This window comes from Olea europaea, chromosome 15 (assembly GCF_002742605.1).
Source record: "Olea europaea var. sylvestris chromosome 15, O_europaea_v1, whole genome shotgun sequence".
Taxonomy (NCBI): Eukaryota; Viridiplantae; Streptophyta; class Magnoliopsida; order Lamiales; family Oleaceae; genus Olea; species Olea europaea.
The window spans coordinates 402,170-525,856 of record NC_036251.1 but is presented as its reverse complement, the minus strand read 5'-3'; the positions used below and the strand labels follow the sequence as shown (position 1 = coordinate 525,856).

At 33.8% G+C, this 123,687-nt stretch overlaps 3 protein-coding genes and 2 pseudogenes across 3 annotated transcripts; all 5 read left to right on the top strand.

The window, feature by feature from the left end:
* Window positions 1–8,188: 8,188 nt before the first annotated feature.
* On the top strand, window positions 8,189–11,676 carry LOC111409749 (dicarboxylate transporter 2.1, chloroplastic-like). The gene is made up of 4 exons (XM_023039758.1): window positions 8,189–9,077; window positions 9,650–9,963; window positions 10,378–10,826; window positions 11,397–11,676. The coding sequence occupies exons 1-4, from the start codon at window positions 8,274–8,276 to the stop codon at window positions 11,510–11,512; spliced, it is 1,683 nt and encodes a 560-aa protein (XP_022895526.1). The 5' UTR covers window positions 8,189–8,273; the 3' UTR covers window positions 11,513–11,676.
* An 18,373-nt stretch (window positions 11,677–30,049) lies between these two features.
* LOC111410910 lies at window positions 30,050–33,696 on the top strand (annotated as a pseudogene).
* A 19,904-nt stretch (window positions 33,697–53,600) lies between these two features.
* LOC111409748 (probable glutathione S-transferase) lies at window positions 53,601–54,693 on the top strand. The gene is made up of 2 exons (XM_023039757.1): window positions 53,601–53,939; window positions 54,044–54,693. The coding sequence occupies exons 1-2, from the start codon at window positions 53,616–53,618 to the stop codon at window positions 54,431–54,433; spliced, it is 714 nt and encodes a 237-aa protein (XP_022895525.1). The 5' UTR covers window positions 53,601–53,615; the 3' UTR covers window positions 54,434–54,693.
* A 15,144-nt stretch (window positions 54,694–69,837) lies between these two features.
* LOC111410909 (vegetative cell wall protein gp1-like) lies at window positions 69,838–79,985 on the top strand. Its single transcript, XM_023041505.1, has 3 exons — window positions 69,838–70,300; window positions 79,413–79,547; window positions 79,690–79,985. Exons 1-3 carry the CDS (start codon window positions 69,838–69,840, stop codon window positions 79,983–79,985), a joined length of 894 nt encoding a protein of 297 aa, XP_022897273.1.
* Window positions 79,986–92,538: 12,553 nt separating this feature from the next.
* On the top strand, window positions 92,539–121,162 carry LOC111410908 (annotated as a pseudogene).
* The last annotated feature ends 2,525 nt before the right edge of the window (window positions 121,163–123,687 follow it).

The following is a 123,687-nucleotide window of genomic DNA, read 5'->3' as shown; positions in this document are numbered from 1 at the left end:
AAGAAGGGGGGGGGGGGGGGGGGGGGGGGGTGAAATTGCACGAAAAAATGACAAAAAACACCTTGGAAGAAATTCAGAGACCAACTTGCAATTAGTCTTTTAATTGTTTCTACCATGATAGGACTACCTTGTGCACGCAAGGTCCTTTACTGCAAAACCCGAAGCCAAACTTCATCTACCATGCGCACGCATTGACGGCTACCATGTGCACGCATGGTAGGATTTTCGGCCAGATAATTTCCTTTTTCAACTGAAATTTTATATTAATGGAACTTTGGACTGTTTCTTGACCTAATTTCGACGACCATAAGTACTGAACATGGGAAAGGCTTGAAGAACACATCTCATACCATAGAATACATTAAATTTTACAAGAAAAGAGGGGCAATCCATCATTTTTTTGGACAAATTAAGAGGCAAAATACAAGATTTTAATCAATTGACTATTCTGTTAAGGGATATAATTTCACATCGAATAAAAAGTGAAAACATAAACAAAATTATAAGGTATTGGACTGCTCCTCTTAACAAGGTTGACATTTTAAGATGAAATCACAAGTCTTAATATGATATCAAAATCCATTAAATTTTAACGAGTAATTTGATTTAATTACGACTCCCAAATGAGGACATGATCTTCAAGATTAATCTGCTCAAACGAGTTACATCTGCGGGGGTATGTTAAGGGATATAATCCCACATCGAATAAATATGAAATCATAGACCAACTTATTAGGTATTGGACTACTCCTCTTAATAAAGTTGACCTTTTAAGATGGAGTCCCAAGTTCTAATAGACTCAACTTTGATTTTTAGGCAAAGAGGAGAAAGATGCAACTGCAAACAATCAAGAAACCATAGAAGAGAATAAAAACTTCAAGATTTCTCATCTTTTTCTTCATTAACAAAAATTTGGATAATGTCCTATAAATCAATCATGTTTCTTGTGATTTCATAATGCTAGGTTAAGCTTTCATTTACAATAATATGATTTCAATATTTTGACGCCTAACACGTTTTATTTCTTGGATGATTGTTATTGTGCTTAATATTTTTAAATTGCTTGATCATTAATTGGATTGATTTGTGAGTTTTATTGTCATTGAGAGATACAATATGATAGATCGCACTTATAACAATTGTTGTCAGGTCCGATAGAGAATATAAATATACTCTTATGTCTTGTATGATTTCATTTTTCCAATAGATGTTATAGTGTTTTAATTTATGCCTTCATATTCGCATTTTCATGGAGATATAAGAAGGCCACTTGAGAGAATAGATTTAATTCTAATGAAGAGAGATTATTAAATAACTTAGGAACATTGATCAACAAGAATGCATGCATATTATCAAGATATTGAATTATATTAATTTGGATTAATAAGGGAGATTCAAAGTCTTAGCAGTCATTCAATGTAATCTTACAAAAACTTTCATAATTTGCTCATTAGAATAATTAATATAATTAAATAAAATAGTATAGAATTTATAATCAAAATTAGATAAATGAATTGATTCTAGATTAAATAAATAATCTCTGTGGGATGATACTTTATTACTTATCCATGATACCGTGATCTGGGAGATTTCATACGATCACTATTTTAGACGAATCGAAAATTACGTTGCTCTTGATAAGTTGGTTTATCAGACTTCCAATCTCTGGCAGTTCCGTTATATTGCATTTTCTCTTATTGGCTTAATTTGTAACTCTTTTGACTAAATTCTAATTTGTTCCGATCAAAATAAAAATATTGTGGAAATTAATATGAATGATAGGGTGTGAAATTGTACCTAAATTAGTATAAATATGAGAAGGTGACCAATTCAACAGATTCATGAATTATTATTACCGGCTGAAAGTTTATTTATCAATTTTGTATATTATACCATATAGTGATAGGGACGTCGACTGTGATAGGGTTTGAAATTATTACTGTTTAACGTTGATATCAAATAGGCTGCTTCGCAGCATCTTCCTGTTATTCACTTCATATATACAACACCACCAGTCCATCCCCTCTATATTTATCTCACAAGATGGCTTCACCACCACCGCCGCCGCCGCCACCAGGCATGGGACCCTATGCCTATGCGCAACCACCACCAGGTCCAGGCTACTGGAATGGATCTCCATATCCACCACCACCACCAGCAGGTCCAGGCTACTGGAATGGATCTCCATATCCACCACCACCAGCAGCAGGTCCAGGCTACTGGAGTGGATCTCCATATCCACCACCACCACCAGCAGGTCCAGGTTATCCATGCTACTATCCTATCCCGGCACCAAAAAAGGTTAGTTCGTCGTCTTTCATAAAAGGAGTGGTTCTTGGGAAGCTTATCTCTGGATCTGATGCGGCTGACGCGGTTGAAGATCTGATTGGAGACCTCCCCTTTCTCTCCTGATTACGTATTACTTCTTGGTAGCAATATGTCGTTTGTTTTGCTGAATGAATCCTGTGTGTGTGACATTAGTCACAAGATCTGTCTGCTTCAGAAACTATTTTATATATTGAGATGATTATGAACCTGTGTATTCCTTCTATGAGGGTTTATTTACGTTCCTTTCATGGTTAATAAAGAAGTTTGGTGCTTTGGTATTATATAAATAACAAAATGTCTTTGTTGTGCAACGTCGTCTTTTAAGTAGTAGCTTAAAATTCATAATTATCACGAACACGAACATCTCCAAAAGACTACCTATAGTTTCTTGTCATGGAAAATATTGTTGGATCTACCCAATTGGTTTTGATAAACTTTCTTTCCGTTGTTTTAAATATGATCATTTGGAGTATGTTGCCATATATTCATATAATAATCAAAATTTTCATGATCTAGCCGGAGTTTTTTTTTTTGGGAATTTCTTTTTACCAAGAGGTCTTCAATCCAAGACTCGGGCTCATTGCAAGAGGGTCAAAAAATATAGGAAAACCCTTGTGGTACATAAGGGTTGTGGACACCATTGTGTACCAACCCTTATGTACCCATAGACCAACCCAAAAATATATGGAGTGTTAGCTAAATTGGATAACACTATTAAAAAAAATTAAAATATTATGGATCACGCTGCAAGTTAGATAATTTCATCATTCAGCACCAATAGAACTTGTGTTGCATAAATTTTGCAATATAATAAAGGGAATCTTTCGTATATTAGCAGACTTGATCCAAACATTTTATTTGTACCATCGAATATACTAAACCTTTAAAAAAATCTCACTTGAAATCCAAATGGATGAATCCTTAGACCGTTAGTTGAGCAAAATAATTAATTTTGACTACATTAAAAAAAGTAGAAAGGTAACTTTAGATTTTTATAATAAAGAATTAAAATAACTAAATTAAAAAAACCAAAAATAAAAAGAAAAGAATTTGAAAAACTTTTCTTCTTCTTCCCTATCGGCCTACCCTGACACACCATACCTCATAGAAGCAAACAAACGCCCACCCACGCAACCGCATCGACCACCGCCATCCACCACTCTCAAATCAGTCGATGATAGTCATCAACCATTCCCATACTACTGCATTGCAATCAACACCAAAGTCACTGCAAACAATTCATTTCTTTGCCCACTCGCCCAAAATAAAACCCATAACCACAGCCACCACACAACTCCAACAATTTCAAAAATTTGAGTTAATTACAAAGGAATCAATGGAGAAATTATTAGGTAATCAATTTGAAGAGTTGAAATAGGGATAGAGATAAACAAGAAGTTTATAAATCAGCCACTGCAATTAAAATAAAACCAGCCCAAGTATTGCAAAATCTTAGAATTGGCATCCAAATAGAGGCAAATAATGCTGAAGTGTAGGACAAGTAGCGGTGGGCGTGGGAGGTGGCGACTACACGCGGTGGGGTGAGTGGCAACGGTGGTTTTAGTTCCCGTTTTTTCTTTCTTTTTTTTTTTTTTGGTGGGGAGGCGTAGGTATGTGGAGAAGATGAAGTCTATTTGTGTTTTAGGTTTTTATTTTAATTATTTATTTATAGAAAACATAATTTTACCATTATCACCTTTTAAAATTAATCAAAATTTGGTCGAAATGTTGATTCTAAGTCAACTAACGAATGAACTAACGGTTTTCATCCATTTGAACTCCGGGTGAGATTTTTTTAAAGATTTGGCACCTCTGATTGTACAAATAAAATGTTTGGATCAAATCTGCTAATAAATGAAATGTTTGCTATCGTGGCTGCAACTTTCCTTATAATAAATAATTCAATAGGGAATTGGAGAAATATTCAAAAATAAATATATCTTTATTTGCCTAATCAAGAATCTAAAATTAAATCTCTCTCTCTCCGCCTTTGACTTATTGTGCATTAAAATTTCCAATAATGCTATAGAGACGGGCTAAAAAACAGGATAAACACGTGTCGATGTATAATTGGACACTTTGAAAAATTAAATAAAAAAAAAACAGCTAACTAATTTTTGTCAAATCAATCCATCCTCTGATTTCTTGTTTTTTAGCCTGTCTGGCTTTATTGTCAAATTTCTTGTCAAGCAGTTTCTCTCTTCATTCTTTCTTTAGTACCTCACTTCATCAGGTATCAAATTCCATCTTTAAATTTTTCGTTCATCCCTAAGTTTTCCATTCTTTAATATAATCTTATTAATCATATCTTGAGTTTGGAAGATCATACATAATTAAAATTTCCATCCTTTCTTAAATCTAATCCTATTAACTTTATTCTGATTCTTAAAGACTATACATCCTACATTCTCCGTTCTTTCTTCGACCCTAATAGCATTAACTCTATTCTACAATATTTACAAATTAGATTTAAAAAAAAAAAAAACCAATAACAATCTTCACAATATATATCGATACATAAAAAATAATTAATTGAAAAAGTAAAATGGGAAATGAAATCAGCATATTAACTCTGAGTTGAGTTTAGATGGCTTCAAAGAACATAAGGGCCAACTTAGAGGCATCATATTAGACTGACCAACTCGAATCTGCTACGCTAGATTAAGAAGTCACTTGATACTTAAACAGATTTTAATAAAAGTTGATTAAATGAGTGGTTGAAAATTTACAAGGAAGGATGATCTGAATAATCATACGAAACTTCTGAAATCCGAAATGTGGAATCACACGAGCCGAGAGAATTAGCAAGAAGCATGCAGCCGCAATCAAACAGACAAGAAATGAAAATGAATACAAAAGAGAGGATTGAGGAATATGCCCTCAAAATCATAGCCTCCACTAGGTTCAAGATGAAAAACAATCGTGCATTTCCACTTCTGAATCCCTTGATGATATATTCTAGAGAATAAAACGGCCTACTCCCAACCATAGGATATATGACAATGCTGACGGTCTTGATGTCTATGCACTGGGCAAGAAGAGGCCAGAGTGAAACAAATGATATATGCACTGGATTTGGTTGCAAATTTTGTTCAAATTTGCCTTGAAAATAGACGTTCCTTTGAGTCATGGATCGTACTTTTTGCCAACTCTTTGCGACATCAGAGGCTCGTAGTGATAGAGATATACATAGAAGCACACATACACCACAAATATGTAGTACAAGGAAGAATGTAACTGACAAATGTCTAAGAATATGAAGACTTGGAAAATATTGAATTTTGCTTCAATTTTAGCCCCTGTTTGGTCCCATTTTTGAACCCATTTGTAGAAGAATTTCGATTGTTGGTGACTATTTTATACCAATGGCATCTGACAAAGACAGTACAAGTTATGTATAATTTCCGAATTTTTGTACACAATATTTCCATTTTTGCCCCGTTAGTCCATCGGTTGCGTACATAGCAGTTGTGAGGCTTTACAATTGAAACATCATGTATCACAAACAACAAAAAAGGGTAAAAAAGAAAAAACAAAAAATTATTCTACACATTCCGATCAACCCGGTTAACTAGGTGAGTACATTGGAGCCAGTATACGTGACAGAAAAATGAATTACTTTGGCCAATAATGGGCTCAAATAAGTGCTTATACAATTGAAGCTACAACTGTGCTGGTACTCGTTATAATTGATTGTACTGGAGGACTAAATCTATCATTTTGGTTTGTAAATTCCCAAGTTTGTATATGTTTATGTTTGTTTTATGTTGAGGATAGAGTGGTAAAAGGGGTCGTGCCGTACAATTTTGGAATAGCATCCCAAAAATTAGTTAAGGGATCCACAACTTTTCTTGAGACTCGCAACATTAATTATATATTTCATGTAATCCATAACTTTTATCAACTTTTAAGTTTTACCAAATTTTTAATTTATTTTATTTTATTTTTTTAATGAAAAACTTTATCAATCAACTCCCAATTCTTTGACAATGCTTTCGTTTGGTCCTTTTCGTTTTCTATTTTTAGAAATTAATCATTAACATAATATGTGTCATACTAACTTTTGTTTTGCAAGTTTCTATGCACTTAGTTGCATCATAAATAGTTTGAATAATTTAGAAAGTAAAAAAGCACTTTCAAATAAATTATTTACCCTCTATGCCATCTCATATCAAAATGGATAAATTGCACATGTTATTCCTAACCATTTTTATTGGGAAAATTACCTTTCATTTGTATTATTAGAGATACCGAACCTTTAAAAAAATTTCACCCGGAGTCCAAATAGATGGAATTTAACTATTAGTTAACCAGAATAATTAATTTTGATTACATTTTAAAGGGTAGAAGGTAACTTTAGATTTTTATATTAAAGAATTTTTAAATAATTAAATTAAAAAACAAAAAATAAAAAGAAAAGAATTTGAAAAACTTATCTTCTTCTTCCCTACCTACGTACCCTGACCCCACCCACGTCATAGAAGCCACACCAACGTCCACCTACCCAATGGCGTTGACCATCGCTGTCCATCACTCCTAAATCAGTCGATGACCATCATCAACCATTCCCAACACAACCACATCGTAATTGCCACCAAAGTCACTGCAAAAAATTCATATCATTGCCCACCTGCCCATATTGAAACCCACAACCACAATCTTTGCACAACTCCACCAATTTCAAGAATTTGAGTAATAAATCAACAAATCACAACTGCCTACTATAGCCTCAAATGTCATGTATAAGTCGTGGCGGTTTCAGTCAAATTTGAGTATGGATTCCATAGCTCTACCCTTATTGAATAGTTGGACTAATATGACAAAATTTTTCTTTCAACACAAAATTGATTGAATAACAATTGAATTAATGGAGAAATTATTAGGCAATTAATTTGAATTGTTGGAATATAGAGATAAACGAGAGGTTTATAAATCGACCACTACAGTTGAAATAAAATCAATCCAACTAGTGCAAAATCTTGGAATTGGCATCCAAAGAGAGGCAAATAAAGCTGAAGTGTAGGTCGGGTAGTGATGGGCGTGGGCGGTGGGGTGAGTGGCAGTGGTAGTTTTGATTCCTGGTTTTGGTTTTTGGGGATGGGTGTTTGTAGGGTATGTGGAGAAAATGAAGTGTATTTGTGTTTTAGGTTTTTATTTTAATTGTTTTTTATAAAAATTATAATTTTACCATTTTAACATTTTAAAAATTAATTAAAATTTGATCAAAATGTTGACTCTATGTCAACTAACGGATGAACTAATGATTTTCATTCATTTTCACTCCAGGTGAGATTTTTTTTTTAAATGTTTGATACTTCTGGTGGTATAAATAAAAGATTTGGGTCAAGTCTACTAATAAACGAAATGTTTGGCATTGTGATTGCATTTTTACCTTTTTTATTTGACATTATTCAGTGCAAATTGGTGTTTCCGTCAATAAAAATGGCACATGTTAAAATAAGAAAGAGGTATTCTCTAATTTTTTTCGACTCTTTTACATTTCTCAAGAAAAAATACTCCCAAGACATTTGACTTTCAGGCGTTCACTTGCATTCGCTTTACAAACACTGTAGAAATAAAAGATCTTTAAAGTAAATGGGACTGTATTAGGAACTTCTAAAATGTCGTCTCTCAAAATATATAGATTTTTGTTAGCAACATGTACACCTCTAACGAGTTTTTAACGATTCTGCAGGAATGAACTTCACTGAAAAGTGAAAGTCTGAGGAAGTTAACAAGTAGAAAAAGAGTTAGGGATGCTTTTGCTATCAATTCCAAAGGTTGGTGACAACGCGTGCAATTTACGTCTTAACAGAACAAACAGAAAACGTTCACGTTCCTATCTGTGGTCTTCGTAGTTTCCGCCTCTCCAAACTCCAAAAAGCCCATCTTTCTCACACTTATACAGATGCAAACTTGATCTGAATTCCATCTTGATTTCAATTATGGAGAGTATGGCACTGTATTCTCCATCCACCACGGCTGCCTTCTGCCGTCGCTCCTTCCCCCACCTCCGCCACCGTCCTTCAGCCACCAATCTCCGCCCCATCTCCTCCCTCAGTAACCATGCTACTACACTCTCCACTATCCACAAATTCAAACTCTTTAATCCCATAAAATTCTCGAATCAAAATATCATTCCCCGCAGCTCCTCATCTGCCGAAAATACGCCGATAGCCATTGATTCAAAATCCCAAAATGCCCCACCACAAGGCGCAAAAACCATTCCTTTACTCCTCTCCCTTTCCATAGGTCTTATAGTTCGATTCGCCGTCCCTAAACCCCCTGAAGTCTCCACACAGGCCTGGCAATTACTCTCCATTTTCCTCTCCACCATCGCCGGCCTTGTTCTTAGCCCACTCCCTGTTGGCGCCTGGGCTTTTCTGGGCCTTACCACTTCAATTATAACCAAAACCCTCACCTTTTCTACTGCCTTCAGCGCCTTCACCAATGAGGTCATCTGGCTTATTGTAATCTCATTCTTCTTCGCTCGTGGGTTCGTGAAAACCGGTCTTGGTGATCGGATAGCAACGTATTTTGTGAAATGGTTGGGAAGGAGTACGCTGGGATTGTCATACGGGTTGACTTTGAGCGAGGCGTTGATTGCACCGGCAATGCCAAGCACTACTGCCAGGGCTGGAGGGGTTTTCTTACCAATTATTAAGTCATTGTCGCTCTCTGCCGGGAGTAATCCCGGGGAACCATCAAAGAAGAAGCTTGGGTCTTATTTAGTACAATCTCAATTTCAGGTTGGTTCTTAAATTTTTTAGGTTATTTTATTTTATTTGTATGTTATCCTTTTGACTTCAGTTCTTGAATATAGTAAATTATAAATTATATGCACCAGTATAATTGGCAGAATTAAATGTACAATTTTGAAGTCGATTATAGTACATTACATATTGATATTGATATTGGATTGTACGAGTAGTTGTAAATTGCTGTGTGCTATGAGAAGGGTTTTTAGATAGAAGGCTGCTACCACGTAGGCTATGTTCAAACAGGGGGCCGATGTGGCGCCTCCCTCTGCCCTGTTCAAACAGCTTAACTCTTTTAGATAGATCATGTCCATCAATGTTTATGCCTTGTTGAAGGCTCTGTGATTATAGTTTATTTAGAGATATTTTGATAAGTTCTATTGTATTCTCAGTCGAGATGCAGTAAAAAATTGTATTAGCTTGCATTCTGATTCTATTGAAAGTAATTAGTCGTTCCCAAAATTGAATTCTTTCTATTCTTGGGCAGATACATAATTTGATATTACTTTCCGACAAATCTTGTGCTTCTTTCACTCATGTGTTGTCTTTTGACGTCTTGACAGTCTGCTGGCAACTCTAGTGCTCTTTTCCTAACTGCAGCAGCTCAAAACCTGCTGTGCCTGAAGCTTGCAGAGGAACTTGGGGTAGTAATTACGAGCCCATGGGTTTCTTGGTTCAAGGCTGCTAGTTTGCCTGCTTTTGCTTGTCTTATAGCTACTCCATACATCTTGTACAAACTTTATGCCCCTGAAACGAAAGATACACCAGAGGCCCCTGCTATGGCTTCAAAGAAACTAGACCTTATGGGCCCTGTCACAAGAAATGAATGGGTGATGGTCGGTACAATGCTTCTTGCAGTTTCTTTGTGGGTTTTTGGGTAGGTACCCTTTCCTACTTTGGTTCTTGCTAAAATCCATTTAAAACGAATTGCTGGTGGTTTATTATTTCATTCTTCTACAATAAGCATTGATAAACATTTGTTTACTTGATAAAGTAGGTGAATGGATGCCTTAGTAAAATAAGAATAAAGCTATATAAATATCATATCTGCATTTGGAGTTTGTAATATTAATGATCTTGTTCAGTTCTTGCAATACGGACAGCACTACATAATTATGTACAGATGTTTCTATTCATATATTTTAGTTTCTTACCACTGTAAAATGATTAACATTATGTTAGAAGCATTCATAATTCTTAGCCACTTCTCACTGGTATTACAAAACATTGTAAATTGAGTTTTTGGTTCCCTGTAACTTTCAAATTTGATATGCTGATAATGTGTAAACAGAGATGCCATTGGTATTGCAAGTGTTGTTGCTGCGATGCTTGGCTTGTCAATACTCTTATTGTTGGGAGTGCTTGATTGGGACGACTGTTTAAGCGAAAAATCAGCATGGGATACTTTGGCTTGGTTTGCAGTTCTAGTGGGAATGGCAGGCCAGTTGACGAATCTTGGCATCGTAAGGTGGATGTCTGGTTGTGTAGCCAAATCCCTTCAGTCGTTATCATTGAGCTGGCCGGCTGCATTTGTTGTTCTTCAGGCCGCTTACTTCTTAATCCACTACTTATTTGCAAGTCAAACAGGCCACGTGGGAGCATTGTACTCTGCCTTTCTTGCAATGAACTTGGCATCTGGAGTTCCCGGAGTATTGGCAGCGTTGGCTCTTGCTTATAATACCAATTTATTTGGTGCATTGACGCATTACAGCAGTGGTCAAGCTGCCGTGTACTTTGGAGGTACAACAAATTCTTATTCCCACATTTCTTCTGCTCCTGTTACATTCTTTATCGCCTGTCCCTTTATATTTTATTCTCGTACCAAAGTCTTTGTTTCTCTATTGAGTAAGAAACACCGTTGGTCACTCAACTTTCAGCGGTTTTTTACTTTGTCACCCTACGTTTTTGTTTTCCAAATTTGGTTATTCAATTTCCTTTCTGTTTCAGTTACATCATTATGTGACTTTGTAAGTAAAGTGTACCACATAGGACAATCCATTAGTTTTACTATCGGAAGCCAATTTGGTGATGTAATTGAAACAGAAGGGAAAGTTAAGTGACCAATTTAAAAAATATTCCATGACAAATGAACTCTGTTGAAACTTGAGTGACCAACAAGGTTTTACACTTTTCTCTACTGATATTTTGTGCTCATGAAGGAGGATGAAACATTTCTAGTTTTTAGATATTTTTTGCTAAAATTATGAAGAAAACAAAAATGGGTGCTCAATTAATTTATCCTGAAAAGTAAATTATTATTTTTCTATTGAAAAATTTGACTGACTGGCGCCATTGCTTTTTTCGAAGCAGCTGGTTATGTAGATCTCCCGGATATCTTCAAGTTTGGATTCATAATGGCGGTGATTAATGCAGTAATCTGGGGAGTTGTTGGGACATTTTGGTGGAAGTTCTTGGGCCTCTATTGATTTCTAATTTCTTGTAAGTAGAAATTTTGGTTCTTTCGTCTATGGTGCTCTTAATTTTGGGCCACCAAAACATTTGACACAAACATAAATTGCAGTTGGTCAGTAATTAGGCTGACATTTTAGTTGGAGATATCTGCCAACATTTTTTTTTTTTTTATGAAATATATTAAATTGTTCGTTCCTCTACTCTATAAGTCCGTTTGGTATGATTTTTGAGAAGTTAAAAGAATTTTTGAGATTTAAAAGTCGCTTTTGAACTTGTTTGATTAATTTTATAAATGTTCTTCTAATTACTTCCTCTAAAAGTTGTTTCGAAAGTTAATTAATTTTTAAAAAACTAATTAATGTGACTTTTTGGAAAGTTCTTTTGCAATGAGTAAAAGTAAAAAACAAAAATAAAAGCCCTATAATACACGTATTATCTTTTGCTGTTAATAGTAATTTATTTTAAAAGAGAAATGCTACACAAACAGAGTGAATGACAGAGATTTTGACACATATGCACTTGATAGTTAGACAAAATTAAACAAAAACTATCAATCAAAAATTGTCAAATCAGTATTTGAAAATTGAGTCTGTCATTGAGCCTGTCCGTCCATCTTTCTCCTTATTTACTTTTGCTATGCATGCTTAGATGTGCCTAAAGAATAATGTTTAGTAATAGATTTGGAAAACCAAAATTAATTGCAGTATACTAGAACAAGATTAAAAACAAAGATCGATTTTCATTATTATCCAAGTAAAACTTAAATATGAATGTGTTATGATGCTTAAGCTTTACCTGGACGAAGGCAGCAATCTTGACCACGAGACCACGGCTATCGTGCCATATATAATATACATTTGGTATACTTATATTAGATTTTTTATTTCAATGTTCTAAAAGATATAAAGCCTAATTAGGTAGCAATAATACATTTTAAACTTTTATGAGTCGAAGTGAATTTAGATGTAAAAAACATAAAAAGTGATTGTATCGAGCCTTTTAGAACAATGTTTCATTCTCTCATTTTCCTTGATGAATCGAACAAAGTGTTTAAATTGATAGTAGTGAAATCCAGCGGTTGAATGGATTGCCTATTGTGGATGGAGAGGCAACCATAGCCATTCATTCTCTGTTGTCCGTTTGGGCCTGGGCCATTGCTATACACATTTTTCTTCTTCTTCTTCCTCCATTTATTTTTTTTTAATTTTTTTTTTTAATATGTCGGATTTTTTACGAAGGTAAATTCCTGTTGGTATGTGCCCTCTCACTTTTCAAAATTATGAGCCTGGTCATCACCTAAATAATATTATAAGTTCAATCCTTAAAAAGTCAATTTTTTTTGTTTTTCAAATGATCATTATACTCTTATTTTGAATTAAAATTAAAAGAAAAAAAAAGAAAAGTATAAAAAAATAAATAAAATAAAATTCTACCACTACCACCCCCAAGCAAGAACCATGTCCAAAATCTAAACGTCTCTAATTGTCAGAAACATAAATGTCAAGTAAGTTTTTTATAGTAGTAAGAAAAAAGATTAAATTAATTAAATGACTTTGTTACATTTACATCAAGGTCGACATAAAAATTTTCATAATGTCGCATGACATCCTATCGTCTGCCAGTTTGAAATATAGTAAGCTTTTTCATCAAATTATTTCCTTTCAAATCATCTTCTGGCACTGTTTTTGGATGCTACCTTCTGTACAATCAGCATTATTCCTAATTAAATATCTTTGGAGTTAAAAATTAACATAAAAAGTTGCCAAGCATCCACTAAAAAAGGTGAAATATGTTTAGGTTATAAGGTTGCTTAAAAACTTCAAAGCTGTTATTACAAACATGCACTTCGTTACACTAACAGTAACAGAAACTTGTCAATGATCGAAAAAAAGGTTGCAATAAATTCTTTTAATTGGTTGGTGACAAAGGTATTTATTACAATCACACGCTCTTTTTCGCCTGATCGTTTCTTCATCTTCCCAATAAATTCTCTCCGAGTAGAATCCCAAACCCAAATCTTTTGAACATGAACTTTTTAGGGAAGACCACATAATCACTACACTATAAAAACACATTTCATAATTGACAAACTACCTAAAATCTTTCATAAATCAGAGGGTAAATAAAAAATAAAAAATATATTATGTTATAATATAATATACACTATTTTTGGAGAAAAAAAATACCAATCTACCCCCAAATAAGTAAATATACCATATTTAAATGTATTTCTCACCTTCCTCACAAAACGAAACCTGATTTTCTCTCTCTAAACAACGAGCTTCCTTAAAAGCTCTACAAAATCACAAAATTTTCATCGCCGTTCCTCGATTTCTAGTTAAAATCAATCAATAAAGTCACAATCTTGTTGAAATACTTCTGATTTTCATTGTTATGGAGAAGTTGAAGCTCGGATATAGAGGAATTGAATTTTCTCTGAACAAAAAATGAAAATTCATGATTGTCAAAACTCTCCAAAATCATGAAAAATATATTGTTAATCGTTGATTTCAAGCTACAATCATTCAACGAAGTCACAATTTTGTCGATATAGTTCTGACTTTCATTTTGGAGAAGTTGAAGCTCGGCAAATGGGTATTGACTTGAATTTTAAGGTTTTTCTTAAATTTCAAGTTATCGTTCAATTTACTCTTTCTTATACATGTTGAAGCTCGGCAAAAAATACGTGTATAACTGTTTATACAGTTATAAACATGATGATCTGTGACTATTTGTAACCGTTTATGTAATTCATTCATATTGATAGATGTTTCTATTGACTGTGACTAGTTGTGACTACAAAATTGAATAGATTGTGACCTATATTTTAAATGTCTTGACAGTCCAAATGTGGAAATAGTTTGATCTATGATCAATGTCATCGCATTAAAAGTTGACTCTATGTGCCTTATATTTGTTCATTGTATGTGAATATATTAACATTAAATATGGACTTTTATGACCTGTATTGATGTATATTTACTTCTTGATATGTGACCTATATTAATCAATGTCATTGCATCCAAATGTTTCTTGATTTTAATGAATAAAGTGTGACATGCTTTTATTTGTTTGTGATCAGGGATGACAATTATTCATGTATGCCTATTATATGGAAGTTACACATCACTTATAATAGTGAATGATACATGCAAGTATGATGAATTGGTTGAGCTTGTTGTTTCATAGTTGGGGGCTTATTCACGTAGAAGTAGCTATGAGATTGACATATTTTTTGGATTCTACTTTACCTCCAGTTCGAATTCTAAGCAACAACAATGTCTTAACATATTTGAGGCTAAAATCTTTGGATGAAACTGTATCAAACTATCCTATTATGGTTGATGTTATCGCTACAGATTATATCAGTCAACATGTGCATTGCAATGCCCTGACTCATCAACTACTTCCATTGAGTCATCAGCTAATGTATTTTGTTTACAACAAATAGCTCAGGATATTTGTGACTCGGTTATGACCGTTGAGAAAGGAAATATTGAAGAAGATGTAACATTAGTATCTCAAGCAGATGCTAGAGAAGTAGTTGAGGAAAAAGTTTTCCGCAACAAGGAAATACCAAAAATGAGCTTGGCCATCTATGCCATACAAAACAAGTTCGAATATAAGGTGTTGAGATTAGACAAGAAGGCGTAAGTAATAAAGTGTTCTCATAATGATTGCAAGTGGATATTTAGATCGTCACGCTTGGGAGAAACGAAAATGTTAAAAAATCAGGGAAATATGTAGTGGTCACACATGCTCCATGAACATTGTCTTAGGATCTCATCGACAATCATCTAGTTCAATTTTGTCCAACTGCATCAGGTACAAATACACTTCTTCACGTACAATCTACACCCCTAATGACATCCCAAATGACATATTAAATAAATATGGAGTATCGATGAACTACTTGAAGGCATGGAGGTCATGTGAAAAGACATTAAAATTGATTAGAGGTGATCCGACGACCTCATTTCAATTGCTGCCTTCTTATTTCTTTACGCTAGAATAGATGAATATAGGGACAGTCACAAGAATATAAATAGATTATTTTAATAGATTTAAATATTGTTTTATGACTTTAGGTGCATCAATCGCCGATTGGAAATATTGTAGGCAAGTCATTGTAGTTGATGCCACATATTTAAATAGTCACTATGGGGGTACACTCTTCACAGCTTTTACACAAGATGCAAACAACAACATCTTCATACTAGCTTTTGGAATTGGAGACAACGAAAATGATAATTCATGGAGATGATTTTTTGAGATGTTGAAGATGGCATATGGATCCAGAGACGAGTTATGTATAGTATTGGACAGACACAATAGCATAAGAAATACCATTGAAGTTGTATATCCAAAGGCAATGCATGAGATTATATGGTATGTGACTGTTTGTGACTTGTTCTGTAATATTATTTAGTGTCTGTGACCATCCGTGACCATATGTGACCATGTATGCTTAATGTATGAACTATATTTCATTTATCATTACAGTATTTTATTATAATATGGATGAAACTAAATTTATTTTGCAGTTGGAAGCAGGATATGAAAGATGGTCCAGATTACACATGCCAACAAATCGATACTCTACTATGACATCGAATATTGTTGAATTTGTAAATGCAGTCACAAAGGCAGCAAAAAATTACCCTATTGAATCACTTCTTGAGTCATTACGACAAACGGTCCAATCCTGGTTTTGCAAGAATAGGGACAATGCACATTATACTTTCACACAGCTTGCAACCAAGTACGAAAAGATGCTAAGAGAAATAAGCCATGATGAGCAAAATCTAAAGGTAAAGATGGTGTTCAATATATATATTATGATAGTCACATTTATAAGTGTATCTCATTTAAATTCACAATTATTACTGATTTATTTAATTTTAGGTTTTCCCTACAAGTCACACTTTGTTTGAAGTGCGAGATGATTCTTCATCGTATATGATTGATATAACTGAACGCACATGTAGTTGTAGAACGTTTCGAATGGATCAACTACCACGTCCACATACACTAGCAGTGTTTGCAACATTGAAGTTTGATGTGTATGATTTCTACTCATATTATTACACGACTATTGCATATGTGAATATAGGTAATAGAGTAAAGTGGAGTTTGTCGATTGATGTGAAGAGTATAATTGTATTTGCCCCAAATCAGAAAAGAAGTTTTGGCCGACCTACTGAGACGAGGAAAAAATCAGCCCATGAGAGATCACAAGTTGTGAAATGTAGAAGATGCAGAGAATCTGGTCACAATCGTAGAACATGCAAGGACCCGTTGCCACGTAACCATAAATCACAAAAACTAAAGACAAAGAAGCAACCAAACCATTTCAAATAGCATATCACAGTTCGTTGAACATGAAAATATTTTTTGTAGTTTGAAATTCTTTCATTGTTGATTCATTACCTGTGTATTTTTGGATTACAGTTTTTGAATATTTATTACAACAATTTACACTAATGTTATAAAAATAGTGAATTCTTTCATACACTTTATCATATATGAACATATTTAGTTTAGCATTTCAGGTTTTTTACACGTTTTGTTAGGCTATGAATTTAGTTATATACTAATACATTGTTTATGATGTCTATGACCTTCTGTGACTTTTTTGTATATTAAATGTGACCACACCTACTGGTTTGTTATGTTATGTTTAACACTTACTGTTAAATATTTTATTGTTGAACAAATTATCCTCATAATGTCTCACCATTTTAATTGGATAACAAACTTAAAAAACTTAAATTACGAGAATTATAGTTTTTGAACATTTATACATAACCTATATTTTGCTGTTAACTGTGGTTTAGATATTAAAACCTTCAAGGTAATTTATAGGTTCGTATAGTTTGTGACTAATTATCATCAATTGTGACCTGTGTATTTTGATATGAATAACATCTATTCAAATGTTACCTTTTGTGACCTAATTTTAATTGTCATAGCATGTTCACAAACATAAAATACATATTTTGTCTACAAGCAAACATGATGTACTATGATGAATGTATTTTGCTGTTAACGATGGCTCATGTAAAATATTAAAACCTTTAAGGTAATTTATAAGTTAGTATAGTTTGTGACTAATTATCATCGTTTGCGACCTGTGTATTTTAACTTGAATAACATTTGCCTGGATGTGACCAGTTGTGACCTGCCTATTAACAAACATAAAATAAATATTTTGTCTACCAACAAACATAAAGTACTATGATGAATATAAAATCTAAATACAAGTATTCAACCACTATAAAATTTAGTTGAAAAACATCTAGTTAATACCAAAAAAATTCACAAGGAAATCCATCATCAACAAAGTGTATTTTTCAATATACATCTACCACAAAATCATTTCAGTCAACATTTCTATCATTCATCAGACATTGTTTTGTCTCTTCCACCATTCCTTAATTGTCTATTCTTGATGAGTAAGGCTGCAAGTTCCATCCTGGCTTTCCCAGCATCAAATGACATAGGCATCTTAGCAATATCATTGTGTAACAAAAACTGTGCATACTTGATCACAAAGAAGGTACAATCATGCCTACAATATTTACTTAAAATAGCTATAAGTAACTACGAAAGAATGTTGAAATTGCTGTTGTTTGTAAACCATGTTATCCCTATATGTTTTGTCACTGGAATTGAAAATGTATATGACACGTTTATTAATATCCAATTGTCCTAGCATCCAGTGAGCCCGATTTGTAGGCATGATCGGCAGAAGTACATACTCAACCTCTCTCCAAGGTGTATTAAATGTTAGTCTTTCACCATTAATGATTTTGAGAAGATCCCGCTTCTCATTGACAATACTTGGGTCTCTCACAAAACTGGGGTATGCACTCGGGACTGACATGTCGAAAATGCAGTCCGCGGTTGTTGCCTTCATCTTTACATCACCCCAACTTTGCAAGTTCTCGAATGTAATGGAAGCATGCATCCAATTGCCGTCATGAATAAAAAAGATGCATAATGTGACATATTTCCATAAGTGAAAAATGTTTGCACTATCATATCGTGCTATTCAGTGAAGAATCAGAATCTATCAACGCATGCCACGAAGTCTTTTGATGGATAGGGACTGTACCACATATAAAAGTTGGACTTATCACGTTGTCTATGTCATTGAATTTAGCCTATGTACACAGTTAATTTGTGATTAAAGTTCAAAACTATTAATTTGTGAACAAAACCGTTAATCTGTGTCCAGAATAATATTATTTTGTGACCAGAACTGTTAATCTGTGACTAGCACTGTCATAGTCACAAAATTTAATAATAGATCACAGTAACAATCTTAAGTCATATTAACAAATATAATATACATTGAATGTACCTGTTTCGGGGCTTGTATCCCCTATTAAACCAATTTCGAAAAGAAATTATGCTAGCACTATCTACTTCGTTTAAATAATTTTTGCGAACAACGTTCCCAAAATCAGATTTTGTTCCAGTCACAGTATGACGTGCATAAATATTAACAAACGGAGACTGCAGGGTTTTGGATGGCTTGTGTGCCCTCTTGACAGGTAGCCCAAAAGAAATCAGAACAGGTATAACGTCCTGAGCCTAAAATAAAAAATACCATAAATTAGTATAAATTATTAATTTAACTGTAACAATTTAATTATAATTTGACAATGTTTATGTACGTCTCACCTCTTCCTTACCAACTTTAGTCGAATGTAACACGCATGCAATGATTTCATCCACTTGGTCTTGCATTTCTTTCGTTGCAAAAAATGAGTCATCAACATGTGTCTGACTTTGACTCTGTGTGCCACCAATGCTAAGATCAAAGGAAGGACCTGCAAAATCATATTCAGTGGAGGATGTTGTGACCATGATCAGGTTCCATTTGACCTTTAGCTTTCATATTAGCCATGTCATCAACCTTTTGTTCCTATCTCGAGAATACAAAATTGATTTGGTATAAATGGTATGATAGTTACTTGAATGATAAATATTCATTGGTATTTGTTTGCTTATCCCAGAAGGTCCTTTTCGGTTAATTTTGTATGAACATTATCCATAAATGAAGATAAGATATCAGACACTGAACCAACAAAGGTTTCTAGAGTCGATCTAATGTTGGTCATCCCATCTTTCAGTACCTTTTGATTACGAATAACCTCACTCAACTTTGAAGAGGTGTTTGAATTACATGCAGTGTCATCAATTTCAGCGAGATGTAATTTCATGGACTGAATCTCATCTCTCAATCCTTTATTTTCAACACGAAGCCTATTTATTCCACATCTACTTTCTTGTTCAATCGGTCGCAAACCTGATGGATTTCATAGTTAGATGGCTTGTATCACTATGCTTATTCAATTTATTAATAAAGAAATAACTTATGTGAACACATGAATAGTCAGAATGATGCATAGGTCGAGTCTAACCTCCAAACCTCGAGCTGGCAGCTTCCTTCTGTCGTTTCGATGGTGGATCCACAAAATCATCATCTGTCGCCTCCATATTTACCTTTGCCTGTGGTATATCTTTATTATGTATCTTTGTCTGCGGTACACCAACATACAGAATTATTGCTAATGAAATAACCTTGGTGTCAGTAGGGGGGAGTTGACTGCCTTTTGCCCACCTCATTTCCGGAGTTCTTAACTTTCTCATGAGGCTAATTGGGCTTTGAATATTGAAAATCTATCATCCAACAAATACAAGTGGTATGAATCAGTTTAGATAGAGGTATAAATTAGGTCACATGATATCTAACAGAAAGTTATTAGTATAGTTCACATTAAAGTACTTAGGTCACATAATAGTGAGTCACAAGTTTCAGTAACATTAAAAACTACATGTCATCTAACATTATAGTAACATTATAATATTTTATTCACATAACAAAAATTCACAAGGTTCAGTTCACATTATAACAACAGTTAACACTAACGAACGACAAGTCATAATTATATTTTATTTCATGTCACAGTATATCTAAATTTCAAATTTCAAACCTCTCATGGAAGGAGCTGTGAGCTCAACATCAGTCGGGTCAATATCATTTATCTCACCCTGGTACATACAAGTGTTAAAAAAGTTAGATATGTGTCGTATCTTAAATTTGGCTACATGACAAGTCATAATGAATTTAAAAACTTACATTCTTACTTGAAAACACCTTCTCATCCAACAATGCCACAGAAAGGTGTTTGTGAGCACTCCAATTCATTATGCGGGGGTATTTTTTACCCACACGTGCAGCCACATTCCCCTAAATACCAGGAAAACATTCGTACAACCACACTTGGAAAGCAATTAAAAAACCAGACAATCTGTAGTGATTGGTTTCTTTCTCCAAACATTTCTTCAGTGACGATAATGTAAGTTCAAAAAGATATTTCCCCCAAAGGAACAGCTCCAAGGTGTTGAAATCATCAGCAAGTGAAAAGATATAATGATCCACCACCTTAGCATATGACGTCGCAAACTTGGCGATGAGGAAAATGATACCTAGTCTAGCCACATCATACTTGGGAGCATCCTTATCCAGTGACAGAAATACTCTTCTCACATCATGGCTGGCTATCATCTTTAAGTCACTAACATACTTCTCCTTAATTGCCGAATGTTTTGCCATTAACATTGGTCGATCATCATCACTAGAATACCAGAGTCCAGTCACAATACAAAATTCAGCTACAAAAAAACGAATGAATCTTCCATTCAAATTAAACCACATTTCCCGTTTGTTTGGTTGTTTAACCTCCCGTAACAAGACATGATGAATAAGCTACGACTAGATGATAATCTCCCCACAGTGCACAAAGTGGGAGAAACATGTATTTTCAAGTATCTGCTTCTGTGCATCACTGAATCTCATCACAAAATTTGTGATAACATGTTGAATAGATACAACCATTACCTTCCCAGGGAACCATTTGCTTGGTTTTATTAAATACTTCCACTCCTACACAAATCATAAAACACAAATTACTATGACTTCCAAATATAAGTGACATTTTATAGAAATCAAAAAGCATTACAAACACCCTTACTCCAAACACCACATCATTGTATATATGTCACATATTATCCAAAACCAGGTCACGAATACATCATACAGGTCACAAACAATTTACTGTATTAAACATACATTCTAAACACATTTTGTAAATACAAAATGTGTTCAAATCAGGAAGAGATACACTAATCAAAAACTATTAAAATCAAGTAATAAATACACAGTACTTTGTAGAAATCAGAGCACATCATCAACACCCTTACTCCAGACACCACATCATTGTATACATATCACATATTATCCAAAACTAGGTCACAAACACACCATAAAGGTCATAAAAATTTATTATCACATACATAAAAAATGTGTTCAGGTCACGAAAAAAAACCAGTCACAAACTATTCAAATCAGTTCAAAATAACTCCGAACACAGGTCACAAAGTTTAAAAATTAGGTCACAACACATGATTGGGGCAATAATCAGTCGACCCATACAATACAACGGTTACTGGAAAACAAATGCACAACAAAATTGAAAACATAAACACTGATTCACCTTTTTTGAAGATTTCCTTCTAGAACCCGACATCTTTAACCTCTTTTGAGTAGAACATTCTGAAGCCTCTTTTTTCCTCTTTCCCTTCTCTATCTCCTTTTTTTATCCTCTACACTAAGAGTTAACACCACTTTTAATATTTGTAATTTCTAGAAAAAGCACAAACAATGTTGATTTCACGGTGAAGTTTTGTGTGATAATGGCGGTATTTTTTACTTGATGTGAGGACTGTGCGATATTGGAATAAGGGAATATTGAAAAGGAAAAATCACCGTGTAAGTTAAAGAAGATGATTGTGTAAGCTGATATTCTAGAGAGAGAGAGTGCATCATGTATAATGAAGATGGAGAGAGAGAAAGTGGGGTAAATATTGTATGAGCCAGTGTTCTCTAAGAGTGTATGTGGAAGAGAGAAAAAGAGAGTCGTGCATATAATGAAGAAGAGGAGAGAGAGTAAGTAGGATAAATTTTAAAACTGATTTTGTTAGTTTATAATTTTATTTGATTAGATTTAGTTACCTAATTAGTCGGCAATTATTCATGTTTTAATTAAATATTTATTAATTCTAATACCACCTGATATATGAAAGCTAAACTTATCACCCTTATTTATGACATATAATCTCTAATTGTAGGTTTCAAGTAATTTTCCCAACTTTTTATATGATTTTTTTCATCTTTGACGGCCCATTAGCCTTTATCGAAGAAGGAAAAAAATGGCTTGCACCAACTATTATTGCCCTTCGACTCCCTTTTCTCCCTCCCAGTAAGCTCTCTCTCTTCTTTATGCAGTCTTTCTTCTTATTTTATTGATTTATTATTTATTTTCTGTTTTTGATTGTGTTTGTATTGTTTTAACATTTTTCCTCAATTGGATGAGACTTTCAAATAATGATTCTTTCTCCTCCTCCTCCTCTTTCTTCTTCTTCTTCTTCTTGTCTTTTTCAAGTAATTGACATTGGTAAATTGATTGTCTTGATGGGCTATCTTTGATTTTTCATGTGAGTTGATGATGGGGTCTATCTATTTGTGGTAAAATAAAAATTGTTTCTGGCAAAACTCAAAAGCTTATACATTTGGTAATGAAAAAACACTTTAAAGCTTTTTTACTATGATGTGAACTGTGTTATCCAGGGATTGAATGATTAAAGGAAACTCCTTAATTTTTTAAATGACTTCATTTTTGTTATTATATTGGAAGAGAGTTTATTAGGTCATGATTTTTAAGAATTTATAAAAATTCTAATATCTACTCAATCAAAGAAAACTCATTCCAGCAGTTAGTTTTTGTGTTCTTAGCTTATATAAGAAAGTTGGGTGTCAGTACTATACGAACAAGGTTTTTCAGAGAGGTTCGATTCTAAGTCCTCTACTGATGTCCGTGAATTGTAATTGACTTTATGTATATGCAGGGCTTCTTAAAATGTTAGACTATTCAACCGACTGCATTATGGAAATCTGTATTCTGTTAATGGTTGGCCGTTAGAGTCCTTTGTTGGAAATTGGTCGAGGACCAATTTGCATAAGAATGAGAAATTCGATCCTATTTGAAGGAAATTAAAATTTAGGGTGTATTCCTTCACCTACCACCCTCAACTCCTATATAAAGGACCATTTGAATATTTATTTTGATCATCATATAAATTATTCTAATATGTCATGTTGCATAAAATACTTTATAGAAGTGATTTCATTTTGCATCAAAATCATGATCATAGTAGAGAGGGAAATCCAATCGAGTTCGTTGGTCGAAGACTTTTGGAGTGCTCCTATGGCTTGATATGGTCATTGTATCTTGGGAGATGATTGTCGAAAAATCTTTAGCACCGATGTGGGGCAAATTCATCTTAAGGACTAAATGTCCAACACTTGCCTCGACCAAAATCCATCACTTGCATATTCTCACTTCATTTTCTGATTTCTTTTTATTATGATTTGATTTCAGAAAAAATGATTAACCTGATTTATATATTTATATTGCAAGGTTCGATCCAAAGAATGATGTGTTTTTGCTCAAGGATGGAAAGAAAATGAATCCAGATTCATACGTTCAGAATCGGTAAATTATCCATCCGGTAAGTCGAAATTATGTTTCGATTTCACGCAAATAAATGGTATGCTTTTAGTGAATATAATATGCACAATAATCGGTGTAAATTTTCCAACAATCTTAAGATGAATTTTGCATTCATAGTGCATTTTATATTATTGGAAACTATTGGCACTTTACAGGATGAAACTGGTAATTAATCTTGTGCATATTCTACAACAAACGTGTAAAGCATGCAATGACAGTGTGAAATTGTAACGTTTGAATGGAAGTATAATCGTATTGATTAAATTAAGATGAAAAATTGTGAGTTTCATACACGAGCCGTTGTGTTCCTTCATGATATAACTGTATGAATTTAATAGCCTACTGATATTTATACAAAGGAAAAAAAGAGAGGCATGTTTTATATTATTTTTTGGTAGATGAACTCAAAAATAGTGGCTAATGGATAAAATTCTTCTTACCAATTGCCATTGAATTCGTCCATAGTAGGCAGTTTCATTTGCCAATTTCGTTTGCTGGTACCTTTTAATTCAAAGGGTTCTTCTATATTTAAAATTAATGGTTTTAATGCAAAAATCATTAAATTCCTGGAATTTTATTCAGCTCACTACATAATTTATTGGAATGTCATTATTTCTTCCATTAACCATTCTGATTTTTGAAATTATGTTTGGTATCATGAATATGGTTGAAAGCATGGATGCCATTGAATAGAGAGTTATGTCAATTTCATTAAAATGGTATGAAAACATACAGCATATGCATTTGCATGTGGAAACAAGTCTCAAAACAGGTGACTATCATTCATCTCCAAATTGGTGTGGAATTACATGATACTGGTGTCAGCCATTGTTTAATTAATTGTGGTAATGGCAATCCTTGTTTATTGCCTATATGTCTATTGCACAGAACATTGGCATTCCTATATTCATTGTTATTCCCTCTTTACTTTGAATGTGATAAATTTCGTTGGTCATGTAAGGATGCCAATATGAACCTTCATGATTATGCCTTTTAAGTGAAAATTGCTTGATTGAGAAAACATGTTCAAACAGGGTTATGTCCAAGAATATTAATTGTGATTTTAATCATGTTGTAACTGCCATAAAATTATACACATATTATGAATTAATTTGGAAGTGGTAGGGATTCTAAATTATTGAATGTGATATAAAGATTTATTAAATATATGTTTAATGCAATTCATGTTGGAGATTAAATTCTGACCATTAATATTAAAATTATGGAATACGTGTAACTTTTCATTTTAAATGCAATGAAAAACAGTTTGTGGTGGCTTTTGATTAATTTTTCATTGGAATAAAATACAAAAGCGGATATGAAAAGTGACATTATAATGTTATTTGTATAAACGTGAATTCCAAATAGTGAATTCATTTGGTGAATCCATACAAGAGTTTGGGTTTTGGATAGACTTTTGGTCAATATATGCAAATCCGGTATATGCATACACAGTAAGCTACAAATACGCAGCAAATACGGCATGCTGCAAATACGGTAAGCAGTAAGCAGCAAATAGGGTAGGCTACAAATACGGTGAGCAGCAAATATGGTAAGATGCAAATACGGTAGGTAGCATATATGGTATGTGTCAATCCAATGAGTGACATATACAGTATGAAGTTGTAAATTCAGTATATGTCCATGGATTTTGGTTTGAAAATTATATTAACTTTGTTTAATGATAATAGCCTCAATTAATTTTATGAAATTAAATGAGATGACTTATGCAAAATTATAGTCACATAAGAGTGTGACAAAATATGATTTTGTCCTATTTATTTTAAAGTGAAAATTGCTTGCCCAATTATTGGGATGTGAAAATATTTTATAGAGCACCAAATAGTGTATATAGTTGGCGGTGGTGCTGGATATCCTTAAAAATAATGATTGTAAAATGACATTCATTTGTAAATGATAAAAACTATGTTATGCAAAAATTGTGAAGAATATTATGAGATATTCTAGGATTAATTTCAAAAGGTATGTCCCTTTGTAAGGTTATGACTTTGAAAACACAACTTTCCAACCGATGGTTGATTAATTCATTCAAATTTGAAAATGGTGAATATGTACCTTATTATTTGACGTGAATACTATTATTTGTGAGATGTCACAAATATAAAAGTCGCACATGGTTGAAGATGCTTAGTCTTCTTACTTGTTGAATTTGAGTTCAATTGTAGAATCAATTAAATTGATATATACTTTGAAAGCATTGTTAGTCTATGTGATGAAATTGATTGAAGTACAATTTCGAATGGAAAATGAATTTTCATTTGTGTGAATCGATGACCACCATTTTGAAAGTACTTAGACTTTCACAAAACACTCGGTTTGAATATTATCTAAGTGATAAACGGATTGAACTATGAAAGAGTCGATAAACTCTAAGTTCAAGAATAATCCAAAAATGTGGGGGTTGTCATAAATACTTGAGAACTTATGTGAAAAGTTCAAGACATGTGGATGCAATATTACTACTTGCGCATATATTTCTAATTTAGGAATTGTGGGGGCAACCTCCTGTACCTCTCAAGAAAATGGAAAGGACTTCATATGAGTTATGGAAATGTCATTCTCCTTCCTACCAACACTTAAAAGTGTGGTGGTATTTAGCAAAGGTTGAGGTTCCTAAGTCTAAACAAATAAAGATTGGTCCCAAAATGAATGATTGCATATATATTGGATATGTCAATAATAGTAGTGCACATCATCTCCTTGTACACAAATCGGATATACAAGAGGGTACCATAAACTAATCAAGGAATGCGATATTCATTGAGAATGTGTTTCCTTGCAAGACAAGGAAAATGAAAGTTTGAATAAAAGAACATATGAAACTACAAATGGGTCTTCAAATGAGGAAAACCCAAAGCATAGTAAGAGGGCTAGAAAGTCTATTTCATTTGGTCCAATTTTTTAAACATATATAGTAGAAAATGACCCAAAGACTTCTGAAGAAGCAAGCTATTAATAGTGAGATAGATTCCATAATGCAAATTCATGCATGAAAATTGGTAGATATACCTCCCAAAAATAAGCCTTTAGGGTAAAAATGGATTAAAATCTGATGGATCCATTAATAAATATAATGCTAGATTGGTTGTCAAAGGATATAGACAGAAAGAAGGATTTTGACTTCTTTACGTACTCACCCGTGACTAGAATCACTTCGATAAGGTTACTAATTGCAACTGCGGCAATACATAACCATGAGATTCACCAAATGGATGTGAAAACGAATTCCTAAACGGTGAGTTAGAAGAAGAGATATACATGGCACAACCTGAAGGTGTTCCAAGTGAAAGCCACAAAGTTTGCTAACTTGTCGAGTCTTTATACGGATTGAAACAAGCTCCTAAATAATGGCACTAAAAAGTTTGACAAAATAATGTTGTCAAACGAGTTCAAAATAAATGAATGTGATAAGGGTGTATACGTGGAAAATACACCAGTTGCCTATTGTGTGTCTATATGTAGACAATATGTTGATGATAGTCAATAATCACAAAATGGTGCTAAACGCCAAGGAAATGCTTACGAAGCATTACGACATGAAATACGTGGGTGTGGCAGATGTAATACTAGAGATAAAAATTCCTAGAACATTAGAAGGAATTGTACATTCCTAGTCTCATTATGTTGAGGGAAAAAAATTGAAGTATTAGAGGAAAGTTCAGCAAAAACCCTATTGACACAAGTCTACACTTGATCAAATTAAGGGTGAAAGCATCTCACAACTGAGATATTCACAAGTAATTGACATTACAATGTATATTAAAAACTGTACTCGATTTGATAATGCTTCTGCTGTGAATAAACTTAGTAGATTCACGAGTAATCCAGGCCATGATTATTGGGTGGCATTGACAGGGGTCCTTAGGTATTTGAAATATACCATAACCTATGGATTACATTTCACAAGATATCCTGTGGTATTGGAAGGATATTGTGATGCGATGCTATACACACTAAGTCTATGGATGAAAAGGGCTGAAAGCCCTAAAGTGGATAAAATGGGATGAAAGCCGATCATGATGGTTATTTGATATATAAGAACAATTGGAATATTAGAGAATACTCATAAAATTCAAATACATTGCAATGCTTTAATGATGATATTGAATACCCATGTATGAAATCCACTAGTAAATATGATAGACTAGTGTAATGGTTTGATAGAAATCCTCCAATCATAATTGGAATTGATAAAGCTTTACATAAAGCTAATGAGAAGCACGTAGCTTCATGAGAGGATTTCTTAGTTGGTGACAATCTGTATCTGTCAAATAAATCGATCATTTGCTAGCTAAATTTGAAAAGACATTAAGTCTCATGTAATGATAAATCTAGACATGTACGTCGTAGACATAATATCATAAGCAGTTGATCTCATTTGTGTAAACTTGTGGATCCATTTATATATGTTTACCAAGAGATCAAGTATATTGCATATCGAAGGGAATGAGATTAAGCCTATTGAGTAAAAGTCTTTACGATGGTAACCTTACCATGTTGACTGGAGATCCCAAGATTTTGGTTCAAAGGAACAACTAAGTTATGAGGATTCCATAAAGCACTTACGAAACTAATTTCTAACACATTCCTATGATACCAAAGTACTTTTTGCAGAGTGGTTGGAGGTTAAGCTAAATTTTTAATGATTCTTATATCTTGATTAAGTCAAATGGAGTAGGGCAGAATACTCTTAATAGAAAATCATCTATGTAAGTGTGAAGTGGGGCCGCTTCAATAAGAATTATTCAAGGCTTGAATTCTCCAAATACTTACAGAACCAAGATGGGTTCAAGGTCAAAATGAACCAAGTCATGAGAACCATGAACGGTTTTTGGGAGACATTGTGTGAGTATTGCTGTCTTGGTTTACACCAACGGCTGATGATTCAAAAACATCGCCTTCACCAATTAGCTAGTAAATCCGATAGCATTTCACTAAGGAAGGTTCAAAGCCAAAAGCTATCTTACTTGATACAGTGTTTTCCGTTCTCTCTCTACTAGTGTCTACATTATCATTTACATACATGAAAATTTCATTCATGTGGGGGATTGTTGTACCAATTTGCACATAAATGAGAAATTCAGTCCTATTTGAAGGAAATTAAAATTTGGGGGTGTGCTCATTCACCTATCACCCTTCAACTCCTATATATAGGACCATTTGTATATTTATTTTGATCATCATATAAATTATTCTTTTATATCATGTTGCATAAAACACTTTATAGAAGTGATTTCATTTTGCATCAAAATCATGGTCATAGTAAAGAGGGAACTCCATTCGAGTTTGTTGGTCGAAGTCATTTGGAGTGCTCCTGTAACTTGACGTGGTCGTTGTATCTTGAGAGATGATTGTCGAAAAATCGTTAGCACTGATGCGGGGCAAATTCATCTTAAGGACTAAGTGTCCAACACTTGCCTCGACCAAAATCCATCACTTGCATCTTCTCACTTCATTTTCTGATTTCTTTTTATTATGATTTGATTTTAGAAAAAATGATTAATCTGATTTATATATTTATATTGAAAGGTTCGATCCAAAGAATGATGTGTTTCCGCTCAAGGATGGAAAGAAAATGAATCCAGATTCATACATTCAGAATCGGTACATTCCGACAAGTCGAAATTATGTTTCGATTTCGCAAATAAATGGTATGCTTTTAGTGAATATAATATGCACAATAATCGATGGAAATTTTCCAATACTTTGATCAGCCAGTCACATGGGCGCGCTTCAAAATCAAGGCTAATGGAAGAATTAAATCTGTGTGGTCATCAAGGGAAGGTGGCCTTCTCATCCATTCAAGCAGCACTAATGTTGCAAGTAATGATCTTATCAGCAATGTGTCTGGTGGAGTCGATGTATGATCCTCTTTGGTAGCTTCTAGAGCCCTTTCTACTGATATGACTCCAACTACTAGCGGCTTCCCCATAGAAAATGAAGATTGTGATTTGGACCAGCCGACGGAAGGTTTCTCTTCTATTACAGAGGTCGTTGAAGGTATACGAAATGGAAAGGTTGATTTTAATAATCGATTTGTTCAATTTAGTGAATGTTAAAGTAATATTTAAGCTATCATTTTTTTTAACATTTATTTTAATGATTTGGATATTGCAGATGGTTGTGGTGGTAGATGATGAGAATAGCGAAAAAATGAAGGAGATATAATAATGGTTGATTCAAAGGGTACTACAGAGGCTATGGCTTTCATTTTGAAACACGGGACTGGAATTGCTTGTGCAAGTATGAAAGAGGAAGACTTGCAAAGATTGCATCTTCCATTGATGGTAACTCAAAAGGAGAATGAGGAAAAACTTTCAACTGCATTCACCATTTCGATGGTACGTTGTTACTTGTAGTTAGATGAACAATCAAAGCCTAAATTTGTTGTCTTCTTTTATCTTTATTTCTGGTTGTCTTTCTAGTTTTGTTCTGAATTAGTTTATACCATTAAATATCATATAGGGAAAAAAATATTAGACTAAAACTACTATGGGGAGAAGAATGTTAATGGGATCTTCTTTTTGACATAGAGATACCTTGAAAGCCTATTATTTCTCGACTTTTCTCTAAATCTGCTGTAGCAAGTGAATGTAACTCTCTTAAGGTTAGATTGAACCCACTATGAATCACTATGTTTCTCTGTGTGCAGTTTTGTTTCATTTCATTCTCCATTGCTCCAGGCATTGGAATTATCATCCATCTCATAAATGTATCAGCTATGTGATCGACATATAAGAATTGCAGAAGTAATGAATTTTTTTGAAGTTCAACAACTCAAAATTGTTCTTGCACACACTAATACATAAATGACCACAAATATAATCATTTTAAAACTTTGCTGAGATATATTAATAATTTGTCAAAGCAAAATCTATTATGCAACATAAATGTAGATCATGTGACATTTATGTAAGCATAACATTGTTTTAGGACGATAAACATGGTACAACTAAGGGAGTCTCAGCACGTGATAGAGCGACAACAATATTGGCTTTTGCATCGAAAGATTCAAAGCCGAAGGATTTCAACCATCTGGGTCACATTTTTCCTTTGTAGTACAAAAAGGGTGGTGTTTTGAAAAGAGCTGGACATACAGAAGCTGTGGTGGATCTTGCCATGCTAGCTGGATTAGACCAGGTTGGGGTTCTATGTGAAACTGTCGATGATGACGGTTCAATGGCTAGATTACTTAAGCTTCAACAATTTGTGCAATAAGAAAACTTAAAAATCATATCTATTGCTGATTTAATCAGGTAGGTTAAAAGGTTACTTCTCCAAATCTTCGTTAACCAACATTTTTATTCGCAATTATTATACGTCTTTATGTTGTTCTTTGTCAATTGGCTGGACTTTGGTAATTTGCATATTAGATTCACAATTTTTTTTTTTATTTTTTGCTTGCATACTTGGCTATGTGCACTCTTAGTTATGTTTTAGTTTTAATTGTTCATGAGATTTTACTCTATAAAATTATCAGCACAAGTGACGATGAGAAATTCTTTGTGGCGTAATTAGGATTTTTTTTTTTTTTTTAACTTGGCTATATTGTTATTTATTGTGCTGGACTTGCCCCATTGGATGTGCCTTTTCTCTTATTTCCATGCATAACTTCAGTTTTTTCTAAGAATTGTCTTCTATTTAGTAGCTTAAAAGAGAAAGTTAGTGGAATGTGCATCTGCTGCTCAGATACCTACTATGCGGGGGCCATTTACTTCATACTGTTACAGGTCCATTTTAGATGGAATCGAGCATATTGCGATGGTTAAGGTGAGCTAAAAATATTTGCTAATATTTCAAGTTACTTTATCTATTGGATTTGAGAAAGCTGCTGTCAACCGTTTCTCATTCTGTTCTTTTGGTTATTGATCTCTGTTTTCTGTTTGTCTTTGGACAGTGGAAGTCACACGAAATATGGTCTCAATTTTCTAGAGTGCCACTAGATAAGTCAATATTCTCCCCCCCCCCCTCCTCCCCCAATCACTTTCTAAATTTAATTATGCGCAAGAAAACTCCAGCTTTTTGGTTTGGACTCATGGATACATATAGCAAGAATTCCCTCCTCCCACCCCCCAACCCCTCCCCAAACTTTGTCAAAAGACCCTTGTAGTAAATGCCTTGTTTGGGATAACGCAAGAATCCAACATAACTCCAATTATGGATTTGAAGCTATAATGCAATGAGGATTAGATTGTTTTAGTTGGCCCAAGTTAGGGATAACTCAAGAAGCCATCATAGCTCCAATTATGTTCATTTATGCGCTCTACCACAGATCATCCTTCTTGTTAAGGTCGTTTATTGGACATTGTATTAGCTGCCCAAGTTCCGACGTTATAGTTAGCTACCAAGTTTGTTCATTTTCTATATGAGAAAATGGGGAGTTGCAAGATCTCTTATCCTAATACTTTTCTTCAGGATTGTAGCTAAAAATCTGTAGAGGTAAGTTGACGTGGCTCTCACTGTAAGGGTGAACTAATATGAAATATTTCTGTTTATGCATTTCTATCATTGGTGCTTTGGGGACTGGGACGGGGGTTTAATCCATAATACAAACCAACCCATACCTTTTATCATTTTATCACAATATACAAAAGTCAACTGACGTCTTTCAGCTTTGCGCAAAATTTATATTGATCAAATCATGATGTAAACAGGGTGATGTTGGAGATGGACTTGATATCCTTGTCAGATACACTCAGAATGTCTCACATGAGACATATTTGGATTGATCGGATATGATTGTGGGAACCAACTGGTGCTTGCGTCGCAGTAGATTGAGGCTGCTGGCCGAGGTGTCTTGGTTTACCTCCGTGGTCACGAGGGTAGGGGAATTGGATTGAGTCACGAGCTTCGTGCGTACAAATTGCAAGATGCTAGACGTGACATGGTTGAAGCAAGTGCAGAGCTGGGTTTGCCTGTTGATTCAAGAGAATACGGGATTGGTGCATAGCTACTACCGAGTCAAGCATGTATTACATAGCATATAATTACCATAAACTTCATTTTTCTATTTAACATGTTTGGATTTTGACATGCACATACCAACTTATTTTAACGCTTTGATAGCTATAAGAATGCTACCCCCTCTCCTAACAAACACTAGTGCTCATGCACGCCCGCACACATACAAGAGAGGGATTGTAGGAATTTTGTTTTATTAACTTGGGCCTGTCTTTTGAGAACAAATTTGGACTAAGAACTTTGGAATAGTTGGTTTGGGTCCTTCGTGTTGGCAGTGCTCTGATCTACAGTCATTTTTACATTTACTTCACCATGTATATATATCAATTTACAAGTAGAATATCTAATTAATACTTGTAAAATTGTTGTGCAGAATGCAGATACTAAGAGATCTCGGGGTTAATACTATGACACTGATGACAAACAATCCCGCGAAGTACAGTTGCCTCAAAGGATATGGTTTGGCTGTTGCAGGAAGGGTTCCCTTTGTGACTCCCATCGCGAGAGACGTGCCAAAATGGGTCACAAATGGTAAACCGAGTGCAGAGAGTTCAGTTGCAACTGAATCTTAATCTATCCTTTTGTTTTTTTACTCAGGTTTTGTAGTAATGTATTTGATGGACATAGAAATAGAGGTGATACTAGGGTTGCATATTTTGAATCATCTATGAGATAAAGTCGGAATATGCATAATTTTTTTTATTTTTTTGCTGGTTCGACATTAATAATATCTAATTTTTCACGAGTAACGAAAAGTTTGGCTCATTAATTTTCGAGTACTCCAATTATCAAATGATTGAACAATTTGAACAAAACTTGCGTACTTGTTGATATTCATAAACAGTATTTATTGAATTGTGAGTTAATATGTCTGGTATAACAAAAGGCGGGTATCCTTGTCTCATTATCATTCAATAACTTACATTCTCACCCTTTTTCCTTGATAGGCATGTTTATAGGGTTGGACAAAACTCCGAACCCAACCTGAACTGAATCGAGTGATTCTTCTTAAGTTATATACCCGAATGGGTATTTGAATCTAGAATCTTTAGATTTGGTTTGGTTCTCGATTTTAATTCAAGAATCGAATCTTCCTAATTTTTTTAATTAATTTATTTTAAATAAGCCAAATTATTTTATTTTTTCTAAATAAATTTTCTAACTAGTTAATTTAGTTCAAACCAAAAATTATGATTTTTCCTTACTGCTAATTTTCAGTTCAAAGCCAATTTGATTAAATTGACCTAAGTTTTCTCCAAATTTGTTACTCTACCATAGTGTCGTTTCTACTGCTCTAGAGAAATCTAATTGAAGCTTGACAATGCCTTCTCTTAATTAGTTTGAGCTCTCTATCTTCATCGACCTATGATTTTAATAATCAAATATATGAATAACCCAACAAAGAGAGATGCAAAAGACATATAAAATTTGATTTCGTTATTTTGTAAAAGTTAAGATTGAACATATCATTAGTTGAATTAATATAACTTTGTAAATATTAAAAAATTAATTATAATACGAAATTTGGGAACCGAATGGAACCGAACTCGAACGGTTCCATAATTAAATTTGCACCCAATGGTTTCACTTACTAAATATACGAAAATTTCCCATCTAATTCGATTCTCATTAAAACCGAACCAAATCGGACCATGTCCAACCCTACATGTTTCTCACATAGTTATAGATACAGTGCACATTTCAAAATCATGTTTTCTTTTTCTTACTTCCAATTCCCTTGCGAAGCATGCCAATAGTTCCCTTATTGAAAATCTGTGCATTTTCGTTTGGTTACTCGTACTTTCATCTCACAACTGTTAAACTACTTCCATACTTCGAAAATCTAGTCTAATTAATCATACAAGTTTTCAAATGAGCATGTTCAAAGAAGACAAAGATCTTGAGTTTGAGTTGTATGTTTTAGGGTTTTGTTAAAGAAAAAAATCATTCAAATTGTACAGAATTTACTGATTGACTTATGGGACAATCTAAATTCTTACAATTTTTTTGGTGACTTACAAACAAGAAGCATCGATCCTTATACAATATTGAGTTTTATAGGACTTTAATATAATCCTCACGGTGACTTACAATAAGGAGTACCGATCATTATACTAGTGAGTTTTATGAAACCTCAATATAATCTACATGGTGACTTATAATAAGAACCGATTCTTATACTATTGAGCTTTTTTGGGAACTCAATATGATCCACAAGTTTAGAATAATAATGTTACATTAAATTTTTTATATAAATGACAACAAGTTAAGTATTAAGAGAGACTAACACTTCAATTAATAGTAATAAATAACGACTCAAGTGTTAGATGAAAATTTTGATGAATATGATAATTAAAAATTAGACTCAATTAATTAAATTTTTTCAGTGAGAATATGAAGAAGAATTACATGTAATTTAAGTTCAAAAATCTTCTCGAAATATTTCTCTCTTTTAATGAGTAATAACAATAAATTGAGTCCTAAGAGAGATGAGAAACTTTGATGAATATGATGATCTTACAAGTTTGATTTAATCCATCAAAGATTTTGATATATGAAAGTAGAAGAAATATCTCTCTTTTATGAATAAATGCACAAGATAATTTATGATATAAAACGAGACTAGCTCGTGTTTTGTTTTGCTAAAAATTAATTTTTTTATTACATTTTGATAAAAAAAAGAAAAAAAAAAAAGAAAAGAAGGTAATTAAATGTGTGGTTTTAAAAAAAGAACCAATCGAATGCTAAATTAAGCCCTTGTTTGAGCCCCTTTTTTTGGGAAGAATGAAATAGTGTATTGATGGCAAATGTATAGTTAAAAAATAAAGAAAAGTTTTGAATTTACGTGTAATATTATTTTATTGAAAAATGTGTGGTTGAAATGATGTCAAAATACTGTTGAAAAATAAATTTTTCCAAAAGAATAGGGCTCAAACAAGGGCTAAATTTCCATACATAAAAACTAGATGTTGTGGCCCACTGACCATGTATACAATGAGAGTAAATTTCCATACATAAAAACTAGATGTTGTGGCCCGCTGACCATGTATACAATGTAAGTTGATTTTATACTCCACGACTGCCAATTCATTACCCACATCTACGGCATCAATGTTAACTGTTGGATCCTTTGGTTTCTTAGGAAGTAATTCCACAAGCAGCCTTAAAAAATGATAAATTAACACCAGGTTTAAACTGTGCAATGTGACTTCACAATAAAACAACAAACCAACCATTTTCCCTGTAAGTTTGGGGTCGAGACTACCTAAAAACTTCAATACACTTCCAAATAATTTCAAGAAAATTAGATGAAACAGGATTAAACTTTTTATTCGAGCAGTGAGGATCCCAATCAGAGTCTTTCCTGTCTTCTTTGATGATTATCTTGCACTCTAGCTTTTTCTCTTCTTCAACAGGACTAATGACAATTACAGCTTCCTTCTCCAACTTTGCAAATTCTTTCTTCTAAGTCTCACTTAACAACTAACTCATCGAGAGGATTTATCTCTTCACCATAACCCTAATCCGTATCACCTCTTCAAAAGTAACAGCCGCTTCCCTAGTCACATCATACCATGTCCCTCGAGTGACCAGCCCTGTAGGAGAAGAATACTCCCACAAAAATGAACGAAATCAAAACCAAGAAAATATAATAAAAAAACGCAATAAAAGAAAAGGATCCATAGAACATACCTCAGAAATTAGGGAATATCTTTCAAGCCAATGAAGAGAGTTGATTTCTTTGAAATGATTGACAAGCAAGATCTTTGAATAGTCAAACTGGAAAGACCTCAAAATAATTCTCTCTATGTTATTTAGACCATTTGCAAGCAAATTTTTTATCGTTTAAAAACGACAAAATGTGATGGTTATAGTGCCATTCGTTCTGATATAATTTCTTTGAAGATCCTATTAGATATATTATGTTGAAGATTTCCCATTTATGCATTTACTTTGGGAAAAGTAGTAGGATTTTATTTTAATGGTTTTCTAGTACTTCATGTATTTCTTTGGTTTTTTCCTACCATATTTAGGAAACAATGGACATATTGAAATTTGATTGAGAATATCACTTTTTGTCATATCAAGTATATAAAGTTTTTTATTGCTACGTATTATTACTAATTAGTATTTTTTCCACAATTATTTAGTAACCAACCATAAAAGTAGAATCCAAAAAGTTCACAATTTATAAATAGTCAAATCTATAAATACCACATGTGAATCAAGGAATAAGATATTTCTATGAAAATAATCCAAATAAACAGCTGAAATTCATACACTCAGGTAATCCAAACATGATACTTAAAACTTTATATAGGAAAAGGCACAATGATAGAAAGAGCGCATAGATATCCCAAAAAATTACCTTGATTGATTTCAAGCTCGTCTTCGTGTTCAAGTAGATTGATCTTTGGGTCCTTGGTTGCAGGCTTTATTTGTTCGGTTGCCATTCCTTGTCTCCAACACAAAATACCATATTGAAATAAAATATTCGAAGTTTATATCGATGAGCATATATAATATAGAAGCATAAATCATCATATCTAGTATACCCCCCCAAGCCCTAGCCCCTTCTAGACTCATTGTTGAAGCCGGTTGATATTTTGCATAATGTACGTTAAGTCCTTGTTTGACAATCATTATTTTAATTTTTTTTAATATACTCATTTTTAATTACATATTCACATAATAAAATATTTTGCACATAAATTTAAATTTTTTCTACTTTTTAACTACACATTTTCCAAAAAATCATTATTTAAAATTCTATTTTACCCAAATAATGGTTGTCAAACAGGGGCTTTCGGATCTTTCCTAAAATGCCCTTTTCCTCTACTTACTAGCATACTTCCCTCAACAAATATTTGTTTTATATTGGTTCGCCAAGTTTATTCCATTATTCCTCTGTCAGAGGGATTGAGGGAGGGATGGAAGGGGAATCCAATTTTTATTCACTCAAGTCACTGGGGATAAGTAGGGGCTCTATCAAGCTTACAACTGATCCGACTATCTCATTGGACGCAAGAGAAGGTTGCAGAGGAGATGAAATCCTGATTACATTACCGTAGGCCAAAGATTGGATTTGGAAGAGCAAATTTTAGGAGGTGTTTGTGTCCCATTATTTGTGAATAGTGCATTATAGAATGGTGATTGATATTGAAATATGGGGTTAAAAAATAAGAAAATTTTTTTAATTTTCGTATAATATTATTTTAATGAAAAATATATGGTTAAAAATAAGTACTACAAAAAAATAATCTAATAAAATGGTAGACAAACAAAGCTTTATTATGGTTTTCCTTTAGTCATATAGAGGGAAGTATTAGAAAGTCAAGAGAGATTAAGAAGACAGAGAGCGTAGTTGAAAAGGCATAACTGCTGCGGCCGACCCTCAGACTGAAGACTCCCCCGCTCCCCCCTCTCTCTCCTAATTACGTGCTACTCTAGAAACTATTTATATGTTGAGTTATTTATGATCACTATGTATTGTTTTTATGATGGTTTATTTACGTTCTTTTATCCCGTTCTTGGTTCTTGGCCCCCGTTTGGCCTCTATTTTTTTTTTAAAAATGAAAATGGGAGGAATAATATTTTTTTGAAAAATGAGTAATTGAAAAAGAAGGAAAAATTTTCGATTTAAGTGTAATATTATTTTATATAAGATTGTGTGATTAGAAATAGGAGAGAGAAAAATAAAATGTTATGGAATGAAATTTAAAGATATGTCTCCTGCACCTGTTATGTTATCGTCTCTAATCTCATATATTGGTTGGAGCTTTTAGTCAAAAAGTGTCTGCTTTGTATCATATTATATAAATAATAAAATGTCTTTTGTCATTAGTCTCTCGTTTTTTAACTCTTAAGTAGTAGCTTGAAAATTCGTAATAACCATGAACATGACAAGTAATTAATTCACGACTTATTTCCCTGTTCTTCCTTGACCGTCCTCCTGTCAACCCTATTTTGAGTTCCGAAAACCTAACATCATTAAAACTTCTATTCTTTATTAAACCTAATCTTATTAATATTATTTCAAGTTTGGGAGACCATACATACTTGAAATTTCCGTTCTTTCTTAGACTCTAATTCTATTAATTGTTTCTAATTTTTGATGATTATACATTCCCTAAATTTTCTGTTCTTTCTTAGACGTTGATCTTATTAATGTTATAAATGGTAAGTTTATTAATGAATGATAATTGTACCCATGCAGTCCTAGAAATTATTATTGTTATATCCCTAATTCTTTCTTATAAATTTAGGATTTTGATTCTTAATAAAACGCACATAAGTCTATTGACTTTTATTCTCTCTTGTCTTTTTCTTTCTTTTCATAATACGTTGTTAGTACAATAACTTAATTTTTCAAAATTTAGTGAATGTAGTCAATTTTTTATAAGCATAAATATTTATCACGTGTACCAAAATTAATTTGATGACATGTGAATTTTTTTACATACAAATGCATCAAAACGAGAATGCTTCTTTTATGTTTTTTTTGCTTGTACACAAACCTATAATGATAATTTCATTATATGCATAATGTTTAACTTGTCCTATTTAGATGTCTGTATATAAAGTCAATTTACGTGCATGTTTGAAAGATATTTATTACTTAATGCATTTTTGTAGTAAATTTTTCTATATAAATTCATATCATGTCCATATAGCAACTAAATATTTTTGGACGCTCTTCTATAAATTTTAAATTAATAATTTATCATATTTTTACTCCTGAAGTAGCATAATATTATAATTAAATTCTAGAAGAATATTATATTTATTGCCCCTAAAAAGTGTAATATTATTTTCAGCATTCTAAATGAATATTGATTTATTGATTTTGAAGAAACAATAATAAAATATTACATGATCTTGAAATAACGCATATCCTGAATAATATATATTTCATTGTGTTCATAAAGAAACACAAATTAAATAACTCAATACTGGTTTTGTTTTTTTTTTTTTTTTAAAACTAATTTTCTATATTCTTAATATTCAAAAAGAATATTAATTTGTCGCTCTTAACGATTATGGATTATAACTTTCAACATTCCAAAAAAATATTGATATATTGTCCTTGAAGAAACAATAATTAAAGATAATATGCTCTTGAGTAGCACATTTTTGAAAAATATATTATTTTGAATTCATGTTTATCCTGGAAGGAAAATATATAATTAATATCATAAGGACATTGATTAGTTTGACTATTTGAATGATATATGATTATATAAGCTTCAATCGTATTCTTTGAAATTAAATCATTGAATTATATTTTATATTAAACTAGAAGTTCAATTTGACTTTATTATTTGGCATGGCCAATTACATCATCATTGGATTAATAATGATATGAAATTAAAAAAATTCAAATGGATATTCAATGAAGGACCAAAAGATTTTTCAATTTAATCATATATGATGTCTGTCCTCTTTCGCGAGTGCTTGTTAATTTTTTAATCTGATTAATCTTCTTCCCATTTTACTATTTTTCAAATCTAGACCTAGTTGTTTAAAAGTTTACAGATTATTTACTTGTAACAAATTAATAAAAAAAATGAAAATTTTCCTAGATATTTTGTCATGACTCTGAAATTTTATTGTTACAAATTGGATAGTTAGATCTACAGAATATTTTCCTTTTTATGCTAAGGATATTAAGATAAGTCTCTTCCGATATAGAAAGAAAGAAAGAGGTTGAACCCCAACCTTAAGGGTCCCCCACCGCCCCTGTCCTGGAACATCGTGAGGGAGGTAAATCGCAGGTTATGCCTCCAAGGGTACAGGGTGGAAGACTGCTTATACACTTGCACTTACCCAAGAAAGAAAGAAAGAGATGTGAGTTCATTCCGTATAACTACTTAGTGGACCCACCTCTCAAATTAAAATTATCTAAATTGTGTATCTTCTACTTGCTTCTAGGAGTGGGCGCGGTCCAGTCCGGTTTGGTCCAATTCCAAAGGAAATCTAATCAAATCGAATCGAATATCAATGAGAATTTTAGAAATGAAACCGAACCAGAACTGAACCGATCGGTTCCGATTCAGTCCGGTCCTGTTCTTTACATTGAAAATGTCAAGATAAAATGTTCACTAATAAAAACTTTAAAAATGCTACCAATGCGATACTTTTAACAAAATATAGAAGAACTGAACATACTATTCAAAGATTTATTTAAGTATAGATTTACAAAGTGAAAACAAAATAAAAATTAACATCTTATAAATGAAAATTTATTGTAAAAAAATTTATATAGGTATAGATTTACTAAATATTCTAATTTGGTTAAGAGTCAATTAATCAAAGAATTATAAGAAAAGACAAGGAAAGAATCAAAGAGAAGAAGGAAAGTGCTGGAGTCTAAAATTAAGAAGGAACTCGATTATTTTTTATAAAAGTATTGGATATTGAGTCATATATTTTACCCAAAAAAACAAGATAAAAGAAAAAATCCAAAGAGAACAGTCTGATTCTCGCGGCTCCCGTACTAGAACCAGGAACCGGACAGGAACTAATCAGTTTTTTAAAATTTATCCCGAAATCAAATTATTTTTTAGAAGATCCGAAATCGAACCGGCCGGTTCTAAATGGTTCCAGTCCGGTTCTGGAAAAAAATGCCCACTCCTACTTGCTTCGGATTTTGCATTTCATGTCCTTTTTTTTTTATTGGGGAGTACGAGATTAGTCTTGCAATCTATATTTTGTGTAAATGTAAGGGTTTATGAGGGAATTATATATTTTTAACAGTTCAGTATTTTCAAATATTTAACTTTAAAAATAACATTACGTCTTCCTACCAAAATTCTATTTTTGGCCAATATATATTATGCCCAAATTTCTTAGTAAATCAAATCTAGTTACTTTACTATGAATTTTTTGTTAGAAATCGAACAAACTCAACTTCTGAAGTCAAATATAACTATATCAATCGATAGATTTTTACTAGGTGCAACTGTTTAAAAAAAAAAAAAAAAAAACCGTTTTACAAACCACATGGTAAGGCAAGAAAGGCAGTTATCCTACTTTCCATTAAATAATATTTCTCGCCTTCGGGAAAAATCACTATTATTAGACAGAATGAAATAAGTATAATATACTAACATTAGTTTCACATATTTTTACTATTTTGCAATCATATTCACAAGTCACATGTCTTATATCTGTGGTTTATCTCTAAAGGTCAATTTTATTATTAAGAATAGTTCAAATTCTTATATATTAATCTATAATTCAATATTTATTTGAGACGATTTTTTTTTTTTTTTTAACACAATGTACCCAATGTTGTAAATGGTAAGTTTATTAGTGAATGACAATTGTATCCTTCCAGCCTTAGTAATTGTGCTACCAAAAATCGTACCTGTAGATTTTTCGAGCTTGATGACTGATGAGGAGCACGAACGTGATCTTCCGGTACCTGAAATAAAGGTAACGAGGTGTGTTCTCGTCGCCCCTCCGATACTTAAGTCAGAAAGGGAATTATATGTGTGAGACTATGTGCTGGAGAATAATGAAAAAACGTACCTGAATAATGGCCCAAGGTTCTGCTTTTATAGGGGTAGGCAGTGTACTCCTAGTAGAATTGTGCTGGTTGGATATTTTTATCCATGGGAATTTCTATTTATAAAGAGCGCCCTACTTGTAATGGAATTGTTTGACAAGTGGTATAAAGGTTGATACAAAATCCTTGGGTGTTTAGGTTTGTTTGTTAGAAACCCAGGTCTTAGGAGGTATGTTGGTGGTATATGTCCCGAGGACTATTCTCGAGGATTTGAGAGGATGTTAATATGTCCTCGAGGCATCTCGAGGTCAAAAATACCTTGAGGTCTTAGGGAGATCCCGAGGACCATGGCAGAGAGATGAGATGGGGTATATATGGAGTCCTCGGGATGTACTCCTCGGGGTGTATCAATATAGGCATCGTCACTGGCCCCCGTGCACTCCTCCTAGAGATCGAGCTCTTAGGATGGGGTACACATGAGTTATGTCATTTCTCGAATCGTCGTCGAGAAGTGATGGCTGACGATAGGGGTCGAGATATGACCATTGCAAGGGATTGCTTGGATTTGTGACACGTGTTTTCATGGACGGTCGTAGATAGCGACCTTTGGCCTCCCATCGTTTTCACCTATAAATACTATTGTTCTCACCTTTATTTTTCACTTTTACCCACTGTAAATCTGAGTTCTGCGAGGTCGTGCTCGAGAGAAACACTTTTGAAACTTCTCAAGTCATCGGGAACTCCAGGTAAAGCTCGAGACTTTAAGTTATTCCATAAGCTAGGTCTTAAGTTTGCTAAGTGATGTCGAGTAGTGAGAGTCGAGCTTCTTCTAGTAGTTCTAGTAGTAGTGAGGACGTAGGGACGTCGATAATCCCGACGGCTATTCCCCTAGAGGCTACTCCCGAGGCTCAGGTTAATATGGTCTTTGAGTATCCCGACGAACCCTGTAGGCTTAAAGAGCACTCAGCCATAGCTGCAGCTAGGGAATACGGTATTATGCCTAATTGCGATGTTAGATTTCCTGGCCCCGAGGATAGGATTGTTCGAGCACGACGAGGGGAGTTTGTTATTTTTAGGGAGACCCTAAAGGCTGGCTTTAGGTGGCCCCTTCACCCCTTCTTCATTGTTCTATTAGTCGAGCACTCCATGTGCCCGGGGCAGTTAGTGCCCAACGCGTGGAAAATCCTCGTTTATTTTTTTATAGCATGTAGATACTTAGGTATCGAGCCCAATATTGGCCTCAGTAAATTAGTGTTCGAGCTTAAGAAGCATCCTCGATACACTTGTTTTGGGTATCTCTCAACAATTGGCGGTTTTAAAGTCCCGAGGATGGCGAGCTCTTTGAAGGGGTGGAGGGAGGGGTGGTTTTATGTTATAGCCCAAGAACCTGACCTTCCTTTCTGGCTTGATTGGGGAATCCCCAACGCCGAGAAGTTCTGTGAGGGCCAGGTGTATCCGAATGTTTTGGAAGAGCATAGGAGGATGCTGGTCGGGCTCAGCCCCCTTTTTCTCGACGATGAAAGAGATTGGGGAAGAGGTTATAGACCTGGCAGATATTAGAGGCGTCGAGGGTAGGGATGTTCCTTTATTTATTTATATATATATATATATATATATTTTTTTTTTTTTTTTTTTTTGAAAAATAGCCTGACCTTGTGCTCGTTCTAAAATCTTTGTAAATTTTTGCAGGTATGTCTTTTGATCCTCGGGCTCTTCGATACTTTGTCAGCACAAGGACTGACGCTCATCCACAGGGGCAGCCCCCGAAAGAAGAAAGGCAAGAAAAGGCCTCGAGGAACTCCTGAGGGTGTGAGGGGGCCTGGCGAAACATCTCGAGCACATCCTCAAGTCTCGACCCCTCTGCAACCGAACCTTAGATCTCCCACTGCTTGGGTCGTCACTCCTCGGCCTCCTTCTAAAGTGGTTGACCTTGAGGATGACCCGTCTCTTACCGGGGACTTCGAGACTTGCCACCTCGCTCTTGAGCTCGTAAACAAATACAAGGAGGAGGTGAAGCTCGAGGATGGGATGAAGGTCCTCGAGGGTCTTACAGTGAAGGTAATCTTTGAGCTTTGGACTTTAGCCTCAAGTTTTTTGGTCGAGATTAATACTTGACATTTTCTTCATTTTTTCCAGATGTTGAGTGTAGGTCGAGGACTTTCTCTGCAAGGGCTCGAGGAACCCAAGAGGGCAGCTGGGGTCGAGACGTCCATGGCCTCCAAGGACAGTAGGATTCAAGACCTCGAGGCTCAGGTCGAGGTTTTATTGAAGGAGCGTGATGACGCGAGGATGGAGGCTGCAAAGGCCAGGGATGACCTTATTGTAGCAAAGGATGAGGTCGAGGGTGCGAGACTCGAGCTTATCCAGAAGACAGAGAATTTTGAGCGCGAGCTCGCAGCTGTCAGGGAGAGGGCCTGGAAGGAGTTTAAAACCTCCGAGGACTATGACAAGATAAAAGGGGAGTACGCGTCGGGGGCGTACTTCCATGCTCTGAAAGAAGCCCGGGCTCCGAATGATCTGAAGACAGTGCCTTTCATTGCTGATACTTTGGAGCTCTCGAGTTCGGAAGATGGAGGAGGATCGGGCGGAGATGAAGAGGACAGTCTTGAGGACGACGTTGAGATCGACATCAGCAACCTCGACCCTCCTCTTGGCCACATTGAATGACTTCCCCACCCCGATCTTTTGTAATTATTGTTTAGACTTTGAACATGTATTTTGATCGAGGACTATGTATGCTCTGAAGTTAATTGATTGCATTTGAACTATTTATCTCGACCCCTTGGACTTCATACATTCGAGCAAACAAATTGGAAATTAACTGCTCATGCGACATTGAAGAGTTTACTCGAGGATTCCACAACTCGAGCATATAATCTTAAGGGATTAAAAAGTGATAATGTGACATTCTCGAGGACTCTACACCCCGAGCACAACTAACTTCAAAAATGAGTGACATTCTCGAGGACTCTAAACCTCAAGCACAACTAACTTCAAAAATGATAATGTGACATTCTCAAGGACTCTAAACCTCGAGCACAACTAACTTAAAAAGTAGAGATGTGATATTCTCGAGGACTGTAAACCTCGAGCACAACTAACTTCAAAAGTTGCGATCTGCTCATGTGACATCCTCGAAGGATTGTGCGATTCTCGAGGACTCTAGACTTCGAGCAGACTAACTTAAATAGTTGTTATTTGCTCATGTGATATCCTTGAGAGATTGTCAAAAATGATGTAGGATTTTTTTATGTCTCCGGGTGTTACTATAATGGCTTACGCTTGAGCATATGATCAAGGCTTTTTGTGCTTGCGCAGGACAAGGTTTTGGTGCTTGCTCGGGGTAAGGTTTTCTTGAGTGCTTACTCAGGGCAAGGCTTTTTGTGCTTGCTCGGGGCAAGGCTTTTTGTGCTTGCGCAGGGCAAGGCTTTGATGCTTGCTTGGGGCAAGGCTTTTTTGAGTGCTTGCGCGGGGCAAGGCTTTGGTGCTTGCTTGGTGCAAGGCTTTTTTGAGTGCTTACTCGAGGCAAGGCTTTTCTGGTTGCGCGGGGTAAGGCTTTGGTGCTTGCTCGGGGCAAGGCTTTTTTGAGTGCTTGTGCGGGGCAAGGTTTTTTGTGCTTGGGCGGGGCAAGGCTTTGGTGCTTGCTAGGGCAAGGCTTTCCTGAGTGCTTGCTCGGGGCAAGGATTTCCTGAGCGCTTGCTCGGGGCAAGACTTTTTGTGCTTCCTAGGCGCAAAGTAAACTAAAGGGCTGTTATACCCGAGGTTTGAATTTACTAATTTCTTGGACTGGACTTGGATTTATATTGTATCCAAGCTGCCTACGTACCCAAACAGGATCACGCCGAACGTAATTCATTATGAAAGAAAATAGAAAACATGCATGGGCACGCAGACCCGCTAAACTAGAGAAATAAAATGCAAGGGTGCGCAGGCCCTAGGAACCAAAAACAATAATTAGAAGAAAAAATGCAGGAATAAAAAGAAAATCACCTAGATGGCATCGAGAATGTTACTTGTAATATATTTTCAGATTATCAGCATTCCAGGGCCTTGGAAGAGGTCTAACCGAAGTGTCTCTTAGACTGTATGCTCATTTGCGAACCTGTCGTATGACCTCAAAGGGTCCTTCCCAGATGGGCCCGAGCTTCCCTGGGGGGTGACCTGCGTCTTGGCCCTGCTCAGGACCAAGTCGCCTGCTTTGAACCTCCGAGTCTTGACTTTGTTATTAAAATATTTTGCTGTCTTAGTTTGGTAAGAGGCTACCTTTATAGCGGCTTGCTCCCGTACTTCTTCCAAGAGACCAAGGTGTTCAGTTGTATGCTCCGAGGTTTCTGGCACGAGCCTTCTATGGCTTGGCAGTCTAATTTCCACTAGGACCATTGCTTCAATGCCATAGGCTAACATAAAGGGGGTTTCTCCTGTGGTTGTCCTATGAGTTGTTCTATACGTCCAAAGTATTGAAGGCAGCTTGTCGGACCAAGAACCCCTAGCATTGCCTATTCTTGTTCGAAGGTCTTGTAATATGATTCGATTTGTTACCTCGGTCAGACCATTGCTCTGAGGATGCGAAACTGATGTCAGACGGTGATCAATCCCAAGGTTTGAGCAAAAGTCCCTAAACTGTTGATTGTCAAATTGCCTGCCATTGTCGATGATGAGGACCTTTGGTATCCCAAACCTGCAAATGATAGATCTCCAAGTGAAGGCTCTTAGCTTGGGCTCTGACATTGTGGCGAGAGGTTCGGCCTCTACCCATTTTGTGAAGTATTCTACTTCTACAGCAACAAACTTTAATTGACCTCTTACCACAGGAAAGGGGCCGAGGATATCAACTCCCCATTGTTCAAACGGGGCCGAACAGTTAATATTGGTAAGGTCTTCGGCTGGTGAGTGGATAACATTACCAAACCTCTAGCACATATCACATCTTTTAACATATTCTGAGGAGTCTTTTTTCATTGCTGGCCAATAGTACCCATATCGTACGAGTTTAAAGGCCAAGGCCCTGGCTCCTTGATGATTCCCCCGCACACCTTCATGAATTTCAGCAAGGGCCTGGGATGACTCTGATGGTCTGAGGCACCTTAGGTATGGAAGAGTAATACTTCTACGAAAGAGGACACCGCTGATCATGCAGTACCTAGGAGCTCAAGCTCTGATGCTTCTAGCCAACCTGGCATCGCTTGGTAGATTTCCACTTGTGATGAATTCTGTGATTGGGTCCATCCAGGATGGTTCGTTGTCAATGTCCATGATGTCGAGGATTTGACTGATGCTGGGTTCTGTGATGATTTTAATGTGGACTGTTCTGTTAAGGCCGTCTACCCCCATGAACACAAGCCTGGATAATGCGTCGGCTTTTCCGTTGTCCTTTCGAGCAATTTTTGTAATTTCACAACTCTTGAATTTTCGTTGAAGATCCTGAACCTTCATACAGTACAGATTCATTTTCTCGTCTTTCCTTTCAAATGATCCTTCAATCTGTCCGACCACCAGTTGTGAATCGCTGAATATCTTTATGAACTCGAGCTCAAGGCAAAGGGCTAGCTCCAGAGCAATAACGACGGCCTCATTCTCGGCCTCGTTGTTGGTTGCTTCAAACTCGAACCTAAGAGCGCATTGGATCTCTGTTTGTTTGTCGGGGCTGATGATGATGACCCCTGCGCCCGAGCCCGAGGAGTTCGATGCTCCATCCACAAAAATTTGCCAAGTGTCCAAATTAGTGCTCATGCTCGAGTTGTCACCTGGCCCCTGAGGCCTAGGGGTTAGTTCTGCAATGAAGTCGGCTAGTGCTTGGGCTTTGATAGATGGGCGTGGTTTGAATTCTATGTCAAATTCTCCAAGATCGATTGCCCATTTCATCAATCTTCCCGATACGTCCGGCTTCTGAAGTATATGCCTAAGTGGTTGATTAGTGAGCACCACAATAGGGTGAGACTGAAAATATTGCCGGAGTTTCCGTGCTGCTATAACCAAGGCAAGGGCAAGTTGTTCCGCCAAAGTATACCTTGTTTCCGCATCTAGTAGGACCTTGCTTACATAGTAGATAGGTTGTTGGATTTTGTTAACCTCTTTCACCAAGACCCCGTTGACCGCGTTTTGAGATACGGCCAGGTACAAAAATAAGGTGTCACCAGGCTCAGGTCTAGTGAGAATAGGAGGAGATGCCAATGTCTGCTTGAGCTCCTGAAAAGCTTTCTCACAGTCTTCACTCCAATCAAAGCCTTGGTTTCCTCTGAGGACTTTGAAGAGGGGATAGCACCTGTCTGATACTCGGGACATGAACCTGTTCAAGGCTGCTATCCTACCAGTCAACCTCTGTACCTCTTTCTTGTTCCTTGGTGATTCCATAGACGCCAAGGCTTGTATTTTGTCAGGGTTGGCCTCTATCCCCCGGTGAGTGATCATAAAGCCCAAGAACTTGCCCGAGGCCACGCCAAATGCACATTTTACGGGGTTCAACTTCATTCCGTACTTTCGCAAGGTGTCAAAAACCTCTTCAAGATCTGAAATATGCTGGTCCACCTGTTTGCTCTTGACCACCATCTCATCAACGTACGCCTCCACATTCCTTCCAATCAAGTTAGCAAAGACTTTATTGATGAGTCTTTAGTATGTTGCCCCTGTATTCTTCAAACCGAAAGGCATGACCTTATAACAGTATATGGTGGAATCGGCCATGAATGATGTCTTTTCTTGATCTTCCTCGGCCATGAGGATTTGATGATAACCAGAAAATACATCTAAGAAGCTGTATAGCTTATGTCCAGACATGCTATCCACCAAGTTGTCAATCCGCGGTAGGGGATAACTATCCTTTGGACATGCTTTATTAAGATCTGTGAAGTCAATGCAGACCCTCCACTTACCATTGGCCTTCTTCACTAAAACAACATTGGCAAGCCAATCGGGCTATTGGACCTCACGAATGAACTGAGCACTGACGAGTTTGTTAATTTCTTCGCGGATGACCTCCCGACGTTCTGGGGCAAACTGTCTTTTCCTCTGCTTTACTGGTCTAGCCCCTGGGCTAATGTTAAACCTATGGACTGCAATTTTCGGGTCTATCCCTGACATATCCTCAACCTTCCAGGCAAAAACGTCAATGTTGCGAGATAAACAACCAACAAGTTCTGTCTTTAGGGTGACGTTGAGATCCCAACCAATCGTCACCTTCTTATCATGCTCGAGCTCAATTTCCATCAATTCTTCGACAGGAGCAAGTCTGACTTGTTACCCGTCCTCGGGATCCGTCCTTGAGATTTGCATGACGTCGTTATTTATTTCTCGAACGCTGGCAACATAGCATTGCCTGGCAGCTGTCTGGTCTCCACAGATGACCCCAACGCCATTACTTGTTGGAAACTTCATGGCTAGGTGGAAGGTGGACACAATGGCTTTAATCTTGTTCAGGAGTGGTCTTCCCAGAATAGCGTTATAGGCCATTGAGACATGTACCACTTGAAAATATGTCATCTCCATAACCTGTTTCTGGCTAGAACCCAAAGTTAGTGGAAGCTCGACGACACCCTCTGCAGTGATGACTCCTCCCCCCAAATCCCTGGAGAGGAGTTTTAACCGCTTTGAGCTTCTGAGATGAGATTCCTATTTTGGCAAAAGCTTCTTGTGAAAGTATATTGGCCGCACTCCCGTTGTCAACCAAGATTCTCTTTACTTCAAAATTGGCCACAATCGCTGAGATTACCAAGGCGTCATCATGTGGAAGTGATACACCTTCTAAGTCCCCGGTCCCAAAAGTAATATCCTCCAGCTTTCCATGAGGCATCCCAGAGGCCAAGGCATATTATCGGGCATATTGTTTTCTTTCACTGTTGGAGTCTCCTCCCGAGGCAATACCCCCAATGATGATATTGATGGTTCCAGCAGTGGGTTGACCATCCCTTTTTGCCTCAGGGGCTTTTTCCCTGCCACAATCATTCCTCGGGCGTTTGTCGTTACCGACGTAGGAACTCAAGAGTCCCCTTTTAATAAGGGTTTCAATCTCCCGTTGTAGGGCCTTATAGTTCTCCGTGGTATGCCCATGATCCCGATGGAACTCATAGTACTTGTTCATGTCCCTGGATTCGGGTGGTGACCTCATTCTGACAGGCCATTTGAGTTCCTTCATATCCTTGATCTCCATCAATATATTGGCCTTTGACGTATTTAAACGCGTGAATGACATCGGAGGAACCTCCTGTCTCCGTTTTTTCGATGTTGTTCTTCACGGGGGTTCGGGTAGTGCTATCGCTTATGCTCGACCCTGTCATGGGGTGGTCCAACCTTTCTCGGGTTCAGTGTTTCCTCCATATTTATATATTTCTCGGCTCGGGTAAGAAGCTCGATCACTGTCTTTGGCGGAGTTTTGGATAAAGAAATCTTGAAAGCCTCGCACTTTATGGCATACGTGAGGGTAGAAACTGCTGCAGTTATGTGTAGGTCGGGAATCTGAAGTCTTTCCTTGTTGAACCTGGTCATGAAGCCACGTAGGGTCTCATTTTGCCCTTGTCTAAGTTGCATGAGGGAAGCCGCAGTCTTCCTGATGCGTTTACTGCTTGCGAAGAAAGCAGAGAACTTGTCCGCCAAATCCGGGAATGAGGCTATGGAGTTGGGCTCTAAGGTTGAGAACCAATCCCTAGCAGCATTCGTCAAAGTTTTCGGGAAGGCCTTGCACATCACCTGATCTAGTGCGACCTGCAGATTCATGACGTCCGTGTATACATTCAGATGATTGATTGGATCGATGGTCCCATCATATTCTTTGATCCTAGGATACTTAAATCTGTCTGGCAAGGAAAATGTTAATATCTCAGGAGTAAAAGAAGTGTTGGGACTGAATCTTGTCGTCCCTTTGTTGCCCTGAAGTAGGCCCATCGCAATTCCTTCTTGAATAATCCTAGCGAGTTCCCCGGACTCCATGGTCACTGATCTCGAGGCCGAGGTCACATGTGGTATACCTAAGGCCCCTACTCCGCCATTGTCAGGGACATGTCTTTGAGCTCGAGCTCGAGCATCAGCCATAAAACCCCCCTGGGGTGCTGGTGTGGGGGACGGATGTGAATTTCTTTGACTTAGCAGCTGAGTCAGTGTGGTGACCTGTTGTCTGAGCTCTTCAAAGGCTCCAGCAGTGACGACTGCCGGCTGGGGCTCTGGCACTTCTGATGATTCCTCTTGAGGAACAGGGATATCCTCAGGAGGGGTTGGTTTGGAGCGGATGAGCTTGCTGATGGAAGATTTGAACGTGTGTTTACCATGGCTTTTGGTAGCGTTTCCCACAGACGGTGCCAATGATGCTACCAAAAATCGTACCTGTAGATTTTTCGAGCTTGATGACTGATGGGGAGCACAAACGTGATCTTCCGGTACCTGAAACAAAGGCAACGAGGTGTGTTCTCGTCGCCCCTCCGATGCTTAAGTCAGAAAGGAAATTATATGCGTGAGGCTATGTGTTGGAGAATAATGAAAAAACGTACCTGAATAATGGCCCAAGGTTCTGCTTTTATAGGGGTAGGTAGTATACTTCTAGTAGGATTGTGTTGGTTGGATTTTTTATCCAAGGGAATTTCTATTTATAAAGAGTTCCCTACTTGTAATGGAATTGTTTGACAAGTGGTATAAGGGTTGATACAGAATCCTTGGGTGTTTAGGTTTATTTGTTAGATACCCAGGTCTTAGGAAGTATGTTGGTGGTATATGTCCCGAGGACTTTTCTCGAGGATTTGAGAGGATGTTAATATGTCCTCGAGGTATCTCGAGGTCAAAAATACCTCGAGGTCTTAGGGAGACCCCGAGGACCATGGCAGAGAGATGAGATGGGGTATATATGGAGTCCTCGGGGTGTACTCCTTGGGGTGTATCAATATAGGCATCGTCAGTAATTATTATCGTTGTATCCTAATTCTTACCTATAAACATAGAACTTTTGTTTTTAATAAAACAATGACTCTCATTCTTTTTTCTCTTTTTCTCTCTTTTCATGACACCCAACATATTTTTAAAGTTGAAAGTTGGACTCTCTGTAATGCTAAAGGCCGACCTACCTATATCATCAAGTATAATTCCATTTGTACACTCAAAAGTATACCAAATTGTTTACCCTCTCTCGCATACACATGGAACCCGCATGAATAAAAAGAAATCCCAACATATGTGGTCCCTACTCCCCTATTGTGAGTAGTCAGTAAGGAATTAGGTTAAAAAAAATTCGATACATATAACATGATCCATCTATCAAACCATGAAAAAAGCAGTGGACAATCCCTCCTTTGATTCCCTTACAAGTTCTGTCAAAAGACAAAATTTCTGGGGAAATTCTACTTGTATGCTCGTGTATAACTCTAATGTACGTGTAGCAAATCTCAAATTTTCGACTAACACTTTTGACTGCTGTGGGAAAAACGCCGGATGAGGCTTCACCTCCGGAAGTTGCGAGGGGAAATTTCTTTGATTTAATAAAAACAAATCATTTAGAACCGTGTGAGGTCATTAATTTGGTCAACACCTCAAGTTTCTAACATATTTTATTGTGATCTGTCCTAATGAAAGGAAGAGTGACCATTTTATTAATTTATCTTCAATTCTATAAATTATAAAATATATTGCGATCGTGTCTCTTGTGGAAGGCATATTTTTCGATCACGCTATATCTCTTCGTATTGTCCAATATGCTATGCTCTTACCTATTATTTATTATTCATCTCTCCTATAGTCTCTTTATTAATTAATAATTGAATGGGAATGACAATGAAAAAATTAGTGGTCCAAATCAATGAAATGTATGCTTTAGGCTGGAAATGGTTTACCATTACATTAGTGGCAGCATAAAAAAATAACTGGGCCGGCTTTGTTGAATAACAAAGAAATTGAAGACAAGTCCAAATTCATTTAAACAACTTTATATTTAATTATATAGTATCCATCTAGTAGGAATAAAAATCTTATATAAAGTCACAGAGAGAGATTCAGAAAACCCTAGCCACAATGGAAAATGATAAGGATAGTGCTGTAAAACTTGTAGGATTCTGGGTTAGTCCATTTGTTCATCGGGTCAGGTGGGCTCTAAAACTGAAGGGCATTGAATATGAATACATTGAAGAAGATATATTTAACAAGAGCCCTTTACTTTCAGAACTGAATCCTGTCCATGGAAAGGTTCCTGTCCTTGTTCACAGTGGAAAACCATTACCAGAGTCATTCATTATTCTAGAGTACATCGACGACGTATGGAAGCAGAATCCTTTGCTGCCTCAAGATCCTTACGAAAGAGCCACTGCGCGCTTTTGGGCTAAATTTGCTGAAGAAAAGGTAGAGAAGAGTACTTTTGCTTATCTTTAGACATTTTATCCTTGTCCAATTTTTACCATCACTTTTTATGGGTTAATTCTGTCCATATTTTCATGTATACATAGCTTGTTAAAGCTGCATGGACTGGTTTGTGTTCAGAAGACGATGAGCAGCAAGGAGCAGTGAAATCATCCATTGAAGCTTTGGAAAAGATTGAAGAAAACCTGAAAGGGAAGAATTTCTTTGGAGGGGATAGAATTGGTTATGTGGATATTATAATTGGATGGATTCCTTATATGTTGCCTATATGGGAGGAAGTTGCCTCGATGAAGATTTTCGATCCAGTGAAATTTCCGTCCACTGCTGCCTGGATGAGTAATTTTCTTGAACACCCTGCGATCAAGGAAGAATATCAACCATCTAAAGATGAAATGATTGAGTATTTCAAATGGCGTCGCAAAGTCTTGAAAGGAACGTTCCCTAAAGTGTTCTCCAATTCCGTGAAAAAAAATTAACTTACTAGTATGATCTACTAAGCAATATATAAGTCGATAAACTTTGTAATGCCCACTTAAGAATCTATCCAAGTTTGTCAATGTCGTAAAATAAACTTGATTTGGATTATTTTGTTATTTTCAGTTGGACTTGTTAATTATTGTAATTAATGAGACCATATCTAGATTAGTTTATGTTTTAGAACAAGTCATGTTGTAGTATAATTTATTGTGCCTCTGTTTGTTTCTCATTATTTACTCATTAAAATAAAAAGTACGTATGACCGTTGTCCGTTGTATCAAGCTACCATATTTGAAAATCTATTTCTTGTGTGGGAGCGTAACGATTATATTTTTCATTCTCGTTCTTATATTAAAGTGGCTCAAACAAGGCCATTATATATAGTTATCTTGTATTAGAAAGTATTTAGTGAATGTCAGTAGATTGTTGGTATATGCATATGGTTTGGTTGTTAAGAGGCATGTAGAGAAGTCTATTACATTATAAATATAGGTGATCTCTGGTCTTTCGTAAAAAATCAATTTAGAAATTATGTGATCCAACTAGAGAGTCAAATCTAATCTCAAAAAGTTAAATTAAAAAGCATATTATTTTATAATAGAAATCATCTTTAAATTTAGAAAATAATTTTTTTTATACACACCAACAATATTATCTATTTTGACTTCTCGTTTTTTTTTAAAAAAATAATATTTATTAATTTCTTTTTACCTTTCAATTAAACCTATTTTTTCATTGGTTAGTGTTCAATCAATTTAAAAAATATTTGGATAATTTAAGAAATAGAGTATTGAAAAATGTAGTTTATTAAATGCAATTATTATAAAGTGAAAAAATGGAGTAAGTTTGACTCGCCAAACCTAATATTTATTTTGAAAAGCTAGGATAGAAAAATTCTCTATCAAAGTCCAATTTTAAGAGCATCTTCACGACTCTTTGTTTTTAAAAGACAAATTGATTACAATAGAGAACATCTTCATATTGTAAGAGTATTTTTTTTTTTTAAACAGTCCAACAGAATTCTTTATTTTTGCTTTTCATTTTAATTTCCCCATCATTCATTTATTGTTTTACTCTCATCATGAATTAATATATATTTTTAAAATGTTAATAGTTAAAATACTGAATATGATATAAATAATTTTAGTAGTAGCATATTGTTAATTTGCATTTAAGTAGGGGCGGTCAGCGATTTGGGTTGTATTCTGATGGGATGCTCGAAGCTTCAATTTCTACATGGGGAATGAGTCCGGCCCATCCTCAAAGGCTCTTGAGTTTCATAAGCAGCACGAGAGGCTCAATTAAAGCAATTGAGCAAAATACTTAAGACCTGTTAATACTACTAAAAATTAGGGATGTCAATGATTCAAGTTGAGTCGAGCAGGCTCGCGAGCTAAAATCAAACGGTTTTCGAGCCTGAGCCAAGCAAAAGTTCAGCAAAATAAAAGGTTCGACTGGAGCTTTCGACTTGATTTTTTCTTTCTTTCTTTCTTTCTTTTTTTTATTAGTATATGGCAAAGGCAGCAGCTAGCTGCCTTAAAATAAGGCAGTCGCTAGTTGGCTCATTTTTTTATTTTTATTTTTTTTTTGTTTAATAAAGCCCGAGCCACACAGGCCGGCTCAGGATTTGCCCAGAACCTCACAATTGGACTCGGCTCGGATTTTTTTCATATCGAACTGCGAACGACCCGAGTCGATGAGCCCAATTGACATCCCTATGAAAAACAAATAGCACACAAGCAGATCCAATTTGGCGGCATGAGCCAACTTTTAGGCAATGTCCCAAGCAAGCTGAGCTTAGTTGGTAGGCTCCTGAGGTAGCTTAGTCCCCACCAATCGTTGCTAGCTTTAGTTGTTCCTTGCATGTTAGGATTATAATTGTGGGTGGTAACACATGCCTCTCTCTTACGTTATAAGTATTCTTACTGGGATATTACTTAATGATTACGTTTTTTTTTATCAGAAAAATAGTTTCAAATGTAACTTTCCTTATTTGATTAGAACTCCTTTGGAAACCAATTTTCACGTGATTTTAAACCAATTTTCGATTCCTACAAATACCTAACAGCAGAATACATTAAAGGACATCGCCTACATCTCTTGTGTATATATTATACTCTAATACTCTTCAATTATTATCATCAGAGGAAAATTCATAGATTTTGTGAGAGAATTGAAAGAAACTTACAAGAATTAAATCAAGTGGATATTCAAACTTGATTTTTGGGCAAAGAAGACAATGTACAAGGTGAAATTCATCGGGAAACTATTGAAAAGATTCAAGATTTCAATATTCATCTTCATCTTTTCAATTTATCAAAGATTCATATTATATCTTTTCACTTAGGCTATGTTTGATAGTCCAATTTTTTACATGAAAAATGGAAAACAAATTTCATTTCCCACTTTTGGCTTGTTCAATAGCCAAAATTATCCAATCAATTCATTTTCCACCTTTGCCTGACACGTGCGCCAATTCTTAGTTTTTGGAGAATTCATTTTCCAATGGGGTATGTGGTTTTATGTTTTCTACTTTATTTATTTATTTATTTGGGCCATGGAAACAAATTTTAGGAATAATTGTAAAAGATGATACCCTTTAAATTGTCAATTTTCATGTAAAATAAAGTTAGACGAACATCAAAATATATATTATTTTTGAATTTTTTTTATTTATTTATGGCAATATAAACAAATTCTAGGAACAATTGTAGAAGTAGATATCCCTTAAATTGATAATTTTCATGAAAAATAAAGTCAAACGAACACTAAAAGATATATTTATTTTAACATTTTTCAGGTGCAAAATTATAACAATTAAACACTTAATTGACAATTCTCACTAAAACAAATTCTAGGCAATTCAATTCCCTTTAATTCATTTTCTTTCCATCCAAATTCCATCTTTACAATCAAACGAACCCTTAAATATGATTTTTTGTAATTTTAGTATGTTAGGCTAGTTTTATACATTGTTAGGATGGGATGAACTCTTGTTATGATATTTTTAGTTTTAATCAATTATTATGATTTTAATTTGGTTTGATTTATGGATATTTATTATCATTTTTATCGTTCTTTTCAATTGCATGATCACCAATTGAATTGTTAATGAATTTTATTATTATCAAGAGAAACAACATGATTTAAGTACAATATAATAAACATTGTAAAGTTCGATAGAAGATATTGACATTCCTTTTTGCTTTATATGGTTTCAATAGGTGTTTTAACGTTTGTTAATGCATTTATCATGCTTACATTTTTCATCAAGAGATAAAAGAGCCATATGAGGGGAATATATTTGATCGTTATCGAGGGATGCTTTCAATTAAATTAGGAACATTGACCAACATGAATAATTTCAAATTATCAATTCAATTGTTACACTAAAAGTAAAAAATAAAAAAAAATAGGGATTCGACATCTTAGCAATAGCTTCACATTTTTTTTTTTAAAAACTCGTTAAATCACTTTCTCGCTTAATTGATAATTTAGATATTAGTTAGAAAAAATGCAACAACTTGTTTCGTATTCGATTAAAGTTGCAATTAATTTTAACTCAATCAAATATGTAATACTCATGAGTTCGGCACTCTATTCATTAGTTATTATTTGTTCACGATCTCATTCACTTACAGGAAATCAAATGATCATTAATTCGATCTAATTTATTATAATAATATAATATATTTTATATATTATTGCATAATTTATTACATATAATTTTTTCATTTCGAAATTTGTATTATCCTTTATGATTTTAATGAAGAATGCAAACCTATCAAATTCTAATACAAAGTTAATACATATTACAATAAATTTTTATTGAAATTGGTAATCCCCTCTTTTCAATAAAAAAAATGTATAAAATATTTCGGATCAAATTATTGATCCAATTTCCGATAAAATAACAAATTAGATAGGAATTTAACAATTAAATATCCACTGAATTATCGAATTGAATCCATGAATTATTTTTTATCTGATTGGATCGAATATAGGTAAAATTGGTCCATATTCGATCATTTACAGTCCTTATCAAAATGCTTGCCACATAATGAAGTTTGTATAAATCCAAAGCATTATTGAGAAAATCATAACGCTTGCCACATAATTTATGATCTAGTATTTAGTACTTAATTTCGATGTTTGACTAATGTTTTTAAATCATTTATAAATTAAATAGTTTGTAAGCAACTCCTAAAAATTGTAGGAAAACTCACAAATCTTACCACATAAAAAATAAAAATTATATAATTTATATTTAATAAATAATTGTATCTCTCTCAATTTCGATTCATATTCATGACACGTAAGTTATATATAACGTCAAAGTTCGGTACTAAGCCTTGGATGAAGATCCCACACGGGAGTAGGTCTGATAATTAACAATAACTAATCATATTTAGACAACTAATATGATCATTTGGCATTAACGTGAACATAGCTTAGTACACTATAATTTCCAAGATATCTCTCATATAATATTACAAAAAGTTAAATCCATGTTTTTTGTTCTTGTCGCTTGTTTATGGTTTCAACTTGCGTACGGAGTCAAAAAAGTGTCTACAAAATATTTTCAAGAATAAATAAATAAATTTTACATTTTGAAACCGCCGAATAAATAAACAATTAATTAATCAAATTATGAGTAAATTATTGATTATTTTTGTAATTTTGTATTAATAAATGGGACCTAAATGGTGGGTCCAATATATTGTTTATTTTTTAAATTCTTGTGTATCTTTTATTGTATACATCATTGGTCTTACTCTTATTATAACATTTTTTGTTAATTCTATTTTGATTTTTGGGTGATGTGGTTTCCAAAATAATAATGGATTTTCTCCATAAACCTTTTCTAATTGTTCAATGATTTTTTCTGTATTCATTTCTATTCCTGTCTTTAAAACCTTCTTATATAATATTCTTCTATTTTTTGTTTCATTATTAAGAATTGATTTTTTCTCCCATTTATCATCACGTTGGGTTGGCTGAGCTCTATAAGATTTAAATTTTCTAGAAATTTTTAATAAGTGTCTACAAGGTGTTTGTAATATTATCATATAATTATTTTATTTATAATATTAAAATTGTTGTACGAAATCATTTCCTAATAATATGTCAAATTCTAATTTATCATATTTATAAATTTATTTATTGTTACTTGTTTATTTCCAAGAATTATATTAACTTTATCAACACTATTAATTATTTTAGTATTTTCTCCTATAACACCTATTATTTTTATATTACTATTATTATTCCATGATTTTGTTAAAAAACTTTTAAATATTGTTATATCAATTCATGTATCTATCAAAGCACAAGTTGTTATATTTGTTTCTACAATAGTAATTTGTATATAAACAGCTAATGAAAAACCTATCTGATTATTTATTTAATATTTTTTGCATAGTGTAATTTGTCAATTATGAACAATATATAATCCTTCTATTTTTATACAATAATTTTCTAATCCATTTAGAAAGTTCATTCCTACAAGTATATGGGGGTTTATATTCATACTCCTATCTATATAATATGGTATTAAAAGATTTATTAATCCTATTTTTATTGGTACTTCAACTTCTAAATCTGTTATATGTACTTATCCATCAAAATTTACATACTTATATGGCTCGATTTTTTGAGTTATTAATCATTTATTTCTGATTGACGCTATATGACATTCACTAGATCCTGTATCTATTAATATATTTGGTCTATTTATATGTTCTCTTTCATTATAATGTTCTCCTTCTATTTTCATATTTCCAGTATTCCTATATAGTTTCATTTTTATAATATTATTAGTTTCTGCTAACTGGTTTTTATTAGGTAGTTTAAGGCTTTTTGATCTTTTGATTAATTTTTCATCCTTAAATGTTATATTATTAGAACATTCTCTTTCATTTAATTCTGTTATTTCAGGTTTATTTTTTGCTATGCTAAATTCATATTTTTCTGGAATTAAACTTATTTGTTTATTTGGTTCTATTATTTTACTAATATCTTTACATTCTTTATAAACTTCAATATATGGTTTATTGGAATAAATATTCTCATAATTAGAATTGGTAAATGTATATAAAGTTCTATATTCTATAGTCATAATTTGATCACCTGGTTTCATAATATCATCTCTATGAAACTTGAAATGTAGTCCTAAAATTTCATTAAAATTTCTATATTTTAATGATACACAATATTTTGGGTAATATGTAAACATGATTTTTTGATATGCTAAATTTCCTTCTATTGTTTCTAAATGACTATCTTTTAAGTTTATTATTTTTCTATCATGTAAAGTTATAGTTAAGGGTGACTCTATCCCCTCTCTAAATACTGATTTAAACATTATTTGTATTCCTACTAAATAAACATATCAAATATTTTTACTTTGTTTTTTACTAATCCTTGTTAATAATTCATCAACTGTATTTTTTATTAAAAGATTTAATTTATGTTGTCCATAAATTGTTCTTACATCTATAATTTTTTCTATTTATGATATTCATTTATTACTATTCTTTCTCTTTTCCAAATTCTATAAAAAACTTCCCATTTTCCTATTTTTAAATCTAATGATAATTTTTGTAATTTTCTAAATTTATTATTATCAAAAGTGACTTTTAATCCATATTCTTCTATTTCTTCATATTCTTGTATATTTATATTATTACTTTCTATTTCTTCAATTTCTTTATTCAGATCCTGATTCATCCTCTTCTGTTTCACTTATATATACTTCTTGATCATAGTATTCTTCAATATTTGATATTTCGCTTAATTCATGTTTTATTTCTAAATATTCTTTTTGTAATATTCTAACTTTCTTTTTATCACAATCAGGTCTTATATGACATATCTCTCCACAGTTCCAACATTTATATTGGCTTTTAATTTTCTTATAATTTTTATTTTTCTGTTGATTATATGGGTCATTTTTTTCTTTTATAATACCTTATTTTAGGTTTTATATTTTTTTTATTAAAATTTCTAAATTTTTAAAATTTTTTATTTTTATATTTTCTTTTATTAATTCTTCTTTCAGGATTACATCCCCATTGCACAGGAGTTTCCATATCTTCATAACATATTTTAATTAGTTTTCCTGATTTTTTTCATTAATTTCCTTTGTTGACATATATATGCAAGTCTTTCAAATAAAATTTTTATTCTTGAACCTAAAGTCCTAGGTATTCCAGTATTATCTCTAACATATTTTTCAAATTCTATTTTAAAATATATTCCCCATGAACCTGGTAATTTATCATAGTACATGTGTTGGTATATTTCTTGATTTTCATTACTATAAAATTGAATATAATAATAGTTTCTAAATTCACAAGTATGTTATTAATTTTACACATATCATATATTGTTAAATTTATTAATTTTATTCTAGCATTATCTTTTTCTCTTATTGATTCCTCTTCAATATTTCTTATCCAATTTTCTCCTAAAAATTCATCTGAAATATATTCTACTAATTTTTCAATACCTTGTCTATCTGATTTATTTTTTTCTGTTTGTACATTTCTTTTTATTAATATTTTTGTATCATTACTTATTCATTCCCACCAATTTCTAACATTTCCTTCAAAAGATGCTATTAAGAAATCTATTCTTCTTTCAATATTTTCTCATGTGTCATCTTTATTATATAAAAAGAATAATATCATCGAATCTGCCAAACTTAATAAGGTTTTTTTAGTATCTATTTTACAATTTAAATCTAGCTTTGTTCCTCCATGATTGATTGGTTTATCATAATTATCATTTAGTTCAAATATATCCTTATATTTATTTCCTCTGGGTGATTGTCTATCTCTTACTTTGTCATAAAATTGTCTATATGATTTATTATATATAGGTGTATAACTTTCATCTGTATCATGTAATTCCTGTTAGAAGTTCCTGCTGGATTAGGTCCTCCTCCAGTATTCATTAAAACTTGGTATTCACTCATATCAGTTAAACTCAATTAATCAAAATTTTCTATTAACAAATCTAATTCTTCATTCATTTTTTTTCCTTCTACTTTTAATTTTCCTAATGATTTTTCCTTAGATTCTTCTTCTTCTTCTAATATATTTGGTAATATATTCTTTCTAAATTCAACATCCATACTTCATGTTTCTATTACTATATTTTCTTTTTCGATATATTTCTTTCCTATTCGAGTCATTTTTTTCTATGAGTTTTTTTATCTATTTTTTTTATCTTTATTCTTATTATTTTCTTTTAATTCTCTAATCTCAATTTTTAATATATTTATATCATTTCTTGTTTCTTTTACTTCATTTCTTAAATCTTGTATATCATTTATTAACATTTTTATTAATGATTTTAATTCTTTCATATATTCACTTATTGACATCTTAATTTTTTCTTATTTCTAACTCATAGGTTAATTTGCATCTTTTATCTTCCTTTTTATCCATTATTTTTCCAAATCTTTTCTCAACTATATCTGGATCTACTAATTCTTCTTTTACTATAGTACAATATTTACTCTCAAGTGTCTATTTGATATTTTCATTTCTTCTGGTATTAACATTATATTTCTTATTTCTTCTTGTATTTTATCCATTTTTAAAAATAATTTATTCAATTTTTTATGTGTATTATCACTTGTACTCATACTTTTATTTCTTTATAATATAAATTAATTTCTTCATCTAAATATATATCAATAATTTTCCCATATATATATTTTTCTTTTATTGATTCTATTATTAATTTTTCTAATATTTGTTCCTTTATTTCTTTAGGTAATTCTTCAGTTATTATTAGTGTCATTATTTTTAATCTGTTGTTAATAGATTTTAGAAATATATAACTACCTTTCTCTTCTTCTAATTTATAATAATTATTTATTTTTCTTATTTTTATTTCCATGATATCTATGTTTTTGTAAATATTTATATATGCTAATTTAAGAATTATAATCTAAAGGTTTTCTCATGATCTCTATGGCTCTGATACCATTTATGGGAGGGCTACTTAGAGTGAACAAAAATCAATTAAATCAAATAAAAATATTAATCAAAAAAGTCAAATAAAAATTATCAAATTTCAATCAATATTTAATTTTAAGGACTAAAATATAAAGTTTTTATATTATGATGCCTTGTTATGTAATATCCAAATGAAGGGTATTTTTGGTATGAAAGTTGCCTAAGGGCCATTTTGAAAAACTAACCCTTTTAAAAAGGTTATTTCCATATATTTCCCCAAAATAAGTGACATCAAAATAAAGTTATGACACAGTATTATTTAAACCCGTTTCTAATAATTGTTCGACTCGTTATTTGAACTCATCGTTTTATGGTTTTTCTATTAAAAAAAAATAAATAAAAATTGTCAAGAAGGATTGCAAGAATCCAAACTAATTTAGTCTGCTCCATCATTGGTTTATTTACAGCAAATATTTGCAGGAAAAAATATTCAGATCAAACATAGATATAACTAATTGTAGAAGGAAATTTTTTTTTATTTTTGAAGTGGAAACCAACTATAACTTAAATCTTTAGTTTATCAATAATAAAATAGTTGCAGAAAACTATTAAATTGCGAGTTCGAACTAACAAGTCAAAGATGGCTCATAGAAATGAATTTTATAGTAGTATTTTTTCAAATCATTCACAGCGAACTTTGCAACGTATCTTTCGTGTTGAATCATCATTAAATGAAGACATCAATATGTACCTAAAATATGGTTAATTCACTTGTACTATGAAATTATGATTTATTGTGTTAATATGTTTTTTTCTAATCAAAACCACTTATAGTGGTCTGTTTTATTAAAAGTAGAAATAAAAGCATAATATAATTTTATTGATAACTTTTCATGGCCTGGCCGAAGGTTCTCTGATTTTTTTTTTTTTGCCGGAATTCTTTTTTCTAAGAGGTTTTAAATCTGAGACTCGGGTTCTTTGCAACGGGGTCAAGAAATTTATGCCGTTAGTTAAATTGGATTACGTTATTAAAGATAAATCCAAAATATTATGGATCATGCAGTAAGTTGGATTTTCATTACTGTGCCCCAATGAACTCTTGTGGCATTTATTTTGCAATATATTCATCAACCAATTCAATAGTGAATTGGAGAAATATACTCCCGTTTGGCCCTATTTTTTTGAAATGAAAGTAGGTGGAATAGTATTTTTTTTTTCAAAAAATGAGTGGTTAAAAAACAAGGAAATTTTTTTTTATCTACATATAATATTATTTTATAAAAGATTGTGCGATTAAAAATTGAAGAGAGAATAATGAAATGAAATTTAATGGAGACCAAACGTGGGATAGAAAGATTAAGGGTCCGTTTGATTACAAAGATGAAATTGAATTGAATTGAAAACGAATTCTAGGAAATTGAATTGCCTAGAAATTATTTTTTCTAGTAATTGTAAATTATTGTGTTTGATTGATATAATTTTTCACGTGGAAAATGTTGAAATAAAATTATTTTTTAGTGTTCATTTGACTTTAATTTACATGAAAATTGTCGATTAAAGGGATAGAATTTATTAATATTGGGGATGAAATTTGTTTCAATTGTCAACCAAAAAAATACATCAAGAAAATCATCCATCGTTCGTTTGGCTTTGTTTTACATGAAAATTGTTAGTTAAAGGGAAATATTTTTTTACAGTAATTCTTAGAATTTATTTTCATTGCCAATACACCCATAAAAAAAAAAGGAAAAAGGAAAAAAATTGCTACAGTAACTCGGAAAACGAATTCTCTCCAATATAGTGAGAATTCGAATTCAAGAAAAAGCTATAAAATGCTGACGTCGCGGCCAAAGGTGGAAAATGAATTCCTTGAAAATTTTTGTCATTCAAACAGGCCAAAAGTGAAAGTTGGAATTTTTTTTTATTTTCCCTAGAAAATGAGTGGCTATCAAACATAGCATAATATTTATTTGTCCGAACAAGGATCTAAAATTCAAAAACTCTCTCTCTATGCCTTTTGACTTTTGTCCATTAAAATTTCCTTAATGCTAATTTATGTAACCTGCGTTGTCAATTTAATCAATATGTTTAGACATGGAATTAAAGGTTCAAACAGTCAATTTGATCGTTAATTGATCAATAAAATTGAGTTTTGATCAATTTAAAAAAGTAAAAGGGTAACTTCACTATTTAACACTATAAAACAATTAAAATAAATAACTAAAATAGAATAAAAATAAATAGAAAAAAACTATTAACCTCCTTCTTTACCGCCTCCTACCTGCCCAGTTTAAGGTTAATTTCAAATTTGAATTTTTATCAAACAAAAATAATAAATTTATCATCATTTTTAAAGAGGACATAAGTTGTTTTTAACAAATTGGTAAAAAAACATAATAATATTTACTAACTAAGGAAATAAAAATAAAAGCAAAAATTAAAATAAATAAAAAATAAAGGGGAAGGGGCCCTAATTTTGTTCATTTCAAAATAACTAAAATTGTACATATTTGTGTCTTCAACTTGGTATGGATAAATAATATTGGAAGTAGTGATTTGTCAAACATACTGGATAATTCTTTTGCGTGCGAAATGGATAACTGATAAGATTTTCAATTCTGAAGAGAGTAAAAGCAAGCAAAATTAAATGTTAAATAAAATGTATAATTATATAAATCACATAAAATGTTTGTTTGACTAAATGATAAATCTGACTTAAAAGAGCTTATAATTTTTGCTCTAAGAGTATCTCCAATAGATTCTCTATTTTCAAATAGTATACTCTATAATTTAGAGAGCATCTATAAACATAGAGATTAAAAATTTTGAAATACTCTAACAAACTCTTTATATTTGACATTTAATTTTACTACTTTCAAAAAAATTTATTATTTTTTCTATCTTTTATTTTAACTAGTTTTTTCTCTTGATTATTATATTATTTTTTTACATTGAAAATTGAAAGACTTTGAATATATTTAATTATAAATAGTGTGGTTAGCTATTCAAATTTGGATAGCCAAATCTAGTCTCTAAATTAAAATATTAATTTAAAGAGCCTTTTGGAGCATGATTTTAAAAAGACAACATTTAAAATCATGCTTCAAAAGACTCTTCAAGTTGGCCGATATGTTGATGTAAAAATATTACCTTGTGTTCCAAAATGAGGAGAAAAACGACCAAATTTTTTGTCAAATGTGCTTTTGAGAGCATAAAATTCTTGTCATTTTTTGATTTTTTTAATAATATGGAAGAAAGATGAGGAAGAAAAAAAGAGAGGGGGCCTTTGGATCAAACGTGGGTTAAGAAGAGAGGGAAAAGAACAAAAAGGAAAAAATAAAATAAAAAATAGAAGTGGTTCTTGGGGGCAAGGTTATCATAAATGAGGGAGGCGGGTGGTGATTTTTCAAATTTTGTTACACTTACTTTAACATGTCAAATCATTAATTAACGTAAAATGTGTAAGGAATTTATAGATTTCATAAAGGTAGAAACATCAATAAGTGACAAATGCGGTAATATTGGACTATGATTCATTCGTTCTTAGTTAATGGCGGATGGATTGATTGTAACGTTCCGAAATTTATTTACATTTTACATTTCACTTAGAGCTTGAATTTTGTTAAATTAACTTTAAGCATTAGCAAATTAATGGGTCCATGCCTAGCCTTATCACCACACTAAAATCCATTAATTAAAATAATAATACAATACATGTATTTCTTTTTCTTTTTTAAAGGAAGATTTATCTTCTAATTATGCATTTCTTTTATTTTATTCTGCATATTATGTGTGCCAAATAATTGAATACAATAGGCGTTGATATAATATATATATATATATATATATTTGGGTTTCATTTTGTAAATCGTGTTAAATTATGTAAATTGAGTTCAAGAGAAATTTATTTTGAACTCATTTTGTCAAGTTATTGTGGTTAAAATGAAACTCGTGTAGTCATTTAATAATGTATCAAATCTTAATTTCCTTTGCATTGAATGGTTGACAAATGTGAAGCTTCTAGAGATAGCCACATGGAGGCATTACGTGCAGACATCTGGCAATTAATCAAGTTAAAATGAAGAAAAGGCAAGAGCTGCTTTATGGCCAAAGTACTATCTCCATCTGAGGCTCATCTGTCGAGGCGCTTCCTCCTAATACCCTAAACTCTTCACATCCGAAGTCCTTTCTCTTCAATCCGAAGTACTCACTATCTTTGAATAGGTCTGATAAGTATCTTCTGGAATGATTAATGTAATGCCTCTCTTAATATCAGTTTAGGAGTGTAGGGTAGCCGACTCCTTCAATATAATTAATGTATGACATGTGAGACTTCGATTAATTAGACAAAACCACGTGGATCCGATCCAACGGTGACCACTTCGGCCTGAATACTATAAATATCAATTTTTATAACATTGTAAAGGAAGAAAAAATAGATATACAAACTCTATATGGTTATCATAATATTGCTTCTCTCTTGATATTAATTCACTTGAGTTTGGATTACGAATATCATGGTCGAAGTGTTCGTGATTGTGTTAGTGTGATTTCATTTTTGATATAATCGTCGGTGTTCGAATGGTGACGTCTCGTGTCCAGAGCATCTCCCACATTCACGACTTTATCAACTTTTCGATCAACTCTCCTATCCAAACGTGCTGGAATTTACCATGTGGATGTGAGTGGACCCTGACGTCTGTTGTCTCATTTTTTGGGGTCAACAATTAATGTATAGGGATTTCACATGTTGTAAAAATAACCAATCTTATCCCTTTATTATTTTATTTTTTTTTGGTGGTGTACGAGTGTTTGTAAGTTATGAGAACATGTGATGGTCTTTTTCAAACACTTGGCCATTTTCCTTTACCCACTCATCAATCAAATTTACATGATACTTAAACACAAGGTTCTTGAATACACACAAAGTTATCAACTCTATAAATTTTGCTATTCTTCAAGTGAAGGCAAAGAGGATTTTTTTTTTCCGCTCAAATTCTTGGCAAATTTCATATTATTAATTAAGTAGTATACTTAAGTCTAGTGGTTAAATTTTTGTTCTCCATGATATCTATATTATGATTTTATTCAATGGCTTAAGACTCCATGATTGATTTTTAGGTTAATCCTCCGGATAGACCATCAAGTCCAATTATGTTAAATCCTTCAGGATGTGAGAATTCTAAATAAATTCCTTGACCTATTTGTAATCGCGATCAATGGTTCTAAATCTATGAATACGGGGTATGAATGTTTCATTTATATTTATATTATGTTGAATACAAATTTGTATGTATCTTACTGGGTGTTATATTTAAAATACTCACTTTTATAAATTTTCAGATTAGAAAAAGTCATGCTAGACGCGTTGAAGATTGTATGAGTGGATCCTTATGGACCATCAAAAAACAATAATTTTAAGCACATTCACGACTAGACTTTCATTTTATACTTTCACGTTTAGTATTAGCATGGCTTTGACATTCGTGTTTATGTGTATTTCGTTTGAATTTATGTTGACCGATTTTATTTAATTTAAATGTTGGTTGACTACTCTTTTCAATTCATTTAGTTGAATTAACAAATTTTCTTTAAAGTTTCAAGAGTAAAATTTATTTCCTCAAAAATAAGAATTTACATTCTGCTTATATATTTATTAAATAAATAAGAGATTTGGTAACACTTCGAGTTTTTAAAATTGAAAATATTTGGGGCGTTACATTGATAGCATGATTTATTCAGATAAGTAGGTTTATTGAACTCCCAATCTCTGGCAGTTCCGTTGTATTGTAATTTTTTTTAACTGGCTTAATTTCTAATCTTTTTCACTAACTTCTAATTTGTTCCGATCGAAATAAAAGATAATGTGGAAATATGAATGACGAGCTGCAAATTAAAGCTGATTTTTTTTATTATGAATCAGTCGTAAAAAATGTAATAACTGAACTGTACGTAAATTAGTATAAAATATGAGAAAATGAGGAATTCAACTGATTCATTAATTATTATAACCGGCAGCACGTACTACTAGAGAGTGAAGTCTATGTGGTATTTATCGGTTGCTTATTTGGATGTCTGTAGAAAAATATTAATTATCATACAAAAAGGTAGGTGAGTTGGTGGAAAAATATTGTGTTCAACGTTGAGGTCAAATGAGTGCCTTCGCAGCAGCTTCCTTAAGGTGGAAAAACCCAACGATGAGTTCGAGTTCCATCTCCATTATATATAAATAGATTTTGGGGCTCGCAGAATTCTTAACCTGCACCCCAAGCACAACCCTAGAAATATATAGCACCAGCAGTCCATCCCTCGAGTATTGATCTAACGAGATGACTTCACCACCACCACCACCTCCAGCTTCAACTTCACCACCTCCACCTCCACCTCCACCTCCACCTCCATCTCCAACTTCACCACCACCACCACCACTACACATGTCACCATATGGACAATATCCACCAACACCAGGCATGGGACCCTATGCCTTTGCGTGTCAATATCAACCACCAGCAGGTCCAGGCATGCCACCCCACTGGAATGGATCTCAATATCGACCACCTCCACCTCTACCACCAGCCTGTCCAGGCATGCAACCCTACTGGAATGGATCTCAATATCCACCACCACCACCCCCACGTCCAGGCATGCCACCCTACTGGAATGGATCTCAATATCCACCACCACCACCACCACCAGCAGGTCCAGGCATGCCACCCTACTGGAATGGATCTCAATATCCACCACCACCACCATCATCTGGTCCAGGTATGCAACCCGATCAGTATCCCCCAGCCACTGGTAATCCATACAACTATCCTATCCCGCCACCAAATAAGGTTAATTCCTCATCTTTCATAAAAGGAGTGGTTCTTGGGAAGCTTATCTATGGAAATGATGGTGCGGATTCTCTGATTGGAAACCTCCCATTTCTCTCCTAATTACGTACTACTTCTTGGTAGCAATATGTCGTTTGATTTGCTGAATGAATCTGGTGTGTGCGACATTAGTCACAAGATCTATCTACTTCAGAAACTATTTTTTATGTAGAGTTGTTTATCACTATGTATTCCTTGTATGAGTGTTTATTTACGTTCCTTTTATGGTTAATAAAGAATGTTGGTGCTTTGGTATTATATAATTAACATGATGTCTTTGTTGTGCATAAAACGTCATCTCTTAAGTAGTAGCTTCAAAATTCATAATTATCATGAATATGACAAGTAATTAATCATCATAAAATTACTAAGAGCATTTTCAAAAGATTATCTATGGTTTTTTATCATGGCAAATATTATTGAATCTCCACAATTGGTTTTGATAAACTTTCTTTCCATTGTTTTAAATATGATCATTTTGCATATGTCGCTACATATTCATATAATAATCAAATTTTTCATGATCTAGCCGGTTTTCCCCCCCCTGAATTTCCCTTTACCAAGAGGTTTTCGATTCGAGACTCGGGTTCATTGCAACAGGGTCAAGAAATTTATGGCGTGTTAGTTAAATTGGATAACACTATTAAAAAAATATTTCAAATAATATGTATCATGCCGTAAGTTAGATAATTTCATTATTCTGCACCAGTAGAACTCGAGTGGCATTTATATTTTGCAATATAATAAATAATTGAATAGTGAATTGGAGAAATGTTCAAAGATAAATATATATATTTATTTGCCCAAACAAGAATCTAAAATTCAAAAATTCAACCCCCGGGCCCCTCCCGGTGCCTTTTGACTTATTGTCCATTAAAATTTCTTGTCCTTCATTCTTTCTTAACTCTTGTTTGAGCTCCATTATAAATAGATTTTGGAGAAAATTTTATTTTGTAATAGTGAATTTTTGAAGAATGTGTGGTTTTAAAAGAAAAAAAAAAAAGGGAAAAGTTTTAGATTTATGTGTAATATTATTTTATTAAAAAATATGTAAGAAGATAGAGGAAAATATATTTTTGGATTAATGAAGCCCAAATAAGGGCTTGGTACCTAATTTCATTAACTATATTCCAATTCCATCCTTAAATATGTCATTCATCCCTAAATTTTCATTCCTTATTATAATCTTATTAATAATATTCTAAAATTTGGAATACTAAATTCCATCCTTATATTTGTCATTCATAAATAAAAATTTCATTCTTTCCTAAACCCTAATTCTATTGACCATGTACCCATAAACTTATTGTTTACCAATAAATTCTCCATTATTTGTTGACCATAGTCATATTAACCCTATTTTGAGTTTCGAAGACCTAACACCGTTAAAATCTCCATTATTTATTAAACCTAATCTTATTAACTATATTGCAAGTTAAGAAGATGATACATACTTAAAATTTTCGTTCTTTCTTAAATCCTAATCATATTAGCTTTATTTTAATTTTTAAAGACTATACATCCCTATATTCTCCTTTCTTTATTATACCCTCGTCTTGTAATTAGTTCTATTCTACAAGATTCACAAATTAAAAAAGAAAAGCAATAACAATCTTCACAATGTATATCCATACATGAAACCCACTATGCGTTGTTTGACACAGCTATTTATAAAAAGAAAATTAATAGATTTTAATAAATATTAATGAAATATTCATAAAATTTAATTGTTAACTTTGACCATAAACTTTTAACAAATTTTTTAGCTTTCCCAAACAAGCACCAATAGAAGCTTAGACCAATCTCAACCGTGTAAGGCCTTGTGTTGACGTGACTTTACTCACGGGCCAATCTTGTTTGAAGCTCAAGCCTAATGATGATGGGCCAAATACCCTGCCCATTTGGAATAGCTTTTATTTATGCTTGCTGTATAAGAATTTTTGGAGGAAATTACCTTAATTTTTATTAAATACTAATTTTTGAAAGAACTTCCTATTTTATATGTACGTTTGAAAGAAATCACATTAGACCAACTTTCTATAAATACTCTTCTAACCACCAAAATTTCTTTTATAAAATTAGTGCCTTTGAAATTCTGTCAAGCATGAGTTTAGGAACAATCACACATTATATCCAGGCTTGAAATTAATAGTCCTTGTCATCACTCACCTCAGTATCAAAAACGCGGAAGGCAAGCCATACACACATCAAAGGGCCCATCAAAAGCATTGAACAATTGTTCCTAGAAGCTTTTAAAGAAGATGCTACCTAAGCAAACAAAAATAGAGGCATTGACTATAGAGAACAATAAGATATTATTTTAAAGTAAAGGAAAATCTTCAACGTTGAGCCTATGTGCCATGAAAATCTGACTTAAAAGAGCCTATAATTTAGAGAGCATCATAAATATAGAGATTAAAAATTTTTAAATACTCCAATAAGTTATTTATATTTAACATTTAATTTTACTAATCACAAAAAATATTTATTACTTTTTTGTATCTTTTATTTTAAATATTTTTTCTAGATTATTATATTATTTTTTACAATGAAAATTGAAATATTTTGAATGCATTTAATCATAGAAAGTGAGATTAGCTCGCCAAATTAAAATATTAATTTAAGGAGTTCTTAAATAGTCTCTTGGACATGATTTTAAAAAGCCAACTCTTAAAATCATGCTTCAAGAGACTCTTTAAGTTGGTGCAAAAAAGTTATCGTGGAAGATGAAAATAACTTGCGTTTCAAAATGAGGAGAAACATGACTGAATTTCTTGTTAGAGAGGCTTTTGACAATACAAAATTCTTGTCACTTTTTGACTTTTTTTAAAAATATGAAAGAAGGTTGGTAGCTAATGTTTATCCCAAATTAGCTGCCTTCGCTACTTCCACTTCCACCTCGAACTTCAACACCACCACCACCACCGTCGTATCCGCCACCACGACACATGTCACCATATGGACAATATCCACCAACACCAGGCATGGGATGTTAAATTTAATGATAATTATGCTAAAGAATGAGAATCACAAAACAATAATTAATAGTTCAAATTCACACATATTTAAGACATTATGAATATGAATATTAGCAGCCATTCCCTCATTGTTGCTCAAAAAATATTAGTTGCCAATGGGGCAAACCAATAAAACAATATGGAGAGGGGATGAGACGTAATCTTTAAATAGAAATTTATTTAGCAGTCCCATTAACGACTTAAACCCTAATTAGGGTTTACATATATTTTCGGTCCACATCCTTAAAATTACCACATTATATAAAATATAACTCATAGGGTGTAACTGGCCCAATTGATTACTTAATAAATTGGGTCTAATCACAATATTATTATGAGTCATACATCTAACCCGTCAAATTAACAATCAAATTTGAAACCCATACCTAACATTCTCTCATTTGAGCAAACATTTGATTGCCATAACAAAACTTTTGGCTTCCAAGCTAGATTATATAGGTGGCCACACAAGTATAGCTCAAATGATGACACTTTACGCAACACGATACGATCCAATTAGAATGTCAACATCAAACATGGAAGTCGTTACACCAATTAAACGATGTAAGACCATTCCACAGCTAAAAATGCCAACATCCTTATCGACATCGATTCCCATCCTCCAACCAATATTGTAGTATATGATATGAATTTAGCACCAAATGAGATAAAAAAAAAAAATTATGCTAATTCATATCGGTCTTCATAGTACTTTATATCAAAATGAAGTCACATGTCTCTAAAAGAGACTTGTTTTGTCATATCTCGAGATCATAATAACATTATAATAAAAAGACATAAGTCAAACTCACGCTCAAATAAGTTATGGATAGGGAAAAGTATATTTTAATATTGAAAGAGACTGTACCCGAAGAATAAATGGGTTACCTAACGTACCCCATAAAAGGATCAAGCAAAATGTAATTCTTTTACAAAATAACTTCCACTAACAAAAAATATAAAAGGTTTCTATAATATCTATATTAGCAGCATGTGTCTTAAAAACTTTTGGAGCTAGTCCCTCAGTTAAACGATCTGCAGTCATCGCTTCTGTATTAATATGCTATAATTTCGTCCGTCCTTCCTTAAATCTATCTCTAACCACCAAATATTTGATTTTAGTAAGCTTTGACATACCAAAACTTTTATTATTCCTTAAAAAGAACTTTGCTGCACTATTATCACAATAAATAATGATTGGTTTCTAGATGGAATTAACAACTTTCAAACCAAAAATGAAATCTCTTAACTATATGACTTGGACTGTAGCCCATAACATGCCACAAATTCAGCCTACATAGTAGAAGATGCCATTAGTGTCTATTTAACACTTCTCCAAGAGATATGTGCACCATCTAACATGAAAATGTAACCTGAGGTTGATTTTCAATCATTTTGACATCCAACAAAATTAGAATCTGAGTAGCCTACCACCTTAAGGTGATTTGAACACTGAAAAGTAAGCAAGTATCTTGTAACTTTCTTAGCTGCTTTTCCTCTTGTCCTAGATTCCACTGAAACCTACTAAGAACACTGACTGTATAGGCTATATCTGGTATAATGCAAACTAGAGCACACATCAAATTCTCCACAACACTAGCATGTGCTATCATCTTCATAGATTCCCTTTCTAACTCATTTCTTAGACATTGAGCTTTATTAAACTTATCCCCTTTTATGGTAGGCACATCATCGGGTGCACACATCTGCATATTGAACCTTTCTAGAACACGTCATATATAAGCCTTTGGAGAAAGTCCCAACAAATCACGATTTCTATCAAAATGTATTTCAATATTTTGTTATAAGTCGTAAGATCAACAATATGCCCAATATTAAAATCACTCTCTAATAAGTAGGTAATGTAATCATTTGGTAATGCAGACCTCATTTCCCTTTGCGATCTTCTAACTTGTGGTTCAGAAACTGATCTAATCGTTGTTCGATGAGGAATTAGAAGTTACTCTTAGATCCCCGTTTCTTCATTGACAACTTCAAGGGTTGAGAACCAACTCTTTTCTTGTATAATAGAAATTTGGACAACTTGTTTTGGTTCAACAAAAAGTTCTTACAATGTAGAAATCCCACTATCACTAAAATCATTCTTCAGAAATTTAGTAGTAATGGATTCAACAATTCTAGTGCCACAATTGGACAATAAAGCTTATATCCTATTGTGTAAGAAACACCGTTGGTCACTCAACTTTCAACGGTTTTTTAGTTAGTCACCCTACTTTTTTGTTTTTCAAATTTGGTTATTCAATTTTCCTTTCTGTTTCAGTTACATCATTATGTGACTTCAGTAAGTAAAGTGTACCACATAGGACAATCCATTAGATTTACTATCAGAAGTCAATTTGGTGATGTAATTGAAACAGAAGGGAAAGTTAACTTTAAGTGACCAAGTTGACGAAAAAATTTCCATGACAAATGAACTCTGTTGAAAGTTGAGTGACACCAATAAGGTTTTACACTTTCTCTCTACTTATATTTTGTGCTCATGAAGGAGATGAAACATTTCTTGTTTTTCGATTTTTGTTGCTGAAAATATGAAGAAAACAAATGGTTGCTCAATTAATTTATCCTGAAAAGTACATTCTTATTTTTCCATTGAAAAAGTTGACTGACTTGAGCCATTGCTCTTTTGGAAACAGCTGGTTATGTAGATCTCCCGGATATCTTCAAGTTTGGATTCATAATGGCAGTGATTAATGCAGTAATCTGGGGAGTTGTTGGGACATTTTGGTGGAAGTTCTTGGGCCTCAATTGATTTCTAATTTCTTGTAAGTAGAGATTTTGGTTCTTTCGTCTACTCTGCCCTTAATTTTGGGCCACCAAAACATTTGACACAAGCATAAATTGGAGTTCGTCAGTAATTAGGCTGACATTTTAGTTGGAGATATCTTCCAACATTTTTATTTATGCAATTTGTTAAATTGTTCGTTCCTCTACTCTATAAGCCCATTTGGTATGATTTTTGAGAAGTTAAAAGAATTTTTTGAGATTTAAAAGTCGCTTTTGAACTTGTTTGATTAATTTCATAAATGTTCTTCTAATTACTTCCTCTAAAAGTTGTTTCGAAAGTTAATTAATTTTCAAAAAACTAATTAATGGGACTTTTTGGATAGCTCTTTTGCAATGAGTAAAAGTAAAAACAAAAATAAAAGCTCTATAATACACGTATTATCTCTTGCTGTTAATAGTAATTTATTCTAAAAGAGAAATGCTACGCAAACAGAGTGAATGACAGAGATTTTAACACATATACACTTGGTAGTTAGAAAAAATTAAACAAAAAATGCTCCCTGGAGCATAGTCTAGTGGTGCAAAGGACAGGAGTGAAGTTATCTCACGCCTTGCTGACAGCCGCAGTGTGGAGGTTCGATTCCTGAAATATGAAATTGGACTCCTTGTAGGAGCAGTGTACATGCAGCTCTTGTTCCTTGGCCTGACGGGGCACATTCCGCGATTTACCTCCTTCACAAAACTCTAGGGGCAGGACGGTGGAGCCCTCAAGATTGGGGTTCAACCTTTTTTTAAATTAAACAAAAACTATCAATCAAAAATTGTCAAATCAGTATTTGAAAATTGAGTCCGTCATTGAGCTTGTTCGTCCATCTTTTTCCTTATTTACTTTTGTTATGCATGCTTAGATGTGCCTAAAGAATAATGTTTAGTAATAGATTTGGAAAACCAAAATTAATTGTAGTATACTGGAACAAGATTAAAAACAAGGATTGATTTTCATTATTATCCAAGTAAAACTTAAATATAAATGTGTTATGATGCTTTAGCTTTATCTGGACGAAGGCAGCAATCTTGACCACGTGACCACGGCTATCGTGCCATATATAATTCACATTTGGTATACTTATATTAGAGTTTTTATTTCAATGTTCTAAAAGATATAAAGCCTAATTACGTGGCAATAATGCATTTTAAACTTTTACGAGTCGAAGTGAATTTAGATGTAAAAGACATAAAAAGTGATTGTATCGAGCCTTTTAAAACAATGTTTTATTCTCTCATTTTCCTTGACGAATCGAACAAAGATAAATGATGTTTAAATTGATAGTAGTGAAATCCAGCGGTTGAATGGATTGCCTATAGTGGATGGAGAGGCAACCATAGCCATTCATTCTCTGTTATCCGTTTGGGCCTGGGCCATTGCTACACACATTTTTCTTCTCCTCCTCCTCCTCCTCCTCCTCCCTCAAATTTTATTATTATTATTATTATTATTATTATTATTATTATTATTATTTTGTTTAAATATGTTGGATTTTTTTACGAAGGTAAATTCCAGTTGGTATTTGCCTTCTAACTTTTCAAAATTATGAGCTTGGTTATCACCTAACTAATATTATAAGTTCAATCCTTAAAGAGTCAAAATTTTTTTTTTTTCAAATGATCATTATACTCTTATTTTGAATTAAAATTAAAAGAAAAAAAGGATAAAAAAATAAATAAAATAAAATAAAATTCTACCACTACCACCCCCAAGCAAGAACCATGTCCAAAATCTAAACGTCTCGAATTGTCAGAAACATAAATGTCAAGTAAGTTTTTTTATAGTACTAAGAAAAAAGATTAAATTAATTAAATGACTTTGTTACATTTACATCAAGGTTGACATAAAAATTTTCATAATGTCACATGACATCCTATCGTTTGCCAGTTTAAAATATAGTAAGCTTTTTCATCAAATTATTTCCTTTCAAATCATCTTCTGGCACTGCTTTTGAATGTTACCTTCTGTACAATCAGCATTATTCCTAATTAAATATCTTTGGAGTTAAAAATTAAAATAAAAAGTTGCCAAACATCCACTAAAAAAGGTGAAATATGTTTAGATTATAAAGTTGCTTAAAAACTTCAAGGCTGTTATTACAAACATGCACTTCGTTACACTAACAGTAACAGAAACTTGTCAATGATCGGAAAAAAGGTTGCAACAAATTCTTTTAATTGGTTGGTGACAAAGGTATTTATTACAATCACATGCTCTTTTTCGTCTGATCGTTTCTTCATCTTCCCAATAAATTCTCTCCGAGTAGAATCCCAAATCCAAATCTTTTGAACACGAACTTGTTAGGGAAGACCAACACATTTCACAATTGACAAACTACTTAAAATCTTTAATAAATCAGAGGGTAAATAAAAAATAAAAAATATATTATGTTATGATATAATATACACTATTTTTTGGAGAAAAAAGGTACTAATCTGCTCCAAATAAGTAAATATACCATACTTAGATATATTTCTCACCTTCCTCACAAAATGAAACCTGATTTTCTCGATCTAAACAACGAGCTTCCTTAAAAGCTCTCCAAAACTACAAAAACTTCATCGGCATTCCTCAATTTCGAGTTAAAATCAATCAATAAAGTCACAATCTTGTTGAAATACTTCTGAGTTTTATTGTTATGGAGAAGTTGAAGCTCGGATATAGAGGAATTGGATTTTCTCTGAACAAAAAATGAAAATCCGTGATTGTCAAAACTCTCCAAAATCACGAAAAATATACTGTGAATCGTTGATTTCAAGCTACAATCATTCAACGAAGTCACAATTTGTCGACATAGTTCTGACTTTCATTTCGGAGAAGTTGAAACTCAGCAAAAGGGTATTGACTGGAATTTTAAGGTTTTTCTTACATTTCAAGTTATCGTTCAATTTACTCTTTCTTATACATGTTGAAACTCGGCAAAAAACTCGTGTATAACTGTTTATACAGTTATAAACATGCTGAACTGTGACTATCTGTAATCATTTATGTAATTCATTCATATTGATACATGTTTCTGTTGACTGTGACTATTTGTGACTACGAAATTGAATAGATTGTGAGATATATGTTAAATATCTTGACAGTCCATATGTGGAAATAGTTTGATATATGATCAATGTCATCGCATTAAAAGTTGACTCTATGTGACCTTATATTTGTTCATTGTATGTGAATATATTGACATTAAATATGAACTTTTGTGACCTGTATTGATGTATCTTTACTTCTTGATTTGTGACCTGTATTAACCACTGTTATTGCATCCGAATATTTCCCGATTTTAATGAATAAAGTGTGACATGCTTTTATTTGTCTGTGATCAGGGATGACAATTATTCTCGTATGCCTGATATATGGAAGTTACACATCACTTATAATAGTGAATGATACATGCAAGTATGATGAATTGGTTGAGCTTGTTGTTTCAGAGTTGGGGGCTTATTCACGCAGAAGTAGCTGTGAGATTGAAATATTTTTTGGATTCTACTTTACCTCCAGTTCGAATTCTAAGCAACAACAATGTCTTAACATATTTGAGGCTAAAATCTTTGGATAGAACTGTATCAAACTATCCTATTATGGTTGATGTTATCGCTACAGATTCATGTCAGTCAACATGTGCATTGCAATGTCTAGACTCATCAACTACTTCCATTGAGTCATCAGCTAATGTATTTTGTTTACAACAAATAGCTCAAGATATTTGTGACTCGATTATGACCGTTGAGAAAGGAAATATTGAAGAAGATGTAACATTAGTATCTCAAGCAGATGCTAGAGAAGTAGTTGAGGAAAAAGTTTTCCGCAACAAGAAAATACCAAAAATGAGCTTGGCCTTCTATGCCATACAAAACAAGTTTGAATATAAGGTGTTGAGATTGGACAAGAAGGAGTAAGTAATAAAGTATTCTCGTAATGATTGCAAGTGGATATTTAGATCGTCACACTTGGGAGAAATGAAAATGATTAAAATCAGGGAAATGTATAGTGGTCACACATGCACCATGAACATTGTATTAGGATCTCATCGACAAGCATCTAGCTCAATTATGCCCAACTGTATCGGGTACAAATACACTTCTTCACATACAATCTACACCCTTAATGACATTTCAAATGACATTAAATAAATATGGAGTATAGGTGAACTACATGAATGTAAGGAGGTCATGTGAAAAGACATTAAAATTGATTAGAGGTTATCCGATGACCTCATTTCAATTGCCACCTTCTTATTTCTTTATACTAGAACATATGAATATAGGGACAGTCACAAGAATAGAAATAGATCGTTTAAATAGATTTAAATATTGTTTTGTGGCTTTGGGTGCATCAATCGTCGGTTGAAAATATTGTAGGCCAGTCATTGTAGTTGATACCACATATTTAAATAGTCACTATGGATGTACACTCTTCACAGATTGTACACAAGATGTAAACAACAACATCTTCATACTAGCTTTTGGGATTGGAGACAATAAAAATGATAATTCATGGAGATGATTTTTTGAGATGTTGAAGATGGCGTATGGATCGAGGGACCGATTATGTATAGTATCGGACATACACAGTAACATAAGAAATGCCATTGAAGTTGTATATCCAGAGGCAATGCATGAGATCTGTTAATATGATTTGCTTAAAAATTTGAAGACCTGTTATACAAAATCAAGTCACAATGTCACCCATGCATTCAATGCTACTATAAGAGCGTATACAGTAGATGAATTTGAATACAAAATGCAGCAATTGGACTTAATCAATGAAGAGATCAGAGATTATATGGTATGTGACTGTTGTGACTTTTTCTGTAATATTATTTAGCGTCTATGACCATCCGTGACCATATGTGACCATGCATGCTTAATGTTTGAACTATATTTCATTTATCATTACAATATTTTACTATAATATGGATGAAACTGAATTTATTTTGTAGTTGGAAGTAGGATATGAAAGATGGTCCAGATTACACATGCCAACAAATCGATACTCTACAATGATATCGAATATTGTTGAATTTGTAAATGCAGTCACAAAGGCATCAAAAAATTACCCTATTGAAGCACTTATTGAGTCATTACGACAAACGGTCCAATCTTAGTTTTGCAAGAATAAGGACAATACACATGATACTTTCACAAAGCTTGCAACCAAGTATGAAAAAATGCTAAGAGAAATGAGCCATGATGTGCAAAATCTAAAGGTAAAGATGGTGTTCAATATATAAATTATGATGGTCACATTTATAATTATATCTCGCTTAAATTCACAATTATTACTGATTTATTTAATTTTAGGTTCCCCTACAAGTCACATTTTGTTTGAAGTGCGAGATGATTCTTCATCGTATATGATTGATATAACTGAACGCACATGCAGTTGTAGAATGTTTCAAGTGGATCAACTACCATGTCCACATGCACTAGCAATGTTTGCAACATTGACGTTTGATGTGTATGATTTCTACTCATATTATTACACGATTGGTGCATATGTGAATACCTACAAAGAGATAGTTATGCTTGTAGATAATAGAGCAAAGTGGAGTTTGCCAAATGATGTGAAGAGTATAATTATACTTGTCCCAAATCAAAAAAGAAGTTCTAGCCGACCTACTGAGACGAGAAAAAAATCAGCCCGTGAAAAGATCACAAGTTGTGAAATGTAGAAGATGCAGAGAATCTGGTTACAATCGTAGAACATGCAAGGACCTGTTGCCACTTAACCATAAATCACAAAAACTGAAGACGAAGAAGCAACCAAATCATTTCAAATAGCATATCACAGTTTGTTGAACATGAAAATATTTTTTGTGGTTTGAAATTCTTTCATTGTTGATTCATTACCTGTGTATTTTTGGATTATAGTTTTTGAACATTTATTACAACAATTTACACTCATGTTATAAAAATAGTGAATTCTTTCATATACTTTATCATATTTGAACATATTTAGTTTAGTATTTCAAGTTTTTGACATTTTCTGTTAGGCTATGAATTTAGTTATATACTACTACATTGTTTATGATGTCTATGACCTTCTGTGACTTTTTTGTCTATTAAATGTGACCACACCTACTGGTTTGTTATGTTAAATGTTTTATTGTTGAACAAATTATCCTCGTAATGTCTCACCATTTTATTTGGATAACAAACTTAAAAAACTTAAATTACGAGGATTATAGTTTTTGAACATTTATGCTTAACCTATATTCTGCTGTTAACCATGGCTTAGATATTAAAACCTTCAAGGTAATTTATAGGTTAGTATAGTTTGTGACTAATTATCATCAATTGTGACCTGTGTATTTTGATATGAATTACATCTGTTCGAATGTGACCTTTTGTGACCTAATTTTGATTGTCATAGCATGTTCACAAACATAAAATACATATTTTGTCTACAAGCAAACATGATGTACTACGATGAATGTATTTTGCTGTTAACGATGCCTCATGCAAAATATTAAAACCTTTAAGGTAATTTATTAGTTAGTATAGTTTGTGACTAATTATCATCGTTTGCGACTTGTGTATTTTAACATGAATAAACATTTGTCTGGATGTGACCAGTTGTGACCTGATTTAAATTGTCATAGCCCGATCACAAACATAAAATACATATTTTTTCTACCAACAAACATAAAGTACTATGATGAATATAAAATCTAAATACAAATATTCACCCACTATACAATTTAGTTGAAAAACATCAAAAATTAATACCAATTTAATACCAAAAACATCCACAAGGAAATCCATCATCAACAAAGTGTATTTTTCAATATACATCTACCACAAATCATTTCAGTCAACATTTCTGTCATTCATCAGACATTGTTTTGTCTCTTCCACCATTCTTTAATTGTCTATTCTTGATGAGTAAGGCTGCAAGTTCCATCCTGGCTTTCCCAGCATCAAATGACATAGGCATCTTAGCAATATCATTGTGTAACAAAAACTGTGCATACTTGATCACAAAAACGGCACAATCATGCCTACAATATTTACATAAAATAGCTATAAGTAACTAAGAAAGAATGTTGAAATTGTTATTGTTTGTAAAATCAACACAGGCAATCTTACCCATTTTGTTGCTGGGATAAACTAGGTACAATGTTTACATTCAGTTCCTGGAGTGTTTATCTCCGCCATCACTAGTTTCCACACATAAACCAAAAAATTTCATCAAATGTGTAAGTATCTTCACAACAGGTATTATCCCTTCATAAAGCATGTTGTCCCTATATGTTTTGTCACCGGAATTGAAAATGTATAGGACACGTTTATTAATATCCAATTGTCCTAGCATCCAGTGAGCCTGATTTGTAGGCATGATCAGCAGAAGTACATACTTAACCTCTCTCAAAGGTGTATTAAATGTTAGTCTTTCACCATTAATGGTTTTGAGAAGATCCTGCTTCTCATTGACAATACTTGGGTCTTTCATAAAATTGGGGTATATACTCGGGATTGACATGTCGAAAATGCAGTCCGCGGTTGTTGCCTTCATCTTTACATCACCCCCGACTTTGCAAGTTCAAGCGCGCATCCAAGTGCTGTCATGAATAAAAAAGATGCATAATGTGAAATATTTCCATATGTGAAAAATGTTTGCACTATCATACCGTGCTATTCAATGAAGAATCAGAATCGATCAACGCATGCCACCAAGTCTTTTAATGGACAGGGATGTCCCACATATAAATGGTGGACTTATCACGTTGTCTATGTCATTGAATTTGGCCCTATATACACAGTTAATCTGTGATCAAAGTCCAAAACTATTAATTTGTGACCAAAATCGTTAATCTGTGTCCAGAATAATATTATTTTGTGACCAGAACTGTTAATCTGTGACTAGCACTGTCATAGTCACAAAATTTAATAAGAGATCATAGTAACAATCTTAAGTCATATTAACAAATATAATATACATTGAATGTACCTGTTTCGGGTCTTGTATCCCCTATTAAACCAATTTCGAAAAGAAATTATGCCAGCACTATCTACTTCGTTTAAATAATTTTTGAGAACAATGTTCCCAAAATCAGATTTTGTTCCAGTCACAGTATGGCGTGCATGAATATTAACAAACGAAGACTGTAGAGTTTTGGATGGCTTGTGTGCCCTCTTGACAGGTAGCCCAGAAGAAATAGGAGCAGGTGTAACGTCCTGAGCCTAAAATAAAAATGACGATAAATTAGCATAAATTATTAATTTGACTGTAACAAATTAATTATAATTTGACAATGTTTATGTACGTCTCACCTCTTCCTTATCAAGTTTAGTCGAATGTAACACGCATGCAATGATTTCATCCGCTTGGTCTTGCAATTCTTTCGTTGCAAAAAATGAGTCATCAACATTTGTCTGACTTTGACTCTGTGTGCCACCAATGCCAAGATCAAAGGAAGGACCTGCAAACTCGTATTTAGTGGAGGATGTTGTGACCATGATCAGGTTCCATTTGACTTTTAGCTTTCATATCAGCCATGTCATCAGCCTTTTGTTCCTGTCTCGAGAATACAAAATTGATTTATTATAAATGGTATGAAAGTTACATGAATGATAAATATTCATTGGTATTTATTTGCTTACCCTAGAAGGTCCTTTTCCAGTTAATTTTGTATGAACATCATCCATAAATAAAGATAAGATATCAGACGCTGAACCATCAAAGGTTTCCAGAGTCAATCTGATGTTGGTCATCCCATCTTTCAGTACCTTTTGATTACGAATAACCTCACTCGACTTTGAAGAGGTGTTTGAATTACACGCAGTGTCATCAATTTCAGTGAGATGTAATTTCATGGACTAATTCTCATCTCTCAATCCTTTATTTTCAACACGAAGCCTATTTATCTCCACATCTACTTTCTTGTTCAATCGGTCGCAAACCTGATGGATTTTATAGTTAGATGGCTTGTATCAATATGCTTATTCAATTTATTAATAAAGAAATAACTTACTTGAACACATGAACAAACAGAATGATGCATAGGTCGAGTGTAACCTCCAGACCTCGAGCTAGCAGCTTCCTTCTATTGTTTCGATGATGGATCCACAAAATCATCATCTGTCGCGTCCACATTTACCTTTGCATGTGGTATATCTTTATCGTGTTCTTTGTCCGCGGTACTCCAACATACAGAATTATTGCTAATGAAATAACCTTGGTGTCAGTAGGGGGGAGTGGACTACTTTTTGCCCACCTCATTTCCAGAGTTCTTAACTTTCTCACGAGGCTACTTGGGCTTTAAATATTGAAAATCTGTCATCCAACAAATACAAGTGGTATGAATCAGTTTAGACAGAGGCATAAATTAGGTCACATGATATCTAACAGAAAGTGACTAGTACAGTTCACATTAGAGTACTTAGGTCACATAATAGTGAGTCACATGTTTTAGTAACATTAAAAACTACATGTCATCTTACATTATAGTAACATTATAATATTTTATTCACATAACAAAAATTGACAAGGTTCAGTTCACATTATAACAGCACTTAACACTAACGAACGACAGGTCACAAATATATTTTATTTCATGTCACAGTGTATATAAACTTCAAATTTCAAACCTCAAACCTCTCATGCAAGGCGCTGTGAGCTCAACATCAGTCGGGTCAATATCATTTATCTCACCCTGGTACATACAAGTTTTAAAAATGTTAGATATGTGTCATATCTTAAATTTGGTTACATGACAAATCATAATGAATTTAAAAACTTACATTCTTACTTGAAAACACCTTCTCATCCAACAATGCCACAGAAGGGTGTTTGTGAGCACTCCAATTCATTATGTAGGGGTATTTTTTACCCACATGTGCAGCCACATTCCCCTCAATACCAGGCAAACATTCGTACAACCACACTTGGAAAGCAATTAAAAAACCAGACTCTTTATAGTGACTGGTTTCTTTCTCCAAACATTTCTTCAGCGATGATAATGTAAGTTCAAAAAGATATTTCCCCTAAGGGAACAGCTCCAGGGTGTTGAAATCATCAGCAAGTGAAAAGATATAATGATCCACCACCTTAGCATATGACGTCGCAAACTTGGCGATGAGGAAAATGATACCTAGTCTAGCCACATCATACTCATGAGCATCCTCATCCAGTGACAGAAATACTCTTCTCATATAATGGCTGGCTATCATCTTTAAGTCACTAAAATACTTCTCCTTAATTGCCGAAGGTTTTGCCTCTAACATTGGTCGATCATCAAGACCAGAATATTGGAGTCCAGTCACAATACAAAATTCAGCTACAGAAAAACGAATGAATCTTCCATTCAAATTAAACCACATTTCCTATTTGTTTGGTTGTTTAACCTCCCGTAACAAGACCTGATGAATAAGCTACGACTGGATGACAATCTCCATGCAGTGTACAAAGTGGGAGAAACATGTATTTTCAAGTATCTGCTTCTGTGCATCACTGAATTTCATCACAAAATTTGTGATAACATGCTGAATAGATACAACCTTTATTTTCCCAGGGTACCATTTGCTTGGTTTTATTAAATACTTCAACTCCTACACAAATCATAAAACACAAATTACTATGACTTCCAAATATACATGACATTTTATAGAAGTCAGAAAGCATTACAAACACCCTTACTCCAAACACCATATCATTGTATATGTGTTACATATTATCCAAAACCAGGTCACGAATACATCATACAGGTCACAAACAATTTACTGTATTAAACATACATTCTAAACACATTTTGTAAATACAAAAGGTGTTCAAATCAGGAAGAGATACACTAATCAAAAACTATTAAAATAAAGTAATAAATACATGACATTTTGTAGAAGTCAGAGCACATCATCAATACCCTTACTCCAGACACCACATCATTGTATACATATCACATATTATCCAAAACTAGGTCACAAACACATCATAAAGGTCACAAAAATTTATTATCACATACATACAAAATATGTTCAGGTCACGAAAAAAAACCAGTCACAAACTATTTAAATCAATTTAAAATAACTTCGAACACAGGTCACAAAGTTTAAAAATTAGGTCACAACACATGATTGGGGCCATAATCAGTCGACCCATACAATACAACGCTTACTGGAAAACAAATGCCCATCAAAATTGAAAACGCAAACATCGATTCAACCTTTTTTGAAGATTTTCCTCCAAAACCCGACATCTTTAACCTCTTTCGAGCAGAACATTCTGAAGCCTCTTTTTTCCTCTTTCCCTTTTCTATCTCCTTTCTTTTATCCTCTATGCTAGGAGTTAACACCATTTTTAATATTTGTAATTTCTAGAAAAAACACAAACAATGTTGATTTCACGGTGAAGTTTTGTGTGATAATGGTGGTGTTTTTTACTTGATGAGAGGACTGGGAGATATTGGAATAAGGGAATATTGAAAAGGAAAAATCACCATGTAAGTTAAAGAAGATGATTGTGTAAGCTGATATTCTAGAGAGAGAGTGCATCGTGTATAATGAAGATGGAGAGAGAGAAAGTGGGGTAAATATTATAAGAGCCAGTGTTCTCTAAGAGAGTATGTGGAAGAGAGAAAAAGAGAGTCGTGCATATAATGAAGAAGAGGAGAGAGAGTAAGTAGGATAAATTTTAAAACTGATTTGGTTAGTTTATAATTTTATTTGATTAGATTTAGTTACCTAATTAGTCGGTAATTATTCATGTTTTAACTAAATATTTATTAATTCTAATACCACTTGATTTATGAAATCTAAACTTATCACCCTTATTTATGATATGTAATCTCTAATTGTAGGTTTCAAGGTAATTTTCCCAACTTTTTATATGATTTTTTTCACCTTTGACAGCCCTTTAGCCTTTATCGAAGAAGGGAAAAAATGGCTTGCATCAACTATTCTTGCCCTTCGACCCCCTTTTCTCGCTCCCAGTAAGCTCTCTCTCTTCTTTATGCAGTCTTTCTTCTTATTTTATTGATTTATTATTTATTTTCTGTTTTTGATTGTGTTTGTATTGTTTTAACATTTTTGCTCAATTGGATGAGACTTTCAATAAATGATTCCTTCTCCTTCTCCTTCTCCTTCTTTTTCAAGTAATTTGCATTTGTAAACTGATTGTCTTGATGGGCTATCTTTGATTTTTTATGTGAGTTGATGATGGGGTCTATCTATTTGTGGTAAAATAAAAATTGTTTCTGGCAAAATTCAAAAGCTTATACATTTGGTAATGAAAAAACACTTTAAAGATTTTTTCCTATGATGTTAACCATGTTATCCATGGATTGAATGATTAAAGGAAACTCCTTAATTTTTTAAATGACTTCATTTTTGTTATTATATTGGAAGAGAGTTTATTAGGTCATGATTTTTAAGAATTTATAAAAATTCTAATATCTACTCAATCAGAGAAAACTCATTGCAGCAGTTAGTTTTTGTGTTCTTAGCTTATATAAGAAAGTTGGGCGTGAGTACTATACGAACAAGGTTTTTCAGAGAGGTTCGATACTGAGTCCTATGCTATTGTCCGTGAATTGTAATTGACTTTATGTATATGCAGGGTTTCTTAAAATGTTAGACTATTCAACCGACTGCATTATGAAAATCTGTATTCTGTTAATGGTTGGTCGTTAGAGTCCTTTGTTGGAAATTGGTTGAGGACCAATTTGCATATGAATAAGAAATTTGATCATATTTGAAGGAAATTAAAATTTGGGTGTGTTCCTTCACCTACCACCCTTCAACTCCTATATAAAGGACCATTTGAATATTTATTTTGATCATCATATATATTATTCTTTTATGTCATGTTGCATAAAACACTTTATAGAAGTGATTTCATTTTGCATCAAAATAATGGTCATAGTAGAGAGGAAACTCAGTTCGAGTTCATTGGTTGAAGCCATTTGGAGTGCTCCTATGGCTTGATGTGGTCATTGTATCTTGGAAGATGATTGTCAGAAAACTGTTAGCACTGATGCGGGATAAATTCATCTTAAGGACTAAGCGTCCAACACTTGCCTCGACTAAAATCCATCACTTGCATCTTCTCACTTCATTTTCTTATTCCTTTTTATTATGATTTGATTTAAAAAAATGATTAACCTGATTTATATATTTATATTGCAAGGTTCGATCCAAAGAATGATGTGTTTTCGCTCAAGGATGGAAAGAAAATGAATCCAGATTCATACGTTCAGAATCGGTAAATTATCCATTCCGGTAAGTCGAAATTATATTTCGATTTCACGCAAATAAATGGTATGCTTTTAGTGAATATAATATGCACAATAATTGGTGTAAATTTTTCAACAATCTTAAGATGAATTTTGTATTCATAGTGCATTTTATATTATTGGAAACTGTTGGCACTTTACAGGATGAAACTAGTAATTAATCTTGTGCATATTCTACAACAAACGTGTAAAGCATGCAGTGACAGTGTGAAACTGTAATGTTTGAATGGAAGTATAATTGTACTGATTAAATTAAGATGAAAAATTGTGAGTTTATGCACTAGCCGTTGTGTTCCTTCACGATGTAACTGTCTCAATTTAATAGCCTACTGATGTTTATACAAAGAAAAACAAAGAGGCATGTTTTATATTAATTTTTTTGTAGATGAACTCAAAAATAGTGGCTAATGGATAAAATACTTCTTACCAATTGCCGTTGAATTCGTCCATAGTTGGCAGTTTCATTTGCCAATTTCTTTTGCTAATACCTTTTAATTCAAAGGGTTCTTCTATATTTAAGATTAATGGTTTTAATGCAAAAATCATTAAATTCCTGGAATTTTATTCAGTTCAATACATAATTTATTGGAATGTCATATTTTCTTCCATTAACTGTTCTAATTTATGAAATTATGTTTGGTATCATGAATATGGTTGAAAGCATGGATGCCATTGAATAGGAGTTATGTCGATTTCATTAAAATGGTATGAAAACATGCCGCATATGTATTTGCATGTGGAAACAAGTCTCAAAATAGGTGACTATCATTCATCTCCAAATTGGTGTAGAATTACATGATGCTGGTGTCAGCCATTGTTTAATTAATTGTGGTAATGGCAATTCTTGTTGATTGCCGATATGGCTATGGCACAGAACATTGACATTCCTATATTCGTTGTTATTCCTTCTTCACCTTGAATGTGATAAATTTCGTTGGTCATGTAAGGATGCCAACATGAATCTTCATGATTATGCCTTTTAAGTGAAAATTGCTTGATTAAGAAAACATGTTCAAATAGGGTTATGTCCAAGAATATTAATTGTGAATTTAATCATGTTGTAACTACCAAGAAATTATACACATATAATGTATTAATTTGGAAGTGGTAGGGACTCCAAATTATTGCATGTGATATAAAGATTTATTAAATAGATGTTGAATGCAATTCATGTTAGAGATTAAATTCTGACAATTAATATTGAAATTATGGAATACTGTAACTTTTCATTTTAAATGCAATGAAAAACAATTTGTGGTGGCTTTTGATTAATTTTTCATTGGAATAAAATACAAAAGCGGATATAAAAAGTGACATCATAATGTCATTTGTATAAATGTGAATTCCAAATAGTGAATTCATTTGGTGAATCCATACAAGAGTTTGGGTTTCCGATAGACTTTTGGTCAATTTATGCAAATCTGGTATATGCATATGCAGTAAACTGCAAATACGATAAGTAGCAAATACGGTAGGCTGCAAATACGGTAAGCAGTAAGCAGCAAATATGGTAGGCTGCAAATACGGTGAGCAGCAAATACGATAAGATGCAAATACGATAGGTAGTATATATGGTAAGTTGCATATACGGTATGCGTCAATCCGATAAGTGACATATACGGTATGAAGTTGTAAATCCGGTATATGTCCATGGATTTTAGTTTGAAAATTATACTAACTTTGATTAATGATGATAGTCTCAATTAATTATATAAAATTAAATGAGATGACTTATGCAAAACTATAGTCGCATAAGAGTGTGACAAAATGTGGTTTTGTCCTAATTATTTTAAAGTGAAAATTGTTTGCCCAATTATTGAGATGTGAAAATATTTTATAGAGCACAAATAGTGTATACAGATGGCGGTGGTGTCGGATATCCTTAAAAATAATGATTGTAAAATGACATTCATTTGTAAAGGATAAAAACTATATTATGCAAAAATTGTGAAGAATATTATGAAATATTCTAGGATTAATTTCAAGAGATATGTCCCTTTGTAAGGTTGTGACTTTGAAAACACAAATTTCCAAGCGATGGTTGATTAATTCATTCAAATTTGAATATGGTAAATATGTGCCTTATTATTTGACGTGAATAATATTATTTGTGAGATGTCACAAATATGAAAGTCGCACATGGTTGAAGATGTTTTGTCTTCTTAATTGTTGAATTTGACTTCAATCGTAGAACCAATTAAATTGATATATGCTTTGAAGGAATTGTTGGTCTATGTGATGACATTGATTGAAGTACAATTTCGAATGGAAAATGAAATTTCATTTGTTTGAATCGACGACCACCATTTTAAAAGTACTTAGACTTTCACGAAACACTCGATTTGAATATTATCTAAGTGATAAACGGATTGAACTATGAAATAGTTGATAAACTCTAAGTTCAAGAATAATCCAAATCATAAATACTTGAGAACTTAAGTTAAAAGTTCAAGACGTGTGGGTGCAATATTACTACTTGCGCATATATTTCTAATTTAGGAATTGTGGGGGCAACATCCTATACTTCTCAAGAAAATGGAAAAGACTTTGTATGAGTTATGGAAATGTCATTCTCCTTCCTATCAACACTTAAAAGTGTGGAGGTGTTTGGCAAAGGTTGAGGTTCCTAAGCCTAAACAAATAAAGATTGGTCCCAAAACGACTGATTGCATATATATTGGATACGCCAATAATAATAGTGCATATCGTCTCCTTGTACACAAATCGAATGTACACGAGGGTACCATAATTAAGTCAAGGAATGTGATATTCTTTGAGAATGTGTTTCCTTGCATGACAAGGAAAATCAAAGTTTGAATAAAAGAACATATGAAAATACAAATGGGTCTTTAAATGAGGAAGAACCAAGGCGTTATAAGAGGGCTAGAACATCTACTTCATTTGGTCCAAATTTTCTAACATATATGGTAGAAAATGACCCAAAGACTTCTGAAGAAGCAAGCTATTAATAGTGAGATAGATTTCATAATGCAAATTCATGCATGGAAATTGGTAGATATACTTCTCGAAAATTAGCCTTTAGGGTGAAAATGGATTAAAATCTGATGGATCTATTGATAAATATAAGGCTAGATTGGTTGTCAAAGGATATAGATAGAAAGAAGGATTTTGACTTCTTTACCTACTCGCCCGTAATTAGAATCACTTCGATAAGGTTACTAATTGCAACTGCGGCAATACATAACCTTGAGATTCACCAAATGGATGTGAAAACGAGATTTCTAAATGGTGAGTTAGAAGAAGAGATATACATGGAGCAATCTGAAGGTGTTCCAAGTGAGCCACAAAGTTTGCAAACTTGTTGAGTCTTTATACGGATTGAAACAAGCTCCTAAACAATGGCACTAAAAAGTTTGACAAAATAATGTTGTCAAACGATTTCAAAATAAATGAATGTGATAAGGGTGTATACATGGAAAATACACCAGATACCTATTGTGTGTCTATATGTAAACAATATGTTGATGATAGGCAATAATCACAAAATGGTGCTAAACGTCAAGGAAATGCTTACGAAGCATTACGACATGAAATACGTGGGTGTGGTAGATGTAATACTAAAATCCCTAGAACATTAGAAAAAATTGTACTTTCCCAGTCTCATTATGTTGAGAAAAAAATTGAAGTATTAGAGCAAAGTTCGGCAAAAACCCTACTGACACAAGTCTACACTTGATCAATTTAAAGGTGAAAGCGTGTCACAACTGAGATATTCACAAGTAATTGACATTATAATGTATATTAAAAATAGTACTCGATCTGATAATGCTTTTGTTATGAATAAACTTAGTAGATTCACGAGTAATCCAGGCCATGATTATTGGGTGGCATTGACAGGGGTCCTTAGGTATTTGAAATATACCACAAACTATGGATTACATTTTACAAGATATCCTGTGGTATTGGAAGAATATCGTGATGCGATGGTATACACTAAGTCTATCAATGAAAAGGGATGAAAGCCCTAAAGTGGATAAAATGGGATGAAAGCCGATACGGTTATTGGATATACAAGAATAATTGGAATATTAGAGAATACTCATAAAATTCAAATGCATTGCAATGCTTTAATGATGATATTGAATACCCATGTATGAAATCCATTAGTAAATATGATAGACTAGTGTAATGGTTTGATAGAAATCCTCCAATCATATTTGGAATTGATAAAGCTTTACGTAAAGCTAATGAGAAGTATGTAGTTTCATGAGAGGATTTCTTAGTTGCTGACAATTTGTATCTATCAAATGAATCGATCATTGGCTAGCTAGATTCATTGGCTAGCTAAATTCGAAAAGATATTAAGTCACATATAATGATAAGTCTAGACATGTACGTCGTAGACATAATATCATAAGCAGTTGATCTCATTTGTGTAAACTTGTGGATCCATTTATATATGTTTACCAAGAGATCAAGTATATTGCATATCGAAGGGAATGATATTGAGCCTATTGAGTAAAAGTCCTTATGATGGTAACTCTACCATGTTGACTGGAGATCCCAATATCTTGGTTCAAAGGGACAACTAAGTTATGAGGATTCCGTAAAGCACTTAGGAAACTAATTTCTAACTCATTCCTATGATACCAAAGTACTTTCTGCAGAGTGGTTGGAGGTTAAGATAAATTTTTAATGATTCCTATATCTTGATTAAGTTAAGTGGAGTAGGGCAGAATACTCTTAATAGGAGATCATCTATGTAAGAGTGAAGTGGAGCCACTTCAATAAGAATTATTCAAGACTTGAATTCTCTAAACACTTACAGAATTAAGATGGCTTTAGGGCCAAAATGAATCAAGTCATGAGAGCCATGAACAGTTTATGGAAAACATTGTGTGAGAATTGTTGTCTTGGTTTACACCAGTGGTTGATGGTTCAAGAACATCGCGTTCATCAATTAGCTAGTAAATTCAGTGGTATTTCACTAACGAAGGTTCAAAGCCAGAAGTTACCTTACCTGATGCAGTGTTTTCCGCTCTCTCTCTCTACTAGTGTCTACATTATCATTTGCATATGTGGAATTTCCATTCATTTGGGAGATTGTTGGACCAATTTGTATATGAATGAGAAATTTGGTCATATTTGAAGGAAATTAAAATTTGGGGTGTGTTCATTCACCTACTACCCTTCAACTCCTATATATAGGACCATTTGAATATTTATTTTGATCATCATATAAATTATTCTTTTATGTCATGTTGCATAAAACACTTTATAGAAATGATTTCATTTTGCATCAAAATCATGGTCATAGTAGGGAGGAAACTCCGTTCGAGTTCGTTGGTCGAAGCCATTTGGAGTGCTCCTATGGCTTGACGTGATTGTTGTATCTTGAGAGATGATTGTCGAAAAATCGTTAGCACCGATGCGGGGCAAATTCATCTTAAGGACTAAGTGCCCAACACTTGTCTCGACCAAAATCCATTACTTGCATCTTCTCACTTCATTTTCTGATTTCTTTTTATTATGCTTTGATTTCAGAAAAATGATTAATCTGATTTATATATTTATATTGCAAGGTTCGATCCAAAGAATGATGTGTTTTCGCTCAAGGATGGAAAGAAAATGAATCCAGATTCATACGTTCAGAATCGGTAAATTATCCATTCCGATAAGTCAAAATTATGTTTTGATTTCACGCAAATAAATAGTATGCTTTTAGTGAATATAATATGCACAATAATCGGTGTAAAATTTTCAACATTTTGATCAGCCAGTCACAAGGGCATGCTTCAGAATCAAGGCTAATGGAAGAATTAAATCTGTGTGGTCATCAGGGGAAGGTGGCCTTCTCTTCCGTTCAACCAGCACTAATGTTGCAAGTAATGATCTCATTAGCAATATGTCTGGTGGAGTCGATGTGCGATCCTATTCGGTAGCTTCTAGAGCCCTTTTTGTTGATATGACTCCAACTACTAGCGGCTTTCCCATAGAAAATGAAGATTGTGAATACCAGTTGACAGAATGTTTCTCTTCTATTACAGAGGTCGTTGAAGATATACGAAACGGAAAGGTTGATTTTAATAATCGATTTGTTCAATTTAGTGAGTGCTAAAGTAATATTTAAGCTATCATTTTTTATTTTTACATATTTTTTAATGATTTGGATATTGCAGATGGTTGTGGTGGTAGATGATGAGAATAGAGAAAAAAATGAAGGAGATATAATAATGGTTGCGTCAAAGGTTACTACAGAGGCTATGGCTTTCATTTTGAAACACGGGAGTGGAATTGCTTGTGCAAGTATGAAAGAGGAAGTGCAGAGGTTGCATCTTCCATTGATGGTAACTCAAAAAGAGAATGAGGAAATACTTTCAGCTGCATTCACCATTTGGGTGGTACGTTGTTACTTCTAGTTAGATGAACAATCAAAGCCTAAATTTGTTATCTTCTTTTCTCTTTATTGTTGGAAAATTACACGGATAATTGTGCATATTATATTCACAATAAACATAACGTTTATTTGCATGAAATCGAAACGTATTCCAACTTATTGAAATTGGATTTAATAAGGCAAAATGAGAATTTATCGATTCCGAAGAGTACGAATGTGGAACCTTCTCTTTCGATTCTTGAACGATTGAACCTTGCAATATAAATATATAAATTAGATTAATTATTTTCTGAAATCAAATCATAATAAAAGGAAATCAGAAAATGAGGATGATGATGCAAATGACGGATTTTTGGTCGAGGCAAGTGTTGGACACTTTGACCTTAAGATGAATTTGTCCCGCATCGGTGCTAACGGTTTTTCGCCAATCATCTCCCAAGATACAACGATCACGTCGAGCCATAGGAGCACTCCAAATGACTTTGACCAGCGAACTCGAACGGAATTCCCTCTCTATCATGACCATGACCATGACCATGACCATGACCATGACTTTGATGCAAATGTTTTATGCAAAACCAAAGTGTAAATTGGAATGAAATAATATGGTATCTATGACATTTCTTGAATGAATAAAATTCAAACACATAGGATCTATATATATAGTAGTTGGAAAGGTATGTCAACAGACACAACTATACCAAGAGACACATCTCTTGGAATTCATAATTATTGGACATTAATTATACCCATACCAAGAGTCATGATCTTTCATACGAAAAGCCACATTTTTTTCTCCATATATTTATAGAATATTCCACAACATTCTATACAATTTTTCTAATAATTTTCAGTACTTAAGCGGTTTACATTTGACTTAATTTCTCATTCACCAAATTAAGAATTCCACTTAAATAATTATGTAAAATTAGTCACGACCAATTTTAGATACAAAATTTGCAAATGTCTATGCAGACACTAGTAGAGAGAGCGGGAAAACACTGCATCAGGTAAGGTAGCTTCTGGCTTTGAACTTTTCCTAGTGAAATACCATCGGATTTATTAGCTAATTGGTGAACGCGATGTTCTTGAACCATCAGCCGTTAGCATAAACCAAAACAATAGTACTTACACAATGTCTCCCATAAACCGTTCATGGTTCTCGTGACTTAGTTCATTTTGGCTCTGAACCCATCTTGGTACTATAAGTGTTTAAAAAATTCAAGCCTTGAGCAATTCTCATTGAAGCGGCCCTACTTCACACTTATATAGGTGATCTTATATTAAGAGTATTCTGTCCTACTCCACTTGACTTAATCAAGATATAGGAATTGTTAAAAGTTTATCTTAACCTCCAATCACTCTGTAAAAAGCACTTTGGTATCATAGGAATGAGTTAGGAAATTAGTTTCTTAAGTGCTTCATAGAATCCCCATAACTTAGTTGTCCCTTTGAACCAAGATCTTGGGATCTTCAGTCAAGATGGTAGGGTTACCATCATAAGGACTCTTACTCAATAGGATTAATCTCATTCCCTTTGATATACAGTATACTTAACCTCTTGGTAAACATATATAAATGGATCCACAAGTTTACACCAATGAGATCAACTGCTTATGGTATTATGTCTACGACATACATGTCTAGACTTACCGTTATATGTGACTTAGTATCTTTTCAAATTTAGCTAGCCAACGATCAATTCATTTGATAGATACACATTGTCACCAACTAAAAAATCCTCTCATGAAGCAACATGCTTCTCATTAGCTTTATCTAAAGTTTTATCAATTCCAAACAACAATGTTGGAGGATTTCTAACAAACTGTTACACTAGTCAATCATAGTTACTAGTGGATTTCATACATGGGTATTCAATATCATCATTAAAGCATTGCAATGCATTCGAACTTTATGAATATTCTCAAATATTCCAAATTGTTCTTGTATATCCAAACAACCGTCATGATCGCTTTCATCCCATTTCATCCATTTTAGGGCTTTCATCCCATTTCATCCACTTTAGACTTAGTGTATATCATCACATCACAATATCCTTTCAATACCGCAGGATATCTTGTGAAATGTAATCCACAGGTCATGGTATATGTCAAATACCTAAGGACCCCTGTCAATGCCATCCAATAATCATGACCTGGATTACTCGTGAATCTTCAAGTTTATTCACAGCAAAAGCATTATCCAGTCAAGTGCATTTCATAATATACATTAGATTGCTAATTACTTGTGAATATCTCAGTTGTGACACGCTTTCATCCTTATTTTGATCAAGTGTAGACTTGTGTCAACACTTCAAACTTTTTAAATATTTTCTCAAAAAATGAGATTAGGAAAGTACAATTCATTCCAATGTTCTAGAGATTTTTATCTCTAGTATTACATCTGCCGCATCCATGTCTTTCATGTCTAATGCTTCGTAAGCATTTCCTTGGCATTTAGCACCACTTCGTGATTATTGGCCATCATCAACATATCGTCTACATATAGATACATAATCACATCGGCATTATGTGTATTTTCCACGAATACAAACTTGTCACATTCATTTATTTTGAACTCATTTGACAACACTGTTTTGTAATCTTTTGGTGTCATTACTTAGGAGCTTGTTTCAATCCAAATAAGGGCTCAACAAGTTTACAAACTTTGTGGCTTTCACTTGGAGACACTTTCAGGTTGCTCCATGTATATCTCTTCTTCTAACTCACCGTCTAGAAATCCAATTTTCACATCCATTGTGAATCTCAAGGTTATGTATTGCCACAACTGCAATTAATAACCTTATCGAAGTGATTCTAGTCACGGGTGAGTAGTTAAAGAAGTAAAATCATTCTTCCTGCCCATATCCTTTAGCAACTAATCTAATCTTATAGTTGTCAATGGATCCATCAGGTTTTAAACCATTTACACCCTAAGGCTTATTTTCAGGAGGTACATCTACCAATTTCCATGTATGAATTTGCATTATGGAATCTATCACACTATTGATAGCTTCCTTCTAATGCGGTACTTCCAGAATAGACATTGCTTTTTCAGAAGTCTTTGGATCATTTTCTACCATATCTGTTAGAAAATCTGGACCAAACGAAGTGGACGTTCTAGTCCTCTTACTACGCCTTGGTTCTTCCTCATTTGAAAACCCATTTCTAGTTTCATATGTTCTTTTATTCAAACTTACATTTTCCTTGTCTTGCAAGGAAACACATTCGCAAGTAATATCGTATTCCTTGACTCAACTATGGTACCCTCGTGTACATTTGATTTGTGTACAAGTAAATGATATGCACTACTATTATTGACGTATCCAATAAATATGCAATCAATGGTTTTGGGACCAATCTTTATTTGTTTAGACTTAGGAACATCAACCTTTGTCAAACACCCACACACTTTTAAGTACTGGTAGGAAAGAGGATGACATTTTCATAACTCATATGGAGTCTCTTCCATTTCCTTGAGACCTAGTTTAAAGTTAAACTAGGTTACCCCCACAATTCCTGAATTAGGAATATATACGCAAGTAGTAGTGTTGCACCCACACGTCTTGAAATTTTCACATAAGTTCTCAAGTATTTATGATAACCCCCACATTTTTGGGTTATTCTTTAACTTAGAGTTCATCAACTTTTTCATAGTTCAATCACTTAGATAATATTCGATTCGAGTGAAAGTCTAAGTACTTTCAAAATAGTGATCGTTGCTTCATATTTATGAAAAATCATTTTTCATTCGAAATTGTATTTGCTCTTCCAAATTAATCAAGGTCATCATTAAGGCCGTCACTAGACCAACAATGTTTTTCCAAGCATAAACCTACTTAATTGGTTCTACGATTGAAGTCAATTTCAATAACCAACTTAATTGGTTCCTCGATTGATGTCAATTTCAATAATAAAGAAGACTAAGCACCTTGATTCACAAGACTTGCAACTTCGCCGAACATATATGATTTTATCACATTGTGACATTCACAAAATAATATTATTTATGTCAAATAATAAGGTACATTTTACCTTAGTCACCGTATTCACATTTCAATGAATTAATTAATCATATGTTGACAAGTTGTCTTCTCAAATTTACAACCTTACAAAATGACATACCTCATGGAATTAATTCTAGAATACTTCATAGTATTCTTCACAATTTTTTTCTCCATAAGATAGTTTATCATTTACAAATGAATATTAATTTACAATCATTATTTTCAAGGATATCCGACATCACTGCCAATTATAGACACCATTTGTGTTCTATGAGATATTTTCATATTCCAATAATTGGGCAAACAATTTCCACTTTAAAATAATTAGGACAAAATCACATTTTGTCGCACTCTTATGCAACTATAATTTTGCATAAGTCATCTAATTTAATTTCATAGAATTAATTGAGACTATCATCATTAACCAATGTTTGTATAATTTTCAAACCAAAATTCATGGACATATACCGGATTTACAACTTCATACCGTATATGTCACTTATCGAATTGACGCATACTGTATATACAACTTATCGTATATAGAAGCTTACCAACTTACCGTATTTGGCAGCCTACCGTATATGATAGCTTACCGTATTTGACAGCTTACATACTTATTGTATTTAGTAGCCTACTGTATATGGAAGCCTACCGTATTTGGCAGCCATGAAATGAACGAACATAATTTTCCATACTTACGGAACATCAAGAAACTATTATCCATATCACAAATCTGGATTTGAATGTTTCACAGTAGCACTAGAAAAATTAGGCAACATCCTAATGCAAAAGTGGTATCGTGATACATACCCACATGTAAGACAGATTTTAATTCTCTTACTCATAAATCACTAATTATTTGAATCTCTCATTAGTGGAATTCCTTTGCAAATTATATATATTAAGCAATAATCATTACATGCATAAGGATAAACTACACATGGAAAGATGAAGGAAACTGAAGTCGGATTTGAACAGTCATCATGGCCAACTTAAATGTTCTCGTTTCAGTTTTGAAACTTCCACCAATTAATTGAAAAAGAAAACTGAATTCTTTATTATGAATTGACATCATCAGTATTAATAAATATGACTTTGGTAATTTCCAATAGCAAATTCATTAGAATGGATTTAAAGCAGAAACATTTGTTATGGATTTTCAGTTTTCTTCTTCATTCCACACACAGGTTTATTGCCTTTTGAACAACATATATTCAACATTTTCTAAACCCAATTTCAAATCTAAATTATTTTGCATGCAATTATTCCAACCATGCAAAGACTTACGCAAATATACGATTGGCACATGGAGTGTAATTAGGAACAAACGACAGCCATACATTTTATAATTTATTTACATCTTTCCATAGACTTCCAATGCAATAATTTATTTTCCATCATATTGTAAATAAATGGACGACATAATACAGTAGTCGGTAGTTACAACATGATTAAGTTCACAACTTAATGATTTTTCCAAAACTCAACAGGCATTGGTTCACATGTGAAATTAAAATTGGAGGAGACAACCCGTAAGATGCATTATAATAAAATGTTTTCATCCCAAATAAATTTCATTTATTTAAATACGTAACTTATCAAATTCTCGAACGTAAAACAAAAGGATGTGCACTCAGAGACTTATGGACAGAATATTTAGTTTTGCACAAGACCAATCAAAATTCCTCATTCACAAAGCACTCATTGAGTTAAAGGTCCCAGCATATTGTTCAGAGATATAACCGACGAGTCGGTCCAGATTACAACAGTTTAAAATGATGCCGTGCACAGTGCTAGTTGAACATGCATAAATTCCAATACGTGATATGGATATATATGCACAACAACACAAAATTCATCTTAAGATTGTTGAAAAATTACACCGAATTGTGCATATTATATTCACAATAAACATATCATTTATTTGCATGAAATCGAAACGTATTCCAACTTACTGAAATTGGATTTAATAAGGCAAAATAAGAATCTACCGATTTCGAAGAGTATAAATGTGGAAACTTCTCTTTCGATTCTTGAACGATTGAACCTTGCAATATAAATATATAAATTAGATTAATCATTTTCTGAAATCAAATCATAATAAAATGAAATCAGAAAATGAGGATGAAGATGAAGATGTAAATGACGGATTTTTGGTCGAGGCAAGTGTTGGATATTTTGTCCTTAAGATGAATTTGCCCCGCATCGGTGCTAACGATTTTTCGACAATCATCTCCTAAGATACAACGACCACGTCGAGCCATAGGAGCACTTCAAATGACTTCGACCGACGAACTCGAACGAAATTCCCTTTCTATCATGACCATGACCATGACTTTGATGCAAATGTTTTATGCAAAACCAAAGTGTAAATTGGAATGAAATAATATGGTATCTATGACTTTTCTTGAATGAATAAAATTCAAACACATGGGGTCTATATATATAGTAGTTGGAAAGGTATTTCAAAAGACGCAACTATACCAAGAGACACATTTCTTGGAATTCATAATTATTGGACATTAATCATACCCATACCAAGAGTCATGATCTTTCATACGAAAAACCACATTTTTTTCTCTATATATTTATAGAATATTCCACAATATTCCATACGATTTTTTCAATAATTTCCGGTATTTAAGCGATCTACATTTGGTTTAATTTTTCATTCACCAAATTAAGAATTCCACTTAAATAATTATGTAAAATTGATCGATCAATTTTAGATAGAAAATTCCAACATTTATTTCTGGTTGTCTTTCTAGTTATGTTCTGAATTAGTTTATCACCATTAAATATCAAATAGGGAAAAAAATATTAAACTAAAACAACCGTGGGGAGAAGAATGTTAATGGGATCTTCTTTTTGACATAGAGATACCTTGAAAGCCTATTATTTCTCGACTTTTCTCTAAATCTGCTGCAGCAAGTGAATGTAACTCTCTTAAGGTTAGATTGAACCCACTATGAATCACTATGTTTCTCTGTGTGCAGTTTTGTTTCATTTCATTCTTTATTGCTCTAGGCATTGGAATTATCATCTATCTCATAAATGTATCAGCTATGTGATCGACATATAAGAATTGCAGAAGTAATGATTTTTTTTTTTTTTTGAAGTTCAACAACTCAAAATTGCTCTTGCACACACTAATACTTAAATGACCACAAATATAATCATTTTAAAACTTTGCTGAGATATATTAATAATCTGTCGAATCAAAATCTATTATGCAACATAAATGCGGATCATGTGACATTTATGTAAGCATAACATTGTTTTAGGACGCTAAACATGGTACAACTAAGGGAGTCTCAGCACGTGACAGAGCGACAACAATATTGGCTTTTGCATCGAAAGACTCAAAGCCGAAGGATTCCAACCATTCTGGTCACATTTTTCCTTTGTAGTACAGAGAAGGTGATGTTTTGAAAAGAGCTAGACATACAAAAACTGCGGTGGATCATGCCATGCTAGCTGGATTAGACCAGGTTGGGGTTCTATGTGAAATTGTCGATGATGACGGTTCAATGGCAAGATTACTTAAGCTTCAACAATTTGTGCAGTAAGAAAACTTAAAAATCATATCTATTGCTGACTTAATCAGGTAGGTTAAAAGGTTACTTCTCCAAATCTCCGTTAACCAACATTTTTATTCGCAATTATTATGCGTCTTTATGTTGTTCTTTGTCTATTGGCTGGACTTTTGTAATTTGCATATCTGATTCACTCTTTTTTTTTCTTGCATACTTGGCTATGTGCACTCTTAGTTATGTTTTAGTTTTAATAGTTCATGTGATTTTACTCTATAAGATTATCATCACAAGTGACGACGAGAAATTCTTTTTTGGCGTAATTAGTTTTTTTTTTTTTACTTGGCTATATTGTTATTTATTGTGCTGGATTTGCCTCATTTGATGTGCCTTTTCTCTTATTTCCATGCATAACTTCAGTTTTTTCGCAGAATTGTCTTCTATTTAGTAGCTTAAAAGAGAAGGTTAGTGGAATGTGCATCTACTGCTCAGATACCAACTATGTGGGGGGCATTTACTTCATACTGTTACAGGTCCATTTTAGATGGAATCGAGCATATTGCGATGGTTAAGGTGAGCTAAAAATATTTGCTAATATTTCAAGTTACTTTATCTATTGGATTTGAGAAAGCTGCTATCAACCGTTTCTCATTCTGTTCTTCTGGTTATTGATCTCTATTTTCTGTTTGTCTTGGGACAGTGGAAATCACACGAAATATGGTCTCAATTTGCTAGAGCACCACTAGATAAGTCAATATTCTCCTCCCCCTCCCCCCATTCACTTTCTAAATTTAATTATGTGCAAGAAAACTCTAGTTTTTTGGTTTGGACTCATGGATACATATAGCAAGAATTCCCCCCTTCACACCCCCCAACCCCTCTCCAAACTTTGTCAAGAGACCCTTGTAGCAAATGCCTCGTTTGGGATAACTCAAGAATCCAACATAACTCCAATTATGGATATGAAGCTATAACGCAATGAGGGTTAGATTGTATTAGTTGGCCCAAGTTAGGGATAACTCAAGAAGCCATCATAGCTCCAATTATGTTCATTTATGCCCTCTGCCACAGATCACTCTTCTTGTTAAGGTCGTTTATTGGACTTTGTATTAGCTGCCCGAGTTTCTACGTTATAGTTAGCTACCAAGTTTGGTTATCTTCTGTATGAGAAAATGGTGAGTTGCAAGATCTCTTATCCTAATACTTTTCTTTAGGATTGTGGCTAAAAATCTGTAGAGGTAAGTTGACGTAGCTCTCACTGTAAGGGTGAACTAATATGAAATAAATCTATTTATGCATTTCTGTCATTGGTGCTTTGGGGACTGGGACGGGGGTTTAATCCATAATACAAACCACACCATACATTTTATGCTTTTATCAAAATATACAAAAGTCAACTGACGTCTTTCAGCTTTGCGCAAAATTTATATTGATCAAATCATGATGTAAACAGGGTGATATTGGAGATAGACTTGATATCCTTGTCGGAGTACACTTAGAATGTCTCACAGGAGACATATTTGGATTGGCCGGATATGATTGTGGGAACCAGCTGGTGCTTGCGACGCAATAGATTGAGGCTGCTGGTCGAGGTGCCTTGGTTTACCTTCGTGGTCACGAGGGACGGGGAATTGGATTGAGTCACAACAGGGCCGTACCTGTGCTTCGCGGGGCCTGAGGCGAACTTCGGAACTTGGGCCCTAAGTCGTAGCAAACAATCTCTTATTAAAAAAAATAAAATAAAAAATTAGAAGTTTACGGAATTAAATTTGTTAACTTAAATCAACAATAAAACAACAAATAAATTTTTTGATGTTCCTTCCTTCTCTTTTCATTAAAGTATTTATTCGTTTCTTTTAAACACATGGGTATAGTGGGTTAAAAAAAAAAAAGGTTAAAAAGTAAAAAATGGGCCCCCTAAAATTCTGGGCCTAAGATGGAGGCCTCTTGGGCCTCCCATCAAGTCCGGCTCTGAGTCACAAGCTTCGTGCGTACAAATTGCAAGATGCTAGATGTGACATGGTTAAAGCAAGTGAGGAGCTGGGTTTGCCTGTTGATTCAAGAGAATACGGGATTGGTGCATAGATACTACCGAGTCAAGCATGTATTACATTGCATATAATTACCATAAACTTCATTTTTCTATTCAACATGTTTGCATTTTGACATGCACGTACCAACTTATTTTAACGCTTTGATAGCTATAAGAATGCTACCCCCCTCCTGACAAACACTAGTTGATGAGTGCTCTACACTCATGATATTATGCCACCTAATTTGTTATTTTGCTACTCTTGAGAGTGTTTTAGAACGTTTTAATGTGTGTTTTGATGTTGTGATGTAGATTGATGAAATTGGAGATAATGGGCCAAATTGTAAAAGATCCAAAGTTTGGGGACTAAAATGTAAATAATTCAAACTTGTATCGAACCTTGCCATTAAGAGCCGAGAGTGTTAGGAGTCAATTGGATGAAAAAAAGATGTCGAAGGGATCAAATTTAGGCAAAATGTGAACACAAATCAATTTCTAATCAAAAAGTTATGCTCCAGAATTTCAGTCTCATATTGAGACCTATTTCTGACATAGTAAATGATCGAGTTGAAAAATTATGTTTGAAGAAAACTTATATCCCTTTGAGTTACCTTTCCAACGCATCTTGAATCATCTCAATCGGACATCAGACGAAGAAGTTATGGCAAAAATACTGAAGGAGGCGAAAACTGCATTTTCCACCCGAAGTGGGCGCCATGATGCTGAAAATTAATAGTGAACGCTGCGCCATGGCGCCCATCTTGGGCGCCAAGGTGCCGCCTGTGCGAAAAAACAGAATTTTATATTTTTGGAATCTTTTCTTGGCCCAACTCAACTCTAATTCGTCCAATAACTTCAAGATACTATAAATACCATTTGAAAAACCCTATTTTCAAGAAGGATGGAAGTGGGACAAGATTGAAGAATTCAACTACACAATTTGAAGGAAGCAAAAATTGAAGACATCAAAAGGAAGGAGGAACAACATCAAGGAAGAAGATTAAATATCTACCCAAAAAACTACTTTTTTCTATCCTTTTCCTTATGTTGTTTATTATAATTTGTATAATTTTCATTTATTATACCATAAATTAAACAATTTATCTAGGGGTTTGATGTAACCAAATCAAGATTATGGTTTGATGATTTTATAATTATTTCTTTAATTTTTCCACATATATTTAATTGTATCATGATTTTAATGCTTTCAATTACTTGATCAATAATTGAATGAATAGATGCTAGTCAATTTCGGCACTCGAGAGAGGGGAATTTAGGTGTGATCATAAGATTGACACAACATAGGTTTTATGGGTTTCGAGATAAAGTGTAAAATCTGTGAAGCTTACTCCATAAAAGAATCGGGACTTTTTATAAATTCTTGATTTTCAATTCGGAATAAAGATATTGGAATTGGAATCTATGATTATTTTCTAGCCAGCACTCGAGAGCAGGGAGAGGAATATATTAGGATTCTTGCTTTTAAATATGAGAAAATTAAATGGAATTATTGGAAATCGTTAAATCATAATTTAAAGTTAGGTGAAATCAATCCCTAGGTCTTCTCATTTGATAATTTGTATTCCCCAATTTTGTCGCATCCAATTCATGTTAGATTAGTTTAATTTATTCACTCATAAAATAAATCCATTTAATCATACATTTGTCTAAATAAAGTAGAAATTACACAATTATAGTACTTAGTGAAATTTAAATTACAATCCCTGTGGATTAGACACTCTTTACTCTATTACTATTTTACAAAATTTGACACCGTACACTTGCGGTATAAAATCACGTTGCATAAATCGCGTGGCAAGTTTTTGGCGTCGTTGCTGGGGATTGATTCATTCGATTTCAATTGATATTATTACCAATCGACGTTCATTTTACTTTAGATTTTTATTTCTATCGTAATATTTATTTTATTCTTTTTGTTTCTATCTTTAAAAGCTCCCTTGTAGTTATTTTCAGCTGTTTATGCGAAAGGCGAGAAATCTAGATCTACTACCTGTTGATCCTAAACCAGAACGCACATTTCGCATTTTCAGAGGCATACAAAGAAACGAACGGGAAGCAATGGCAGAACAGGATGCTAGAGCAGCCAATGAGGATAACCAACAAAGGGCTATTCGGGACTACATAAGACCGGTTGTCAATGACAACTATTCCGGCATCGCACGCCCAGCAATTGTCGTAAACAATTTCAAATTGAAGCCAGGGTTGATACATATGGTGCAGCAAAATCAGTTTGGGGGTGCTGCAATAGAAGACCCAAATGCTCATCTTTGATCCTTTTTGGAAATTTGTGATACGGTGAAGATGAATTGGGTTACTGAAGATGCAATTAGACTCCGCTTATTCTCATTCTATTTAAGGGATAAAGCAAAGGCTTGGTTCCAGTCACTACCGTATGGTTCAATTACAACTTGGGATGATTTGGCTCAGAAATTCCTCACCAAGTACTTTCCACCTTCTAAATCAGCTCAACTTCGAGGTGAAATTAGCCAATTCAAACAACTCGACTTCGAGCCATTCTATGAAGCCTGGGAAAGATTTAAAGACTTGCTTAGGAGGTGTCCTCAACATGGGTTCCAGAAATGGGTGCAAATTGAGATATTTATAATGGGCTAAATGGCCGGACAAGGACGATGGTAGATGCAGCTGCGGGAGGCATTTTAATGGCTAAAACAGCAGAAGCTGCATACGCTTTATTGGATGACATAGCCACCAACAGTTACCAATGGTCAAGTGAAAGATCCGGCGTAAAGAAAGTAGCAGGACTCCATGAAGTGGATCCCATCACCGCACTAGCAGCTCAGGTTGCATCACTCACAAATCAGATAGTCACGCTTACCACTCAAGGAAATCAATCGAAGGTAGATTCAATCATGAGTACGTCTTCATCATACCAAGAGACAGAGGTTGCAAACGAGCAGCCCAATATGTCAACAGTAGAAACTACAATCAAAGAGGAAGCTACCAAGCTAATCACTATCATCCAGGGCTGAGGAATCACGAGAACTTGTCATATGGCAACAATAGAAACACACTTCAACCTCCACCCGGATTTAACACTCAGAATTCTGACGGGAAACCACCCTTGGAAGACATCCTTGGGACATTCATTTCTGAGACAAGATCACGCTTCAACAAAGATGAATCACGGTTGGATAATATTGAAACACATGTGTCTAACATGGGAGCCACAATGAAGAATCTTGAAGCGCAAATTGGCCAATTGGCTACATCAATGAAGTCTCAGCAAAAAGAAAAATTTCCTAGTGATACAGAGGTCAATGCAAAGGAACATTGTAAAGCTGTTGTATTAAGGAGTGGCAAGCAAGTTGGAGAAAGTGAACCCACCGAAGATAGCAATCCCACACCTGATAAGGAGAAAGAAAAAGTAATAGAAGAGTAAGAAAAACAGGCCAAAGGAACAAATAAGGCTCACAGACCTTACTCCATATCCTTCCCTGACAACCCACCAATTCTCATACCACCACTTCCATTTTCACAGCGTTTTCAAAAGAATTTGATAATCAATTTGCAAATTTTTAGAGATTTTCAAGGAAATTCACATTAATATTCCTTTTGCAGATGTTTTGGAACAAATGCCAAATTACGCAAAGTTTATGAAGGAAGTGATGTCAACGAAGCGAAAATTGGAGGAATTGAAATAGTAAAATTGACAGAAGAATGCAGCGCTATTCTTCAAAAGAAATTTCCTCAGAAGAGAAAAGATCTGGGCAGCTTTACTATTCCATGCACCATTGGAAGCTCTTCCTTTGAAAAGGCCCTCTGTGATTTAGGAGCAAGCATCAACCTAATGCCGTTATCAGTATTCAAGAAATTAGGCCTCGGGAAAGTCAAGCCACCAACAGTGACTTTACAACTAGCTGATAGGTCCCTCACTTATCGACAAGGCATTATTGAAGACGTGTTAGTAAAGGTCGATAAATTCATCTTCCCAGCTGATTTTGTGGTACTGGATATGGAAGAAGATCAGGAAATCCCACTAATTTTAGGTAGGCCATTTTTAGCAACTGGAAGAGCATTAATTGATGTGCAAGGAGGACATTTGACATTGAGAGTAAATCAAGAAGAGGTGAGGCTCAATATCTATCAAGCAATGAAGTACTCAGACGACACTGACACATGCCACAGGATTGACTTCATTGATTCTGCTGTGCGCAGTGAGAAATTATATATTGAAGATCCCTTGGAGCAGTGTATGATGTTTAGTTCAACAAAGGATGACATTAGCTCTTCTGAAGAATATGCAGGGAACAAAGACCTGGTTGATTGCATATTGGCTCTAGAGTCTACACCAGTTGAAAACAACCTGTCACAGTGTAAAGTTATTCAAAAATCAGAGGAGTCAGATGATAAAGAAAGTAGCGAAAGCAGCAAGATTGAACTGAAGCAATTACCAGATCACCTCCGCTATGCATTTCTGGGGGACAATTCTGCATTTCCAGTGATCATTTCTTCATCACTCGCCAGGGACGAAGAAGACAAATTATTGAAAGTGTTGAGGGATCACAAGGCTGCTTTAGGCTGGTCGATAGCTGACATCAAGGGGAATAAGTCCTACAGTATGTATGCATAAAATCCTTATGGAAGATTCTTACAAGCCATCCATTGAACATCAGAGAATGTTAAACCCAGCAATAAAAGAAGTGGTTCGAGCGGAGATACTAAAGCTATTGAAGGCATGAATCATTTTTGCCATTTCAGATAGTGAATGGGTCAACCCAGTGCAGGTGGTACCAAAGAAAGGAGGAATGACAGTAATTAAGAACGACAACAATGAGCTAATTCCAACTAGAACAGTAACTGGCTGGAGGGTGTGCATTGACTATAGGAAGTTAAACAAGGCAACCAGAAAGGATCATTTCCCACTCCCGTTCATCGATCAAATGTTGGACAGATTAGCTGGCTATTCCTACTATTGTTTTCTTGATAGATATTCGGGCTACAACCAGATCACTATAGCTCCAGAAGATCAAGAAAAGACAACCTTTACCTATCCCTATGGAACTTTTACCTACAGATGGATGCCATTCGGGTTATGCAATGCCCTGGCCACTTTTCAGAGATGCATGATGGCAATCTTTGCAGACATGGTTGAGGACATTATGGAGGTATTTATGGATGACTTTTCGATGTTTGGTACTTCTTTTGATAACTGCCTTCACAATCTCTCCTTAGTGCTGCAACGTTGTGAGGAAAAGAATTTAGTTCTAAACTGGGAAAAGTGCCACTTCATGGTACAAGAAGGAATTGTCCTAGGCCACCATGTTTCAGCAAGAGGACTAGAAGTGGACAGAGCAAAAATTGATACAATTGCAAAGTTACCACCACCCACCAATGTCAAAGGCATTTGAAGTTTCTTAGGACACGCTGGATTCTACAGGAGATTCATCAAAGACTTCTCAAAAGTGGCAAAACCCCTATGTAATCTTTTAGAGAAAGACACAACATTCGTATTTGATGAAGATTGCTTATGGGCTTTTGAAACCATAAAGGCAAAATTAGTCACTGCTCCAGTGATGGTAGCACCAAATTAGGGATCATCCATTTGAGGTTATGTGTGATGCCAGTGACTACGCAGTAGGGGCGGTTTTGGGATAAAGGAGTGATAAGATTTTTCGGGCAATCCACTATGCCAGCAAAACTCTTAATGGAGCTCAACTAAATTATACCACAACAGAGAAGGAAATGCTAGCAATAGTGTTTACATGTGATAAATTCAAATCCTACCTCATTGGCACCAAAGTGATAATTTACACGGACCATGCTGCAATCCGTTATCTCTTTGAAAAGAAGGATGCCAAGCCACGCCTAATTCAATGGATATTGCTACTACAGGAATTTGATGTAGAGATTCGGGGTAAGAAAGGCAGTGAAAATGTCATTGCAGACCATTTCTCACGGTTAGAGAATGAAAAGGTGGTGGATGACAGTCAAATTCAAGAAACTTTCCCTGACGAGATCTTGCTAGCTGTATCAACAAAGATCCAATGGTATGCCGATTTTATTAATTACTTAGTGTCTGGAAGATTGCCACCTGACTTGACCTTTCATCAAAAGAAGAAATTTCTCCATGACGTTAAGTCATATCTGTGGGATGATCCAATATTGTTCAAAAAATGTGCTGATAGAATAATTAGGCGATGTGACCCTGGTGAAGAAACACAATCAATCATGCAGCATTGCCATTGTTCACTTTATGGAGGTCATTTCGGCCCTATGCGTACTGCTGCAAAGGTATTGCAATCTGGTTTCTATTGGCCAAATCTGGTCAAAGACTGTTATGCTTTTGTGAAGATATGTGACCGTTGTCAACGCACTGGAAACATTTTAAGGCATCATGAGCTACCATTAACTAATATGCTTGAGATGGAATTATTTGATGTGTGGGATATAGACTTCATGGGTCCGTTTCCACCTTCTTTTGGTCAGGTATACATTCTTCTTGCAGTTGACTATGTATCTAAATAGGTTGAAGCCATTGCTATACCAACAAATGATGTAAAGGTGGTTTTGAGGTTTCTACAGAAAAATATATTTACTCGTTTTGGCACGCCTAGGGCAATAATAAGTAATAAAGGTACACATTTCTGTAACAAGCTGTTCAATTCTCTTCTAGCTAAGTATAATGTCAAGCACAAGTTGGCACTTGGTTATTATCCACAGTCGAATGGGCAAGCAGAGGTGTCTAATAGAGAGATTAAACAAATTTTGGAAAAGACAGTGAATACCAATCGAAAGGACTGGTCTCTCAAACTGGATAACGCTCTTTGGGTATATCGAACAGCCTTTAAAACACCAATTGGAATGTCACTCTACCGTCTGGTATTCGGAAAAGCTTGTCATATGCCGGTGAATTGGAGCATCGAGCTTATTGGGCTGTGAAGAAATTGAATTTAGATATGAAATTGGCTGGTCCACAACATTTGTTGCAATTTGATGAGTTGGAGGAATTCCGAAATGATGCATACAAAAATGCAAAGATATACAAGAAACGGACAAAAATGTGGCATGACAAGAGAATCTTAAGGAGGGATTTCAAAGCAGGAGAGCGAGTTCTTCTATTCAATTCTCGCTTGAAACTCTTTCCTGGCAAGCTCAAATCCCGGTGGTCGAGACCATTTGTAATTCATAAGGTATTCCCTTATGGAGCAGTGGAGTTAGTAAGCATGGATGGGTTAATTTATTATCGTACAGCGTTGTGCTTAACTCTCCACACACACACTCATTTGCATTGAATGAGTGAGGATTTGACGCGTGCATTATAGTTTTGAAGTACTTCATGAATTTGACGCTGTGTTTTTAATCTTGAGCTATAAATGCAAGGTGTCTAACATAAAGTTTCTTTTGAGTGACTTTGCCTGCTTTAGTTGTGCTTTTGTATTCGTTAATGATTATCTTTAGTTTTGTTTTTGCTCGAGGACAAGCAAAGAACTAAGTTTGGGGTTATTTGATGAGTGTAATTCACTCATTAAACTAAAACTTCTAAATCACATTTTTTGATTTGTTCTTGGGCATTTTTGAACGTTTTGATGTATGTGTTCATGTTGTTTCGCAGTTTGGACAACTTTCGAGAAAATACCACTATTGGGAGCTTTTGATGAGCAAAAATGATGATCAATGAAATGGAGCATGAATAAGCAAGTATTGAATAAGATTGGAGTGGAAAATAGGCTTGAAAAACAAAGTGTAGAGAAGCAAAGCAGTGGCATTAGTGCTACGACACCGAAAAAGGGGCACCATGGCGCCCAAAAGAGACGAGTTCCAGCAGAAATGCTGGCGCCATGGCGCCGACTGAAGAGCAAAAGGAAGTAGAACCACTGGTGCCATGGCGCTAGACCTGGGTACCATTGCGCCAGGCGCCCAATGCAGACCAGAAGGAAGCAGAAACTCTGGCACCATGGCACCAGTTAACATGATAATCGCGGCGCCAGCTGCAATTAGAGGATCTAGTTCTCCAGATGGTGCTACCAGCTATGCAAATGCAGTCAAAGGACTAGTCTCAGTAGAGAATGGTCAAATCACTCGACTGCGAAAATAAATCTATTGAAAGAGGTCCATTAGCCCGAACCTTTCGTGTTCGGGCAACGAAGCTTACACTCATTCACACCCCCATTAAAAACAAACCTTTAAACAATGAAAAGTCTTGCACAAAGGGGCTTATGGCCTTATCTCAGTGGGGCAGCAGGCATTTGATCCCAAAACGTTAAAACCCAGATTTTTAATTATCTTTTCGGCCAAAAAAATCATACCCTAACCCTTGAGGACTCTTAGAAAATATAAATACCAAGATGAAGAACAAGAGAATGGGGTTTAGACGGCTAAAGAGGCAAGAGAAAGAAAAGCACCAATTGAGAGAAGATTGACCTGATTTTGGAGAAGAAGAAGGCAGAAAACTGAGAAATCAAGCAACAAGATTGAGAAATAGAGCAGCAACTTGAGTTTTTTTCTATCTCTCTCTTATTCATGCACTCTAGTTTGTATTTCATTGCAATTTTATTCTCCATCATGAACTAAATTTGTAAATCTAGGGTTTGATGTAACCTATTTGAGGAATGATTTAATTTCCTTTAATTTTCCAGATTTGATTTGTATTATTCTTGCTTAATGCTTTCAGTTGTCTGATCACCAATTGAATGAATTATTGCTCCAAATTTGATGCTCAAGAGAGGGAAATTTAGGCGTGGTCTAAGAACAATACAACTTAGATTTGTAGGTTTCGAGAGAAAATGCAAATCTTTGAGGGTAAAACAAGAACCAAGTGCATGATAATCTTTATATATTTAATTCGGAATAAAGATATTGGGGTTAAAATATAGAGATAGGTTCTATTTGACGCTCGAGAGGGGGAAATAGAGTTAATTTAGGATTCTTGTCTATGAATTCGGGAAATAGTTGATGGAAATATCTATAGGAATTGAGAATTATGTCGAGAATTCGGTGAAATCACTCCCTAGACATTACGTAATTTTGATTTAATCTTTAGAAATTGCCTCACTTTTATTGCAGTATTTATTTCATTGACATTAGTTTAGTATTCAAACATCAATTTAACACCCAATTGTCTAGATAAAGTCTCAGATAATCCACACAAAATTTAGCGCACACACAGAATCCACATATATCTCCAAGTTTTCCTACAACAGCTTAACCTATCAAACAGCCTATAATTGGTTTAAGGATATAATTATGTTTAAAGGTTGTTTGGATTTAGCATCTAAGTTCTCTTTTTCAACCTATAAACGTGAATCAACCTACTCATGTCCAACGCCAGTTAACTCACGTGCATAAATATTTTCCATTTCACAGGAATAAGCAAAAATTTAACTCGATCACATAACTCGTCAACAATTCATAAATCAACGCATGTTCTCAATAATATATATCATCGTCGGCAATGCTTTCTAACTCACACAAGCATGCAAAATAATAATTAAAAAATCGTTTTTTTTTAACAATGCACACAATTAAGAAATTAAAAACAAACACACAAATAAAATAAAATAATTTTTTTTAAATGCGCACAATTCACACAATAATAAAAAACAATTCTAGATTTTATACCGCAAGTGTACGGTGTCAAGTTTTGTAATATAGTAAAGAGTGTCGAACCCACAGGGATTGTAATTTAAATTTCACTAAGTACTATAATTGTGCAATTTCTACTTTATTTAGACAAATGTATGATTAAATGGATTTAATGCTTTATGAGTGAATAAATTAAACTAATCTAATGTGAATTGGATGCGACAAAATTGGGGAATACAAATTATCAAATGAGAAGGCCAGAGATCGATTTCACCTAACTTTAAATTATGATTTAACGATTTCCAATAATTCCATTTAATTTTCCCATATTTAAAAGCAAGAATCCTAATATATTCCTCTCCCCGCTCTCGAGTGCCGACTAGAAAATAATCCTAAATTCCAATTCCAATATCTCTATTCCGAATTGAAAATCAAGAATTTATAAAAAGTCCCGATTCTTTTATGGAGTAAGCTTCACAAATTTTAAACTTTCTCTCGAAACCCATAAAACCTAAGTTGTGTCAATCTTATGATCACGCCTAAATTCCCCTCCCTCGAGTGCCGGAATTGACTAGCATCGATTCATTCAATTATTGATCAAGTAATTGAAAGCATTAAAATCATGACACAACTAAATATATGTGGAAAAATTAAAGAAATAATTATAAAATCATCAAACCATAATCTTGATTCGGCTACATCAAACCCCTAGATAAATTGTTTAATTCATGGTATAATAAATGAAAATCATACAAATTATAATAAACAACATAAGGAAAAGGATAGAAAAAACTAGTTTTTTGGGTAGATTTTTCAATCTTCTTTCTTGATGTTGTTCCTCCTTCCTTTTGATGTCTTCAATTTTTGCTTCCTTCAAATTGTGTAGTTGAATTTTTCAATCTTGCCCCCTTCCATCCTTCTTGAAAATAGGGTTTTTCAAATGGTATTTATAGTATCTTGAAGTTATTGGACGAATTAGGGTTGAGTTGGGCCAAGAAAAGATTCCAAAAATATAAAATCCTATTTTTCTACACAGGCGGCGCCTTGGCGCCCAAGATGGGCGCCATGGCGCTGCGTTCACTATTAATTTTCAGCATCTTGGGCGCTGCGGCGCCAAATGTGGGCGCCATGGCGCCCACTTCGGGTGGAAAATGCAGTTTTCGCCTCTTTCAGTATTTTTGCCATAATTTTTTAATCCGATATCCGATTGAGGTGATTCAAGATGCGTTGAAAATATAACTCAAAGGGCTATAACTTTTCTTTAAACATAATTTTCCAATTCGATCATTTACTATGTCAGAAATAGGTCTTAATATGATACTGAAATTTTGGAGCATAACTTTTCGATTGGAAATTGATTTGTGTTCACATTTTGCCTAAATTTGATCCCTTTGACATCTTTCTTCATCCAATTGACTCTTAACACTCTCGGCTGTTGATGGCAAGGTTCAATACAAGTTTGGATTATTTACATTTTAGTCCCCAAACTTTGGATCTTTTACAATTTTGCCCATTCTCTCCAATTTCATCAATCTACATCATAACATCAAAACACACATTAAAACGTTCTAAAACACACTCAAGAGTAGCAAAATAACAAATTAGGTGGCATAATATCAAGAGTGTAGAGCACTCATCAAATACCCTCAAACTTAATATTTTGCTTGTCCTCGAGCAAACACAAACTAAAGAGAGTAACAAACAAACACACAAACTCAATTAAAGCACACAAGATCACTTAAAAACACATTGTGCTAGACACCTTGCCTTTATAGCTCAGGATTGAAAACATAGTGTCGGTTCAAAAATCACTTCAAAGCTATAATGCACAAGTCAAATTCTTACCTATTCAATGCAACCGAGTGTGTGTGTGGAGAGTTAAGCACAACGTTGTACAATAATAAATTGACCCAATTCCCGACCTTAAAAGTCAATTATTTCCTTGCCTCGCTCGTGGGATTCACACATCTCCAAACTTGTTTTCTTTTCTCTTCCCAAGGTGTATTCTAAAGTTGATTTTTCAATATTAATTTCTTACACCGCTCAAGTTTGGTTAGATTTCACTATTGCAGTTCAACATATCAACAGATGAGGATTCTCCTTTTTTGACTGCTTCAACCTCCCAAAATCAACCAAGTTACTAACCTTTTATCAAAGGTCTAATCCTCTAAAACAAGTTTTCGGGGCTTAATCAAGGCATGTGATTTTTAAATTTATTTTTATTTTTTTCAGATTTAAATTTTATTCCTTAATCATCCTTTGTGCGGACGTCCCTCCTTTAAGCTTTCTAAATGACCCTTGTAGGGAGCTTTAGGCCGATGACTCTCAAATCAGATGACTTTAGGACACCAGGTTTTAAACCCCTACAAGCTTAATCACTCGAGTCATAAAGGCTACGAAGAAATAATTCACAATGAGATCATTAAAGTTGTCATCATTGGGATCTTTTTTTTTTTTAATGCAATGATTAGTACAATGTCCCTTATTAAACATTTATTCTCGAAAATTGACTTCTAACTTAAGGTTTTCACCCAATTTTCATCCTAATAGTCTCGGACAATCCACGCAAATTTAGCACACACGAAATCCACATATATCTCCAAGTTTCCCTACAACAGCTTAACTTACCAAACAGCCTATATTTGGTTTAAGGATATAATGATGTTTAAAGGTTGTTTGGATTTAGCATCTAAGTTCTCTTTTTCAACCTATAAACCTGAATCAACCTACTCATGCCCAACGCCAGTTAACTCATGTGCATAAATATTTTTCGTTTCATACGAGTAAGCAAAAATTTAACTCGATCACATAACTCGTCCACAATTCATAAATCAACGCATGTTCTCAATAATATATATCATCGCCGGCAATGCTTTCTAACTCACACAAGCATGTAAAAATCATTTTAAAAAATCATTTTTTTTAACAATGCACACAATTAAGAAATTAAAAACAAACACACAAATAAAATAAAATAATTTTTTTTAAATGCACACAATTCACACAATAATAAAAAAATTAGGCAATTCTAGATAATTTATAATATACTACCCGCCCCCCCCCCAAACTTAAACTAAATATTGTCCCCAATGTTAAATTAAAAGAAAATGAGGAGGACTTCCCTGAATTGTCTGAATTGCCAATGGCGGTCTATGCTCCGACGTTGAATTTGATGGACGCTTCTTCTAGCTTTTACCCCCAAACTTGAGATTTTTCATGTTCTCCTTGTCAAAGTTGGTATGATTATTCCGCAACATCATGTTCCTGAAAAATCAAATTTAGATATTAAATACATGGAACCAGTGTTACTTAGCTCGAACATCAAATAAACAATTTGACTACTTATAAACCTAAGGGAAGACGGGATATGGCTGATGAATTCCTAAATAGAAATTATAAAATAATTGAAACCATCCTATTAATCAAAAACAGAAAATGAAATAAAAATAAAAATAAAATAAAACGCTTGGGTTGCCTCCCAAGAAGCGCTTCTTTATAGTCATTAGTTTGACTTTGGCAATTGCATCATGGAACTTTAAAGAAGGCTTTTGATGCCCTATCCATTTTTTTCTTTTGACTTTGCTCCACTCTTCGTTGTTTCTCCAGATCTCATCGTTGTCCTTTTCACTATAATAGGATCTTTTTAGGCCATCCGATTCAAACTTAACAATGTAGACTTCAACTTCTTCATCGAACTTAATCATAAAATCAATTTCTCTACCATCAATGAATTCGAACGAATTTATGTTGCTTTTATCTTCATTGATTTCTACATCTTCGTTTGGTTCTTTTGTGATCAAGTTGTCATTCATTTCAGTCTCTTCTACGATTGTTGAAATTTCTTCGGATTGATCGATTGATCCACATTCAAGATCCACAAGCAACGAGGAATCCTTCTTTTTAACCCCTTCGAGTGGATTGTATTTCCACCTTTTCAATTCACTCCAATAACTCCAATCTCCAATCGATATTTTGCTCTCTTCCAAATTGGCCAGTTTATTGTAGTACTTTGCAATCAGCCTCTCATTCAACATAGGAGGACCTTTTCCCGTAAGTATGATGTCCTTATCCCAGTCGAGCAGGTGCATAATCTTCCAAAGGCATATAGTTTTCATCAGAGTTGTCAATCGCTTCTTGTCGACATCTTAAATAATGTATAAACCTTACAAACTTTATTGTATGGGGGTTCATAGGTGTACGCCAACAGTACTTGGTATAATGCATCTCCCAGCAAATCTGACAGAAGACATTTTCTACAACCACGTCGTTTGTATCCATGTTGAGATTACTTATTTCAATTGCTATGCTATCTTGCCAATGTTGGAAACATGCATATATTATTGGGTACTTCCTGGAAAGAATACCAAAAATGATCAGGTGGATAGCCAAAATTAACAAAAAAACAAAAAAACAAAAAAAAATAAAAGAAAAATAAATCTAAATTAAAATAGAAATTACTTGGTAATAATATTAGCAAAAATTAATTTCTACAATTCCTCGGCAACGGTATCAAAAACTTGTCACGCGATTTATGTAACGTGATTTTATACCGCAAGTCCACGGTGTCAAGTTTTGTAGTATATTAAAGAATTGAAAAGTGTCGAACCCACAGGGATTGATATTCGACTTCCACTGAGTACTATAATATTGTCCGCATTTACTTTATCTAGACAATCGGGTGTTAAATTGATGTTTGAATACTAAACTAATATCAATGAATTAAATAATGAATAAAAGTGAGGCAATTTCTAAATATTAAATCAAAATTACATAATGTCTAGGGAGTGATTTCACCGTATTCTCGACATAATTCTCAATCCCTATAGATATTTTCATCAACTATTTCCCGAATTCATAGGCAAGAATCCTAAATTAATTCTATTTCCCCCTCTCGAGCGTCAAATAGAACCTATCCCTATATTTTAACCATAATATCTCTATTCCGAATTAAATATATAAAGATTATCACACACTTGGTTCTTGTTTTACCCTCAAAGATTTGCACTTTCTCTCGAAACTTACAAATCTAAATTGTGTTGTTCTTATATCACGCCTAAATTTTCCTCTCTCGAGCATCAAATTTGGAGCAACAATCATTCAATTGGTGATCAGGCAACTAAAAGCATTAAGCAAGAATAATACAAATGAATTCTGGAAAATTAAATGGAAATACTATAAGGAAATTAAATCATGCCTCAAATAGGAGTGCGTGAATAAGAGAAAGATAGAAAAAAACTCAAGTTGATGCTCTATTTCTCAATATTGTTGCTTGATTTCTCAGTTTTCTGCCTTCTTCTTCTCCAAAATCGAGTCAATCTTCTCTCAATTGGTGCTTTTCTTTCTCTTGCCTCTTCAGCCGTCTAAACCCCCCTTTTCTTGTTCTTCATCTTGGTATTTATATTTTCTAAGAGTCCTCAAGCGTTAGGGTATGATTTTTTTGGCCGAAAAGATAATTAAAAATTCGAGCTTTAACGTTTCGGGATTTGGCGCCACAGCGCCCAAGCATGGCGCCATGGCACCGCAATTATCATGTTAATTGGCACCATGGTGCCAGTGGCTCTGCTTCCTTTTGCTCTTTAGTGGGCGCCATAGCACCAGCGTTTCTGCTGGAACTCGTCTCTCATGGCGCCCCTTTTTCGACGCCGTGGCACCAATGTTATTGCTTTGCTTCTCTACACTTTGTTTTCCAAGCCTATTTTCCATTCCAATATTATTCAATACTTGCTTATTCATGCTCCATTTCATTGATCATCATATTTGCTCATCACAAGCTCCCAATAGTGATATTTTCTCGAGAGTTGTCCAAACTGCAAAACAATACGAATACACACATCAAAACGTTCAAAAATGCCCAAGAACAAATCAAAAAATGTGATTTAGAAGCTTTAGTTTAATGAGTGAATTACACTCATCACTAGCGCTCATGCACACTGGCACACATACAAAAGAGGGATTGTAGGAATTTTATTTTATTAACTTGGGCTTGTCTTTTGATAACAAATTTGGACTAAGAACTTTGGAATAGTTGGTTTGGGTCCTTCGTGTTGCGTTGACAGTGCTCTGATCTACAGTAATTTTTACAGTTACTTCACCGTGTATGTATATCAATTTACGAGTAGAATATCTAATTAATACTTGTAAAATTGTTGTGCAGATGCAGATACTAAGAGATCTCGGGGTTAATACCATGAAACTGATGACAAACAATCCCGCGAAGTACAGTTGCCTCAAAGGTTATGGTTTGGCTGTTACAGGAAGGGTTCTCCTCGTGACTCCCATCGAGAGGGACGTGCCAAAATGGGTCACAAATGGTAAACCGAGTGCAGAGAGTTTGGCTGCAACTAAATCTTAAACTATCCTTTTGTTTTTTGACTCAGGTTTTCTAGTAATGTATTTGATGGACATAGAAATAGAGGTGATACTAGGGTTGCATATTTTGAGTCATCTATGAGATAAAGTCGGAATATGCATACATTTTTTTTATTTTTTTGCTGGTTCGACATTAATAATATCTGATTTTTCACGAGTAACGAAAAGCTTGGCTCATTATTTTTTGAGGACTCCAATTATCAAATGATTGAACAACTTGAGCAAAACTTACGTACTTGTTGATATTCATAAACAATATTTATTGAATTGTGAGTTAATACGTCTGGTATAACAAAAGGCGGGTATTTTTTTCTCGTTATCATACAGTAACTTACATTCTCACCCTTTTTCATTGATAGGCATGTTTATAGGGTTGGACAAAACTTCCGAACCCAACCTGAACCTAATTGAGCGATTTTTCTTAAGTTATATACCCGAATGGGTATCTAAATTGAGAACCGACAGGTTTGGTTTGGTTTTCGATTTTAAATCAAGAATCGAATCTTCCTAATTTTTTTAATTAATTTATTTTAAATAAGCCAAATTATTTTATTTTTTCTAAATAAATTTACTAACTAGTTAATCTAGTTCAAACCAAAAAATATGATTTTTCCTATTTCTAATTTTCAGTTCAAAACCAATTTAATCAAATTGACCTAAGTTTTCTCCAAATTTGTTACTCTACCTTAGTGCTGTTTCTACCATTCTGGAGAAATCTAATTAAAGCTTGACAATGCCTCTCTTAATTATTTTGAGCTCTCTATCTTCATCGACCTATGATTTTAACAATCAAATCTATGAATAACCTAACAAAGAGAGACACAAAAGACACATAAAATTTGATTTCGTCATTTTGTAAAAGTTAAGATTGAACATATAATTAGTTGAATTAATGTAACTTTATAAATATTAAAAAAATTAATTATAATACGAAATTTGGGAACCGAATGGAACCGAACCCGAACGGTCCCATAATTAAATTTGCACCCGATGGTTTCACTTACTAAATATACGAAAATTTCGCATCCAATTCGATTCTCATTAGAATCGAACCAAATCGAGCCATGTCCAACCCTACATGTTTGTCACATAGTTATCGATACAGTGCACATTTCAAAATAACATGTTTTCTTTTTCTTACTTCCAATTCCCTTGCGAAGCATGCCAATAGTTCCCTTATTGAAAATCGGTGCATTTTCGTTTAGTAACTCGTACTTTCATCTCACAACTGTTAAACTGCTTCCATACTTCGAAAATCTAGTCTAATTAATCACACAAGTTTTCAAATGAGCATGTTCAAAGAAGACAAAGATCTTGAGTTTGAGTTGTACGTTTCAGGGTTTTGTTAAAGAAAAAAATCATTCAAATTGTACAAAATATACTGATTGACTTATGGTACAATCTAAACTCTTACAAATTTTTTGGTGACTTACAAACAAGAACCATCGATCCTTATACAATATTGAGTTTTATGGGAGTTTAATATAATCCTCACGGTGACTTACAATAAGGAGTACCGATCATTTTACTATTGAGTTTTATGAAACATCAATATAATCTACATGGTGACTTATAATAAGAACCGATTTTTATACTATTGAGCTTTTTGGGAACTCAATATGATCCACAAGTTTAGAATAATGATGTTACATTAAATTTTTTTATATAAATGACAACAATTAAGTATTAAGAGAGACTAACACTTCAATGAATAGCAATAAATGATGGCTCAAGTGTTAGATGAAAATTTTGATGAATATGATAATTAAAAATTAGAATCAATTAATTAAATTTTTTCAATGAGATTATGAAGAAGAATTACATGTAATTTAAGTTCAGAAATCTTCTCAAAATATTTCTCTCTTTTAATGAGTAATAACAATAAATTGAGTCCTAAGAGAGATGAGAAACTTTGATGAATATGATGATCTTATAAGTTTGATTTAATCCATCAAAGATTTTGATATATGAAAGTAGAAGAAATATCTCTCTTTTATGAATAAATGCACAAGAGAATTTATGATATAAAACAAGACTAGCTCGTGCTTTGTTTTGCTAAAAATTAATTTTTTTATTACATTTTGATTAAAAAAAAAAGAAGGTAATTAAATGTGTGGTTTTAAAAAAAGGACCAATCGAAGGCTAAATTAAATTTCCATACATAAAAACTAGATGTTGTGGCCCACTGACCATGTATACAATGTAAGTTGATTATATACTCCACGACTGCCAATTCATTATCCACATCTACGGCATCAATGTTAACTGTTGGATCTTTTGGTTTCTTGGTAAGTAATTCCACAAGCAGCCTTAAAAAAATGATAAGTTAACACCAGGTTTAAACTGTGCAATGTGACTTCACAATAAAACAACAAACTAACCATTTTCCCTGTAAGTTTGGGGTCGAGACTACCTAAAAACTTCCATACACTTCCAAATAATTTCAAGAAAATTAGATGAAACAGGATTAAACTTTTTATTCGAGCAGTGAGGATCCCAATCAGAGTC

Excerpts from the sequence above, each read along its gene's own strand:
- LOC111409749 (XM_023039758.1), top strand. The coding sequence starts at position 8,274 with ATGGAGAGTATGGCACTGTATTCTCCATCCACCACGGCTGCCTTCTGC. Across the intron at positions 9,078-9,649 it reads TAGTACAATCTCAATTTCAG|TCTGCTGGCAACTCTAGTGC; the intron begins GTTGGTTCTTAA and ends ACGTCTTGACAG. Across the intron at positions 10,827-11,396 it reads AGCTGCCGTGTACTTTGGAG|CTGGTTATGTAGATCTCCCG; the intron begins GTACAACAAATT and ends TTTTCGAAGCAG.
- LOC111409748 (XM_023039757.1), top strand. The coding sequence starts at position 53,616 with ATGGAAAATGATAAGGATAGTGCTGTAAAACTTGTAGGATTCTGGGTT. Across the intron at positions 53,940-54,043 it reads CTAAATTTGCTGAAGAAAAG|CTTGTTAAAGCTGCATGGAC; the intron begins GTAGAGAAGAGT and ends ATGTATACATAG.
- LOC111410909 (XM_023041505.1), top strand. The coding sequence starts at position 69,838 with ATGTCACCATATGGACAATATCCACCAACACCAGGCATGGGACCCTAT. Across the intron at positions 70,301-79,412 it reads GCTTATCTATGGAAATGATG|GGATGACAATTATTCTCGTA; the intron begins GTGCGGATTCTC and ends GTCTGTGATCAG. Across the intron at positions 79,548-79,689 it reads TTATTCACGCAGAAGTAGCT|ATTCATGTCAGTCAACATGT; the intron begins GTGAGATTGAAA and ends TTATCGCTACAG.